This window comes from Physella acuta, unplaced genomic scaffold (assembly GCF_028476545.2).
Source record: "Physella acuta isolate Inbredline_101_S28 unplaced genomic scaffold, ASM2847654v3 ptg001273l, whole genome shotgun sequence".
Classification (NCBI taxonomy): domain Eukaryota; kingdom Metazoa; phylum Mollusca; class Gastropoda; family Physidae; genus Physella; species Physella acuta.
This window is the reverse complement of record NW_026732788.1, coordinates 115,461-247,500: the sequence shown is the minus strand read 5'-3', so window position 1 is coordinate 247,500 and position 132,040 is coordinate 115,461. Positions and strand designations below refer to the sequence as shown.

General features: G+C 38.8%; 3 protein-coding genes across 3 annotated transcripts; 2 read left to right on the top strand and 1 right to left on the bottom strand.

The window, feature by feature from the left end:
* Positions 1-13,575: 13,575 nt before the first annotated feature.
* Positions 13,576-31,149, bottom strand: LOC131957867 (uncharacterized). The gene is made up of 4 exons (XM_059322669.1): positions 31,034-31,149; positions 23,603-23,788; positions 23,007-23,070; positions 13,576-13,773 (listed from the first exon to the last, which is right to left on the bottom strand). The coding sequence occupies exons 2-4, from the start codon at positions 23,780-23,782 to the stop codon at positions 13,610-13,612; spliced, it is 408 nt and encodes a 135-aa protein (XP_059178652.1). The 5' UTR covers positions 23,783-23,788; positions 31,034-31,149; the 3' UTR covers positions 13,576-13,609.
* A 1,623-nt stretch (positions 31,150-32,772) lies between these two features.
* On the top strand, positions 32,773-92,898 carry LOC131957864 (uncharacterized). Its single transcript, XM_059322667.1, has 22 exons — positions 32,773-32,822; positions 34,055-34,205; positions 38,576-38,620; positions 59,485-59,566; positions 60,107-60,266; positions 60,911-61,310; positions 62,881-63,141; positions 63,525-63,618; positions 64,491-64,652; positions 65,119-65,777; positions 66,257-66,359; positions 70,323-70,388; positions 72,424-72,480; positions 74,244-74,537; positions 75,196-79,563; positions 81,562-81,646; positions 82,304-82,452; positions 83,281-83,388; positions 85,175-85,208; positions 87,798-88,339; positions 90,774-90,964; positions 92,019-92,898. The coding sequence occupies exons 2-22, from the start codon at positions 34,156-34,158 to the stop codon at positions 92,587-92,589; spliced, it is 8,481 nt and encodes a 2,826-aa protein (XP_059178650.1). The 5' UTR covers positions 32,773-32,822; positions 34,055-34,155; the 3' UTR covers positions 92,590-92,898.
* LOC131957865 (putative histidine-rich protein DDB_G0274557) lies at positions 32,799-33,900 on the top strand. Its single transcript, XM_059322668.1, has 2 exons — positions 32,799-32,803; positions 33,414-33,900. The coding sequence occupies exons 1-2, from the start codon at positions 32,799-32,801 to the stop codon at positions 33,898-33,900; spliced, it is 492 nt and encodes a 163-aa protein (XP_059178651.1).
* Positions 92,899-132,040: the final 39,142 nt, after the last annotated feature.

Genomic DNA, 132,040 nt, shown 5'->3' with positions numbered 1-132,040 from the left:
ATGATTAATTGAATCCCATTAGTAAAAACGCTCGATGAATTAATGACACAAGAAAATAAGTATATAATATAATTAATTGTTTTTTTAAGAGGTAGGCTTATACCCGATAACAAAAGATGCATTTTTAAAATAAATAAGTGCACTTCTTTCTTGAGAAAAAATAATTATTTTAATGTTGCAAACAAACATTTGGTATTTGAAAGTATTATTAGATTACATTTAGTAGGCCTACTTTTAGCTAAATTAGTGTACTTTTTATTTTGTCAATTATTTTTTAAATAAACATTTTCAGTTTTTTTCTTAAATTTTAATTTTGAACGTGTATTTAAATGTATTTAAATAAAAAAAATATTATAATAATTCTATTGCTTATAACTTTAGCATGTCTTAGTAATTAAAAAAATACGTATTTAAATATTTTTAGGTTTCTCTAGCGAGACACATCGAGGCAGTTTACCTCCCACACAAAAAAATTACCTATCCATTATACAATCAGTTCAAACTTAAAATGTTATAGAAAGAAAAATACAATGTTTTAAATCCAATAAATCTACACTGTTTTATTATGTTGATGACTCAATTATCCAGACAACATTTTTTAATTTCATTCTTTAGCAGTAGTTTTTTAATTAAATTACAGAACATATGCCAGCAATAAAGCTCTTCAAGGGAAAAATAATCCTTACACCGTAACAAGAGTTATTGGTCCTTTGTTTACAGGTCGAGTGACGACCCCCATTCCCTAGCATAATACCTGCCCACCCCTTGACAATCTACCCCCACCTTCTGAAATAATACCCCTACCCCCTAACATAACTCCTCCACCTCCTGTCATAATACCCCCACCCCCGACACAATACTACATCCACTAATATAATAACCTACCACTTGACATAATTCCCCCACCTATTGACATACTACCCCACCCCTTGACATAATACCCCCTACATAATCCAGCCGATATAATCCCCTACATATACACTAAATATAATCCTCCCACACAATTCTCCAACATAATCCCACCAACTTTATCCTCTCTTCATTTTCCAATGGACCGAATTACCCCCCCCCCCCAAACACACACACCTTCGACAAAGAACACAGAGATAATCCCTCAGACGTTAATCCACTGGATAAAACACCAGTAGGATATACATACATATGTTTTGTCATGGAGCCTATAACCCGTACACCAGCCCTCCGTTGAAATGACTCACTTCGAATGCGCTAGTGGCGTTATATTAACAGCCAGACAGACACCAAGCTTAAAATAAACTAATTATATAATTATCTAAAAACCCTGTTTGACCTACCTAAGTGATTTTTTGTTATATTGAGTTAAAACAGAAAATAGCGTCATCGATAAATTTTTGATGAAAAATAAGATAACTCATTGATGACTCGTCATATCTGATATTTAAAAAAATATACACCAATGTGACGTCCGCGTTAAAACAATCGCCTATGGTCAACCAATTCATCCCGCCAGGGGCGGAACTACAGTACCGCCAGACCCCGCAATGCTTGCTTTATTTATTTTTTAATTTGTTTTTAAGACAAAAATGGAGTCATGCCCTAAGGCTGATTAATTTATCTGTTAATATTAAAGATATTAAAAAATAAATTGCTATTTTACTGATATCGCGAATTTATTTTAAAAATACACATGAACAAAGATAGCTTTTGAACGCTTTAAAACAAGAACACGAAACAAAACGGACATTTCTTAACATGGTGGTATGTTAAAAATGTTAGTAGCTCAAGTTTGTTGAAGGTATTCCCTGACCGACATACAAACCGGACATTGTGCCTTAAGTTATAGCTAGTAAAAAACATGCTCGTAGAGTAATTTTATTACCCCATATATGTGTATATTGTATTGATAGCCGAGGCGGGTCTGAATAGCGTGTAGTAATAAAACATGATGTCAAATCTGGTTCTGTAACTATAAATATTGTCCTGTATAAATAATAATAACAATGATGTTGTAAATATGTTGATGAAAAACTGTGTTGTAAATATATTGATGAAAAACTGTGTTGTTAATATGTTAATGAAACACTGTGTTGTAAATATATTGATGGCAAACTGTGTTGTAAATATGTTGATGGCAAACTGTGTTGTAAATATGTTAATGAAACACTGTGTTGTAAATATATTGATGAAAAACTGTGTTGTAAATATGTTGATGAAAAACTATGTTGTAAATATGTTGATGGCAAACTGTGTTGTAAATATGACGATAATCTTGTCCTGTAAATATAATAAACGTGTCCTGTAAATAATATGATGGGGACGGCGTGGCCTAGAGGTAGAGCACTAGACTTGTCCTGTATATATAAATATGATGATAAATCTTTTCCTGTAAAAATGATGATCAAACTTTACCTATAAATACGATGTTCACATTTTTCCTTTGAATGTGATAGTCAAAAATTTTTTTTTGTAAATAAGATAATCAAACTTTTCCTGTAAATGTAATGATCAAACTTCATGATGAGAAAACTAGTCACTTCAAATGTTTGTTTTAAAGGTTGATGGGTATAATTAATTTAAAATGTTATACATTTATTTTGTTTTACTATTCGGAAAAAATTATGAGCAAAGTTAACTTAACCAAAAGCTTAATAACCACTAATAAATGTAATAATGTTTGTTTAAAAAGATATGCACTATCTGCTCTGATATTGTATAAAAAGCAGCTATACACAATGAAAATTTAGAAATAGTGGCTGATAACATTTCAAATCCCTGAATAATACTGTCTGCTTTTAATGTGTATATGATTTATAGTTTAATTAATAAATAAATTATAAAACACTTGTGCTGTATGTTACTATGTCTTAAAATGCAAAATACCGGAGTTATCTCCCTGCAAATGTCCTTCGCATGCCCATAAAAATTCAACCCCTACCTGTGCCAACCTCACGCAACCAATATCGATCGAACACTCCTAAAATTAATTACCCCGCAAAAACAGAATGACACTCAACACTTTTCCGTGACCTTTTGGTGACCTACTTTCTTTCGGGTGGAGAAAATACCAGAGGTCAAGAGGGCGTACCAGCTGATTGGCTACAACGATGTAATCGTGCGTCAATCGGTCTGACCTTTGACCCATTGAAGCAACGGAATGTTGCGGGGTCTAAACTGTCTTTAGGGCTTGTATAGAATAGCAAGACTTTATTCGACTTAAGAGATAACAAGTTTATCCTGTACGATAAATACATACAATATGCACGCATATACTTATAAATACATACATATATACATACATAGGAACACATGTGTAGAAATAAATAAACAAATTTATATATTTATGTATAAATGTTATATAAGCCAACATATTAGTATATGTGTGTATGTAATATATGTTATAATATTTTTGTATATATATGTATATATATATATATATATATGTATATATATATTTATGTGTATGCATTTGAATGTATATATATATATATATATATATATATATATATATATATATATATATATATATATATATATATATATATATATATATATATATATATATATATATATATATATATATATGTGTGTGTGTGTGTGTGTATAAATGTAATATTAAGCAACATATTGTTATTACATACAGAAATTTATATATAAATAGGCCTATGTATACTTATCATCAAATTATCGTGTAACTGGAGTAGACTAGAACTTTTCACTGTAAATACGTTTTATAGATTTGGACAAATGCAGTTTATAATTTACTCAACAATAATATGGACATTTATAAAAGACGAGCATGTTGTAAACATTGGTGAATTGTCAAGAACATATAAAGTACACACTGACGTAAGACAAGTTTGCTCTAACACGTGATATTTTACTGGTCGTTGATTGGATTAGGAAATAAACAAGAAAAACACTGACCCTACTGACATATTTAAATTCTGTACACAATGAGGGCTGACTTTCAAATACTCAACATTAAGTGCAGAGCAAAACAAATATGCAGGTTGAAGAAGCAGTAAAATAAAATCTAAACATTGACATAAAAAAATTAAAATAATGGGTATGAACAAAAGCTATAAACATTAATGGCTGTTTTTATTTTTATACAGCCAAATCTGGTTAACCTTGTTTTCCCACTCAGATATTTTGTTCACTGTCTTATTCTTCCATATCTGGACCCCCACTTGCCGTAGGTCTGTCTCAACGCCTTCAATCCACCTCACCTTTCATTCTTCTTTCTGAGGGGATTTTGTTCTTTCTACACGACCAACCATAGTTTTCTGTGTTGTTGTCTTTTTTTTTTACTATTTGTGGCACTATTGTGATATGAAGAACAAAAATAGAATAAAAATGTAAATCAGCTAGAGTAAGTGACAGTGTTGTAGTAGTGTATTTTGGTGCTCCACGTATATTGGTAAGATTCGTCTTGAACTAGCTAAATCCTGGGTGGGGTTCTTTGTGCAAACTCTCTAAACTCCAATCCACAAACTCTCTCAAATGTAATTAACAAACTCTAAAAACCAACTAACAACCTCTCTAAAATTCAACCGAGTTATCTGAAAACCAAGGTATGATTTAATAAATTGGCGATACATTTATTTAAGACTATTAAATTTTAGAGGGCGTCCATATCAGGGAACGTGGGGGTCGTCGAAACGGGGTTGGAGTGGGATGTAAAAAATATTGTAATATTTTTGTAGGCACCATAAATGGACCAAGGCGTAGGTAAATCGTAGGTTATGAAAATAGTTATAGTAAAAAAAAAAACGTTATTATTGGGATCATTTAAATCATAATGACTATCGTGATTAAAAACGGTAGGTGAATGGTTTTTTTTTTTGTTTTTTTTTTTTTTTTGCATTACCATTTTTTATATAGTGGTTGATTTATTGTTTTTAAATCCGAGTCATTTCTTTCTTGATAAAATATCAATGGGTGTTGGTTATGATTTTTAAAAAATGTAAACATATTTTAATATAAAGTAAGACATAATTACTGAAAAAGAAAACGTGTTTCTTAGATATTGAATTGTTTATTTCAATAATAATCGAAAAATCAAAATTTTCAAAGATTTTCATATATCTTCATAAGGGTCGCCTTAATCCCTATACATTAAGTTGAAAAAAACAATTTAGTCGGACGAATTTGTACAATATGGGTTCACGTGTATAACGGAACTTGGTGGGAGCCAGTGTCATACCTCCTAGATTTGCTATGCTAAGTTTATCGATTCTACTACTCTATTCTGAAACCTGAAACTAAGAGAAAATTTGCTTAAGTTCAAGGTGAAGGCCAGCGTTTCTGAACTGGTGACTGAAAGACAACAGCAGAAGTCACACTGATTTACAGTAAATATTCATTATTATGTTTTTTTTGTGTGTGCAAAGATCATATGTTAATGCTTTTGTTCTACTACTCTATTCTAATAAACCCGGAGTAATCTCCCCTAAACTTTTTCGAATATTCTTATATAACTTTGGAATATAGACATGATTTTTAATAACTTAAACTTTTAAAAATAGAATAGAATCTCATAGAAAAAAGAATTGCGCACCAAGCGAACGCCAAAACAAAATGTGCATAATAGTGCGCAATATTATTAGTACTTTATAAATTTACATGCGTTTTTTGAGAAATTGGAAATAGCGTAAATTAGTACTTCCGGTCAACGGAAATTACTCAAAATTTAATAGAAGCTAGAGAATCAGATGTTTTACTTACATGTGAAATTTCATTTATCTATCTGGAATAGTACTTAAGTTATAGGGTTTTGAAAAATTCAAAGTAGAAAAAGTACCACTTCCGGTTATCGGAAATCGCTCAAAAGTTCATACGGATCTACGATTTGGATAATATACTTATATATGAAATTTAATCAACCTAGCTGTAACGGTACTCAAGTTATCGTGTTTACACACAGACAGACACACACACACAGACACACAGACATAAGGACAAGATTGCAAAATTATGTTTTTCTGTATCAGTGAGGTGTAAAACGTCGAGATTTGTAAAAATCTCGATTTTTTTTTGCACGATTACAAGACTTTCTCTATACTTCGTATATACGAGAAAGTAAAACCGGAAAAACTAAGAGAAAATTTGCTTAAGTTCAAGGTAAAGGCCAACATTTGTGAACTGGTGTTTGAAAGGCAAGAGCAGAAGTCACATTGATTTGCAGTAAATATTCATTGTTATGTTCTTGTTTTGTGTGCGAAAATCATATGTTAATCGTTTTGTTCTCTGAACATAGTGACGCTGATGCACGGTTCATAGTGTGCATTAAAATATACACCTTTGCTTTGAATTTGAAAAAAATAATCATTCTTTTGTTTTGTTATGTTTTTGTCAAGAATGTTTGTATACAAAATAAGTATTAAAATTAAATTAATAATCTACTTAAATTTGAAAACCAATAAATTTGTTTAATACTTTATTTTAACAAATTAGATTGAGGTTCCCATCGGGCTTAATATGAATATCACAATCGGCAACTTTTTAAGACGGTAGAGCGAATGCATTTTAAGGATTTTAAAAGAAATTGTAATTAGACGTTTTGTATTAGATCTATGTATAACTAAGACATCTTAATTGAATGAAAGTTGGCTTCAAATAAGAAAGAAATATTACTATTGTAAATCTGTATCAGTCCTCACAAGCCGATGATGAAAACTGTAATACTAAACGAACATACAAGGCAAACTGACGCTGTAAATTACATCTCTGAGGAGGAAAAAAGGAAAGAAAAAAAAGGAAGAGCCAAAGTTACAATTAATTTACAAAATTTCCATGTTTTTAAAGAGCCAATAACATTTTTATTTCAATATTTGATGTTTGATTAGGGTTAGGTAAATAAATTTTATTTGTTATTTAAATGAAATAGCTTTAAATATGAAATAAAGTTAATTCATATAAAAACATACATATGTTTCGCCAGAATAATAAAATTAGTAATCAAATAATATTTTTATAGGACTACTCCAATTGACTTGAGAAGCTGTTGATTTTTTTCTTTTTTACGGACAACATCGGCTAAGAAGGTGTCTCCCATTAGCCAGGCAAATTCAATTGACAGCAACTTATAATACTTATCTACACGCATAAATTAGTCAATCAATCACGTGTCCATGATAGGCCATGTCTGTCTGTAATGCGTCGAATAATTTCAGCCACATTATTATCTATCAAAATAATGCCGATGTAATCTACCGTTAATGTTTTTGCAGTCTTACCAATAATTGCATTTTTGTCAACAACCATGAAACTTCCATTTCTACTTTTATTCATCTTACCAACCCCATCGATAGCTGGCGACAACAACACATCTAAGAGAGAAAACATCAAAATCAAACAACTGCACGAATAGTCTCCCATATAAATATAATGTTTGATAAAGGGAATCTACTTACATTGAAATAACTTTACTAAAATAATGTTTACAAGAAATTAATGTATCAATGTACCTAATATTAATTATTTCTTATGTTTATCAAATAAAATACTATTTAAAAAATACCACTGATAAAAAGTGTGTATACATGTTGTAATATTAAATAAAACAATTTAAAATGGTTAGACATATGAGCAGTTTAACCTTCGTCATATTTCCACATTCCGATTTTTTAAATGTGTTAACAACTGCGACTGTAAGGGTTTACCAACATTATGTGTAATTTCAAAAAAAAATTAAAAAAAAAAAAAGTAATTTCAAAAAAAATATATCTGCCATTTAAAAAAAATAACAAACAAAAAACCCATAGCTGTTGTATGACAAATTCCTCTATTAATATGGGTCAGAGATAAAACAAAATACACTTTAGAAACAATAATCTGCCATTAAAAAATAATAATAATCTATATATCTATATCTATATATAATTCTCTTCTTGGATACCCTAGAAAACAGCAAGCTGTAAGTGCGCCTAGCAGCCCCCCTCTTCCTCCCTAGGCATATCCCCGCCACCCCCACATGATCTGGTGAGCTGTGGTTCACGCTAAATGTTTACGATCGTAGAGCCGGGTTTAGTGACGGCTATTAGGGGCAGATAATTTAGTTTGAAACGATTTTAAACTAAAGGGAGGTAACTAAGAGAAGGCTGCTTTCACGGGGGAGGGGTGTAGGGTAGGGGTTGGGGGGAAATGAGGGTGGGGGGGGGGTATCTTCCTTAACGACCTACTGATAGTGTTTTAAAGCAAATATTTTCAGTGGCAGCATTGGTACTGTCGAATTCACAAGTTACGAGTTACTGAAAAGTAGAAAATAAAACAACCAAATAGCGGCGTATGATACGTCGCGGGTCGGCTCGTATTATATAATTCTCTTCATGGGGACCATAGAAGACACCACGCAGCTTAGCCACCACCCTCATACCCACCTGTCAGGTGAGCTGTGGTTCACCCCGAATGTTTACAATCGTAGAGCTGGGTCGGTGCTTAGGGGTAGGGGCAGCTAATTTAGATTTTAAAAAGGGGAGGTAATAACAATTTCTGTCATAACTATTCATTGACGTCAGTAAACTGTCGTCACGGACGGCTGCTTTCACGGAGGTCGCGGGAGGGGTGGGGAGGGAGTGTGAGCATAATCGTCTTTACTGCTAGTGTTTTAAATCAAAATATTTTCATTCGCAGCATTGGTAGTGAATCATGAATTACTCAAAAGTAGAAAAAAAACACATCTAAACAGCGGCGTATGCTTACGGCGTGGGTCAGCTCGTAATAATACATTCTTCTATTATGAAGTGCCAGGAACAAATCAAGATACATGTGTTTACGCACCCAATCAAAGTTTCAACTAAATCTCGGGGGAAAATGGTTCAAATTAACATTGAACAATGCGCAAAGAAAGAAAAACTTAAACTGGTACACGCTGCATTGTTTAAACAAGTACACAATTAATTATGGTTTTTAATTTTTTTTATAATATATGATTATGTAAACCGGCTTATCACACTATCTCTTCAGATGCCGAGGTCACAGAAACAAGTGAACTCTACTTCACTTGCCCTATAGACCGTTGTTACGGGTCAGTTGTAGGTCAGATTAGAATAGGTTAGAATAGTCTAGAACTAGGGGAGAGTGCGTGTGTGAGTGGAGTTCACCCTACTGTGTAGTTACCCTTGTATGTTTATGTATTGTAATCCCAAGGTCGAATGCGGGTATAAAAGGGCGAGTGAACGATTGTAGGGGGTTAGTTGATAGCGGGTAGGACGAGGGCTAAAATGTACACATTGGAGACTGAATAAAAGTATAGAAGTTAGACACGAAGCGTTGTTGTTTGTCAGAGACTAACCCGAACGTAACAACCGTCAGGTTTGAAAAGGGAAATTTCGCTTACTTTTACTTTTAAACCGGTTTATAAGTTTTTTACATTGTAAAATGTATGCTAATGTAACCCTGCTTGTTATGTGGCACTTCATACCCGAATGGACCTCCAGTTTGAGTGGGATATTTATTTAGGCCCAGACAAAAAAAAATATCTGTCATGTATAAATACACTTTAATTATAATTATAATTATAATTAAAAGTGGGGTAGCATTTGTCCGCTGGAGTGGATTAATGACATTAATTAATTTCAATGGTGAAAATTGCTTTAAGATACGAGGAATTTAACATACAAGCGACGTTATGGGACGAATTAAACTCGTATCTCGAGCAGTGTTTCTTCCAGACTTTTTTCTCCGGTGGGGGGGGGGGGGGGCACTTGAGATAATTTTCGGGGGGGGGGGGGCGATAGACTTTCTTCGGGGGGGGGGGGGGGCGGACACTGTTAAAAGTATATATTTTCTGTATAAATTATATAAATTTCATTTCGTTCGGGGGTGGGGGGGGGGGGGGAGGCGGTAGAATTTTTTCGTGGGTCCCGAAGAGATGCCTGGAAGAAACTCTGATCTCGAGGTACCCCTGTACTTTACTTCTAGCTATCTGAGGGGGGCTGGAAATATTTCACTTTAGAATTAAACATGTCGTCCAACACAAACAAAAGTTGCCGTTTGATAAGTTTAATGTATTAAAGGCTTTTTTTTTTTAAAAAAAAATAGCTTTAATTTTTAAGCGATGTAACCGTGAAGGTAATTGTGCATGACTTCTAATGCAAACAAGTCAACATTCCAAATTTGAAGTTTTAATGCATTTTAGGGCTTGATTTTTTTTTCGGTTATATTATATAGCTTTGTTAATACTATTATCTTCGCATATAGCTTTGTTATTATTTGTAGTTCTTTTTGTATGCCAATTTTACTTAAACATGTATTTATTTAAAAAAAAAACATTGATTTGAAATAATTTCATTCAAATTAAATAATATTAATTCCAATACAGTTAAGAAACAATGCAGAACAAAGTATAAGCTCTTAACAATGTGAGCTCAACTTCTAATGTTGTCATTATAATACAATTGTGCCCTTTTTGAAAAAAACGAGTTTTTTAAACTGCATTGTTTAAGGTTTGATTGAGGTATTACAGTTGTTTACTTATACAAATAAAGTGTGTTTGGGTGGTGTGTTGTGAGGGGGGGGGGGTGTTATGTTTGGTTCGTGTATTAGGGTGGGGAGGAGTTATGTCTATATTAGGGTGTCATGGTGTGTTTGATTGGTGTGTTGGGCTGGGGCGGGATTTGTTTTTGTTTGGTGTGTTGGGTATGGTGTGTTTGTTTAGCATAATTAGATAAATAGAAGATTTTTACTAATTTTATTATTAGTTTCTTACAACAATAGTACTTGAACTTTTTATTAAGTCGAACGCGTAGTCGCGAAGTAGAATAGTAGCTAGGAATTATATAAAGAATCTTAGTTATTTGACACAACAGTTAAACTTGAAAAATTAAGTCAACATCATCTCTGAAATATCATCTCTGAAACAGGAATAATAAGTTGGTGGTCATATAAGGGCATAAATGAAAACAAAACTAAAATTCATCATTTCAATATCTCTGTACGCAACTAAGTTTAATTATCTGAACAGTATTTGTTTAGCTATCGAGTGTGTGTAGAAATTAATAATAACAGAAGGTTTTATGGAAGTATAGAGTTTAAATGTAGTTAAACCTTGTAATTAATCTTGTATATTTGTATCGCTAATATTTCTCCTCGTGTCGCTATTTTTAGACCACTGGACACGGCGTGTACACATGACCTAGTTTGACGGCCGTCTACGAAACCCTGCGGGCATACCATATAAGGTAAACAATTAGACAACGGCAAAAAAGGAAATAACTAGGCCTAAACAGTTTAACTTCGATTTTTGCCTGCTCATCCTTTATGATCTAAAATTATGCTACAGGTGTACCTAAGGTTTTGCATATTCCCCTTATTTAAAGAAATCAGCTGATTAATTTAGTTGATTGTCGAATTAAAAATTAATCTGTATAAATTACACAAGACTAGCGAAAAAATTGAGTTTTATTTTATTTAATGATGGGTACAGTTTAAAGCTGAGTAAACAAGTTTTTGTGGTATAGGAAAAAAGACTTGGATAATGGTTTAGTTTTGGTTAATAATCACTTTTGATTAATGATTAGGTTTGGATATTAATTAAGTTTTAGTAATTAAGTTTGGATAGTAATTAAGTTTTAGTAATTAAGTTTGGGTAGTGATTAAGTTTGAGTAATGATTAAGACTGAATATACATAGACCAGTCACCATAGACAAGCCACCATCACTTTACCATTCCATGACCCCCCCCCTACACCCTCCTTAGCCCACCTCTACACCACACCTACACCCTCCCTATACCATCCTTACCTCATACCTACACCATCCCTTCACCACCCCACCACCACCCCTACACTCTTCCTACACCATCCTTACCTTATACCAACACCGTCCCCACCCCATACTCCCTCACCTCTAAGACTCCAATCATTAGTTCTTGTTGAATCCACTTGTTTTGTTAGACACATGCTCTACCCACTGGACCACTCAACACTTCTGATCCAAACGGCTGTTTTATTATTCAAGGAAAAAAAAACTACTCCACCACGAGTGGCTTTTGGATCCCTAAACTATAGTTAATGCTACAAAAACTACTCCACTGACGTGCTATGGTATGTATCCGTTACCACCCATTTGTGAACTGGAACGGCTACATACTGATTAATGAACAACAAAAAAAATGCTTTCTAAATGATTGAAGTAATCTGTGTTATAAAATATTCATCGCGTGTCATTACAAACAATCACTTATTGAATTCAATCAACTGGGTTTGATTACATCTGTCTGTGGTAATGCCAATTTTGTAAGCGGAACAGACAACAACAATGTTTTTTTTAAGTAATTAATTCTTGCCATTAAATGATGGGCGCATAAAATATTTATAATGGATTCCTCTCCAACGCACTGGCCTCAAGCTTGCTGGGGTAAAAAAAAAGTAAAGTTCCATTACGAGCGTGACGTTCCTAGGTGCAAGTAAAATAGAGTTCACTTTCTTTTTGTAGACTTAGCACATAAAGAGATAGTATAGTATCGTCAGTACTGCGCCGAACCAACTTTATAGCCCGGATTCGAACTCGATACTTTCGGGTCAGCAGACAAGTGCTCTACCCTTCGATTACTCCATCAACTCTTGCTAGGGGGGGGGTCGTCCATAAATGACGTCACACTCACAGGGGGAGGGGGGGGGGTCCGTAATTTTGTGACGGTGTGTGACACACTTTTGCATAAAAAAAAGCAATGTTATAAAACGAATTTTAGACGTTATTTCCCGTTTTAGAAAACTGTTTTAATAAATTGCAATAGGAATTGATTAAAATACTCTATTTTGATAGAGTTCAGACAAGATTTTGAAAAAAATATCGATGTTTTAAGAAAAATTCAACTGTAATTTTGAGGGGGGGGGGGGTTGTAGGCTGAGGTGTGACGTCATTTTAGGGGGGGGTCTGGCTTTTTGTGACGATGTGTGACGGAGGGGAGGGGAGGTAAAAATCGTCAAAAAAGCGTGACGTCATTTATGGATGACCCCTGGGGTACTTAACACTTTGAGCTTGGGTTTGTCAGTGAATCCGTAGCCCACGATACAAATGTCGATGTAAAGTAGATAAGGCTATAGCTTTGTTTAGTTTAAAAGTAAAAAGGTTACGTTCCCTTTTTGAACCTGACCGTGAAGTAGAGTTCAACTGTTTCTGCTACTTCAGCATATGAAGGGATAGTGTGGTCAACACTATACACAGTTCTACTGACTTGAACACGATTTGGTACTCGATGCTTTTGGTTATCAGTCTAGCGCTCTACCGCTTAGCCACACTAGTCCCATTTAGTTTAATTAATATAAAAATGAGTTGTGTGAAGGGGATATGGTGGGTGGGGGAAGTGAAGATGCAACAAGAGATTAGAGTCTGTAAAATATTTTTTTATTTAAAATTTGGTTTAACTAGAACAGGAATGTATGTCTTTTAGAAACAATTATCACTCACGTAATAAGTTGCTGACCATTCTAATACAATAATAATCGGGAAATAGGAAGTATAATATGATTATTTTAATCAGTAAGTTAAATATCTCCCCCCCCCCCCTTAAAGGTTTGATAAGAACAATCGTGGTGTCGAAGCCAAAGTTGAAGGACTAACTCATGACGACGTCACCGGGCCCCAACTTCCGGACAACCGACCGTCACTTGACGTCACCGGGCCCCTACTTCCGGGCGCCTGCCCAGAACTGGAAGCGGCATTTCTCCAGCTTGAGCTCAGCGGCCTTGACCTCCTCCCTCAGCTTGGCGATCTTCTCCAGTTTGCTGATGCGGCCGTTGGGCGGGCTGTCGGCGCCGCCGTCGTCGTAGACGTTGATGAAGTAGCTCCCTGTTGGTGACATAAGGCAAGCTTTGGTAGGACAAAACTACATTGTGATATAGCGATAATAACACCACAATCATAACGCGGTTCTGCGTAGTTTCCTGTTGACGACATAAGGCAAGCTTTGGTAAGACATAACTACATTTTAATATAGCGATAAGAACACAACAATCAGGCGGCGCTGTTTAGCTTCCTGTTGATGACATAAGGCAAGCTTTGGTACGACAAAATTACATTCTAATGTAGCAATGACAATACCACAACCATCAGACGGATCTGTGTCTTGCGTTAATCCTGAGCTTAAGCCGAGGTTTAAACCTAAACCAAAATGTAAGCCTAACATTATCTGACATGCGATTTACGCTATCTGACTGTATCCATACTGCTATTCGTAAATGTACATTTTGTCAGGGACTTTTTTCAATTAAAAAAAACCCGCTATTAGTATTGAAGGACGTTTATTATTTTTTTTTCTCTATTACAAGCCTAAGGGCTTGGAGCTTTGAAAAATTATATATATATATATATATATATATATATATATATATATATATATATATATATATATATATATATATATAGTTAACTCAATCAAATTATTGTTAATGTCTGCATATTCTCTTAATATTTATACCGATATTGTTGTCAATGTAAATAAATGCAACTTACTGAACATTGTGAACATTAACCAGAATTGCTTGGAACCCTTAACTTGTTTCCATTTAAATTTAAATCATGAATAAAATAAAATACTTGCTTAATTAATCGGATGACTATTTAAAATAGGATTTCTCACTTCACCTGCGTGACGTCATGCATTTACCTGTATTTACCGGTAGCATTGTTGTTTGAATGAAACATTAGGCTTAAGATTTTATATATTTTTGTGAACTGATAAGAGTTGTTGCCAATATTTAGATTTTAAAGTTAAATTAACTTTTTTTTTTTTAAATTACCAGCTTTTAAGATAAGGTATTACATTTTAATGAACATACATTATATATTTTAAAATATATAACATTTTCATAGTAACTTTTTATTTATCAAATAAAAAATAAAGAAATTACTTTCTATAAATAAATTTTAACACGCCACAATTTATATAACTATTAAAAAAGCGGGTATTTCTGTATTAAGTGTTAAATATAACAAGTATGAATAATTCACATTTTATCAAATGGTTATATAAATAGCGGTTCATATTACAAGAAAATCATTTTAGTTCTTTTTTTCATTTAAATAAAAACCTTTTATTCTTTTTTTTTATATTTTTTATTTCGAAATAAGTACTTGAATTTTTTAAAATGAACACACCGAATGCATGTGTACTAGCTTGACCAAATCTTGAAATAAACTAGAATGTCTAAATAAAAAAAAACTGTTGGATTAAATTTACGTACTGTAGCATTTGGGTAATAGTCTTTTACGGTGAGTTTACCCAATGCCTTCTTCTTCACTCCTCCGTCATCTCGTAGAATCACATGTTATAAAAATAATTAACTGATCAACGCTTGAATTACAATTATTTGCTCACATTATTTTGAATATTAGTTTTTTACATATGTTAGTAAATGCATTTAATGCAGATTAAATTCATTATGGGTATTATGCCGCATTACAGTTTTAATGTTCAGTAAAAATAATGTACGATGTATTTTTTCTTCCTTCTGTTTACTCAAAGTTGCACCAAATCCAGTTTTTAAATACTGATTTTATTTTTTAAAATGTTTTTGCTATAATAATATCAATATGTTTTCGTGCAATGTCAGATCAAACACTACAATGAGATTACAAACTTCAAATAAATGAGGGGAAATTGTTTCGAAAGTCCTGCAGAATAATCTATAAAACTTTTTGAAGATTATTATACAAGCAATTGATAGAGAGAAAAAAAAATCTGTTTTTAAAAAGTAAAAAAAAAAATCATTTATAAAATCAATCGGTGTACTGGAACAAAAACATAAAACAAACCAGCTTTCTTCAAAATATAGTAGTAAAAGCTTTAGTCACTAAAAAATAAAAAACAATATATATATCTAGACAAAGAAAGTCTGTAATGTTTTCTTTAATGAATAGAGGATTAAAAGAAGTAATTATAATAACTATCCGTGCCGGCCACACCCTAGTTTCTGAGAAAAACGTATCGATTAATGGCTTTGATTGAGTGCTAATAATGGCTAATAGTTTCATGTAAAGTTAACTTGAAAACATGAATATGGGGGATTTGACCACATGTATTTCAATAGTGAGTTGTATATTTTCACCAAACTTTATATTGTGTATTACTAACAAATTTTATCGTTTCACGCCTATAGTTTTCTAAAAATAAAGAATATAATATTTTTAAATTATTTTCTTTTTATATTTTATTAGGACATTACATAACGATGCCGTAAAAGACATGCAGGCTATGTCATAACAAGCATACACATTTGTGTGTAATGTTTACTTTTAAAATTTATGTAAGCTTACTCCCAGCATTATTATAACAATTCAATAGCTTTACATTTAGTATTTACTGTAGTGACATAAAATAAATTTACATTGCAACTGGTACGCTGTTTCTCCTGATAAATGTAAAGCTCGTTTTTTTTCAATATCCACATTATCGTCATAACACTTTTCAAACAGATTCGTAATATAAACATTAAGTTGTCGATACTTCCTTAAAATGTTGTTTTTTTTTAATGATTTCTAGTACATCTTACAACATTAGAGTAATTTGGAGAAAATAGAATCATAAAAGAAACAAAATTCAAATATAGTAGAAGGACAGATGGTACATTAATAAAAAGATTATTTTGTATTGTGCATGAGCAATACAATTTTAAAGAAATTAATTATCCAATTATCTTTTTATATATAATTTAGATTACAATGCAATTCTTGCTGAGCTGTTGAGGGCTTCGCTACTTATTTCTTTATGATAGTAGAATTTGCACAGTTTTAGGTACAAAAGTTTTCATCTAAATAACATACATACATCTCATGTAACTTAAAACCAAACGGATAGGCCTACATACAGTAGGATGAAAACAGAATAGTTCCACATAATAAATGCGGCCGTGAATTGTCTCGAAATGGTGTATAAAAAAACCTAATTTTTATTTTTGAAGGACTTTACTTGAGATTGAATGTATTTGATATTTTAGTATTTTCGGTTACTAAACGCAATTTTTAAAACAGTGCAAAATACAATTTGGTTGTTTACATGTTTTATCTCACAAAATGACAAGGCCAAGTGGTTTAAAAAAATTGAATAATAAATTTTATCGGCAAAGTTTTGAGTACAAATTACTAAGATATGAAATAAGGTTTTCAGAAAATCGATCAAGGCTTTCCTGTACAGTTAATCAATGTTTGTCTTACGAAAGTAAAACGTTAGGTTAAAATTTAGGCTTGATAGAATTGTAGCCTTCAACTCAAAACGAAATATTTGCAAGTGCTACGGATCTGCAATTGTTGTAACATTGATTTTAAAAACTTTACGTTTCTGAATTATTTTCACGTTTAAGTTTAATTTTTTTACGACCACTTTGATGGCAAAATCTAAAAAAATTTTTTTTATCCACGTCAAAAATAATATTGACAACCGAACGGAGAGGAGGATTTCCACTACATAAAGCAGAAGATATTATGTGGATAAGTCCCTGGATGTAAATAAGGTCATTACTAGAAACAATTCTCATACAGTTGTCGTAGTGTCGGCAATGCAGCATCCGCCTACTTAAAGAAACACTTCTCTATTTAGTTCAACCACTGTCTCTTCCAGACCTTTTTTTTCGGGAGGGGGGGGGGGGGGTGGACACTGGTAAAAGTATGTTTTCTATATAAATTCAATTTCGTTCGGGGGGGGGGGGGCGGTAGAGATGCCTGGAAGAAACTCTGAGTTCAGCACTTACAACCTAAATGAAAACTAATACAAGTGACACAAACGCAACTTTAAACTCAGTCCTGTATTTTTTAACTCCCTCGTTAACCTGCCAATGAATGCCATTTCACGAACGTTATGCACAAACATCAATAAACGATTTCATTTAGCATGTTCAGAATAAAACATATCTTGCTTTCAAATAAGTATTAACTACATCTAAGTCAGTGCCGCAGGACCGAATAAGCTTAATGTGTTAAATCTTTAATTTATCAGGAAAACAAATAGAACAACCGCTTCACTACACTTAGCCAGTGAGCTTTGCTATAATTACCTTAATGCAATACTTATAAACTGTAGTTTTCTCGAGTAAAATTTCAATAAACGAACTGACATTTTCGTTTAGGTTTAAACCTCGGCTTAAGCTCAGGATTAACGCAAGACACAGAGCCGCCTTATGATTTTTGTATTTGTATTCGTGGTGTCTTCTATGGTCCCCATGAAGAGAATTATATAGATAGATAGATACCACGATTTCGTGTATACTATTATAGGTAGTACGTCTGAGCTTCACAAACGACGATTGAGTTGTGACTTTTGTGATGAAATATAATTAAACTGCAATTTTTTAGTTGTTTTTTTTTAAAGTACCAAATGAACGGCGTCAACAGTGGGTTTTTCATCAATAAAATGTGCAATTAGCCTACATTTAAAAAATCGACACATAGAATGTAAAATTGTAACTTCTCTCTGTTTGCCCCCCCCCCCTCCCCCAACTTTTTCTTTTAACCACCCCTCACTCCCACCCCAAACAAGAATGCAATATAAATGATAGTATTAGTTACACGGTATAGCGAATACATGTCATCTACAGTCCGATGCTATGAGGTACATTTCATCTACAGTCTTGTGAGGTACATGTCATCTAGAGTCCGATGCTATGAGGTACATGTCATCTACAGTCTTGTGAGGTACATGTCATCTAGAGTCCGATGCTATGAGGTACATGTCATCTACAGTCTTGTGAGGTACATGTCATCTACAGTCTTGTGAGGTACATGTCATCTAGAGTCCGATGCTATGAGGTACATGTCATCTACAGTCTTGTGAGGTACATGTCATCTACAGTCTTGTGAGGTACATGTCATCTAGAGTCCGATGCTATGAGGTACATGTCATCTACAGTCTTGTGAGGTACATGTCATCTACAGTCTTGTGAGGTACATGTCATCTAGAGTCCGATGCTATGAGGTACATTTCATCTACAGTCTTGTGAGGTACATGTCATCTAGAGTCCGATGCTATGAGGTACATGTCATCTACAGTCTTGTGAGGTACATGTCATCTAGAGTCCGATGCTATGAGGTACATGTCATCTACAGTCTTGTGAGGTACATGTCATCTACAGTCTTGTGAGGTACATGTCATCTAGAGTCCGATGCTATGAGGTACATGTCATCTACAGTCTTGTGAGGTACATGTCATCTACAGTCTTGTGAGGTACATGTCATCTAGAGTCCGATGCTATGAGGTACATTTCATCTACAGTCTTGTGAGGTACATGTCATCTAGAGTCCGATGCTATGAGGTAAATGTCATCTACAGTCTTGTGAGGTACATGTCATCTACAGTCTTGTGAGGAACATGTCATCTACAGTCCGATGCTATGAGGTAAATGTCATCTACAGTCTTGTGAGGTACATGTCATCTAGAGTCCGATGCTATGAGGTACATGTCATCTACAGTCTTGTGAGGTACATGTCATCTACAGTCCGATGCTATGAGATACATGTCATATACAGTCTGATGCTATGAGTTATATGTAATCTACAGTCTGATGCTATGAGTTATATGTAATCTACAGTCCGATGCTATGAGTTATATGTAATCTACAGTCCCATGCTATGAGTTATATGTAATCTACAGTCCGATGCTATGAGTTATATGTAATCTACAGTCCGATGCTATGAGTTATATGTAATCTACAGTCCAATGCTATGAGTTATATGTAATCTACAGTCCAATGCTATGAGTTATATGTAATCTACAGTCCGATGCTATGAGTTATATGTAATCTACAGTCCGATGCTATGAGTTATATGTAATCTACAGTCCGATGCTATGAGTTATATGTAATCTACAGTCCGATGCTATGAGTTATATGTAATCTACAGTCCGATGCTATGAGTTATATGTGATCTACAGTCCGATGCTATGAGTTATATGTAATCTAGTCGTGTACTGTGAAGCACATGTCATCTACCATCTGGTGCTGTGAGGTATATGTCATCGACTGACATCTACAGTCTGTTGCTATAAGATACATGTCATATAAAGTCTGATAATATGAGGTATATGCCATCTACAGTCTAGTGCTGTTAAGTACAATAAAAAAATGTAGTTGCTAGTTACTTCCCTTTTATACTTTTTATATCTACTAGGGGAAGAAACTAAGAACTTAGTTACACAATTTATCAGAAAAAAACTATTGGTTCGATAAAAAAAAACAATCTGCTTTGAGAATAACTGTCTATTAATTAACTAAATAATTTATTGTTACATTTTTTTTAAAAGCCTAAAAATTTAACTTTTTTAAAATCAAATTTCAAAATATAATTGTAATTAAAATTAAGAAGGCTTAAAAGTACTAAGATTATCTTTATAGAGAAACGAATACTTCGAAATTAATTGCTGTTATCCAGAGGAGACTGAGTTAACCTCATTTGAATCGACACATATTTTTTCAGTAATGTTCACCATTTTGTTCATGTAATAATAATTTTTGTAAATGTTGAACTATGTTCGAGACTAAAGTACACACATTTTTTAGGCCTATATGCTGATGTAGTTATTTCTATTTGAAAATAAAAGTATTTTAAAAAAAGAAAAAAATGTTACATGAATATTGTTTTTTGGGTTAATTGGTACTTGATCGTAGTTTTGACTTTTCTTAAACCTGTCATTTTGGACTATAGCTTACTATAAAATTGTATCATTAAATTAAGACACCAAGAAGATTGGATACACCTGGGGACAGTTAAAGAGACTAGCCCATGACAGAGACGCCTGGAAAACTCTTGTCAGCGGTCTATGTCCCAGGAGGGACGAAAGACAAACCTAACCTAACTAATATGATGCGTTTTGCCCCTAGCTCTCCCCCCCCCTCCCCCATTGTATAAAGTTGCCAGATTTAGCATATTCTAATTTTTCAAGGATTTGTTTCTAGCTTCTATTTCTAGACTGTTTGCGAATAAAAATGTGTATTAATATTTTTTTAACTGTGTAAAACTACAGATGATTGTTTATAAATGCTTAAACAATCTCTGTAAAACGACTGTAAGATATATAGATGTTTAAAAGGGGATGATGTTTTATTTGAAGTCCCTCGTTATTCTCAACATATCGACAGTGATAGTTATAATATTGTTTTCTTTTTACCCCACATTTATTTCTGTTCAAACAATAAGTCAACCCCCAATACCCCCCTCTACAAAAAATATGTGCTGTCTATTAATTTTTAGGTTAAATTATTTTTTTTCGACTTAAGTAAATTAAACAATCGTCAATAAATGGCAGAATAACTATTGTAAATCTGTATCAGTCATCACAAGATGATAATGAAAACCTTAATAGAAAGACGTACAAGGAGGCAGGACAAACTGTCGCTGTAAATTAAATGTCTGTGACTTGTTTTTTTTTAAACAACCCTCGATTTTTTTCTTTTTCAGTTGTGGGTCGAAACCAATTTGTATCAAACTTAGCACACAGATAAAGACCGGATGTTTTATTAATATTTTAAACAACTAATTAAATGCAGCCGACATCAAATAGCTAAACGTAAAGAGTTAAATATATCTTGCTGCTGACTAAAACTGACATAGATTAACTGTAAAGTGATCAATTTTTATCAATTTCTTTTAAAATGTTATTCACGTTTTTATTATTTGTAGTAAACATTCATATTTTTGCTATGTAGGTCGAATTATTTCAGTGTCGTTTATTTTTATTTTAACTTTAATTGATATTAATTTACTATTTTTCTTTATAGAAACAAAGTAGCGAAGGGGTGGGGGGGGGATGTCAAATGTTTTTCTTAAAAAAAGGGGTAAAAGGGACTAAAACGTTTGTAATGTTTTGGTGTAAACTATTGTGTGGTTGGGATGGCTAGTTTGATATAGGGCTTGTAAGTCTACGGTCTCGAAATCTACTAGCTGCTTAGTACGAGAACGAGAAGTTGTGACCTACTTACAAGCCCTATTGTGATCATGTTTGCTAGTCCAGTTCCTGGGGTGAACTGTGTTCAGCTCACCCATATAAGAGATCACAAGATCACGAGAGCAGTATATCATGAGCGTCTACCAACTGAAATTGTAGACTTTAAATTTACTGTTTGTCAATACTAAGACGACGGGTGTAGAACAATACAGCAATGTAAAAAAAATTTTTAAATAAATTACTTTATAAAATAAATGTATAAATTAAATTAGTATATGTTATGCAGGATACCTGTGTGTTTTTCATAACTTTTTTTAACACAACTCGGTTTTAGTTTTATTTTAAGCTTTTTAAATTAAGATACACATGTTTGTTTTGGAAAATCACCCTCAAGAGATTTAGTTGAAGGGCATTTCTTAACTTAAAGCCACCTAACTACCATCACAAATGCCGCCACAACACAACCATCACAAAAAATAACAACTACCAACATTACAACTACTACACAATAACCAAATCAAAAGCATTCACTACAGCCAATACCACAGTCCAACCACCACAACACAACTAGAAAAAGTGCTACAACCACCACCACCACAATTACCGCATAACAACCCAAAGTGAACAAACCTTTTCGACCAACTCAATAACCTAACCTCAAAACCACAACAAAACAACCAGAAGTACCACAAACACCGACAACACAACATGCAAGTCCAAAAAATAACTTGCACATTCACCACATAAATTACTACAACCACCCCCCACCCCGAAATGCCAGATTAACCTCATATGCCTACCCCACCCCAACCACCACCACAACAAAACCACTTGAACTATAACCCACTTACCCCAACCAATTCGAGTACCATTACCACAACCACGACACGCACTACAACCACGACAACCACCATTACGACAACCACGCCAACAACCACTACCAGAATTACAACACACAACCACCACAACTATAACCAATTAACCCCAATCACGCTAACCACCATTATCACAACCACGCCTTCCACATTTACCACCACCAGAACCCCACCACCACAACTATAACCAATTAACCCCAAACCACACACCACCGTTACCCAACCACGCCAACCACACCATCCCCTCCACCACAACCACACCACCACACGTAACCTACCGGCTTCGTGATTCCCGTTGTTAATCTCCTGGCATGTGCCCATACTCTCCGTGATCCGGTAAAGCTGGGGAACAAAAAGCCGGATCCGGCAATGAAACAAGTTTTTTCGTTAAATATTAGTGACTTGACCACACAATTGTATGTGATGTAATCATATAACAGTATGTAGTGAAATATGGTCGGTTGCTATGTGTTTATGATGGTTTGATTAAAAGCATAAAGTGCATTACTAGTTTAATTAATCAGCATGTGATTTATAAAACTAAAGCTTATGTGGTGGCCCGATACTTTGTCCACACTCATGCGTGAATACTTTTTGTTTTGTTTATGTATAAGTAACTATTAACCCAAGGTACGGAATAGGGAAGGTCGATTGCCTTACATACACACAAATAAAAGATATCTTAGGTGTAACAGCAAAGCGTGTGTCCAATGATAGAGAAGCCGATTAAAATCGCAGACTATTTAAGAGATCGTCTAGGTCTAGATTACATACTTCAGAGGTTTAACAAAATAGTTTAAATAATTTTTCTCCTAAATAATAGTGACGTGTTATTGTGACGTCACGCCCAACGACCAATCAGAGCACACGTTACCTTTGTCTGCAGGTGGCCAATCAAAATGTCCAGCTCCTTGGGGTAGAAGGGGAAGACAAATCTGTTTCCGGTGTCGACCTCGTCTTTTTTCTCTTTATCTTCTCCTGACACGCCCAGCGCGAGCAAGCAAAACATGGCGGCGATGACGTAAGTCACGCGAGAGTTGGAGATTCTTGACATTTTGTTCTGAAACAAAAACATGACATCATGTTCAGTGTTTCTTTCAGGTATCTCTTTAGGTGGGAAGGAGGTGGTGTCTCTTCGAAGCACATCTAACGCACCCCCCGCCACCCCCGAATGAATTAAAATTTAGGCAGAAAATATAGTATATACTTTACCAGTGCGCCCCTCCTCAGGGAAATGTTAGCCCCCCCCCCTTAAAGTATCATGTGCCCCATCCCGGAGGAAAAAGTCTGAAATAAACACTGATCAGATTACACTCTGATACAGCAAGGCAAGAAAATCAATTATTGTTAAAGATTAGAGATGGGTGATTTTTAAAAAAAATTAAAACGTTTACAACATATTTTAGATTTTCAAAAAAAACTCATTAATCTTGACATGTCAATATAAACATTTTACGTCAGTAAAAATAAAATTGGACATACTATTTCCCAATATAAAATATTTTTGACGTAATATCAGCTCAATTTTAATTCAAAATGTAAATGTTTAACTTCGCAACAATTGTTAAGTTATTTTTTTTTTAATTTCGAAGTAAGTTCGATCTCACTAGCGGTTTCAGTATATTTTTAATCAATTAAAAAAAACGAAGCATTTTATTTAAAATCCCTCAATTTTATCACAAAGTACAAATGCTCTCGAGATCTTCACAATGTAAACATTTGCTCAAAATCTTGCCTTCCAAAAAAAAAAAAAAAAAAAAAAAACACTACAACGACTAGTAAATAACCAATCAATCATACAGTGCACATTGCTATTGTCACATTTAGTGCTATGAAATGTACGTTATATTTAGTATTGTCAGAATATTTACTTCTTCTTTTTTACTATATTATTATACTTTAGAAGGGTATTGCCTCCGCCATAATTTAAAATTACGATTATAAAGAGCGTTTCTACTCGTGATTCGAACTCGAGACTTCTATGTTTACAGGCATGTGCTCTTACGCCCGACCATGCCGTCGACTTAAATTCTGAACATAAATTAATTACTGATTACTATTGATATTTACGGCAATAAAGACTTCATTTCAAAATTAATAATTTAATTTAGAAATACAATTAAAAATCACTAGATACAGCGCTAACCACACAATCCCTTCATACACCTAGGTCAAATATTTAGATGAACTCTACTTCACCACCTATTTAACAGAAATTACTTTAGTAACATCTGTCACACTGGGTTATTATTGGGTGTTTTAAAGTCTAGTTGCAGGGTGGTAGAAATGTGAATGTTTGTGTGTTGTAAAATATGTTCACATACCCCTTGGTAAGATTGATATAGCGGCCTTCAACACTTAAGTTTCAGATTAACTATAACATTTAAGATAAAATTCAAGATAGCGGTAACAATTAAGATTAAAATAACATTTAATATAACGGTAACATTTAAGATAACGATAACATTTAAGATTAAAATAACATTTAAGAGGACAATAACAACTAAGACAAACGATAACATTTAAGACAAACGATAACATTTAATTGACACACACTATGGAGGCGCAAGGAGGGGAAGCAACTGGCAGAGGCAGGACTGTCATGGCGGACTGCCAGGAAAATCTCCCGATGACTAACAAAAGTGGATGGAGCTTTCTATACTGGCCTCATGTGCCTTGGGAACTAAATGAGACGTTGCTTATAATACAAATTAAGCAATACATATAAGTATTACAGTTTCTGTTCTGATCTACTCCTTAAAAAATTATCTTTACTTAGACTACGTGGCTCTACAGTTAATACTGCTGACAGCTCTGAAAAAATTCTGCACCTCTTATGCTAATTTATCTCTCTGGACTACCCATTGAACCTCTGCGCGCGTTCAATCACGCCACAATCATTAAACCTAATTGGTTATATCGCTTCCCACTGGGGCGTCCAGACTGACCATTAGTTGTCTAATCTCTAGCTATAAAATATACACAATATTTTAGTGGGTGTTACGGGTCAGTTGTAGTTTAGATAGAAATAGGTTAGAATAATCCAGAAATAGGGGAGAGTGCGTGTGTGAGTTTACCCTAGAGTATTGTTAACCCCGGTGTGTTGATGTATTGTTATCCCAAGGTCGAATGCGGTATAACAGCTGGAGTGAATGGTTGTCAGGGGTTAGTTGGTAGCGGTTAGGTCGAGGGCTACTCTGGAATGTGAATATTTGAGACCAAATAAAAGTATGGAACGTAAACACGAGTCGTTCTTGAGTTGAAACTAACCAGGATGTAACAGTGGGCACAAGAACAGGGGAAGCAAGCGCTTATGTCGCTACCAGAAGGTTGGTAAACAAGAACTAATGCACTCTCTGCGATAACCTTTCCAAAGGTCTTGGCTCCAGCCTAGTACAGGGGTCGGCAACCCGCGGTTCGCGGGCCGCATGAGGCTCTTTTGGTGTCAAATTGCGGCTCTTCAGCTCCATGGACATATATTAATAATTATTTTATTTTATTTTCAAAATTCATAAAAATATTGCACTGCAACATTCGGTAACGAACGATAAAATAAAAAAAACATAAACAAAAAACACTCGCTGTTCTATTAGAATATTTAGTTAGGACACAATGTATTTCCTATTAACTTGTGTATCCCAAATTGCAACATTCCACTTCATAGTGGAGATCACAAAGAAAATAACGAGCTAAATGAAAAACTGCATGGAAAGGAAAACCCAGCCTATGCCTTGCTTGTAGAAGATGCTTGTTTCGAAAAAAAAGTTACTTCATTTTGTTTGAAGACGCGGAAAGCGGTAAATTACTTCATTTCGAAAAATCTGGGGAAAAAAATGCCATGATAAAACAAACGCTAAAATTAACATGAATCACTTCATCATTGCTATAAACAAAATGAAGGATGGGTTCACTGAGAGATTTGAGCAATTCAAAAGAAATGCAAGTACTCTGACGTTCATAGTAGATTCTCTCAAAACAAAAACAAATAAGATTAACTTTGAGCTATTTGGAATTGATGCTGGTTCGCTTCAAATTAAATAGCTAGATTTGAAAACCAAACATTTGTGGAGCGGTAAGTTCACGTATCTCAAGATCAACTTAGATGATTTGGAGGTCTAGTAAAACATGCACGTTTGACTGTACAACTGGACAGCTCTAAAAGAAATGCCGCGAGTTGAGGCCCTAATATGTGACGCATGGAATAGTCTTGCAGGATGCTACAGTAAGGTAAAGAAGTTGGAATTATTCATGCGAGCAAGTGTTTTCTTGCAAGAATATAATAACGTATAGAAGCCAACTAACAAATACAAATCTAGAGGCATGCTTGAAACGGAAAACAAGTTATTAGCCAGGTTAAAACAAACTTTCAAAAGGCATGCAAGGCGAAACTTTTATAAATAGTATTCAATAATTAAAGTCATATACTTTGATTACTGATTTTATTATTCGAGCAGATTTTTTTTGAATAAATATTATTTCGTATTTAAAGATATATATATATATATATATATATATATATATATATATATATATATATATATATATATATATATATATATATATATATATATATATATATATATATATATAATCCTAGTCAATATCATAATATTGAAATAAAAATGTTAGTGGCTCTTTAAAAACAGGGATATTTGGTAAATTGTAACTGCTCTGTTGCATCTATTTTGTCTCGAGTGTTATTTTGTAACTAATTAGTGTGTCTAATTGATTTTCTAGCTATTCTTCTTGTTCCTTCCTTGCAATGTCCATTTCCCTAGCTATTTTAATAGTGAGTTTTGTTATTACATGTTTAAATTCTTCCCAGTGTTCTAATACGTATGCTTTTGGAATTGTTTGTGTGTAGTGTGCGGACATGTATTCGCAGCAGTGTGTGTATCTGTCGTTTTCTAATAGAGTTGTTATTTTATATATTTTTTATTGAGATATTATTAAAAGACTCCTTTTTATTTTAAAAGTACCACGTACTAAATGAAATGTATGTCAATTATTTAAAAAAAAATACTACGATCTTATGTGTTAGTATGACTATAGGTTAGTGCATTTAAATACAAGTAATAGATGCAATTAGCATTCAAGGCGTAAGACGATATTGCACACCAAGTACATTATAAATAGTTTCTCTTAATTGATGAATGTTACAGTTTAATAGAGCAGGGGTCGGCAACCTGCGGCTCGCGAGCCGCATGCGGCTCTTTTGATGTCAGGATGCGGCTCTCTAGTTCCATGAACAAATATTAATACTAATTTTGTTTTATTTTTACAACTCATTAAAAATATTATAAAGAAAAAAAACAACTTTAAACAGGATAAAAACACAATCAGCAGAGAACAATAAGAGTAGGTGAGATTGAAAGTATACGGACAGCTGACAGCCGCTTGGGCACCAGGCCCAGCCTCACAGTCGTGCTGTGGCCAGCACAGTGGCGACGGTTCCATTCTTGGAAGTGCCGACTTTTTTGAATATCGCTAACTGGGGAATGTTATTTTATTCAGAAAGCATTTAGCGGTCAATATGCATTAATTTGACCTGACTAACGTGGTTTTTTAGTTATTAGCTTCCTACGGCTGAGCGGGGTTATAGACGGTGGGGTACGAGTTTACCCTGCGTGCAGTGGGGTGGAAGAAAAGCCTGGTGAGAACCGAAGGACAGAAGTGACAGATACCCAAGAAAGTAAGTGGGAGTTGGTAGTGTTGAGACCTGCCTGGCTATGGGAGACACCTCCTTGGCCAGTAGTGTCCGTATCTATAGAAAAAACAGTTATTGGCTTCTATTGTGCGAAATATTAGTATGTTTTTAAGTATAAATATTCTTCATATTTAAAGCTATTTATTTCGAATCAAATTTATATATCTAATCCTAATCAAATACCAAAATATTGAAATGTGAAAAATGTTTGTGGCTCTTTAAAAACTGTGAAATTTTGTAAATTGTAACTTGTGGCTCTTCCGGCTCAAAAGGTTGCCGACCCCTGTAATAGAGTGTGTTTTTTTTTTTTTTAAATACTTTTATTTTCCAATTTAAAACAAATACAGTAACATTCCACGCCCTTTGGGCGCATATTTACAAGATAGTTACATTGGTGGAATACAAAAGATACATTGGATTTAAAGCTTGTTGGTTCAAAAATGAAAACAGGCTGGTTTGCAACATGTTTCCCAACAAAAGTGGTGGAAGAGTATAACGTATGGAAGTATAGTCGAAAACAAAGCTGGTTTGCATGGATTTCATCTCATTCTGTACAATAAACATAGTAAATACCAAAGAAAAATGAATAACCAGTAGAGTAATCACACACACACACACAGATTTCGTTTACAATAGTGAATTACAAAAATAGGTAAATAAGTAAATGAATAAATATTCGAAACTGATGTTGTGGTGGGGGGGGGGGGGTCGTTGGAGCAGTTAAGAGGGATGTGGGGTTATCATATCTGAGGGTGATGGGGGCAGAGGGGGGGGGGGCGGTAGAGTGTCTGACGAGCTAAATATTTATTTTAATTTTTTTTTTTTTTTTAAATACTTTTATTTGCAATTAAAACAAGTACATCAACATTAAATTTTTTAACATAATTCTCTATATAGAGTGTTGTTAAAGTTACCGAAACTCTACTTGCAAAAACCATTAGTAGTGCTATTGCAGAGTTCAGTATTAAATAAACACAAAATTTAAAACAACTAACAGTATTTATTAGCATTGGAGTCATGTAATATTATTTAAAAATCTATGAATTATAAATAATGTACACATCAATCAAAGCAAATGAATATTTTCTACTTAATTTCATAATGAATTATAATTTTTTTTTATTAATACTATGTTTTCTTTACCTTTTAAAAGACTTTTGAGAAATTTGTTTGGGTGATTTCCCATTTTTTTTAAACGCAATTTTAAATGGGAAGATACTGCAAATATTAAACAATTATGAAATATATGTTCATATAATTATATTTAACTATTTCTATCCTTTTTAACACTTATACTATAATTAGTATTTTAAATATCCAATAATAACATTATATTTAATCTACATATTAATGGAGTGGATGTGCATTTTGTTTAGCAAATTTATACACAAAATTTATTGTTCTTTTCTTTTGACAGTAAACGGGTTGGTTATAAAGTTTCATTTGAAAATACTACAGGAAAAACATGCATTTGTAAACGGTTAGATGATATATGGATTTTATTTTAAAATACAACAGCAAATATTATTTTTATAATCGGACTGGGTATAAGGATTCATGTGGAATAGAAAGGAGAATAGTTTAGCACAAATATTATGTAGCTGATGGACACAGATGAGCTGACACAGTAGCATACACACGCTGATAAGTTGAACAATCAAACATAGGCATAGGTTATTAGCTAGGATTCTTGGCTTTTGAGAAACGCAATTGGAGTAAATATAACTTCCGGTTACTGGAAATCGCTCGAAATGTGATATAGAACAACAAATGTGATATAACACTTATATTTGAATTTTCTCCAGCTTAACTGATGCGGTGCTAAAGTTATCGTGTTAACAGACACGGTCAAAATTGCCAAGTTTTCCGCTTCCGGAAGGATTTGATCGTCATAATTTGTCAAAATTTCTAGTTAGATTCTTTGCACGATTACATTGAATCGTTTATGTTCTGTATACGATTAAGTAAAGAGATGTAACACGGCGAAAACTGGCAAAAACTTCATTTAATGATTACAATACTTTCTCTATTCTCTGTTTACGAGAAAGTTAAAAATCACATCACTTTAGAAGGGTTTATTATTCGTTGAACCTTCTTGTTGTTAGTGGGATAGATCATGAATATATTTGCCGGTATACTTAGAGGTTTTTTAATGTTTCTTTTAATCAAGCTAAATACAAAGTGTAATCGCTTTCTCATAGTTCATTTTTAATGAGTCGAAATATATTATCACTTAACAATTAAGAATTAAAATAATTTAAGAATACTTTTTTAGAATTTATAAAAAAATATAGATTTTTATTTTTAAAAGTAATGATATTAAATGAAGTAAAACCACAAACAAACATTCTTTAATATCACACCAGGGCTAATAAAAATTCCTCGAATTTCAGAACAAAAAATAATTACACTAGCCATGGTAAATTTTAAAAAAACATTTTAAAAAATCACATATTTTTGGTTAACCTAAAAAATCTTCAAAACATTTTAGAAAATGTCAAAATCGAGAACATTGTGTTGAAAAGTAGCAAACATTACCAATTAGAGTTTTAATTAGTTCAGTTAACGCTGAAATTAATGAATTTAACCGATACTTACCTAACTGGCTTACAACCACTCCCACAAAATCTCCAACCAAATGTACTTCAGTCCGCAACCAACTAGCCAGCAAATATAGCATTAATTAAACCTAGCTCAGCATCCTCTGCGATAGGTGAGATTAATTATGATTGTGTTAATTAATTATCTACTATTTGTCAGTATTGCGTTTTAGCGTGCCGGGTAATACTGTATTAAATGCAGTAATGCCCCTACTCCCCCCCCCCCCCCTCTCCCTCATGTCGAGTACAACTGTTATACTTGCAAAAATGCTTTTATTTCTCCACCACTCTCATCCCCCCCCCCCGATCGTGCTACGTAATACTGTAATACATGCAATATTGTCAATTGCTACGTAATACTGTAATACATGCAATATTGTCACTTGCTACGTAATACTGTAATACATGCAATATTGTCACTTGCTACGTAATACTGTAATACATGCAATATTGCCACTTGCTACGTAATACTGTAATACATGCAATATTGCCACTTGCTACGTAATACTGTAATACATGCAATATTGCCACTTGCTACGTAATACTGTAATACATGCAATACTGTACAAGCGTTAGACGACAAATAGTGCCCACTTCATAGGTTTCCTTCCCCTCCTGGCCATCCCATACACTTAATAAAAATAAAAACCCTTTATGAAAACACTTTGAAACAAATTAAAATCGGCAAAAATATTTTTTTACAATTCATCGGTTAAATTAGTTTGAATAAAATCGCTGGACGATTCATCGGGTATGATGGTTTAAATAATTTTTTTTGGACAATTCATCGGCTATACTGGTTTAAATAAAATCGCTGGACAATTCATCGGCTACAAAGGTTTAAATAAAATCGTTGGACAATAATAAATTGGCTGGACATGCTGAACATCTTGTCAATACAGTTTGTGGACATTTTATGTGTTCTAATCTCTGTCCCATCATCTAAAGATCTCGAGGACACCCTAAAACACACACACACAAAAACAACATTTCAATAACAAGTATAAGACGCACTAAAAAATTATCATAATTATTTTTTCTTTAATGGTAAAAACCTTAAAGGCGAAAATGTTTTTTTTTATCACATTTAAAAGCTTGTTTTTGATAAAAGTTTGTATTTTTTTTATCAACGTAGTTTCTTTTAGGCATCTCTTAGGTAGAACGTCCATTTTTTAAATTTCACCCTATTTTACTGAGCAGATTCATTTCAAGCCGGAGACGTAGGCGAAGATTGTATGACATTTGCTTTGATATAACTAGATTTATAGTTACATGTTTACATCATTAGATTTTTTAATTAATTTCTGTAACATAATTTGATTTTTTAATTATTTTTTGTGACATAATTGGATTTTTTTATTCTTTTTTGTTGTTGACATAATTATACATTTAATTCACCTTTTTACATAATTAGATTTTTAATTCGTTTTAAAATAATGTATATTAAAAATTTATTATGGGCTAGTACATGTCTATGTAAAACTGTACTCAAAAAATTAAAATACATCTGTAAAATGTAAGTTTAATTTCCATTTAAGGACCAAAGTTTTAACGATATTTGTGACTTTGCATTTATTATCCATTTTGATTATAAAGGTGTTTAATTTAAATCTGTAATTCAATGCACGATTCATATTGAGGCGGCACAATAAAAAGTAACGTGAAAAATATGTAAACATTCTGTGCTATTTTTAGTCGTACACGCATTCCGATGACGCCATAGTGAGCACACATAAACTTTAACTTCCTGTTTAGGGTACACAATGGCGTAAATTACGTCAATGAAGGTATTGTATGTTTTGATTGCTTTCCTTGTCTTGATTACAATCCGCTTGTATTTATTTACTCATAAAATAACCCGCTGAATAAGCCGCGACTATGTGTCAAAATATTACTACGGTGTAGAACAATTAAAGCAGGTATACAATCATTTCTAATAAGGCCATTTTCCATAAAGGAAATATTTTGATACATTTTAAGAATAAGGTGGACTAGATCTACGATTTTTTTATAGTAATTTGTAGTGCAGTTTAAATATTTTGAAAGCTATTAGGAAAAGTTATTATCACAGTTCGTCCATCGTCCTATAGCTAATTTTTGCTAACAACACTACCTGTGTTAAACCCATTATGCCGTAACCATAAACAATGACCTAAACCTAACCCAGCGTTATAGCATTAGCACTAATCCTAGACCAGAGTACATTTAATTTTTTTTATCTGACATAACTGAACTCAACTGCTTAATAACCTAAGAAATAAATTCGGTAGATTATGTTCTTGCGGTTTGGGAAAGATTTCACAATATTTACATTGTTTTATTTACTTAGAAAGTCCCTGAATCTACCCAGCTTTAATGGGTCCTTGACTCACGTTAAGGAAAGTAAAGGATGCTGAGTATAGTGCTATCCCTTCTTATGCCGTGGTCACAGAAACTACATTCCCCATCGACCACCACCACTACTTTCCCCATTACAACCACTACATTCCCCATTACCCCCAGTACATTCCCCATCACCCCCAGTACATTCCCCATCACCACTACACTCCCCGTTACCACCACTACATCCCCCACTATCACTACATTCCCCATCACCCCCAGTACATTCCCCATCACCACTACACTCCCCGTTACCACCACTACATCCCCCACCACCACTACATCCCCCACTATCACTACATTCCCCATCACCCACCACCACTACAATCCCCATCACCCACTACATTCCCCATCACCATCACTACATTCCCAATAACCACTACCACATTCTCCATCACCCACCACTACAACCCCCTTCACCCACCACTACAACCCCCATCACCGACCCCTATCAATAACCCCCCCATCACCCACTACCATCAATAACCCCCATCACCCACCCCTATCAATAACCCCCATCACCGACCCCCATCAATAACCCCCATCACCGACCCCCATCAATAACCCCCATCACCCACCCCCATCAATAACCCCCATCACCGACCCCCATCAATAACCCCCTGCTATGTCTTCCCATCAGCTCAACAAAGAGTAGGGATATGCGCCCACACGTACATTACACGTCTCACGCTTGTACCCGCTGTTGAAGGCATGGTAACTCACTTCTTCGAGAATGGTTGAATGACGTCATTGGTGCGGCAACCAGCGGGGACCACGAACATGCCAAACAGGTCAACTCTACTTCAACTAATTAATTATCAATTTACAGTTTTTAGCATGCACGCGATATTGCTATAAGAAACTGTTGTCTAACTGATCTAAATTCTTTCTTTTGTTAAATATTGATATATTTTTCTTTTATATATTCCCAAATCAAATTTCTCAATTTGAACTCTTCCCTACCCTATAATTTGTAGCAGCAAAACATGATTTGTTTAACAAATGTAAAAAAAAAACCTGTTAAACTATTTTATTTACACGTTTTTTTGTGCTGGCGTAAAAGCACATAAAGAACCAGTAAATGTCGCACATTAAAAAGGTGAGGTGGGGAGATGAGGGGTTGCTCCTTCCATATCATTCAATTGGGGTGAAGTGTTGTCCAGGGGCTGGGGCTGTGATGTTGTTAGTGGTGTTGTTAGTGGTGTTGTTCGTGGTGTGGTTAGTGGTGTTGTTTGTATTGTTGTTAGTGGTGTTTTTACTGGTGTAGTTACTGGTGTTGTTAGTGGTCTTGTTAGTGGTGTGTTCAGTGTCATGATCATTATGTTGGTAGTGCCTAGCGATTTGCTTGTTGTCGAACAATAAAACATGAACTCATCATAAAATATTTTATTTAGTCCATTATGGAACAGGCTCGACTACATATAACAATAAATCATCAACATCATAAAAAAATTTTATTCATTCCATTATGGAATACATTTAACAATAAAACTAAATGCTTTATTCACCGTCACAATAGACAATTAAATGTTATTAATTTATTTTATTGCGGGATAAAAAGAGCTCCCAGCTTTGTGAGAAACATTTAGACTTAAGCTAGGGGTTGATTTATTCAGTGGCTTCAAACAAATGGTTAAACATGAATGATTTCGTTGTTTCAAAACTTGGTGTCTATTAGAGGTTTTACGTATATACGTAACAACGGAGAAAACGTCATTTGTGTAAGATATACGTATAAGAACAATGTCTAAATATGTAAATATTTTGGTGTTAATTATCCATACATATCTTTATTTAGTTTTGCTTACACTCATACAAATAGATGTACATATATGAATATACATTGATACTCATTCACACTGCTATATGCACATTCACTTACACATACACACACGAATATATATATATATATATATATATATATATATATATATATATATATATATATATATATATATATATATATAGTTTTCTTACACATGAGTCATCCAGAAAAGACACCATGCTTTTTTGTACGATTTTTACATCATCACAAACAGCTAGGCCCCTCCCCTAAGATGACGTCACACCTCAGCCTTCAACCCCACACAGAATAGCAGTTTAAATTTTTTAAAGATCGATTCTTTTTCTAAATTATTGCCGGAGCTCGGTCAGCACAGAGTATAACAATTATACATTTCTAATACAATTTACCAAATATATCTCAGAAAAGCACAAAAAAAGACTAAAATATCAGCTGGTAATTTTTTTTTTTTTAGAAATGCAATTGTGACGCCACACTTTCTGAACCACCCTTCCCCCCCCCCCCCCCCACCCACCTCCATTTCTGATTACACATCGTCAGAAAATTTCGAACCATTCCTTCCCCTGTTATGTCATTTATGGACGACCCCCATAGTCGACTGAGGTTTTTCTTTTAAAACAACAAACGTGGTTTACAAAATATTCTTTAGTAGCCTGCCAATCTTCAAATTTACATAACCGGACTGACGCTTTACTCTGTTATTTGTAGAAATTTAACTACCAACAGTCAATATTATAGTTGTAGCGGATGTGTTGTTCTAGTTAAATTATTACTTCATCAGTAACCAAAGTACCACTCATTACTGCAAGCTGATGTAACAAAAGAACATGTGTGTGTCTTTGTTGTTCTAGTTAAATTATTACTTTATCAGTAACCAAAGTACCACTCATTACTGCAAGCTGATGTAACAATAGAACATGTGTGTGTGTGTGTCTGTGTTGTTCTAGTTAAATTATTACTTCATCAGTAACCAAAGTACCACCCACTTATTACTGCAAGCCGATGTAACAATAGAACACGCGTGTCTGACATACAGCTTGCACGCCGTGACTCAAGATCCCAAAATAGCGCCATAAATTAACCATGTTAAAATCTCGCAAGATGGTGCTGAATCGTTCACGTAGGCGCGCCAGAGAAGAAAAAAATCTATACCAGCTATACGACAGATTGTCAGTGGGAGGGGGTGTAATAAGGGGACGCTACTGCGACATAAAGGGAAATAAAAGACAACTATGCATTTTAAAATGTATTCATGTGAAATATTTTAACCATAATATGAGGCTTTAAAAAGATAACGGGTGGCCATACATTGACGACATGGTTGAGTGGCGTTTGAGGGATTTAAGTTAATCCCCGTTGATAAATAAAAATTAATGACATTAATAAATATAATTTTTAAAAGTTTATAATAGCTGGATGTTATGGATATTCATGGCGTGGGTAGATACTTTGTGAAAAATGTTGGATCCCTTGAATCATAATTTAATAACAAATTTACATTTTCAGGTTTAAAATAAAAGTTGTTATTAGACGTTTTGTATTAGATCTATGTATAATAAAAACATCTTAAATGAATGAAAATAGGCTACAAGTAAGAAAGTATTACTATTGTAAATCTGTATCAGTCCTCACAAGCCTTTGATGAAAACTAATACTAAAGCGAACATGCAAGGCAAACTGACACTGTCAATTACATGTCTGACGCGAAACAAAAATATCTAAGAAATACGCTTCTTAGAAATTACTTGTAGAATAATACACAATTATAAAAAGAAATACATAAAGTATTTAAAAATATTAATAGACTGTGTTTAGTTCAGACATAAAGTTTTCTTTTTAATGCTGTAGAAAAATAGTCATAACTTAGCTATAAAATACAACAGATGGCAGTTGGTGGGTAGGACAAAGGAAAATGGGCTACATCGTGTGTAACGCGTGACGGGCGCACACATAACACAACACACCAGACACTACACACCAGACTCTACACACCAGACACTACACACCAGACACTACACACCAGACACTACACACCAGACACTACACACCAGACACTACACACCAGACACTACACACCAGACACTACACACCAGACACACCAGACACTACACACCAGACACTACACACCAGACACTACACACCAGACACTACACACCAGACACTACACACCAGACACTACACACCAGACACTACACACCAGACACTACACACCAGACACTACACACCAGACACTACACACCAGACACTACACACCAGACACTACACACCAGACACACCAGACACTACACACCAGACACTACACACCAGACACTACACACCAGACACTACATACCAGACACTACACACCAGACACTACACACCAGACACTACACACCAGACACTACACACCAGACACTACACACCAGACACACCAGACACAACACACTAGACACTACACACCAGACACTACACACCAGACACTACACACCAGACACTACACACCAGACACTACACACCAACCTCTACACACTAGACTACACACCAGACACTACACACCAGACACTACACACCAGACACTACACACCAGACACTACTCACCAGACACTACACACCAGACACTACACACCAGACACTACACACCAGACACTACACACCAGACACTACACACCAGACACTACACACCATAAAAACATAGAAAACATTACAACTAAACAAAAACAAACACACTTGTAAAATATGTTTCAAAGCATTTGAGTATTTTTTGTTGTTGTTTATTTTGCCTGTGCGTGTTGGGGGGGGGGGGGGGTAAATTTTTATGCAACTGTTTAAAAAAATCGATGTAATCTAACTCAAGAAGACGAACATTCTGTAACATCGTATTTCATCTAACTCAACAAGACGAACATTATGTAACATCGTATTTTATTTAAGTCAACAAAACGAACATTACGTAACATCGTATTTTATCTGAATCAACAAGAAGAAAATTCTGTAATATCATATTTTATCTAAATCAACAAACGAACATTATGTAACATCGTATTTTGTCTAAATCAACAAAACGAACATTATGTAACATCGTATTTTATCTAAATCAACAAAACGAACATTTTGTAACATCGCATGTAACATCATATTTCATCTAACTCAACAAGACGAACATTATGTAACATCGTGTTTTATCTAAATCAACAAGACGAACATTATGTTACATCGCATGTAACATCATATTTCTTCTAACTCAACAAGAAGAACATTATGTAACATCGTATTTTATCTAAATCAACAAGACGAACATTCTGTAACATCGTATTTTATCTAACTCAACAAGACGAACATTATGTAACATCGCATGTAACATCGTATTTTATCCTACAGGTCTTCAAATCACAGAAGCTCTCATGAGCTATCAGACGAACAAAAGTAAGTTTTAAAAATTTTTGTTTCAAAGTTGATTCTGTTTTTTTCTTATTTTTATAATTAGAGTATTTTTATGTAAAAATTGTGGTTTCACATGTAATAACAGATTTTTAAAAATAAAATGGAAATCTTTTAACAATCAATCAACCCGACTTGACATCGCTCCATCCACACAAACCATCCTTTCATCCCCCTTTATCATTCACATAAATTATCTTTTAAACCCCCCCCCCCCTCCTTTTCATTGATCTAATATTTCGCCATTTACACAAACCATCCTTTCATCCCCCCCACCCCTTCCCGCCTTCATTGATGCAACATTTCACCATTCATCATGCAACTACATTTAAAAACTATTTTGGACAACTTTTACTATCATTTACACTGCATTTTAGTGTAAAACACATTTTTAAAATGAAATCAAAATAATTTTGTTACGATTTATATTTTTGTTTTTATCTTTCACTCAACCAGTCTGAATTAAATTTGCTATAGCCTTAACTTTTTCCCCTACACATTCCACTAATACATTTTTCAATATACGTAGTTACCTGCTGATTTATCTTCCCATTACACAGTGGGGCATCAACTTTTTCTCACTATGCCTTTAAATAAAAAAAACAATATTTGCCCCTACTTAGGCACTATGTCATCCCATTTCTATTTTTAACAACACGTTTATTTATAAGCCTATAAGCCTTGAGTCTAACCTTATCGGCCAATCTCCCGTGATGGAATTATTTTTTAGAAAAATGTTTCAAGGAAATGAAAAATTTAACAATGGACAGCCGATGGATGGACAATTGAATAGATGTATTGCAAACGACGATTTTTATTTAATCATCCGAACTAAAGCGTTAGTTTTTCTTATATGACTTTCCATCCGTATATTCATATCAAAAGAGAGAGATAATGTCTATTTGATTCTCTCGATAAACTATTTCAATGTTGACCCATTTATAAAATAACTATTGATTTTACTCTCGATAAACTATTTAAATGGTGACCCATTTAAAAAAACAACCATTGATTTTACTCGCGATAAACTATTTCAATGTCGACCCTTTAATAAAACAAATATTGATTTTTTTCCCCCCAATAAACTATTTAAATGTAAACCCTTTTATAAAACAAAGATTCACATATTCCGGAGATATTAAATATGTGTATCATCCTAACGTTTGTTATTAATATCATGGGGTTTTAAACTTTTTGTACAAAACTTTTGGCGTAACGTTTGTAAGAAGAACAATTATTGGGCTACGGTTTTAGGGATTTATTTAGCAACCGTTATGTTTTGGCTAGCGTTCAGTTGACAATATTCACTTGAGTGAATGTAATACGTTGTTTAAAACATCTCCAACATACACAATTTATTTTCCTCGTTTATTTCTATATGATCTCGGATAATGTTGAGTCTTGGGCCGGAGTGGTTGAATCTCAAAAGTCTGTCATAAATATACTGTTGGATGTTATAACAACATTAATCATATCCAGGCTGCGATCATTGGATCGATATTACATGGGTGAGATTATAGTTTGGTTTAAATAGCGTTAAAGAAGAGGGGGAATTATACTGACGATTATTTATGGGTGTTATTTTCTATTTTTGGCTTAAACTTGGAAATTGCGTGTTGTTGTCTAGTGGTAGAGTGCTCGAAAGCTAACCCGAAAGTAGCGAGTTCGGTTCCGCGTCCGTATGACATCTCTGAGTCTACCCAGCTCTAATAAGTACCTGAATAGAATTGGGGTAAATAAATTCGGCTGGGTTGAACACATAACTTTTCTTATAGACAGGGCAGATAGATAAGCTCTACTTCATCTTCTATTTAGACTTTCATGTGTTTATATGCATTTTAACATAATAAACCAGACAATTGAACCATGTTGGATCTAGTATCTCAAAAGTAACTTAAACTCCTATAATATTCTTTGTTTGAAACATAATTATCAAAGTTTCTGTTCTATAGAGTCGGTGTGTTTAGGTTTCTAATTAAATAAGAACAGCCGGTAACGATTTTATAATAAAATACAGAATTATTGTGGATTTGTTTTGCAACAGCTGGTCGCTCAGCTATGTTAAACTAAGATTGATATTTATTACATTGGGCTCGTGATTATTTTTTATTGAAAATTAATCTTAGGTAATCTTAGGACGAATGAACGTATGGGAAGGGGCAAGGGGGAGAGAAGTATGGTTCAGTAAGGGTGGTGGGGTGGGGTGGGAGACGGATTTAACGGTTGTACAACAGAATAAAGAACTGGTGTACAGAAGGTGGGGAGAATCGAGGTAAACAGTAGAAGACTCTTGGGGTACTGGAGATAATTGTGTAGGGTAGAGAACTGTGGTATAGTAGGGGGAGAGAACTGTGGTATAGTAGGGGAGAGAACTGGTATAGTAGGGGGAGAGAACTGGTATAGTAGGGGGAGAGAACTGGTATAGTAGGGGAGAGAACTGTGGTATAGTATGGGAGAGAACTGGTATAGTAGGGGAGAGAACTGGTATAGTAGGGGAGAGAACTGTGGTATAGTAGGGGAGAGAACTGGTATAGTAGGGGAGAGAACTGGTATAGTAGGGGAGAGAACTGGTATAGTAGGGGAGAGAACTGGTATAGTAGGGGAGAGAACTGGTATAGTAGGGGAGAGAACTGGTATAATAGGGGAGAGAACTGTGGTATAGTAGGGGAGAGAACTGGTATAGTAGGGGAGAGAACTGGTATAGTAGGGGAGAGAACTGTGGTATAGTAGGGGAGAGAACTGGTATAGTAGGGGAGAGAACTGTGGTATAGTAGGGGAGAGAACTGGTATAGTAGGGGAGAGAACTGGTATAGTAGGGGAGAGAACTGGTATAGTAGGGGAGAGAACTGTGGTATAGTAGGGGAGAGAACTGTGGTATAGTAGGGGAGAGAACTGGTATAATAGGGGAGAGAACTGGTATAGTAGGGGAGAGAACTGTGGTATAGTAGGGGAGAGAACTGGTATAGTAGGGGAGAGAACTGTGGTATAGTAGGGGAGAGAACTGGTATAGTAGGGGAGAGAACTGGTATAGTAGGGGAGAGAACTGGTATAGTAGGGGAGAGAACTGTGGTATAGTAGGGGAGAGAACTGGTATAGTAGGGGAGAGAACTGTGGTATAGTAGGGGAGAGAACTGGTATAGTAGGGGAGAGAACTGGTATAGTAGGGGAGAGAACTGTGGTATAGTAGGGGAGAGAACTGGTATAATAGGGGAGAGAACTGTGGTATAGTAGGGGAGAGAACTGTGGTATAGTAGGGGAGAGAACTGTGGTATAGTAGGGGAGAGAACTGGTATAGTAGGGGAGAGAACTGTGGTATAGTAGGGGAGAGAACTGGTATAGTAGGGGAGAGAACTGGTATAGTAGGGGAGAGAACTGTGGTATAGTAGGGGAGAGAACTGGTATAATAGGGGAGAGAACTGTGGTATAGTAGGGGAGAGAACTGTGGTATAGTAGGGGAGAGAACTGGTATAGTAGGGGAGAGAACTGGTATAGTAGGGGAGAGAACTAATATTATAATAGGGGAGAGAACTGGTAAAGTAGGGGAGAGAATTGGTATAGTAAGGGAGAGAATTGTGGTAAAGTGGAATAAGTGTGGTAAAGTAAGCTTAGATAACTCTGAAACAATGAGAAGGCTTTTTACTTAAACCAAACCCACCTATATTTTCTGATATCATTCGCATAAATATCCCTACAATTCGTAACAAACCTTGGCGTGAGCTCAAGGACGTGAGCTTAAGGACGTGAGCTTAAGGACGTGAGCTCAAGGACGTGAGCTTAAGGACGTGAGCATGCACGACAGGTATCCTCGACACTACGATCAATCACTAAAACAAGAGTGAGTACACATAATGTGCAGCCTGGTGAGTCAGACCAAGAGTACATCAGGATATATACAGGATACATACAGGATATATACAGGATACATACAGTATACATCAGGATACATATAGGATACATATAGGATACATACAGGATACATACAGGATACATACAGGATACATACAGGATACATACAGGATACATACAGGATACATACAGGATACATATAACTAGCGGCATCAAGGTTTTCAACTCGTATAGCATACAGCCAACGGCTTTAACGTTTTAACTCGTATAGGTCTAGCATACAGCCAAAGGCATCAAGGTCTAACGTCGTATAGCATACAGCTAACGGCATCAAGGTTTTAAGTCGTATAGGTTTAGAATACAGCCAACGGCTTGAAGGTTTACGTCGTATTTGTCTAGCATACAGCCAACGGCATCAAGGTTTAAAGTCGTGTAGCATACAGATAACGGCATCAAGGTTATACGTCGCATAATCTATAGTAGCTAACGATTTTAAAAAATGTTTATTTCCATAAAAGAAAACCATACTCTATTTTCTTTAGTTTTCAAATGCTTAAAGCTTTATTGAATTATATCTTCAACTAAATTGATCCGTCTCATTTAGCGTGAAAGAAATGTAGAGTAAATAAAATGCATAAGGCGTTTTATGGTGTATAACACGAGGGTATAATGAGTGGGTTATTTTTATTATAATTTGTTATATTTTGTTATACAGAGCAGAACATATACAACTATTATGTTTGGAACGTTTGTGTCTATTCAGGATGGCTGGATGCACATTTTAGCACACCTGGCTTACGCATTATTTCTTGTATACACAATATTTAACTGTTGTGTCCTACGAAAATGTAACAAGCGAATTTCCATTTGTTTTTTAAATGGGATAACATGGTATCACAATCGTTTTTATTGTTTGTATTTTTAATTTTTAATTTTTGGGTGTGGGGGGGGGGGGGGGGGGGGAGAGGAGTGGGGTTACACTAATCCTATTCAATATGATGTCTGTCGTACAGACGATGTAAAAGCTATATTTGCTACGTGGGTCTAACGTGAACGTCCCATTTCGTTGTTGCGTACACGATGCTGAGTCTTTTTTACTGAAACATTACTACGATAGATTTGGCGTTCATATTTTTATTCTTATTCTCAGGTAAAAGGTACACAGTTAATCAACTAATAATGTGAAATTAATAATAACACTATGTATAAATGACTTATCAAAGATGTATACAATTATTCAGCTAATGGCGTGGAAGTAGTAATAACACTGTTTTAAATTATTTATTGACTTAGAACGGTTGTGAAATATTTGTCAGGCTTAACTATTCATTCCCCAGAAATATTCAGTCTGTGTCTATATTCGTCCAACACATTGGATTTTAAACCTTTGACAAAGTTTTCGAGTATAGTAGTGATGTCAAGTTGTGCTACCATTTAGAGGAATGGCGAACTGTTATTATCTGTATTTATTGTTGCTGTACAATCTACTTAATGACTCAGGATGCGTTTAGTTCTGCATGATGTTATCGACAAAAAATCTCTTAAAATAGAATGATGTAATATTTCTACTCCCCCCCCCCCCCTACGTGGGAGGATAATCTTTCAAGTGTTCAAGAAAATAGTGTTCATGTTTAAAATAACCGTAATTCTGTGTATCAAACACGCGTATTGCTCTGTATAAATAGTATAATATATATTCAGCTAAACGCATTTTTATGACTATCTAAACCAGCGGTCTCCAAACTACGGCCCGCGGGCCGGATGCGTCCCGCGAAGTCCTCTCATCCGGCCGGCGGAGATCTTTTCGTCCAAGGAAAAATCGTTTGTTAGTGATGGTTGAGAAACTTAGCCCAGAAAAATCAAAGACATGCCTGCAAGAAAATGGCCCCCGAACTGAAATTTGATAGTTAATTCGGCCCTCGGACTGAAAAGTTTGGAGACCCCTGATCTAAAAACTACTGAGTAACCTCTCCATCGCTTCACTATACAGCTCTATTGATTTTACGATAATTACATTTGATCTGTTGCCATGGCGACGGCAGTGTATTTTTTTATATTTTTTATATAAACGGCAACAATGGCTATAATCTGATCAAGCTATGTTACCACGCATCCGGATCAAAGTGATCTATGTACTTATCTAAGTCTATCATACATCTAGACACTGTGGTGTTTGGGGCTAGACTTGTGACAGATTATGGCAGTATGTTGACTAAACTGATAAATATCAGAGGCACGAATTATTGTGTAATAGGGGCTGATAAGGGCTTACTTAAATAGAATTTTTTTACAACTTTTATATACAGTAGCTTTTCAAATTACGGGTTTTAAGTGGTAAATATTGGGATGGAATTGTTTCTACTCCATGTTGTTCCAATGAAATTTGTTCTTGAGAACTGACCAGATGAAAAGGAATTATAAACAAAAACAAAAGTTTTCAATAAATGTTTTGCCTGTCGCCCGATGTCCCTTACAGCTAGTTAATAATGAAAGCTTTATTTAGTTTGAATTTTTATTTTATAAACGGTATAAAATGTGAAGTATCTGTTAGTATCTGTTGTAATGTATCGTTAGTATACAAAACTCGTAAAATACGAACCAAAGTACTGTTTAGTAAAATTGTACTTTTAAGTTTAAATAAAGACTTTTAGGATTTCATGGAAAAAAACAACTGACTTTAGCGCAATACAAGGAAAATATTAAAGAAAAAAAAAGACCACTTAGAAATGAAGAATTATCTAAATAATTGAATTTATTTTGTTAAATATAGCGATAACGTGGAAAGCTATTTTGTTATGTTTTAAGTTAGCGACAATTACAAAGAGAATTTCATTGTTTAAGGAAATAGCTAAGTATCATGATTAGGTCTACATCGTTTGCCCATGTGATTTTGTTAAGATTTTGGTTAAACTCTCTTCAATTTTTTTTTTTTAAATTATTGTTAGATTAGGGCAAATAATTAGTGTTCAGCTTTACCGTAAATATATGGAAAAAAAAATACAAATAATAATTATACACACAAAAAAGTGGTGTGTTTACCATTTCATATGCATACGTCCAATACTTTCCTACTACATTAAATGGTAAGACGTAACTAAAACATCACTAACTCTGTCTCACTATTTCCAAACAAAAAGCAATAACCAATAAGAAATTGAATATTTCAGCTGACGCTTTTATCATTTAAAAACAAACTGATAAAACGACAGCACACAGTGAATTTTACCTTTTAAATAGATAATTTTATACTTATTTTTTGTGAAAAGAAATGCGAAATATATATGTATATGTGTATGGATATATATATATATATATATATATATATATATATATATATATATATATATATATATATATATATACATATATTTATATTTATATATATATGTATATATATATATATATATATATATATATATATATATATATATATATATATATATATATATAAATCTATATATATAAATAAATCTATATACATATATATATATGTATATATATATATATATATATATATATATATATATATATATATATATATATATATATATATATATATGTGTGTGTGTGTGTGTGTGTGTATATTTCTCTCGTAGAAAGTAATTCAGTAAAAGGCATTGCTTGTGTCGGTATGCAGGCTGTTTCTATTTATAGCTCTGTTCTAATCAGGCAGTGTTGCATTCAGTAATTAAACGTGTGGGCGTCCACACATGTGTACCATTTAGGTCTAGGCCCAAGTGTAAACATCGTAGCTAGTCTAGTAGTGCACAGTGTCGGACGTGGGTTGGTTTGTTGGTCGCGGTGTGGGTCGTTGTTTGTGTGGGTAGGTGTGTGGGTCGTTGTTTGTGTGGGTAGGTGTGTGGGTCGTTGTTGGTGTGGGTAGGTGTGTGGGTAGGTGTGTGGGTCGTTGTGTGGGTCGTTGTGTGTGTGTAGGTGTGTGGGTCGTTGTTTGTGTGGGTAGGTGTGTGGGTCGTTGTGTGGGTCGTTGTTTGTGTGTGTAGGTGTGTGGGTCGTTGTTTGTGTGGGTAGGTGTGTGGGTCGTTGTGTGGGTCGTTGTTTGTGTGGTTAGGTGTGTGGGTCGTTGTGTGGGTCGTTGTTTGTGTGGGTAGGTGTGTGGGTCGTTGTTGGTGTGGCTAGGTTTGTGGGTCGTTGTGTGGGTCGTTGTTTGTGTGTAAGTGTGTGGGTCGTGGTGTGGATCGTTGTGTGGGTGGTTGTTTGTGTATGTGTATAGGTGCGTAGTTCATTGTGTGAGTTGTTGTGTGGGTTGTTGTGTGGGTCGTTGTTTATGTTTTTAGGTGCGAGGGGTGGTGTATAGGTTGTGTGGGTTGTTGTGTAGGCCGTTCTTTGTGTGTGAGGGTCGTTACTTGTGTGTGTGAGTTGTTGTGTAGGCCGTTCTTTGTGTGTGAGGGTCGTTACTTGTGTGTGTGAGTTGTTGTGTAGGCCGTTCTTTGTGTGTGTGGGTCGTTACTTGGGTGTGTGAGTTGTTGCGTAGGTTTGTTGGTCGCTGTGCACGTGTATCGTTTGTTGTTAGGGTATTGTGGTGTAACGGTTATCTTGTGGGTGAGTCTATCGGTTTTTTTCACGTGCTTATGTCATGACGTACAGAGTATAACCTGCTAAATTAAAGTACAACATAAAACATCCAATAAATGATAATTAGCTTTTGATTTTTTTGAAAAACCAATTGTTTTAACATAAATTTTATAATAGAACCTACACAAAGCGATTCAACTACGATTTAAATTTCAAAACTTGAGCTTAACCTTTTTGTTTTAGAAAATTGAGACTGACATATATTTTCAAAATAATGCAATGAAGTTAGAAGCGAAGGTAAATCGCTATCAACACACTATAATTTTATTTTAAACACTCGGAAAGGTGTGGGGAAGGTGGGGAGGGGGGGGGGGGGATAAAGCGGTTCCTAACGAAATCTCAACCGTTATATTTCACCCCCTCAAACAGGTGAGTTCACTCCAGTCCCAGACTGGGCAATAATACCAGTCTACCTGGTCTCTTCATGCTTCCAGCATTACGGTGCCTGAACGTGGTCTATCACAGAATTATTTTTTTAAAGGAATGACATTAAACGTTTGTGGTTAGATTACAGAAGAATAAATCCAGTGCATAGAGAACTTGGTGTTACTAGATATAAAATAAACAGACAGGGGTAAAGAGCTTAAGTGAGTACATAGAAGTCGTAAAGGGTATGACATAATAATACAGTACAGCGTTGTAGACATAAGTAGAAGTTTGGGAAGACACCGGCTAGATCAGGAGTTCTATGAAGTGTTAGACCAAGTGCTAGATGAGGCTCTAGACTAAGTGCGAAATTATTTTTACACACATGTAAAGACAAGTTCGTTAATAAATATAAAAATAAAATAGTACTTTCTATAATGGCGAATTTTTTAAATAATTGACGCACGTTTATTTTTTTGCTATCGCTAATTGAAATATATTTCTATGTAGATACAGTTTTTCTTGCTGAATTGACCTTCAATTTGAAGGGATTGTTTGTAATGGGGTTAATGAACTTTAAATCGAATATTAGTTCGCCATGGTTATTTCCCATTAAAGAAGTATCTTTTTTACTAAGGGAAGCAACATATAACAATGTTCTTAAACATCGCAAAATTTAATAGTAATTAAAATATAATGCAGATAATAGTTTATTATTTAATAAATATAATATTAAACGTCTGTTGAACTTTTGGTCTCATTTTCACACTGAACTATCAGTACTTGTATCTGTTTACCGAAGTTAAAAATTTAAGAACGAAACCATAACTAATTTGAATATTAAATGTATAGAATGACAAAACGCGCCGTTCAGTAAATTGTTTGTACAGTTTTTTATTTTTGAAATTTGAGTTATTATTTTTACACATATCGGAACATATCTTGTAAAAAAAAAAAAAAAAAAAAAAAAAAAAAAAAGGAACAAATCTTGTGTACGAAAATAACTTCAATTATATTAAACGAGCCGGCCCGCGGCATAACATACGCCGCTATTTAGTTGTTTCTAATTTTCAATAATTCATAATTTGTGAATTCGACAGTACCAACGCTGACACTGAAAATATTTCTTTAAAACACTATAAGTAGCTCGTTAAGGACCATAAGCCCCCCCCCCCGACGCCCCCCCCCGCCCCCCCCCCCCCCCTACGTTTAAAATCGTTGGCTCTGCTTGTAAACATTTAGAGTGAACACAGCTCACTAAAACCATGTAGGGGTGGGGAGGTAGGGAGAGCGTTTGCAGCTTGTTTTCTAACGGCTCGAAGAAGAGAATTATATATATAGATTGTTTTAATATCAAGCTTTTAAGTAATAATGCACTAAAAATTAAAATGATTTGTTTTAAATATGCAATAATACTCAACTATTTAAATGAAAAAGAGGAAAATTAAAATTCCAAGATTTGCAGATAAGTAGACATATTGCGTGAGCTAAATAAAGCCTTTAAAAAAGATTTCCTATTTTCGAGACCTCCTCGACCCCCTCCCAACCACCAATAAAGCATCAAATCACCAATTAATTATTTAAAATTTCGGTTTCAAAAAAATAACTGAAATTAGACAGTATTTTGCATGAGCCCATTTTTAATTAATAAAAGTATATGTTAGAAATAACTAGGCCTGTTATTTTAGTAAATCTTTACCAGCCCTCACAAACCGATGGTGAAATACTGTAAAACTCAAGCGAACAAGGAGACAATTTAAAATCATGCTGTGTAATTACTTGTCTCGGGCACACAAAAAAGGAAACATTTATTCACAAGTATTCGTTAGAAAGAAATATCATTGATGAAAATCTAGATCAGTCCTCTTTGGACGATTTTAAAAAATTGTAATGCAAAAGCGAACGAGGTGATAAAGCATACTGACCATAAACTGCATGTCTAGGCCGAGACTATAAAATATTTTAACATAACATAAAGTAATGTTTGCTGTATTTCTCTTCATGTTTCTAATGAATCAATCTATTATCAACTTTACTAAAGAATCAATGTATTATCAACTTTACTAAAGAATCAATGTATTATCAACTTTACTAAAGAATCAATGTATTATCAACTTTACTAAAGAATCAATGTATTATCTACTTTACTAAAGAATCAATGTATTAGCAACTTTACTAAAGAATCAATGTATTATCAACTTTACTAAAGAATCAATGTATTATCAACTTTACTAAAGATTCAATGTATTATCAACTTTACTAAAGATTCAATGTATTATCAACTTTACAACCATAAATATATTTCTTCGATGCCAATAAAAAAAATCATAAACTCATTCATATCTAGTTAAATAATTAAGTATTATTTAATTAATTAAAACATAATTAAAAATTGGAAAAAGGAACCATATTCTTTAAATATTTTATACACATTTTCGAGATTATTCATGTCCGCCTCCATTTCTACAATAGGCCTAGCTGTTTATATGTGAGAATTTATAACGTCAAACCAGCGAATGCGGAAAAGTTAAAAACTGAAAAATACTAACAGCCCACATGTTCAGATTAAGCATTTATCCATAGTCACCAGCAATACTTAGCTATATTAAACACGATGTTATATTTGTTCAAGACTTCAGTTTCAATCAAGTCTTATTTATAGAAAAGTAAATGAGTGCTATTAATAAGTCATTCTGAATATATAAATACATGCTACTGCATTCTTCTTTGAATTTATAAGCATGTATGCTTAAAATCAATGTGATTTGTATTATTATTTATTTAGTATACTTTACATACCGGTTGTTATTTATAACGGGAACTACTAGTAGTATTACTGCTGAAGAAAGCTTTATTTAAAAAAAAAACTAGCTGTTAAAACTCGTTTAGCCTTTGTATGTGCATACAGTGACGTTGTTGTTTTATTCAAAAATCTTTTATATAACATTTTTATTTAGAATGCGTCTCGTTTTCACGTTTTCAGAATTGTAAGAAAAAAAGAGCCCCCCCCCCCCCCCCAGCTGTTCAACCCCACATCACAAATTATACTGCCCAGAGCCTGCTTTGGTACCGTAACTCAAACAATGTATGACATAATTTTTTTTCATTGCTCGAATACTACAGTTTGTTGTCTCGATATGTTTGAGATATGGGTCACAGGTCATACGGTGCACATCACTGATGGATGTTACGTAGCACCTGTAGCTGGCCAAGCTAAAGCTTGTTTTGTTAAACATTTTTAAAAATTGTATTGATGCTAGACTGAACCTCTTGTTTTTCCACGTTGCTTCTTTCTTCTTCTTCGTTCTTAATTGTGAATATGGTGGAGGATTCAGACAACAAGTCCAACTTCGTGGACAAACCGGACTGTGGTCTCCAGTTTGTCAGGTGCCCCATATAATTTTTCCCTGAGTGGGGTGGGCTGGGGCCAGTGTCTGACTCATGCCTGGCTATACAAAGTACATTCCTGGAGTACGTGCTCCGTGTTCTCCGGGGCCTTGCCACAAGGGCACATTTCGCTACACCCAACCTTCAGTTTTCTGTGCATGTGTTGATTTAGTCTGTTGTGGCCTGTTCTAAGTCGAAAGATTATGTATTGTTGTTTTCGTGTTAAATTATAATAGCCGTCGTCTTTATTGTAGTGAGGGTGTGTGACAGACCACATTTGTGTTTGTTTGTTTTTTATTATTCTTTTTATTTCTTTTGGGTGTTGCCATTTTAAAGACCTTTTTTTTCCTCCAGAACACCCTTCCACCCCCATCCCCTCACTCTCTCACAAATACACACCTTTTACCCCCCCCCCCCCCCCTCAGACATACACCTTTCCCCGCCCAATATAAAATGCGAATGGCTGTAATTTGTGTGACAACGGTTGTTAGAGAAAAAAAAAGTCTACGTTCGTGTTGGGTTGGGTTTATAGTGGGAGGGGCAACATATTGATGATTTATAGGTCGCGGATTAAGTAGAGCTGTCAACAGATTATGTATGGCCTACTGTAGGTCATTGTATTGATGGGAGCAAAGAAAATGTTTATGTTCACCATTATTGCCTACAGTAGGTCATTGTATTAAACTGATAGTTTTAAATTTAATCAGAAACATTTTTACGAAACAAAATATCTTTTCATAGAAAATAAGAAAATAATGTAATGACAGGATGCAATTTTTTTTAAAATATTTTCTTGCGAACAAGTTCATAGACCTAACGAAAAAATATTTCGTTAGTTCACTAAATGGTATATCGGCCATTTCACCGTCGCTTTATGTCACGGTGTGTGGCTGCGGTATTAATCGAGTTGTATATTTCACTTATTTTTACACGTATGAGCATAAGTGTTTAAAAAAAATGGTCAAAAGTTATTATTTTCTGAAAAAAAAAAACAGAAAGAGTAATAATTTTGTATTTTGCTGTGTTTACTCTTTACAAAATTAGACTAATGATGTGCAGAGTTTCTTCCAGGCATCTCTCCCACACACCCCCCCCCCCGAACGAAATGGAATTTATATAGAAAATATATACATTCAACAGTGTCCGCCCCCCCCCCCCCCCGAAAAAAATCTATCGCCCCCCCCCCCCCCCACCCGAAAATTTGAAGTGCCCCCCCCCCCCACCGGAGAAAAAAGTCTGGAAGAAACACTGATGATGTGTATCTGGTTCAGAAACAATAGATCATCCTCTTCTAATATTTACTCTGTTTGGTCACACTAATTTTTGTTTTAATTAAAGGATATACTTTTTTTTTAAAGTTTGTAACAAATGATTATTGAAAATCCTAAGAATAGTTAACCAAAAGAAGCGTACAAGTCAATTTCCTTAAAATCAGGCTGGAGTGACGTAGCGGGTTTTGTCAGTGGACTCCTCAAATATTGTGATGGTTGTGATCAAAGATTTTAATAGAAAACATAAGTGAAACAGTGGTGTAAAGCACAGCTAATATAACCATTGATAGTTTACTTTTGAATTTAGAACTTTAAGAATGAAAAAAAAAACTTGTATATAGAGAGGATAAAAGAGGAATTTCTAGAACTCTCCTTCATTGATTGTTTCATTACAGCAGGTAATGTTAGGGTAGAATAATGATAACATGTTATATCGGTGGCAAATAACAAACAAATAATTATAGTAATACAAGAGACAGGATATCTCATGTTAAAAGACGGTATAATAAAGGTAAGATTAGGTTAGCATGTCGCCCCTCCTGGGACATAGGCCGCTGTCAAGAGCTTTTCATGCATCTCTGTCCTGGGCTAGTCTCTTCAACTATCCCCAGGTGTATCCAATGGTATGATGTAAACAAAATACTTAATTTCACCCTGATGTAAAAATGATAATCAAAGAAAAAAATAAAGGATATCAGCTATTCTATTGTTGTTTAGTAAATTAATAACTAAACGGATTAAAGTAAGATTATCATCACTGTGAGATATCGAGGGGAACATTGTGCGGGGGTGGGGGATGGTGAGCACATATTTTCTCAACATTGAGGCATAAGGCGTTTAAAACAATATTAAAGCATGGTTCCATGTGTGGTGAGACCTTACGGAAAACGTTAGGACACAAAGGTCAGCTGACAGTAGGACTTATAGAAGGACAGAGGGCAGACAAAGGGAAGACATAGGACAGACATAGGGCAGACAGAGGGCAGGACAAATACTGCAGAAACTTAAGGATCCCAGAAATAAGATCTGTAGGGTCCAACATTATGGACGAGATCCCAGACACACGAAGCCAGGAGTGAGCCCTGGTACTTTGAGGGTATCCTAGCCAAGAGTTTTGTTTTCTTGTAAGTCTAGGATAAAAACAAAAACACAGCTCAAAGTTAAAGATAGACTCTAATTATACTCTAACAGTCTTCAAGTTAGGGTGACGCTTATACATCCTTCAAGATAGGGTTAGGGCCGGTTAGGCGAAAGTTATGGTTATGTTCATGCCTTCTTCAAGTTAAGTTATTGAAATGTTTAGGTAAGCGTTACGTGGATGACATCCCCCGGGACATAGGAGCGCCCACGTCTGTTTGTGTTTGAACTCAACACACGCTTGTGCTCAACCATGTGTACAAACAGGTCAACGTAATACATAACACACAAAAACAACACGGTAATTATTTCATTAATGTCAAATACTTTCTAGGTGAGGGGGTGATAAACAAAATGATATATTTATCATTTACGTTCCGACTCGCCAAAATTGTTATAAAAAATCGAAAGTATTTTTGAGTGTGTTTATTATTTTTTATCACTTCCATCTATCAATAATCAAAAACAGCTCGCGTCTTTGTTGTGTAGATGTAAACATCTGGAACGAGACTGTGTGCTGAGTTTGACATTTCTCGACATCACTAACCACACGCCGGTTCGAACTGGTTATCGTTAGCTGCAGTGTACATCGGGACGAAGTGCCTAGGTAGAATTTCTGCTTCAACCGTCGGATCTATGCTGACCTACTTTTGGAGCGTCAAGAGTTGCCATTTTGTTCGCGTTTCGTTAGCCTCGTTCCCTTCTCTAGGTTGGGCGGAGAACACATTACGTGTGGGTTAGGTGAACTGTCGTCAGGGCGGCCATCTTGAAATTTTGAGATCTAGAAAATATTTTAGACTAACTCAAAGCAAGAAAATATCACACTTTTGTAAATATATAGATCTACATAATTTACAGCATGTATTGCCACCACTTTGTTGTTTCTTTAATATTTTAGAATTTGTGGGAGGTATCATTTCATCTATCTTGTTCTATAAAAAGCATACTTCAATAACAATTTCACATTGTGTGTGATACATGCTCGATACGGCAACTAGATTTAGATCAACAACGTTTGTGTTGGTTAAAGTACTGTTGATATTTATGTATTTACTTCTCGTAACTAGTTTGTGTGTACTTGTTACTGTTGTAGTAGTGAAGTTCCCTTTCGAACCTGACTGTCCTTGGGGCAAGTGAAGTAGAGTACACATGTTTCTGTGACCTCGGCATATGAAGGGATAATGTGGTCAACACTATTCCCAGCAGTCGTTACTTTCCCTAACGTGAGTCAGGTATCCATCAAGGCTGGGTAGACGTTCTATAGACTTGAACTCAGATTCGAACTCTAGACTTTCGGGATAGCAATCGCATGCTCTACCATTCTTCCACGCCATCCCAAACTTGTTGCAGTACTTCACCAAATACCCCCATCACATTTAACAGTAATTAGTTATACATTTATTTACTATACTGTACAGAATGGTGTGTGTGATGTTTTATACAACTCCAGAATAACTGCTTCTATCTTTAAGGCTGGGGAAATAAAAAATCATGCACGCAATAAATTTTATTCAGAATTAATTCAGCTGCCTTTCTGTGTGCACAGTCTAAGGGAAATAACCGAGAAATATTTATTCTTGTTTGAGGTTTTCAAAGCAGGGAACTCAAGGGGAGGGGAGGGGGTTGTAGTCCATGAATACTTCACTATCCATTATATTTAATCAGTTCAAGGCATGCGTGTTAAGCTTCGTTTCTATCTTTCTCTCTAACGGGGGGAGGGTAGCGAATATTGAGGGTGGGCTGGGACTGGAGTGGGACCGACATTCGAGAACAATCTAGCGCGCCCCCCACCGCCCGTTGCTATGCGCGTCACTAGCCAGCTCGACACACGCGGGGCGGCCCGAGCACACTCGCCCCCAAACGAGGCTCGGGAACGACGTGCTTGCTTAGCCGCCGTAACATAACGCGTGACCCAAATTTTATAGTAGGTTTTTGTGTTTTCGTAACAGGCCTTTTCAAAATGGCTGCCTGCCTACGTGCCAAGTGCGACGGGGGTCGCGGTTAGTAATCTAAGAATTTGGGGAAGGGGGTGGGTGTATTTGAGACTTATTAACATGGGGAAGTAAGAGTGTTATTGAGCTACACACCTAATAAAATCAAGTAGAGCGGCGGGCCGAGTAATAAAATAGATTTTATCTATAATCAATGTTTATTAGCCTGACGTAGATACAGTGTAATGTTAGGCTAGGCTTCATTCTCCAGATAAGTTGTACAGCTTATCGCTAGGCTAGGCTAGGCAATTATTCAAGTGAACGGTTTAAAATGTAAATTGACATTTTCTCATTTTTTTTTAATCCGTAGAAAACAAGACCTGTTTATATTATACTGTCTATTTGAATGAAATCTTACGAACAGCATTACGTTATGTTTAGTTCAGATTTAATGAAAATGATTAAAAAACTTAATGTATTCATGGCATAATGTCTTTAGAAGTTTCTAGAACAGCTAAAATTTTGGGTTAAAATATAACGGTACGGGTAATACAAGAAACAATGTTAGTGGTTAGGTATGGGTTATGTTGGGGTGTATCTCTGGGTGGAGAAGTGTTTTTATCAATACTTCATAAATGATATCTTTTAAATTAATCTGCTTCGTGTCATTGAACAGCTGTCAATGTCCAGCAATGATGACATACACTGTCAAAATGTTAACACCCCCCGCCCCCCCCCCCCCTTAAAAAGATTCACAGACTGTACATCAGATCCCTCTTTCTCTACTGATCGTTGGACCCCTTTGTATTGTTTGAGGCCCTGCCCCCCCCCCCCCCCCCCAATCCCATTTATTGCACGAGTGGTTATTCTGGTTTGATTGAGATCCCAGTTTAACCTTTGCATGTGATATACCAGTTTACCCCATGTATATGTGATATACCAGTTTACCACTTGTATGTGTGATGTACTAGTTTACGACATGCATATGTAATATACTAGTTTACCTATTTATATGTGATATACCAGTTCACCACTTGTATGTGATATAATAGTTAAACTCTTATATGTGTGATGTACCAGTTTACCTTTTGATAGTGAAATTAGTTAAAGGTAATCATAAAGATGAAAATAGAGTGGTTATTTTTATAAATTGATTTTTAATAGACGTTGATAAAACGTGTAAAGTTAAAAAAAAAAAAAAACTCTTTCAAAGCTTGTAACAGGTATATAAATACCAATGTTGTAGAACATTTTTAAAAACTCAAACGTAGCGTTAGGGTAATGTATGTATCATAAAAAGTGTGCTTAGTCCTCTTTAATTAGACTGATCAAGGTAAATGTAAATAATCGCATTTTAAATGTGTTTACAGTTTATATAATCTTTTTTATTTAACTTTATAGCACCAAATTAGCTTTTATTGAATAAACATGGTACGGGTTTTTTATAACTGTGATAGTAATAAACAGGCTGGTGCACTATGTGAGTGGGTGTACTAATTGTGTATGTGAGTGGGTGTACTAATTGTGTATGTGAGTAGGTGCAATGTGTGTGTATATAAGTAGGTGTACTAATTGTGTATGTGAGTGGGTGTACTAATTGTGTATGTGAGTAGGTGCAATGTGTGTGTATATAAGTAGGTGTACTAATTGTGTATGTGAGTGGGTGTACTAATTGTGTATGTGAGTAGGTGCACTGTGTGTGTGAGTAGGTGCTATGTGTGTGTATATAAGTAGGTGTACTAATTGTGTATGTGACTTGGCGAGTGTATGTGACCTGGTTTATTGTGTCGTGTATGTTGTTAGGTAGACCTAAGTCCAAAAAACCACTACAGATACACCTAACCAACAACATCGTCTTTAGCGCAGTGACATTTCTAAAAAAGAAACTTATTGTGGTGGGAAAGTGGGAATTGTTATGGGGCGAGGGGCGATGATTGATTGACGTTTTTTTCTATGAAAAAGCGTTGGAAATGTATAGTACATTTCGTTCAGTAAATTAATGAATAATTAAATAGCAATTAATGAATGTTACTGAGTGATTGACATGTCATGTGTGTGGAGGGGTGGGAGGTGTTATAAAATAACCGTACGTGGAATAAAGGAAACAATGTTGGTGATGATGTATGGGTTATGTTGGGGTACATCTCTGAATGGAGAAGTGTTTTTATCCAAAGACGTCGAAAATGAGATTTTGCCGTACCATTATTATTCCACTATAATGGGTACACTATGGTTAAGGTTGTTAGGTTAGTAAAGTTAAACAGTTAACCATTTTTACTGACAAATTTTTCTGACCAATGTCTACAGTAAGCCGATCCTTAAGCCAGACATTTTTTGTAAACTGATGATATTAAACTAATGGTTTAATATAATTGTCAAATCAAAACAACAGCAACGATAACTATATCACCAGTAAAAATAGTATTACATAATGTTTGTATGCTATGTTATCAAGTGATGTGTATATCACGTGATTCTGGTATTACTGGATTCATGATGGTATCAAGTGATGCGGGTATCACGCGATACTGGTATCACATGGTACGGATATCAACATGATGGTATCACGTGATGCGGGTGTCACATGAATGTGTCACGTGATGCGGGTATCAACACCCTGCTATCACCACTTCCTGTTTTTTTTTTGTTGAGAAAAACGATAGTCGCTATTACCAGGCTAAACGTTTCAATTAAATACTTAATTAAGATTTCTCTCATCAGCACGTGTGTTCCCGGTAACATGCTCCATTAGTGACGCCTGCCTGAAATTTGTACAAAGATCTCAACCTAAACTGGATTCAAACCAAAAAAATAATATATCTTTAATTGTTTTCTAATATTCTTACTTGACCTGTTCGCATGAAATCTTCTTACTGTGAGAAGTATTTCATAGAGTAAAACAGAAACACTGTCAGTGATGACGATACTTTCTCCGGCACTTGAAAGTTTCGGGTCGGGTGGTGGGGCGCGGACTATAATTTCGGGGGTGGACGGGGTGGACACTGTTAAGAGTATATATTTTCTATATAAATTCTATTTTGTGAAATTTCAAAGACTTTCTCTGGGGGGGGGGGGGGGGGGGGGGGGGAGGGACGACGAACGTTTGAGTGTTATCTGTAACCAGCGCTGAAGTACTTGGTCAGATCAATATTTGCTGATTTCTGGAAAATCCACATTTCTACGTCTTCGTTTAAGGATAACCATCTTTTCTTTATTAAGAGACATCGTGGTTGAATGGTAGAGCGTTCGACTTCTTACCTAGAAATCTTGAGATAGGATCACTGGCTCAAGACTGTTGGAAGTCACTCAGTCTACCCAGCTCTGATGGGTACCTGACTCAAGGAAAGTAAAGGCGACAGGGTATAGTGCTAACCTCACTATCCCTTCATATGCCTATGTAACAGAAACAGGTTAACTCTACTTCACCTGTGTCATACACCGTAACGTTCGAAGGGGTAGTTTATTTAATAGAAATTAATTTGATATTAAGGACCTTAAACAAGGCTCTTTGACGCTTAAGTTTATAATGTAGTTATCAAATAAATAACAGAGATTTGAGTAGTCTTTAACTATTTTTATTTGCTAGTGGTATTAAGCACATTTTGTTTGATATAGGCCTACCTCTCTTCGTGGTTAATTTCGTTGACGTTTTTAAATTGTTGATGTGAGGGCGTAAAATATTATGATAGTAAAAGCCTAGCCACATCAAGAAAATAAAATTCACCATCCCGTTCCCCAAGCCATAATCCACTACATATGTAAACATCAGCTAACCCCTAAAAATGTAAATGTTAGTTGCCAGGAAAAGAAAAATCCTTCATTAAAATAAAAATACCATTGACCACAGCTCGGCCTTTATAAAAATCTCCCATCTGCTTCTTAATTTAAATATCAGACCTCCAAAACTCATTTAAATAACTTCTCTCATTTGCTACTTTTAAGCATCTCTTCCCATAAACAACTCCGGAACTAACTCACATTGACCACACCTGAATTACCTCCCATTGACCACACCTGCCCTACCTCCCATTGACCACACCTGCCCTACCTCCGATTGACCACACCTAAATTACCTCCCATTGACCACACCTGCCCTACCTCCCATTGACCACACCTGCCCTACCTCCGATTGACCACACCTAAATTACCTCCCATTGACCACACCTGAATTACCTCCCATTGACCACACCTGCCCTACCTCCCATTGACCACACCTGCCCTACCTCCCATTGACCACACCTGCCCTACCTCCCATTGACCACATCTGCCCTACCTCCCATCGACCACACCTAAACTCCCATTGTCCATTCCTCCTCAGCTCTACATACTATGATTTAGCAGACGACGATCCCCGGGGTTCTAGGCACAACAGATCAACACATTGCAACCCAGGGTCAAAGGTCAGTCATAATACATTGCCATCCAGGGTCAAAGGTTAGTCACAACACATTGCAACAGAGGATTAAATGCTAGTAATCTATTGCTTGTATAAAATGTAGCTACTCGCTATGTTAGACATGTTATGGCACGCCATGGAGTAAACTTTGACTTTGTCTATGTTAATAGTTAAAGTAAAGATTCCTCTTTAGACCTAGCGATCCAATGGGTAGACGAATAGAGTTCATATTTTTTTTTACCTCGGCATATTACGGTACAATGTGGTCAGCACTAACGATAATTATATATTATCCATCAGAGTTGGGTGGGCGCATGGATGTTCCACTGACTTGTACCCGGATTTGAACTCGAGACTTTCGAGTTAACAGTCTATAAGCTCTAGTTATTCATTAATTGAAAAAAACACACATAACAAACAGCTGCACACACATAACCAGAACCGAGCCAGGTACCCTAAGCTCTACCTGTCAATTGTCCTACACCTACCCAGCAGAACAAAGGTATTCTAATCCCTACCTGTCAATTGTCCTACACCTACCCAGCAGAACAAAGGTAGCAAGCGACTGAAGACTAGTGCGTCCCCAGTGCCGGGTATTGAACCCTACACCCTCGTCATCCTCCCCGGGTACAACACCAAGGCCGCTGGCAGGCAAGATGAAGGCTCACACAATCCCGCTGCAAGGTCACGTGAGAAAGGTGCTGGTAGGTCGACAGTTCAAGGTCATCTGATGACCTGTATATTTGATAATAATATACACTCTTTAAGGTTTTGTTAATTTTATTTAATTTTTTATTTAATTTTTTAAAGAGAATGTATTAAACGTCAAAATAAAAAGTTAAAATGTCACGTTTAATTAAGACATTCATCATCTTTTATTACCTTTCGTGCCCAAGACAATGGGGGATTTCTTTGGGATTCCAATCTAGTGCCTGTCTGGTGTTGTTGCTAGTTGGGTTACGCAAGGTGTGTCCAATCTATACCCACTTTCGATTTTGTCCTTCTACAACCAATCACCCTCTCATCATCTTTTCCCTTTCGTGCCCAAGACACACGGGGCAGATGAGGTAGAATTAATCTGCTTCAGGGACATCGGTGAATGAAGGGATAGTGTGGTCAGCACTATGCCCAGCCGTCTTTGCTTTTCCTAATCTGAGTCAGGTACCATCAGAGCTGGGTGGTCACATGGCCTCTTATCTGACTTTAACCCGGATTCGAACTCGAAACTTTCGAGTTAGCTGCCTATCTCTCTACCGCTAGGCCACACCATCCCTACTACCAATAGTCCTTTTAAAACATTGCACGTGACATTTTCTGTTGTGTGTTTTTTTTTGTTTATCTTTCCCAGGAGTCGCAGCTCCCAGAACCATCGACTCCCAGCCCAGCTCCAGCAGTGCCCAGTACGACAGTGACGGCAGCTGTACCAAGTTTCACAGCGCCACGGCCATCGGTCAGTCCAAGCCTCACATCGCTGCCGGTCAGAGCAAGGTCAGAAGCAGCACCAACATCGGTCAGAGCAAGCCCAGGAATGTCAATTCTACCGGTCAGGGCAAGGCGCAGAGTGGCACTGCGATTGGTCAGTCGAGGCCGAAGAGTGGTGATTCTACTGGTCAGTGCAAGACGGAGAGTGCTGTCAAGGGGATGAGTCAGTGCAGGCCGAATAGTGGCGGTGCTGTCAGTCAGTGTAATTCACACTGTAAGTCGAGCTCGAGCTATCTGGAGACAGGCACCAACAAGCGGCCGTGGAGGTAGATCATAGCATAGAAGGTTGTGTCTGTTTGTCTGTGTGTCTGTGTGACTGTCTGTCTGTCTGTCTGTGTGGCTGTCTGTCTATCTGTGTGTCTGTCTGTCTGTCTGTGTGTGTGTCTGTCTGTCTGTATGTGTGTCTTTCTGTGTGTCTGTCTGTCTGTCTCTGTCTGTCTGTATGTGTGTCTGTCTGTGTGTCTGTCTGTGTGTCTGTCTGTCTGTCTGTCTGTCTGTGTGTCTGTCTGTCTGTCTGTCTGTCTGTCTGTCTGTCTGTCTGTCTGTCTGTCTGTCTGTCTGTCTGTCTGTCTGTCTGTCTGAGGGGGGAGCTTTTTTTTTTAAAAAAATTTAAATAGTTTTTTACTATTCTTGTAGAGTTACAAAATCTAAATACTAAAAGATAGAAAATGAATGAATCAGTAATATGTTTTTAAATACACTGAAATAGGAAAGTAAAACAGAAAAAAAAAACTTGATTTGTTTTTTTAAAAACACTGGTCGCTAAAATCAAAAAGATTTTAAGAGCGTACTATGCTTTTATTTTTAAAAAAAAGAAATTGTTTTCTTATTTTAAGTTCATTTAAAATCCTTTTATTATTGTTTTTATACGTTTTATTTTGTTTTGTTTTTTAAATGGTGTTAGTTCTTGTTTTTATCATATACGTTTTTAGGACACATCATTTGTTTGCTGTTGTGAAGGTTTTTAGTCAAATCTCAATGTATCTGTTTGGGTCTATCTCTTTTACACTCCAAAAATAGTCGCAACACTAGAAAATTGAACTAGATATTGTATTAGCCTTTATAAAATTAATTCACACATTATTTTATTCAATAACAAAACGGGAGGTAATTACAATAAATATCACCATTCAACAAGTGAGCGGTGTTCATGAAGCTATTTAAAAAGTTATTTATAACTCGGGGCATAGGCTAACGAGAGACGGAAATATTCGTATAAATTTTCTTTTATTAGCAAATACCAGCGACATAATAATACCTTTTTAGGCTATACATAAATTGATTTTTTTTAAAGTCGTTTCAATATTTTTTTAGCGCGTAATGCATTTATTGTTACAGCTGGCGAAAAATGTGTGTGGCATTTTAAAAATTAGGATAACTTTTGCTTTTAAAAACTCGTTACTATAGCGGTTTATATACAAATGTTATTTGAAGTTTGATTATTTACAATAAAGGTTTGTTGGGGGATTGGGGGTCCCAGTTGAAACCTCCGGGGAAGGTGCTGGGAGCTAATTTAATTATGAATTTTTTTTATCTGAATCAAATATTTAATTTTTTGTCCCCTCATTCAGTGCCCCGCCCCCTCACACACCTCCCCTAATCCAGTGCCCCGACCCATTCAGTGCCCTGATCGCTCACACAATGTGCCCTCCCCTCATCCAGTGCCCCAACCCCTCAAACACCTCATCTCATTCATTGCCACGATTCCTCACACACCTCCCCTCATTCAGTGCCCCAACCCCTCATACATTTCCTCTTTCACTGCCCCGAACCTCACACAATGTGCCCTCCCTTCATTCAGTGCTCCGACCACTCACACAATGTGCCCTCCCCTAGGTACGAGAAAAGCCGCAGCAACGACAAAGACCCGAGCTACCGCCCTTCCTTCGACACGATCGTCTCGCCTCGCTACAAGAACGGTCTCACCCAGCGTCCATTTTCAGAGGCCAGTGAGAAGGATGTGACCCACAAACCACGTCCATTTTCAGAGGCAAGCGAGAAGGATCTGAGCCGCAAACTACGTCCATTTTCAGAGGCGAGCGAGAAGGATCTGACCCGCAAACCCCGCAGTCGGTCTAAGGAATACAGCTGGGTCTCGTGAGTACCTCCTCCCTCCTCCTCCCTCCCATGTAGACCTCTTATCCCCCTTACTCCTACCTAACCCCCTAGCCTTCTCCATACCCACCCTCCTTGCGTAGCTGTCTTGTAATATTTTTTAATACCTCCTTCCACACCCACCCCCTCCCTGCCAATCCCTGACTATAACTGCAGCATTCAGCCTGGTCTTTGTTAAATGACACCATCCCCAAACTTGTGTATGACACCCCCCCCTCCAACACTTGTGTATGACAACCCCCCCCCCTAAAAAACAAAACAACAAAAAACACATGTCTGTTTTGTAAAACAATTGATATCATCGTTTGTGCCTGTTGAAGTTCTGCAATGTCCCAGCATTCACCAGAAACACAAAACATTTCCAGGCACTTCCGGCCTCCCTCCTATGACGACATGAAAATTTCCCTCGACCCAAAGCTATCCAGAAGGTCAAGGTCGAGCGAAGCGCCCTCTCTTAAGGTCGGTAGAAACTATAGTAAACCCTTTTTGGATCATTGGTTTAATGGCAAACAGTCCCCAGTCAACTGTCCCCCAACTAAATGTTGCTAGCCAATGGCCTTCATATTAATGTTACTAAGCACAAGTATCAACATTAAGCGTCAATCAGACCTTTAATTAAATGATCAAGCCTATATCTCCAAAAGCATTAGTCTTAAAACCAAACGAGTGTAGCATGGTTATAGATGTGAAGCTGTTAGTTCACGGGGAGACGTACAGCTTGATGAAGGATTGCAAACTCCCCCACAAGAACTCTATGGAAGCGAGTACTAACTGTAACGATAACCCTAACCCATTAGGTACCTACAAGTTGATAAATTCTTGCATGCCCCCACACAGGACCTCTATGGCAGCGAGTCCTAACCTAAAAGGCTACAGAGGGACGTACAGGTTGATAAATTCTTACATGCTCCCACATAGGACCTCTATATCAGCGTCCTAGCAAATTAGGCTTTAGGGAGACGTACAGCTTGATGAAGGATTGCAAACTCCCACACAAGAACTCTATGGAAGCGAGTACTAACTGTAACGATAACCCTAACCCATTAGGTACCTACAAGTTGATAAATTCTTGCATGCCCCCCACACAGGACCTCTATAGCAGCGGGTACTAACCCAATAGGCTATAGATGGACGTACAGGTTGATAAATTCTTGCATGCCCCCACATAGGACCTCTATGGCAGCGAGTCCTCACCCATAAGACTATAGTGTTCAGTACAAGTTGATTGTTTATTTTATGCCCCCACATAGGACCTCTATGGCAGCGAGTCCTCACCCATAAGACTATAGTGTTCAGTACAAGTTGATTGTTTCTTGCATGGCCCAACACAGGACCTCTATGGCAGCGAGACGACCGTCTATGAGAGCAGAAAGGGCTCCCCTCTGGATGCCATGTTTGAGCGTCAGGCCCGGCCCAGGAACACCAACTGTACCGTCAAGACGGACGGGACCAGCTGTACCACCAGCACCGCCACGTCTAGTAATTCTAAACAGGTGAGGCTGGGAGACAGGTGGGGTGGCTGACAGGTGGGGGTGGCTGTTAGGTGGGGTGGCTGTTAGGTGGGGTGGTTTAAAGGTGGGGTGGGGGTTGGAGGGTGGCCCACAGGTGGGGTGGCTCAAAGATGGAGGGGGGGGTAGCGCACAGGCGAGGTGGGGGTTGGAGGGTATCTCACATGCAAGGATGGCGCTCAGCGATGTAGGAGGGCGTTTTCTTTTGCTGGTGAATCTAGTTAGAGTAGCTGTCATGTGTGCGTGTGGAGAATTTCTACAAATAATTACAGATCTGCTTTTCCATACGATGAAATAGAATTTTTATAAAACAATATATACTTTAATACTGAAAATTTAGTCTTCCCTCCCCTAAAAGTTTTAAGTCCCTCCCCTTCCCCCCCCCCCTGAAAGAAACACTGTTCACAATTGAGACTTTGGCCATTATTTTAATTGTTACACGACGTCACAGGTGAAGCCACGCCTCCGCAGCGAGACGGACCTCGAGTTTGAAAACTTCCCGGACCCGACCCCCGGCACCCACGGGGACGACGACAGGTCCGGCATCAACCACGCCGGCAACGCGGTGGTACCCGCCGTTGAGGACATCTCCGATACGATCTACTGCAAGGAGAGGACCGGCCGTGGCGCGGGGTCCGCCACCGTCTACGTCAGCAAAACGAAACAAATCTACAACGTGGGATCTAGATCACGGAAAACCTCCCCGCAGAAAGATCGTCCTCTTTTCTCTGCGCGTATTTTAAACAGCGTCTACGACTCCAAAAACAAGAGTCATTATCTTCACAAAAAGCCACACCGAAATAGACCACTTGTGTCCATCTTGACGTCAACTAGCGGGGGTAGACGTATGCATCAGAGGAAGCATTCCGCGCATGCGTCGGCGTGTGAGAAGCAGTGCGCGAATTCTTTGACTAGTGAAACGTCATACACGCTGAATGATGGGGAGGTATCTCAAGAGGACGTCCAGGTGTGTCAAGCGGAAACCTCCCTGTGCCAGGGGTCGCCTAAGATGGCAGTGTACACGGTCAATATCCCGTTGGACGTACCGGGGAAGAAGAAAGTAAAGGGGACAGGAGGGGAGAGAAGGACAACGGAGATTATCGAGATTGGGTAAATACTGTGTGTTTGTTTGTTGGTGGAGTTGATTTTGGGTTTGTTGGTGGAGTTGATGTTTGAGTTTGTTGGTGGAGTCGGTGTTTGGGTTTGATGGTGGAGTCGGTGTTTGAGTTTGTTGGTGGAGTCGGTGTTTTGAGTTTTTTGGGTAGGTCAAATTTGAACACTCATTAAATCTATTTTCTGTTAAAACGAAAATGAATTTAAGTTTCATTGTAAAATATTTCCATTTACTTTCACATACATACCTAGATAGATTTTCAATTCTATTACGAATTGATATACATTTTTGAGTACCCGCTAAACTTGAAAACAAATGCATTAATAGTTAAAGTTAGAAGAAAAACAACTTTTGGATTAAAATTAACAATAAAATTGTATGCGACTGGCTGTTTAAGCTAGGACCTTGATGGGTTTTTTTTTTTGCGTTTTGTGAAAACGAAAAGAATGACCTTGACCTATTTTATCTGAGACAGGTCTGACCTCATCACCGTGAAGGAACCGGAAGTGTGCAGACCGCATCGGCGGAGGTGTCGCTGGCAGGGGGAGGAAGGGGAGAAACATTCAGCAAGCACGTCGGTGAGCAGGGAGTGGTGTGAGGGGAGGGGGAGAAACATTCAGCAAGCACGTCGGTGAGCAGGGAGTGGTGTGAGGGGAGGGGGAGAAACATTCAGCAAGCACGTCGGTGAGCAGGGAGTGGTGTGAGGGGAGGGGGAGAAACATTCAGCAAGCACGTCGGTGAGCAGGGAGTGGTGTGAGGGGAGGGGGAGAAACATTCAGCAAGCACGTCGGTGAGCAGGGAGTGGTGTGAGGGGAGGGGGAGAAACATTCAGCAAGCACGTCGGTGAGCAGGGAGTGGTGTGAGGGGAGGGGGAGAAACATTCAGCAAGCACGTCGGTGAGCAGGGAGTGGTGTGAGGGGAGGGGGAGAAACATTCAGCAAGCACGTCGGTGAGCAGGGAGTGGTGTGAGGGGAGGGGGAGAAACATTCAGCAAGCACGTCGGTGAGCAGGGAGTGGTGTGAGGGGAGGGGGAGAAACATTCAGCAAGCACGTCGGTGAGCAGGGAGTGGTGTGAGGGGAGGGGGAGAAACATTCAGCAAGCACGTCGGTGAGCAGGGAGTGGTGTGAGGGGAGGGGGAGAAACATTCAGCAAGCACGTCGGTGAGCAGGGAGTGGTGTGAGGGGAGGGGGAGAAACATTCAGCAAGCACGTCGGTGAGCAGGGAGTGGTGTGAGGGGAGGGGGAGAAACATTCAGCAAGCACGTCGGTGAGCAGGGAGTGGTGTGAGGGGAGGGGGAGAAACATTCAGCAAGCACGTCGGTGAGCAGGGAGTGGTGTGAGGGGAGGGGGAGAAACATTCAGCAAGCACGTCGGTGAGCAGGGAGTGGTGTGAGGGGAGGGGGAGAAACATTCAGCAAGCACGTCGGTGAGCAGGGAGTGGTGTGAGGGGAGGGGGAGAAACATTCAGCAAGCACGTCGGTGAGCAGGGAGTGGTGTGAGGGGAGGGGGAGAAACATTCAGCAAGCACGTCGGTGAGCAGGGAGTGGTGTGAGGGGAGGGGGAGAAACATTCAGCAAGCACGTCGGTGAGCAGGGAGTGGTGTGAGGGGAGGGGGAGAAACATTCAGCAAGCACGTCGGTGAGCAGGGAGTGGTGTGAGGGGAGGGGGAGAAACATTCAGCAAGCACGTCGGTGAGCAGGGAGTGGTGTGAGGGGAGGGGGAGAAACATTCAGCAAGCACGTCGGTGAGCAGGGAGTGGTGTGAGGGGAGGGGGAGAAACATTCAGCAAGCACGTCGGTGAGCAGGGAGTGGTGTGAGGGGAGGGGGAGAAACATTCAGCAAGCACGTCGGTGAGCAGGGAGTGGTGTGAGGGGAGGGGGAGAAACATTCAGCAAGCACGTCGGTGAGCAGGGAGTGGTGTGAGGGGAGGGGGAGAAACATTCAGCAAGCACGTCGGTGAGCAGGGAGTGGTGTGAGGGGAGGGGGAGAAACATTCAGCAAGCACGTCGGTGAGCAGGGAGTGGTGTGAGGGGAGGGGGAGAAACATTCAGCAAGCACGTCGGTGAGCAGGGAGTGGTGTGAGGGGAGGGGGAGAAACATTCAGCAAGCACGTCGGTGAGCAGGGAGTGGTGTGAGGGGAGGGGGAGAAACATTCAGCAAGCACGTCGGTGAGCAGGGAGTGGTGTGAGGGGAGGGGGAGAAACATTCAGCAAGCACGTCGGTGAGCAGGGAGTGGTGTGAGGGGAGGGGGAGAAACATTCAGCAAGCACGTCGGTGAGCAGGGAGTGGTGTGAGGGGAGGGGGAGAAACATTCAGCAAGCACGTCGGTGAGCAGGGAGTGGTGTGAGGGGAGGGGGAGAAACATTCAGCAAGCACGTCGGTGAGCAGGGAGTGGTGTGAGGGGAGGGGGAGAAACATTCAGCAAGCACGTCGGTGAGCAGGGAGTGGTGTGAGGGGAGGGGGAGAAACATTCAGCAAGCACGTCGGTGAGCAGGGAGTGGTGTGAGGGGAGGGGGAGAAACATTCAGCAAGCACGTCGGTGAGCAGGGAGTGGTGTGAGGGGAGGGGGAGAAACATTCAGCAAGCACGTCGGTGAGCAGGGAGTGGTGTGAGGGGAGGGGGAGAAACATTCAGCAAGCACGTCGGTGAGCAGGGAGTGGTGTGAGGGGAGGGGGAGAAACATTCAGCAAGCACGTCGGTGAGCAGGGAGTGGTGTGAGGGGAGGGGGAGAAACATTCAGCAAGCACGTCGGTGAGCAGGGAGTGGTGTGAGGGGAGGGGGAGAAACATTCAGCAAGCACGTCGGTGAGCAGGGAGTGGTGTGAGGGGAGGGGGAGAAACATTCAGCAAGCACGTCGGTGAGCAGGGAGTGGTGTGAGGGGAGGGGGAGAAACATTCAGCAAGCACGTCGGTGAGCAGGGAGTGGTGTGAGGGGAGGGGGAGAAACATTCAGCAAGCACGTCGGTGAGCAGGGAGTGGTGTGAGGGGAGGGGGAGAAACATTCAGCAAGCACGTCGGTGAGCAGGGAGTGGTGTGAGGGGAGGGGGAGAAACATTCAGCAAGCACGTCGGTGAGCAGGGAGTGGTGTGAGGGGAGGGGGAGAAACATTCAGCAAGCACGTCGGTGAGCAGGGAGTGGTGTGAGGGGAGGGGGAGAAACATTCAGCAAGCACGTCGGTGAGCAGGGAGTGGTGTGAGGGGAGGGGGAGAAACATTCAGCAAGCACGTCGGTGAGCAGGGAGTGGTGTGAGGGGAGGGGGAGAAACATTCAGCAAGCACGTCGGTGAGCAGGGAGTGGTGTGAGGGGAGGGGGAGAAACATTCAGCAAGCACGTCGGTGAGCAGGGAGTGGTGTGAGGGGAGGGGGAGAAACATTCAGCAAGCACGTCGGTGAGCAGGGAGTGGTGTGAGGGGAGGGGGAGAAACATTCAGCAAGCACGTCGGTGAGCAGGGAGTGGTGTGAGGGGAGGGGGAGAAACATTCAGCATGCACGTCGGTGAGCAGGGAGTGGTGTGAGGGGAGGGGGAGAAACATTCAGCAAGCACGTCGGTGAGCAGGGAGTGGTGTGAGGGGAGGGGGAGAAACATTCAGCAAGCACGTCGGTGAGCAGGGAGTGGTGTGAGGGGAGGGGGAGAAACATTCAGCAAGCACGTCGGTGAGCAGGGAGTGGTGTGAGGGGAGGGGGAGAAACATTCAGCAAGCACGTCGGTGAGCAGGGAGTGGTGTGAGGGGAGGGGGAGAAACATTCAGCATGCAGGTCGGTGAGCAGGGAGTGGTGTGAGGGGAGGGGGAGAAACATTCAGCAAGCACGTCGGTGAGCAGGGAGTGGTGTGAGGGGAGGGGGAGAAACATTCAGCAAGCACGTCGGTGAGCAGGGAGTGGTGTGAGGGGAGGGGGAGAAACATTCAGCAAGCAGGTCGGTGAGCAGGGAGTGGTGTGAGGGGAGGGGGAGAAACATTCAGCAAGCACGTCGGTGAGCAGGGAGTGGTGTGAGGGGAGGGGGAGAAACATTCAGCAAGCACGTCGGTGAGCAGGGAGTGGTGTGAGGGGAGGGGGAGAAACATTCAGCAAGCACGTCGGTGAGCAGGGAGTGGTGTGAGGGGAGGGGGAGAAACATTCAGCAAGCACGTCGGTGAGCAGGGAGTGGTGTGAGGGGAGGGGGAGAAACATTCAGCAAGCACGTCGGTGAGCAGCTTGGTGGGGGTGAGGGCAGGACCGCACAGAGAGTTAATTCAACTAACATTCTTTAAATAGACCTTTTCTGTACACTGAAAACAACAATACAACTTGAGTAAACAACTTGACCAAATTTGTACACTGAAAACAACAATACAACATTAGTAAATAACTTGCCCAAATTTGTACAGTTCACAAACCTTAAAAAAAGACCCACTTAGTAAAACTAGACCCACTTCTTAAAACAACACCCACTTTGACCCACAAGACCCACTCTGTGTACCTATCTTTGACGCAGTTTGGTATAACATGTATACAAATAATACCTGATGCCATTCGTCTAAAGTTACTTCATGATTCCTCTACAGACACAAAACAGTCATTCCAGATCGAAACGGCGGCGGCATAAATATGGGAACTTTGGCTGGAGACAGGTGAGTAGTGAATCAGGTGGTCTACAGGTGATCTAGCATTTCAAGGTTTACGGGTGGGAATAGGTACTAGCATTACATGGTTTATAGGTACTAGCATTACATGGTTTATAGGTACTAGCATTACATGGTTTATAGGTACTAGCATTATATGGTTTATAGGTACTAGCATTACATGGTTTATAGGTACTAGCATTACATGGTTTATAGGTACTAGCATTACATGGTTTATAGGTACTAGCATTACATGGTTTATAGGTACTAGCATTACATGGTTTATAGGTACTAGCATTACATGGTTTATAGGTACTAGCATTACATGGTTTATAGGTACTAGCATTACAAGGTTTACAGGTGGAATAGGTACTAGCATTATATGGTTTATAGGTACTAGCATTACATGGTTTATAGGTACTAGCATTACATGGTTTATAGGTACTAGCATTACATGGTTTATAGGTACTAGCATTACATGGTTTATAGGTACTAGCATTACATGGTTTATAGGTACTAGCATTACATGGTTTATAGGTACTAGCATTACATGGTTTATAGGTACTAGCATTACATGTTTTATAGGTACTAGCATTACATGGTTTATAGGTACTAGCATTACATGGTTTATAGGTACTAGCATTACATGGTTTATAGGTACTAGCATTACATGGTTTATAGGTACTAGCATTACATGTTTTATAGGTACTAGCATTACATGGTTTATAGGTACTAGCATTACATGGTTTATAGGTACTAGCATTACATGTTTTATAGGTACTAGCATTACATGTTTTATAGGTACTAGCATTACATGGTTTATAGGTACTAGCATTACATGGTTTATAGGTACTAGCATTACATGGTTTATAGGTACTAGCATTACATGGTTTATAGGTACTAGCATTACATGGTTTATAGGTACTAGCATTACATGGTTTATAGGTACTAGCATTACATGTTTTATAGGTACTAGCATTACATGGTTTATAGGTACTAGCATTACATGGTTTATAGGTACTAGCATTACATGGTTTATAGGTACTAGCATTACATGGTTTATAGGTACTAGCATTACATGGTTTATAGGTACTAGCATTACAAGGTTTACAGGTACTAGCATTACATGGTTTATAGGTACTAGCATTACATGGTTTATAGGTACTAGCATTACATGGTTTATAGATACTAGCATTACAAGGTTTACAGGTACTAGCATTACATGGTTTATAGGTACTAGCATTACAAGGTTTACAGGTACTAGCATTACATGGTTTATAGGTACTAGCATTACATGGTTTACAGGTACTAGCATTACATGGTTTATAGGTACTAGCATTACATGGTTTATAGGTACTAGCATTACATGGTTTATAGGTACTAGCATTACATGGTTTATAGGTACTAGCATTACATGGTTTATAGGTACTAGCATTACATGGTTTATAGGTACTAGCATTACATGGTTTATAGGTACTAGCATTACATGGTTTATAGGTACTAGCATTACACAGTTTCACGGTGAGTACTGGATCAGGTGGTCTACAGGTGATCTAGCATTTCAAGGTTTACAAGTGGGAATATGTGCTAGCATTACTTGCACATATTTATACAAGGAAGTTATTTTTTTAACATTGCATGTGTCGTAAAAATGATGCAGCAATTTAGATAATTAGATTTCATTATTAAATAATAAAATTTGAGACATGACTTATTCATAGTCTTAATAATGAAGTGGGCTTTCTCCGAGAAAATTAAGTATCGCTTAATACAACTACGATTTGTTTTCTGTGCTACTTAATATTCGCCCACCCTTAGAACTAACGGGTAGCAGTTGTCTTATTCTAGAGTTGTCTCTCCTAGATAGGTTTCTGTCCTTAACTACCTCACCTACCCGGGGTCCGAACTCCGGACTTTCGGAGTTAGCATCCATACGCTTTCCCACGACGCCCAAGATGTATCCTGACTATACGCATATCTCTTACAGCACGTACGTGACTGAATTGATGGTACGTTAATCTGTAATTTCTCTTGCTCCTGGCAGGTCAGTGAGTACTCACGAGCAAAGGGCAGCAACTGCTACAGATTGGAGGGAACAAGTGTGAGTGTTACAAGCCGTTTTAAGGCACTTGATTGTGCATTGTCGCACGCGCATTGTCGTACACAATCGCACGCCAATGTCGCACACAATCGCACGGCTAGTTTAATACACAATCACGCGCGCACGCACAAACACAAGCAACTAGCTCTCATTGTAAGCGCAGACTCTCAAATAATATGTAGATTCTCACACGTCGACTCCAACATACCTAGAACCATTCAAGTAGTATCACACGTTTACCTAAGGAAGCAGGACACTTACCCACTCAAACACACCCGGACATTACCCCTCCCCCGGTCATTTAGGGATAGATGCAATGAGGAAATGTTAGGGTTAAGGGTAGTTAAAGTTAAGTTAAGGGTTAGGGTTAGATATAGTTAACCGCTTAGAGTTAGATATAGGTTAAGTTTTTGGGCTAGCATTAGGGCTATGGTTAAAGTTAGTTATAGGTCTAGGTTTGGGATTACGGTTTGTGTCAGTATTCTTTAGCGTCTGGGGTGGGGGGCAGGGGGGTAATATTCAGGGGGTTTATTGACAGTGGGGTTAGGGTTACATATACGTTGACGTACATACACGACCATACACATTTTTAATATGTCCACACACGTTTTACATAACTAACACACACACACCCACACTCACGCACACATTAGCTGCTAAACGTCAAGCTGTACTTTCATCGGTCTGCTGATATTTTTCTTCACGCATCACTGCGCAGCCAGCTAATTTGTTGTTGATGACCTGTGTAAAGCTATAAAACCCAAATGTTCAATCCCAGCACTCAACACAACACATAAACCAAACGGTTTAAAAAATATATAACAGCACAGAAAATATAATAACTTAAACAGGCGTCTTAATACTTTTGCGTTAATGTGTATACTGATGACCCTGTACAATCGATCATTTAATTTCTTATTTGTTGCAGTTAGAATTTTTAAAAAGCAGAAATCTCGCCTTCATACATTCTCGAGAGCCATAGAGACCCTTTGTTACTGCTTAAACCAAACCCAAGTTCCTTTTTTACTTTCTCGTATATCGTGTCTTGTAATCGTGCAAAAAAATTTTTTTTTACAAATCTCAACGTTTTACACCTCACTGATACGGAAAAACATAATTTTGCAATCTTGTCCGTATGCCTATGTGTGTGTGTGTGTGTGTCTATTTGTCTGTCTGTGTGTGTGTAAACACGATAACTTGAATACTGTTACAGCTAGGTTGATGAAATTTTATATATAAGTATTTTATCAAAATCGTAGATCCATTTCAACTTTTGAGCGATTTCCGATAACCGGAAGTGGTACTTTTTCTACTTTGAATTTTTCAAAAGCCTATAACTTGAGTACTATTTCAGATAGATAAATGAAATTTCACATCTAAGTAAAAGATCTATATCTTTATCTTCTATAAAATTTTGAGTAATTTCAGTTGACCGGAAGTACTAATGTACGCTATTTCCGATTTTTCAAAAAAAAAACGCATGTGAATTTATAAAGTACTAATAATATTGCGCACTATTATATACATCTTTATTCGGTGTTCGCTTGGTGAGCAATTCTTTTTTTTATGAGTTTCTATTCTATTTTTAAAAGTTTAAGTAATTAAAAATCACGTCTATACTCCAAGTTATATAAGAATATTCGAGAAAGTTTAGGGGGAGATCACTGCCGGTTTATTTTGTTTAACTCACCGACATTTACAGTTATTATTTAACTTTGCAAGTAAGTAAAGATAATTTTATAAAATCATTTTTGTCTGACCAGGATACATTGACATTGAGTAACAAAAGCAGTCACGCGGAAAAACCTTCCATTTACGAGGCCAGCAGGGCTAAACAGCCGTCCAACCGTGTCAAGAGCAGCGCGAACGGTGGGTCCGCCCGCTCTAGGAGCAGACCAGTAGACCAGGGGGGAGAGAGCAGGAAGACGGTGGAGGAATGTGGCACCACGGGGAATTATAGCCCTCGGCTCAAGTACGCATCAAAACCACAGGGGAAGGGGATTCGGACACCCTCGTTGACAAGGCAACATGAACGGAAGGAGGGACTAGACTCACAGGTAGGTGTATGAATAAAGGTGACTCACAGGTAGGTGTATGAATAAAGGTGACTCACAGGTAGGTGTCTGATTAAAGGTGACATACAGGTAGGTGTATGATCAAAGTAGACTCACAGGTAGGTGTCTGATTAAAGGTGACATACAGGTAGGTGTCTGATTAAAGGTGACATACAGGTAGGTGTCTGATTAAAGTAGACTCACAGGTAGGTACCTGATTAAAGGTGACATACAGGTAGGTGTCTGATTAAAGAAGACACATAGGTAGGTGTCTGGTCAAAGGAGACACATAGGTAGGTGTCTGGTCAAAGAGGGAGACATAAATTTAGGTGTCTGGCCTATAATTAAATCAGACAGGTAAGCTCCTTTTTAACAAGGAGGGCAAAACTAGACAAACAGAACATACCTGATACAGGAAAAAAACCACAGATACAATTACAACAACTTAATGTATTTTGAGATGTTGGACATTTTCACGGATCTTTACACACTTTCTCTATGTTCAGCTTGGGCCATCATGTTCATCTTTCCATTGTTTTATTTAAGGGTTTCCAGTGTTTATCAACATATGGGTTTTATGTTGTTGACCTTTTATGCTTTCATGATGTTAAATTATATCAATCTTGCCGACCATTTAAAGTGAGTTTCAACCGTTCTTTAGGTTCACCATGAAGCATTATCCAACTGTATCAAAGAGGGGGAGAGGAACTCTATGGTAAAAGACCGAGCAATATCAGACGTCGGATCAAGGCTAACCTACGATACCGGACACCGGAAATCTGAACCCTGCTCCAGGTCCTCCGGAAGTTTGGAGAAGGAACCGCCCACCAAACACACCTGCGCAGAATCGAACGACGGCGCATCGAGGGCAGCGGACTCGCACTATTCCAGACACTGCGAGTCGAGGGAATCTCGGGGCAACACTGTCTCGGAAGACAGAGGTTCGAAACCGTCACAGAACGCCAGAAACCTCCTTCAGTGTATAGAGTTTCAGGAACCGCGAGACGACCGGAAGTGTTCACAGGCTCAGGATAGTGGTCTCGGCAGCCAGCAGCAGCCCAGTACAGCCGAGCAGAGCCGTCGGCGGGAGGGGAATCTGCATCAACCGTCGTCAAGCCGTGCGGAATGTGAGAAGACGATGATTGAGGAGGATAAACGAGATGTGTCAAGCCGAGTGGGGTCAAAGGGTAAAGGTCAACAGACTGGGAGACAGGGCAAACCGGCGCTTCACGAAAATAAACCAACTACTTCCGAACAATGCCGGAACAAACCGACAAACCCCGAAGACGACGAGCGACGAGAGTCGGAATTCAAAAGCGCCGAGACGAACATGCATCGCGTAGCCACACGTGAGTCGCCTCGCAGTTTTTCTTCGCGGAGCTCCAGCGCCAACTCGGCAAGCGGGGCGTACCCTAGGGCAATGTCCGGGCAGCCCACGGGCCAAACCTCGCCTGCCAACACCAGAAGGCATTGCAGCTCCAACACGGACATCCCCGCCAAAAACGTCACCAACAAGAGGAACGAGGAATGCCAAAACGAACCCAAGGTGTATAGATCCGCTCAAGTAGGACCGCGAGAGAGTGGCACGAAATTGAGGTCACGCTCGAGAAACATCGAATCCAGCACCGTTGGGGATGATTTTAAGTCCGTCCACAGGACGGCAAGTGTTCACTCCATCACTAGCTCGAGTGAGAAACTCAAAGCACGTTCGAACAACCCGCAAGAAAGACCCTCCCTTGTGCATGAAGAAGAGGCAATGGACACTAAAGATGTACAAGTGCAGGCCCGGACTGTACGGGAGAAGGGAAGTTGTAGGAAGTTGTCTGGTCGGTACAGCAAGGTGACGTCGTTGAGCAACCACATGTTGACTAAGATCGAAGAGGAGAGGAATATCGGAGAAGACGAGGCGTGTGGTCAGGCGGATCAGTGGCAGAAGAACAAGGAGTCGGATGAGACCAGACACGTAGACACCCACAGTTCTGAGAACTACAACACCGAGAACACCAGAAGCGCCTGGTCGTCGTCACAGACGAAGACGATGAAAGAGCAGGAGACACAGTACTCCGACAGCCTCCAGAAAACAGACAGGATGACCTGCACGTCCTCCAAGTACGACGGCAACATTTTCAAGCCAGAAAAGCGCTCGTTGGTCTACGATCAACGCGTGTTTAACAAGGAAGCGTTGGAGACTGGCCGGATGTTTTTCTGGGAGAGTGGGAAGCTGTATAAGCTACCGTTCAAGTGCGAGAAGGACAAGAGCGCCAAAACCTCACGGAGGTGTCTCACGCGAGATGACGCACAGCAGATGCCGGTACGCAAAAGTTGCGCAGAGAAAGAAGAATCAAAATACCCGCTGGATACAGCACGGAAATACGGTGACGAGATCGGAAGCCAGTGCATAATGCGAGAAGTTTCCAGAACTGTGGGGAAAAAACTCGATCCTGGGCCTTACACGGATGATTGTTTGTACTCCGTGAAAGACAAACGCCAGAAATATGTTCCACACAGGAGCTTGGATGATGATTGCAGCTGGGACGATAGGAGCTTGCCAAAGTCAAGCAGATGTGCAGAGGTGACAAGCATGTCTAGGTCGAAATGTGATTTGAAACCAAAGAGAGAGCAGAGGCGGGTGTACGAGGACGAGGCGTGCACTTCAGAAGAACATCAGGGCGAACGTGCAAGTTCGCCGTGGCGAAGCACCAGGCAGAACCCGATTGCAATGTCGCGTACTGTCGAATGCGCGGATTTCTTAAACAGAGAAAAGCTGCCAGTAAAAATATCATTATCCTGTCTTCGCCAGGAAGATTCGCGCCGTTCGAAAAAGGCGCCAAATGACGTTATTGCCCTGTCTTCGTACTATGCCAAAGACACAGCCCGTGCCTATAAGTCGGGGTCGGGTGCTATTCCCCGCAGCAAGCACCGGAGCGGTGAGATCCCAGGATCGTACAGCGACCCCGATGGCCTTGCTGGGGAAGGCGACAGCGACGACCTCACAGAGATCAACCAAAAGAGAACGCAATCTCGTTTGAAGAACACGTTCTGCCCGGATTATACCAGCCAGCTCAGCAAAGGTGATCTGCCCTCAAGAAGGCACCGAACAATCAGTTCGTATTCCTGTGACAACATCCAAACGGATCTGTTCAAACCTCCCCGACATAAAGACCGCACTGCTCGCGTGTATGCTAGAAACACAGACAACCCCTGTAGCCGTCAGTCTTTGAGTAATCCTGTCTTACACGGCACTTTGCCGGACCGAAGATCGTGGACGACTCCTTTGGGAGAGGAGGAAGAAGCATGCACTGAGCAGTTCTCTAGGAGGGCATCACGAACATCCCCCGATTGTGTCTCCCCATCGCGACACAAACTCGCAAGCCGAAGCGTCGAGCAGAGCTTGACGGCCAGAAAGCCGCCCATGAGCGACACCCAGCGTTTTCTTTCTGATGAAGATTACGAGAGCTCGCGACAGGAGTCTTCAGAGAGCCAGAACGTTAGGGCGTGGAAGAGCAGCGACAAGGAACTACGACCCAAGTCTTTCACATCACGAGTTGCTTGTAAAGAGATACCTGACTCCATCCGACGTAGGACTAAAGACTCGCGAGAGTTTCGAACCTTCAGCAGCAGCCTAGCAGAAAACGAGCCGGTGCGGGTGGACACAAGTAGGTTGAAGACGAGAACCGGCAGCCATCTTGCAGGGCAAAGCCTCAGCGCTCGTAATCTCTCGACACAAAAGACCGGCTTGGTGAAGGAGTTGGCCGTAGATAAAGACGGGCTGTACGAGGTGAGGTCGCCTCAGGGGTACGCCACACAGGCTTTGAATGATCAGTGCGCTGAGGTTTTTACCGCTCAGGCCGCCTCTCTTGGCGACATCACACAGAAGCATGCGTCCCAGAACACTGTGATTATCTTGAAGGATTCCAACGTCCAGACGGAGACCGGCTCGGCTCAGAACTTCACAAGCCGGCTCAATAGCTCTGATAAGATGGGGCCGTCGTTAAAACCCAGTGGCCAGGATAAACTGCAAGAAATATCAAGCCGCGTTGGAGACTTATCCAAGATGGATTCCACCCCCTACCACAGTAAACCAGGCTTCCACGGAGACGGGAGTCAAATCGTCAGTGATTATGTACGGGGGGTTTCAGCGATCGACAAATCAAAAGAAAACCTTAAAAAGTCTATCAGACCTGATGAATCTATTCGGCGGATGGAAGCGGGGGCTCCAAGATCGCGTACACCCTCGAATGAAGCGATTGCATACGGCCGGAGGGAAGAACCCTCAAAGATCGTAGACGACTCCCTGTCCACAAGATCTAGCTACAAAAACTCCCAGTCCAAACTCCCCAGTGAAGGTTGTCTGGAATCAACAAATCGTCCGAAGGATACATACCTCAAGTCCTCCACGGTCGGATTTAGTAAAGCAGACGACGGTTTGTTCCAAGAGCGGCTGAGGGCACCAACGGATTCCAAATTCAACTCCACGACGGGTTTGAAATCTCGACAGAGTCTCAACTCGGCAGAAAACCCGGAGAGAACTCAAATCAAAGACTGCGGCTGCAAGAACAAAAAGCCAGAAAGAACCAGCCCGCTGGCAAGTTATACCACCCGATGCGCGCAACTCAAATCCGACGGGTCGGGACTAAACTCGCAGAACAATTCCGAAGGGTCGGAAAATGACGCGCGGAAACCAACTTCGGACTACCGCTCCTCCGAGGACTGTCCGCGGGCTGTGGGGTCGAGATCTCCGACCTCCGTCCACCACCCCCACCGAGAACTGTTTTCCTTGAACGACTGCTATTTCCCACGCGGCACATCGAGGTACTCCACTGCCGACATGTACGGCGCTGTAGGGGACGTGGGCGCCAAGAAAAAGAGAAAAGGCAAAGAGTCGAGGTCTAAGACGAAGGTTAACTCACCCTCACCCCAGCAAGGGGATGCTCCGAGTTCACAAAGGAGCGACGCTGGTAAATCTTTTGGAGTGCCAAAGGAAAAGCGAACCTCTCCAGGCTTGTATCCATCATCGAGCAGAACTAAGGTAAGTTTAAATCCATCAATCATCAAGCAGAACTAAGGTAAGCTTAAATCTACCCATCATCAAGCAGAACTAAGGTAAGTTTAAATCCATCAATCATCAAGCAGAACTAAGGTAAGATTAAATCCATCAATCATCAAGCAGAACTAAGGTAAGTTTAAATCCACCAATCATCAAGCAGAACTAAGGTAAGTTTAAATCCATCCATCATCAAGCAGAACTAAGGTAAGTTTAAATCTATCAATCATCAAGCAGAACTAAGGTAAGTTTAAATCCATCCATCATCAAGCAGAACTAAGGTAAGTTTAAATCCATCCATCATCAAGCAGAACTAAGGTAAGTTTAAATCTACCCATCATCAAGCAGAACTAAGGTAAGATTAAATCCATCAATCATCAAGCAGAACTAAGGTAAGCTTAAATCCATCAATCATCAAGCTGAACTAAGGTAAGTTTTAATCCATCGATCATCAAGAAGAACTAAGGTAAGCTTAAATCCATCAATCATCAAGCAGAACTAAGGTAAGTTCAAATCCACCAATCATCAAGCAGAACTAAGGTAAGCTTAAATCCATCAATCATCAAGCAGAACTAAGGTAAGTTTAAATCCATCGATCATCAAGCAGAACTAAGGTAAGCTTAAATCCATCGATCATCAAGCAGAACTAAGGTAAGTTTAAATCCATCGCTCATCAAGCAGAACTAAGGTAAGCTTAAATCCATCAATCATCAAGCAGAACTAAGGTAAGCTTAAATCCATCGATCATCAAGCAGAACTAAGGTAAGTTTAAATCTACCAATCATTAAGCAGAACTAAGGTAAGTTTAAATCTACCAATCATCAAGCAGAAGTGAGGTAAGTTTAAATCCATCGATCATCAAGCAGAACTGAGGTAAGTTTAAATCCACCAATCATCAAGCAGAACTAAGGTAAGCTTAAATCCATCAATTATCAAGCAGAACTAAGGTAAGCTTAAATCCATCAATCATCAAGCAGAACTAAGATAAGTTTAAATCCATCAATCATCAAGCAGAACTAAGGTAAGTTTAAATCCATCAATCATCAAGCAGAACTAAGGCAAATTTAAATCCATCAATCATCAAGCAGAACTGAGGTAAGCTTAAATCCATTAATCATCAAGCAGAACTAAGATAAGTTTAAATCCATCAATCATCAAACAGAACTAAGGTAAGTTTAAATCCACCAATCATCAAGCAGAACTAAGGTAAGCTTAAATCCATCAATCATCAAGCAGAACTAAGGTAAGTTTAAATCCATCAATCATCAAGCAGAACTAAGGTAAGTTTAAATCCATCAATCATCAAGCAGAACTGAGGTAAGTTTAAATCCATCAATCATCAAGCAGAACTGAGGTAAGTTTAAATCCACCAATCATCAAGCAGAACTAAGGTAAGCTTAAATCCATCAATCATCAAGCAGAACTAAGGTAAGTTTAAATCTATCAATCATCAAGCAGAACTAAGGTAAATTTAAATCCATCAATCATCAAGCAGAACTAAGGTAAGTTTAAGTCCATTGATGCTGTGTTGCCTCAAACCTACAGTTTTGTGTTGTCATTTGATCTGTTGTGTGTTACCTGTAGTTTTGCTCAAAGTTGACCTGTTCATGCTGAAATTCGACCTTTTCTTGTGTTAAATTCGACCTTTACTTGTGTTAAATTCGACCTTTACTTGTCTTAAATTCGACCTTTACTTGTGTTAAATTCGACCTTTGTGTTAAATTCGACCTTTACTTGTGTTAAATTCGACCTTTACTTTTCTTAAATTCGACCTTTACTTGTCTTAAATTTGACCTTTACTTGTGTTAAATTCGACCTTTACTTGTCTTAAATTCGACCTTTACTTGAATTAAATTCGACCTTTACTTGTGTTAAATTTGACCTTTACTTGTGTTAAATCTCTCCTGGTTTTTGTTGAGGTTTGACCTACTTGTGTAAACAAATGTGACCTAGATGTGTTAACATGACCTGTGTATCACACAGACCACCTCACCTGGAGGCATGTCTAGGGGTGATATGAGAGCCCCATCACCACGACGCCCTATGAGCAACGCCAACTTCAACCAAGGTACCATCTTTACCCTTTGCCCTTTGTCTGCTACTACCAATTTTTTCCTGAGGATAATATCACACGTCATTGTCGCGCAGTATATTTCTATTATTAGCTTGTGTTAGTAATAGTAATCTTTACACTGTGTATGAGAACGATGAAATCCTGACGATAAAATTTTAAATTAAGCACTGACTCGATGACGTCATCTCAACATCAACGGGGTGTGGTCACTCGAGCATACGCGCATTGACGTCATCCAGTGGTTGACTCGCGGAGGTCACTGAACCAGACTCGATAACGTCATCTCCACAAAATCTCAGTGACGCTTTAATATATGACGTTGCCCAACACCAGTCTGATGATATCATACGAACAACGGAAATGAAGTAATCTTGAAATGTACCTGCTAATGTCGCCTTAATTCTCGCTATACGATAACACAGAAGTATTGAAGCTTACAGTGCGATGTCTAGCTGACCTTATCAACCCCCCCCCCCCCCCCACACACACACACAGACACTATCCACCTTGATAACACAGAAGTATTGAAGCTTACAGTGCGATGTCATGCTGACCTTATCAACACCCCCTCCCTCCCCCCCCCACACACACTATCCACCTTGACAACCCATTCATGATCTCTCTGACCCCCCCCCCACCCCACCCCTCTAGACAATCTCAACCCCAAGGGCACGGTCGTCTACCAGATGAGCGCACGTTACGTCACCACCAACGGGCTGCGGGTGGCAGGGGGAGTCCGCGTCATTCTCGACGCCATCCAGAGGCTGGGATATGTACAGATGATCTCCCCGCTTAATGAGGTAGGTGGGGCAATTAATGACGTCATTAATGAGTTAGGTGGCACAATTAATGAGGTAGGTGGAACAAATAATGAGGTAAGTGGCTCAATTAATTGAGAGATGGCTCAATGAATGAGGTAGGTGGGACAATTAATGAGTTTATTAGGACTATTTATGAGGACGGAGAGCAGTTAATGAGGAAGGTGGGACAATTAATGAGGTGGGTGGGGCAATTGATGGGGTAGGTGGGACAATAAATGAGGTAGGTGGGAGAATTAATGAAGTAATTAATGAGTTAGGTGGAGAAATTAATCAGGTAGGTGAGGCAATTAATGAGTTGAGTGGGAAATTAATGAGGTAGAACAATTAGCGATTTAGGTGGGACAACGAATGAGGTATGTATTGCAATTTATAAAGGCAGACAATCAATGACGTTATTAGGCGAATAATTTATATACTTAGGTCAATTAACCAGTTAGGCCAATCATTGAGATGGAAACTAAATTAATCCGGTAGGTAGAATTAATCAGGCACGTGGGACAGTAAATGACGTTGGTGGGATAATTAATAAGGTAGGATGAACAATTAATTTAGGTAGGTAGTCGAATAATTGAAGTACATGGATTAATGGATAATGTAGACTTATCAATCTGATCTGGGGGTTTGTAAATTAATGAAGTATGAGGGTCGGTTCATGAGAGTATATTTTACAGGCATATATGTGCAGGTATACTTTCATAATGTCTGCAGGTACGCGCCACATATCATATTAGCAGGTAGATCTATATGTTTCAATATGTTTGGGGGTGTGGGAGACATATATTTACATACGTCTGATTATGTTTTCAGGTGTACGTTACCCACTACATCCACACCATCACCTACTTAAGCTCAACCTCAGCAGCTGGTGTGGCATGGAGCGCCATTGTGTACAAGCCGACGTCGGATAAAGATCAGGTATGTTGGTGACAGATGGGATGTTGGTGACAGATGGGGTGTTGGTGACAGATGGGGTGTTGGTGACAGATGGGGTGTTGGTGACAGATGGGGTGTTGGTGACAGATGGGTGTTGGTGACAGATGGGGTGTTGGTGACAGATGGGTGTTGGTGACAGGTTGGTGACAGATGGGGTGTTGGTGACAGATGGGGTGTTGGTGACAGATGGGGTGTTGGTGACAGATGGGGTGTTGGTGATAGATGGGGTGTTGGTGACAGATGGGGTGTTGGTGATAGATGGGGTTATGGTGACAGATGGGGTGTTGGTGATAGATGGGGTGTTGGTGACAGATGGGGTGTTGGTGACAGATGGGTGTTGGTGACAGGTTGGTGACAGATGGGGTGTTGGTGACAGATAGGTGACAGATGGGGTGTTGGTGACAGATAGGATGTTGGTGACAGGTAGGTGACAGATGGGGTGTTGGTGACAGATGGGGTGTTGGTGACAGATGGGGTGTTGATGACAGATGGGGTGTTGGTGACAGATGGGGTGTTGGTGACAGATGGGTGTTGGTGACAGGTTGGTGACAGATGGGGTGTTGGTGACAGATGGGGTGTTGGTGACAGATGGGGTGTTGGTGACAGATGTGGTGTTGGTGACAGATGGGGTGTTGGTGACAGATGGGGTGTTGGTGACAGGTTGGTGACAGATGGGGTGTTGGTGACAGGTGTGGTGTTGGTGACAGATGGGTGGTGGTGACAGATGGGGTGTTGGTGACAGATGGGGTGTTGGTGACAGATGGGGTGTTGGTGACAGGTAGGTGACAGATGGGGTGTTGGTGACAGATGGGGTGTTGGTGACAGATTGGTGACAGATGGGGTGTTGGTGACAGATGGGGTGTTGGTGACAGATGTGGTGTTGGTGACAGATGGGGTGTTGGTGACAGATGGGGTGTTGGTGACAGATGTGGTGTTGGTGACAGGTAGGTGACAGATGGGGTGTTGGTGACAGATGGGTTGTTGGTGACAGATGGGGTGTTGGTGACAGATGGGGTGTTGGTGACAGGTTGGTGATAGATGGGGTGTTGGTGACAGGTTGGTGACAGATGGGGTGTTGGTGACAGATGTGGTGTTGGTGACAGATGGGGTGTTGGTGACAGATGGGGTGTTGGTGACAGATGTGGTGTTGGTGACAGGTAGGTGACAGATGGGGTGTTGGTGACAGATGGGTTGTTGGTGACAGATGGGGTGTTGGTGACAGATGGGGTGTTGGTGACAGGTTGGTGACAGATGGGGTGTTGATGACAGATGGTGTGTTGGTGACAGATGGGGTGTTGATGACAGATGGGGTGTTGGTGACAGATGGGTTGTTGGTGACAGATGGGGTGTTGGTGGCAGATGGGGTGTTGGTCAAAGGTTGGTGACAGATGGGGTGTTAGTGACAAGTGGGGTGTTGGTGACAGATGGGGTGTTGGTTACAGATGTTGAGTTGGTGACAGGTTGTGTATTTGTGACAGGTATGTTGTTGGTTGATGTACTATGGGGTTTCGGTGATAAATGGTGTGTTAAGTGACATTTACATTGAGTATGTAGAGAAGTCATAAAAGAACCAAAGAACCAACACTTTTTTACTAATTTTTTTTTATAGCACTAGACACAGTTTTAACAAATTTAATTTCCAACTATGAGATGCGTGTATGCATCATTTTGTCAAATACTAACATTTAGTTATTTTAAAATTTAAAAAAAAAACTATTAGAACAAAACAGAGACAATTTTCTTTTCTCCCCTTTATTCTCCTCCACAGAAAGGGTCTAAACAGTCGAAAGGAAAAGATGAAAGTAATGTGCTGGTAGTGTCTTAGTCATATATATTGTTTTACAGTCACATCTGATGCGTCAAAGTCAAGTGTTATGTACCCAAGTCATGTCCGTTGATTTACACTCATGTCCTCTCTGTCAAAGTCATGTTGTCCAAACCCTATAAACAGAAATATTTGCCGAGAATGCATCCATTTTATATTACTTCACTCTTGTCATGTGAAGTAGCATAATGCAATAATTAAACTTTAAAACATTTAAATTCCATCTCTCTTACAACATGCACAGCTAAACACTAACTCCGAAATTCAACACGTTGATAAAAGCGAGATTTGAATCAAAGAGCGTTGACCACAGCTGATTTGACCACGGGTGTTTTGTCTACATCTTTCACTTTGTCCATTTATGGTCAAGATTAACTGAACGTGGATTTAAAAATGGCGTAATTATATTGGCCCTATGGTCAAACCCCTATGGTAAAACCCCCTATGGTCGACCCCCTACTGTCAAACCCCATATGGTCAAACCCCGCTGTGGTCAAAGTTCCTCGAAACGAATCAAAGAACCTTTATAATTAAAACAAATAGATCTAAATCTACTTAGAAAATCTTGTAAACCACGATGTATACAGTTCTAATGTTAGTTTTTATATTTAGAAAAGAAAACTTGTTCCAGAGAGTATACTCAATCAGAGAGTATTCCAAAATGAAAATGTGCTGAAAAAAATTTCTCTTTTTTTGATTACGTATGTAGTTTAGTTCCCAACATAATACGTCACTTCCTTAAAAAAGTAACAACAAATCTGTAGCGCAGCGGTACCTACGAGACCTTTTACTTCAGCCCCAAACAAGGTTTTGTGTTTTTCATTTGATGTTCTTTAATAAATACAACAGTACTGAGTACTAGACAAGTATTTATTTTTAAATACATTAGTTACTGAGTTAAACAGGATCCAAAACATTAGGTTCCGTGACATTATTCTATAGATATTGTCACTTTTATTCTGCGTGTACGGCAGTTAGGGTTGGAGCTATGATTAGGATTGGGCTAGGGTTTTGGCCGGAGGTGCAATTAGGGTCAGTTTTATGGTTAGGATTAGGACTGATTAGGTTAAGGGCATGCGTTAGCTTTAAGTCACGGCTAGGATTAGGCTTAGGGCTAAAGTTAGGGTCAGAGTTTCTTCCAGGCATAAACCCCAGGAGTCTAAACCCCTCACCCCCCTCGAACGAAATGAATTTATATAGAAAACATATAGATCTAGATCTACTTTTACCAGTGTCCGCACCCGCGGAAAAAGGCTGGAAGAAACACTGGATTATGGCTAGCGTTAGGATCAACTAGGATTAGGATGAGGACTAGAGTTAGGGTCAGGTTTATGATTATAATCAGAGCTAGTGTTATGGCCTCGCCTAGGAGACGTGCTAACCTTTTATTTCTTTTTCCCAGCCGGCGTTTGTATACAGTATACAGATAGAATATAATGGCATTTAAATCGGCATCAACGAAACAACTATTTTAAAAAAGGTTTAGGTTTCGTAATACATTTATAAACACCCCGACATTTTCATCGGCTGTACTGCAGTAATCGAATCGATAATATCGCCCATAAATATATCGAAACCCCAACCTTTATCATACTCGACTGGGTGGTATCGAATTGAACTGTTGACCTTCTTCTATTTCACGACTTGACCGCTTTACTTCGACATTTGGCTGACCTGCTATTTTTACGAGTTGATCTCCACATTTAGTTGACCTACGATTTTTTAACAACTTGACCTCCAACAATTTTAACAAGTTGCCCCCCCCCCCCCTCCCCTCCAAATTTAATTGACAAAGTATTTTAACAATTTTACCTACAGTTTCAACAACTTGACCCCCTCCCGTCCACATTAAATTAATCTACTTTTTAAACGAGCTGACCCCCCCTCCCTCTACATTAAGTTGACCTACTATTTTAACGAGTTGACCTACTATTCCAATAACTTGACCCCCCCCCTTCCACATTTAATTGACCTAATATATTAACAAGCTGACCCCTCCCCTCCACATTTAATTGACCTACTATTCCAACAACTTGACCCCTCCCCTCCACATTTAATTGACCTAATATTCCAATAACTTGACCCCCCCCCCCTCCACATTTAATTGACCTACTATATTAATAAGCTGACCCCTCCCCTCCACATTTAATTGACCTACTATTTCAACAACTTGACCCCCTCCCCTACAATTTTAACGAGTTGACCTGCTATTCCAACAACTTGACCCCTCCCCTCCACATTTAGTTGACCTACTATTTTAACAAGCTGACCCCCTCTACATTTAATTGACCTACTATTTCAACAACTTGACCCCCCTCCCCTACAAATTTAACGAGTTGACCTACTATTCCAACAACTTGACCCCTCCCCTCCACATTTAGTTGACCTACTATTTTAACAAGCTGACCCCCTCTACATTTAATTGACCTACTATTTCAACAACTTGACCCCCCTCCCCTACAATTTTAACGAGTCGACCTACTATTTCAACAACTTTACTCCTCCCCTACAATTTTACCGAGTTGACCTACTATTCCAACAACTTGACCCCCCCTCCCCTCCACAGGCGCCCAGGACAAGGTGGACGTGGCCCAGGTTGTCTTCTGCGACCCCTACCAGGCCCACCGGTTCCGCATCGTGCTGGACACGGTCCGCTGCGCCTTCCACAACATCGACTGCGTGTCCAGCGCGACAGCCAACACGCTGCTCGGCACCGGCCAGTGCGCCTCCTGCCCCCCGAACTTCCCCACCGCCATGATCGACCCCCTCGCAGCCGACAAGTTCACCCAGTCCTGCTGCAGTTCCCCGCGATTCACGCCCTGGCCTATCGTAGGTGGATTCGTTCCCTGTCCCGCACCCGGCGTCCCAATCAACGCTCCGGCACCAATGATGAGCCGGCCGCCGTGTGATGCCGGACCGTCCGGATACTCCTGCGGGATGAACAACTCCCAGAGGAGCAGTCAGCCACCGCCTTGTTCCAGCCCCACCAAGAACATGGGCTGCGCCATCAACGCGGATCTAGTGTACGACCCCTACGCTTATGAGAACGCCATAGAGAAAACTCTCTTCAGCTCTGTGGCTTGTTTGGTGCGCCTCTCTAAGGACAGGGTGAGTCTGTTTTTGATGTCTTGTTTGGTGCGCCTTAGGACAGGGTGAGTCTGTTTTTGTGGCTTGTTTGGTGCGCCTCTGACAGGGTGAGTCTGTTTTTGTGTCTTGTTTGATGCGCCTTAGGACAGGGTGAGTCTGTTTTTGTGTCTTGTTTGGTGCGCCTAAGGACAGGGTGAGTCTGTTTTTGTGTCTTGTTTGGTGCGCCTCTCTAAGGACAGGGTGAGTCTGTTTTTGTGTCTTGTTTGGTGCGCCTCTCTAAGGACAAGGTGAGTCTGTTTTTGTGTCTTGTTTGGTGCGCCTCTCTAAGGACAGGGTGAGTTTGTTTTTGTGTCTTGTTTGGTGCGCCTCTCTAAGGACAGGGTGAGTCTGTTTTTGTGTCTTGTTTGGTGCGCCTCTCTAAGGACAGGGTGAGTCTGTTTTTGTGTCTTGTTTGGTGCGCCTCTCTAAGGACAAGGTGAGTCTGTTTTTGTGTCTTGTTTGGTGCGCCTCTCTAAGGACAAGGTGAGTCTGTTTTTGTGTCTTGTTTGGTGCGCTTCTCTAAGGACAGGGTGAGTTTGTTTTTGTGTCTTGTTTGGTGCGCCTCTAAGGACAAGGTGAGTCTGTTTTTGATTGGTGTTTTAACATTTTAATATTTTCAAAGCTATGTTGTAGCTACTATACCTCCCCCAAACACTTGTGATATCTTAAGACCTGCAATCTGTTTATAAGAATGTGACCAAACTATAAAGCGTTTGATTCTACGTTTTGTATGTATCCGAACTCTAACCTCTGTCCTAATATTTGCCCAATCCCTGAAATGTTCCAGTACTATGAAATGTTCTAGTACTATTGAAATGTTCTAGAACTGACCAAATGTTCTAGTACTATGAAATGTTCTAGTACTACTGAAATGTTCTAGAACTGACCAAATGTTCTAGAACTGACCAAATGTTCTAGAACTGACCAAATGTTCTAGTACTATGAAATGTTCTAGTACTATTGAAATGTTCTAGAACTGACCAAAGTTCTAGTACTATGAAATGTTCTAGTACTATTGAAATGTTCTAGAACTGACCAAATGTTCTAGTACTATGAAATGTTCTAGTACTATTGAAATGTTCTAGAACTGACCAAATGTTCTAGTACTATGAAATGTTCTAGTACTATTGAAATGTTCTAGAACTGACCAAATGTTCTAGTACTATGAAATGTTCTAGTACCATTGAAATGTTCTAGAACTGACCAAATGTTCTAGTACTATGAAATGTTCTAGTACTATTGAAATGTTCTAGAACTGACCAAATGTTCTAGTACTATGAAATGTTCTAGTACTATTGAAATGTTCTAGAACTGACCAAATGTTCCAGTACTATTGAAATGTTCTAGAACTGACCGAATGTTCTAGTACTATTGAAATGTTCTAGTACTATTGAAATGTTCTAGTACTATTGAAATGTTCTAGAACTGACCGAATGTTCTAGTACTATTGAAATGTTCTAGTACTATTGAAATGTTCTAGAACTGACCAAATGTTCTAGAACTGACCAAATGTTCTGGAACTGACCAAATGTTCCAGTACTACTGAAATGTTCTAGTACTACTGAAATGTTCTAGAACTGACCAAATGTTCTAGAACTGACCAAATGTTCTAGAACTGACCAAATGTTCTAGTACTACTGAAATGTTCTAGTACTATTGAAATTTTCTAGAACTGACCAAATGTTCTAGAACTGACCAAATGTTCCAGTACTACTGAAATGTTCTAGTACTACTGAAATGTTCTAGAACTGACCAAATGTTCTAGAACTGACCAAATGTTCTAGAACTGACCAAATGTTCCAGTACTACTGAAATGTTCTAGTACTATTGAAATGTTCTAGTACTATTGAAATGTTCTAGAACTGACCAAATGTTCTAGAACTGACCAAATGTTCTAGTACTATTCAAATGTTCTAGAACTAGTCGAATGTTCTAGTACTATTGAAATGTTCTAGAACTGACCAAATGTTCCAGTACTATTGAAATGTTCCAGTACTATTCAAATGTTCTAGAACTGACCAAATGTTCTAGTACTATTGAAATGTTGCAGTACTATTCAAATGTTCTAGAACTGACTAAATTTTCTAGTACTTTTGAAATGTTCCAGTACTATTCAAATGTTTCAGTACTATTGAAATGTCCCAGTACTATTCAAATGTTCTAGAACTGACTAAATGTTCTGGTACTTTTGAAATGTTCCAGTACTATTCAAATGTTATAGTACTATTGAAATGTTCTAGTACTATTGAAATGTTCTAGAACTGACCAAATGTTCTAGAACTGACCAAATGTTCTAGTACTACTGAAATGTTCTAGAACTGACCAAATGTTCTAGAACTGACCAAATGTTCTAGTACTATTGAAATGTTCTAGTACTACTGAAATGTTCTAGAACCATTGCCTTGATCTCCCCCAGACTTGGCTAGAGATGCAGCAGGGATTTGTCAAGGTGACTCAGTGCTCTAACGGCATGGGCTTCAGTCTAGTCTTTGAGAGCGGCTGCCGTGCGGGCTGTACTCACCACTACATACGGCGAGACACCATCTTTGAGCGCGCCCCGCGCACACAGCACGGGTTTATCTACAACACCATCTGTAGCGGTGAGAAGTAAGTAAACGGCCACTCGTCCTGGATTTTTTAAATTATATATATATATATATATATATATATATATATATATATATATATATATATATATATATATATATATATTGTAACTGATAAAACAATTTCTTTCATTATAATGTTTAAAAATTCAAGTTTTTTTTTCTTCGCTAATTATGTATTCTGCTTCATCTTAAATTTAGATAAATACTTTAAATATCATCTTTATACTCTATGAAACAGATTCTTAAAAATCCATCTTCATAAATCAGATTTTACTATTGTTTAAGGTATAAGCAAAGTTTCATTCATATAAATGGCAATCCTATTTTGATCTGTTTAGCACAGTGATATCAAATGATATAACCATAAAGCACTTAACAGTAAAATAATCGGCAAAATTACCCATTACCTTATATTTACAAAATAAGAAGCATAGCATATAAGCTTTATAATTCAAGCTGTGTAACAGTAAGGAAGATAGCCATGTTTAAAATAATTTTAGCTATCTTACAAAGGATCGTGTGAACGCGCATGTAAAACTGATGGAGTTCGGTACCTCCAAAGTAAGTCAAGCGGCACTGTTCTAGAGGGAAGGTCTGAGACGAGTTCCTCATATAATATCCCCCGCTTTCACTGTTCTCTGTTCCCAAGAGGAACTGTCATGTACCTGATATGTAGCAATATTCCCCATACTGTTCCCCAGAGGAACAGTCTTCCTGATATATAACAATGTCCCCATACTGTTTCCCATCATGTTCCTGATATGTAACAATGTTCCCCACAGTGCTCACCAGAGGTACCGTCGTGTACATGATATGTAACAATGTTCCCCACTGTGTTCCCCATCGTGTTCCTGTCTTATAACAATGTTCCCCACAGTTTGTTCCCCATCGTGTTTCTGATATGTAACAATGTTCCCCACACTGTTCCCCACCGTGTACCTTATTTGTTCCCCATCATGTTCCGATATATAACAATGTTCCCCACTGTGTTCCCCATCGTGTTCCCCAACGTATTCCTTACATGAAACAATGTTCCCCACTGTGTTCCCCAGAGGTACCGTCGTGGACGAGTTCCTCATATCCTTCCAGACGAAAGCCGAGGCAGATAACTTCAAGTGTGTTGTGGATAAGTGTCACAACCTCCTGATGATGACCGCTGCCAAGCCGCTGGACTGCAACACGTGCGGTTACCCCGCCCTCTACAACACCTCTTGGTCCAACTCCTGTGGCAACAACAACTGCAGCTGTGACGTGCCCGCATGCCCCTGGGGGGTGGGGGAGACGTCTGCTTCTCTGCGAGTTGATGAAGAAAGCGAACAGGATGTCATTGATTGGAACGACAACAACCATAACCCTAAACAACCTGTGATAAACGGGTATCTTAACCCTAACGTCTACTGTGATCGGTTAATATTTAACCCGACGTTGTCCAGCGCTATTTCAGGAAACGGGAAATCCCGGCGCTATTTTAACACCGCGCTTGTCACTCTCTTGAAAATACGAAACGAAAGATTATTAACACACCCCACAAGGAGCGATAAAAACTCATTGAATTTCCTGGATAATTCCACAATCCACACACCCTACGTCTGCCGTATGTTGAAACGGCTTAAATCTTCGTGAAGAATTTCTCAAATCCGGCAAAGGCGATGGAATCTGGACGTAATACGCAGGCCTGCCGCTTTATTGGGAATACATAAAGGACTCGGACAAGATGATTGGCGTATTTTAGTCGTGGCTAGGACGATTAGGCAAACTCCTGGCAAAGCGAAAAGATGATTTTTTTGCCGTGAATGCTGCTAATCGAAGAAAACAAAATATATATTTTAATTTGAAAACCAATATCCGATTTGTTTGGTCTCAACCTTTCCAATGTTGATCAATTGGCTGAAGTAATGTTATACGAGTTTCTAAACACATAGTAAACAGAAATATCAAAATGGCGTTGTCAGGTATCTTGAGCTATGTGTGTGTGTGTGTCTGTGTGTGTGTGTGTGTACGTTTGGTGTAGGGTGAGTTTGTTATATACGTTTATTGTGTGGGGAGTGTGTAGGTCACTAATGGTAATTTAGGTAATGGATCGCTAATGAGACTTAGGAAATGAGTCATTCATTGTAATTAAACAATGTGTTCAATCGACCAATATTTTTTTGAACACTGTAAGATTTTAATTCTCCTGAGATATTTTGTTTGGGCTGTTTAGCTCATATCTTTTATCCTTAATCACAAAAATCACACTGATACAGTTTCATATTTTATCCTTATCCTAAAAATACCCTCAAATAGTTTCATATTTTATCCTTAATCACAAAAATACCCTCATATAGTTTCATATTTTATCCTTAATCCCAAAAATATCCTCTTTTATCCTTAATCACAAAAATCACACTGATACAGTTTCATATTTTATCCTTAATCCCAAAATACCCTCGTATAGTTTCATATTTTATCCTTAATCCCAAAAATATCCTCTTTTATCCTTAATCACAAAAATCACACTGATACAGTTTCATATTTTATCCTTAATCCCAAAGTACCCTCATATAGTTTCATATTATATCCTTAATCCCAAAAATCACCCTGATAAAGTTTCACCTTCAACCCCTACATGCAATTAATTCTTGAAGTGTCGGCCTAAAATCCCGACACAAAAAACATCTTTTGAGGGTGACACTAACAGCTGGACACACAATTCCTCCAGATGAAGTGTTGACCTACACAATATCGCAGACTAAATGTATAAGAATAAATGATGTCATATACAAAATATCTAGGGAAAAAAATATGTTAAGACAAATATACCATGGTTGGGAACAGGGCATCACCCCCCCCGTCAACCCACGGACATTCCCCCCCCCCGACATTACCCCCCGGATTTATTACCCACTTGTCAATTACCCCCCGCCCAGTAGGATATTACCCCTCCCCCCCACCTACGGAACACAGCATAAGGTAAAGCTAGGGTTAGGTTAAAGTTAGGGTTAGGGGGGTAAATCCGGGGAGTAATTGACGTTTGGGGGGGGGGGGGTAATGTCCTGTAGCCATCCTAGGTATATTTTGGAGATTTATGTCCTAGATGGACTGCCGACTCAAGATTTTGAGCATCATCTACTCGGGGTTTTTACTGATTTCATTTTAAAATTGAAAAATAAAGCCAGGGTGATATTTTTTTTTTATTTAAAAGGAATTTAAAATTGTTAAAAGCAAATTATTCCGGAAAAAATATTCACTATATAAAATACGTGAGCTACTTTTAAAAAAAGTAATTGAGTGATAAGCATCAGTCTATAAAAACCATTGTTTTATTTGCAATCGCTGGGTCTTCACTATTAATACGGCTTTACTTGGGTGCTCACAAAAATAACTACTCCACAACGAAACCTGTCGTGTAAAAGTAAACAAACATTCATCTCCTGCCCACTCAAGCGTGACATAGATAACGTTTTGACTGTCGTGATAGTTGTTTAATATTTTAATGGTTTTTTTTTAACGGATGGCGCTTTTTTTTCTCTGCCATGTAAGTGGGCGATTTCCTTGCTTGTGAACAGACACATATCGTGATGAGGTGTCTTCGTTATCCTTCCATTACTAGATTAGAAATATCTCTTCGAACAAATTTGTCCACCTGAGATGGTCAGTGATCTCACAATTGGCAAGCCAACCTACAAAATCAAACATTGGTTGCTAATAACACCGATCAATCTAATTGTCAGTTAAAACTACGAACATTATAATCCTAATTATACTTCGAAAATGAATAATTTATGCAACATGTGATATGAAAAAAACTATTCATTATACCGGCGTTTTGTAAAAGATGATGGTAGTTACTGTAGATATTTTGACGAGGAGATATTTTGCCCTCAGATATTTTGACCATGAGGTATTTTGCCCTCAGATATTTTGACCAGGAAGTATTTTGCCTTCAGATATTTTGACCAGGAAGTATTTTGCCTTCAGATATGATCTCCTGAGATATTTGATCCTATCTTTTGTCTCTGAGCTCTTTTGTCTTTAAGAAATGTTGTCCAGTTATACTTTGACTATGGTATTTTGTCTTAAATCATTTCACATGAATTCATATATATATATATATATATATATATATATATATATATATATATATATATATATATATATATATATATATATATATATATATATATATATTTATTTATTTATTTATATATATATATATATATATTTATATATTTATTTATTTATTTATTTTTGTGTTTGTATGTGAGCGTCTTTAGCTGTATGTGGGTGATAAGTCAAGAAAAAGCGTAGGCGTAAGATGTATGATACTGTTTTGGGGCACTAAAATATTAACTAAAGTAAAACATCAAGATTGGTGATTTGATTTTTAAGTGGGAAATGACCGAAATGTACTCTCTGCTTCGCTGATTCTTTTAAAAAAATATCTAAATAATTGAACATCGACTAGTTTCACGACCGTAGCGCTCTGTAATTATTCAAAGAAACAGTCTCTATTCTAAAATCAAACGATTGAAACCAAATAGTTTAATTACTGATAGTTTAGATAAGCATCGAAACGTAACATTAGACTGAATGACGAGATGAGGGGACAGTTTACACGGAACAGTCACTGAGAAGGCGGGGGATGTTTATAAAACAAAATACAAAATTTGCGGATTTAGTTATTGTGCTGGTCTGGGAATAATGTTCGAGCCGATACAGATGAAGGCTTGCGTTAATTGTTGGTGATTCCACGATACACAGGACTACACAATTTATGTGTGTAAATTATTAAGGTTTTTAAAGTAGTTGATTTTGTAGCGTTTTAGTGTAATAAGGTTATGATCACAAGTAAGAAATAAATTGGGTAAGTCTTCTCTATAAACAATATTAATCTGAAAAATCATGTGTTCAATATATATATATATATATATATATATATATATATATATATATATATATATATATATATATACATCATATATATTATATATACACATACACTAGTTCTTGAAAATACATACCATTATTTCAAGAAACAAAAATTAAAAATGTTCATATAGTCATATGCAGTTTATTTTAATATTGCAGCAAACTTAATTGAAAACCAAAAATTAAGACAAAAAAATTAGCCATACTTTACTAATTCCCCTCTCGTACCACTGGTGAGTTCAATCGGTAGTAAAGTCAATCAAATAATTACTAGTAATATAATAGTAATATAACAAACACTGTTATTTATAATTTGGTTTAGTAGAGTCTGAGTGTCGTGGTGATAAGAGGTGTCATATTATTTAATGTAAATTAACTACTAGGGCCGATTTAGTGTCTTTTACCATGGAAAACAATTGTTGTTACTTTCATTGCTTTACTTTCCTTGGCCGATCTGGTTGATTTCAATGGAGAGGTTTAGGGCGGTTTTTTCTAAAAGCTATTTGAATTGATAAAATAAATCAAAATGGCTTTTCAACCGCTTATATTCACTACAAAAATATGAAAATGAGTGTAATCGATGGTTCCCAAATAATTTTTATAAATGTAACTATACTTCTATTGCTTGCAATATTTTTAAAAATATTTTTTTTTTAAATTTAGTCTGATTACATTGACTATTCATGCGTATTTCATGTTTTTTCTCGAAAAAGTATCTCTAGAAGTTGATATAATCCAGTAAAACTAAGTAAATAATGTTTTTTTTATTTTTCTTTGCCTGTCATTCGATATTTGTTGCAGCTATTTCAATATAAATTACAATAATCGAATAGAATTATCTTCAGATCAGAGCTGATCATTCACTCATAGTGTTATGATTGATTTAAATAAATTTGATTTGTTGTGAAAAGTTTGCACGTGGAAATCATTTTATTTTTCCATTAATCAAGCAATTTTAATAGGCGAAGATTTAGGATAGCCTAACACATCTCACTGAGTATAGACATCAAGATTGTGATGTAGGGAAAAAAAGCAAACGTTTAAACAAATAAATTGTCTAAAGCATGGAGCTCTACGTCGTATTGCTGTTATTGTTTCAACTGTTGCATGGACGATTGATGGCTGACACTGATACTTCTATCAGTTCGCAACTAGATACAACATCATCAGCACTAAGTAATGAACTTACACCATCTGACACAGCAACAGAAACTACAGCTACTGATGCAATAGCTGTTCAAACATCAACACCCATCACTACAACAACAACAGCACCAACAGCTATTGAAACAATAGCAGAACAAACATCAACACCCATCACTACAACAACAACTGAGCCGGCACCATTAGATACAGCAGCAGCACAAATAAATACAGATATAACAGCAGAAATAACATCACCATCCACCACTACAACAACAGAACCAACAGAAGCAGTCACAACAATAGAACCAACAGCTACCGATACAGTAACAGAACAAACATCAACATCCACTATTACAACAAAAGAAACTACACCATCCGACAAATCAACAGAAATAACAGCTACTGATACAATAGTAGAACAAACAGCAACATCCACCACAACAACAACAGAACCGACACCATCAGACACAGCAACGGAAACAACATCTACCGATACAATAGCAGAACAAATATCAACATTCACCACTACAACAACAGAACTTACACTATCTGACGCAGCAACAGAAACTACAGCTACTGATGCAACAGCAGAACAAACAACAACATCCAGTAGTACAACAACACAACTGACACCGTCAGACATATTAACAGTACCAACAGCTACTGAAACTATAGCAGAACAAACATCCTACACTACAACAACAGAAACGACACCATCAGACACTGCAACGGAAACAACATCTACCGATACAATAGCAGAACACATATCAACATTCACCACTACAACAACAGAACTTACACTATCTGACGCAGCAACAGAAACTACAGCTATTGATGCAACAGCAGAACAAACAATAACATCCAGTAGTACAACAACACAACTGACACCGTCAGACATATTAACAGAACCAACAGCTACTGAAACTATAGCAGAACAAACATCCTACACTACAACAACAGAAACGACACCATCAGACACTGCAACTGAAACAACAGCTACTGTTGCAATAGCTGTTCAAACATCAACACCCATCACTACAACAACAACAGCACCAACAGCTATTGAAACAATAGCAGAACAAACATCAACACCCATCACTACAACAACAACTGAGCCGGCACCATCAGATACAGCAGCAGCACAAATAAATACAGATATAACAGCAGAAATAACATCAACATCCACCACTACAACAACAGAACCAACAGAAGCAGTCACAACAATAGAACCAACAGCTACCGATACAGTAACAGAACAAACATCAACATCCACTATTACAACAAAAGAAACTACACCATCCGACAAATCAACAGAAATAACAGCTACTGATACAATAGTAGAACAAACAGCAACATCCACCACAACAACAACAGAACCGACACCATCAGACACAGCAACGGAAACAACATCTACCGATACAATAGCAGAACAAATATCAACATTCACCACTACAACAACAGAACTTACACTATCTGACGCAGCAACAGAAACTACAGCTACTGATGCAACAGCAGAACAAACAACAACATCCAGTAGTACAACAACACAACTGACACCGTCAGACATATTAACAGAACCAACAGCTACTGAAACTATAGCAGAACAAACATCCTACACTACAACAACAGAAACGACACCATCAGACACTGCAACTGAAACAACAGCTACTGTTGCAATAGCTGTTCAAACATCAACACCCATCACTACAACAACAACAGCACCAACAGCTATTGAAACAATAGCAGAACAAACATCAACACCCATCACTACAACAACAACTGAGCCGGCACCATCAGATACAGCAGCAGCACAAATAAATACAGATATAACAGCAGAAATAACATCAACATCCACCACTACAACAACAGAACCAACAGAAGCAGTCACAACAATAGAACCAACAGCTACCGATACAGTAACAGAACAAACATCAACATCCACTATTACAACAACAGAAACTACACCATCCGACAAATCAACAGAAATAACAGCTACTGATACAATAGTAGAACAAACAGCAACATCCACCACAACAACAACAGAACCGACACCATCAGACACAGCAACGGAAACAACATCTACCGATACAATAGCAGAACAAATATCAACATTCACCACTACAACAACAGAACTTACACTATCTGACGCAGCAACAGAAACTACAGCTACTGATGCAACAGCAGAACAAACAACAACATCCAGTAGTACAACAACACAACTGACACCGTCAGACATATTAACAGAACCAACAGCTACTGAAACTATAGCAGAACAAACATCCTACACTACAACAACAGAAACGACACCATCAGACACTGCAACTGAAACAACAGCTACTGTTGCAATAGCTGTTCAAACATCAACACCCATCACTACAACAACAACAACAGCACCAACAGCTATTGAAACAATAGCAGAACAAACATCAACACCCATCACTACAACAACAACTGAGCCGGCACCATCAGATACAGCAGCAGCGCAAATAAATACAGATATAACAGCAGAAATAACATCAACATCCACCACTACAACAACAGAACCAACAGAAGCAGTCACAACAATAGAACCAACAGCTACCGATACAGTAACAGAACAAACATCAACATCCACTATTACAACAAAAGAAACTACACCATCCGACAAATCAACAGAAATAACAGCTACTGATACAATAGTAGAACAAACAGCAACATCCACCACAACAACAACAGAACCGACACCATCAGACACAGCAACGGAAACAACATCTACCGATACAATAGCAGAACAAATATCAACATTCACCACTACAACAACAGAACTTACACTATCTGACGCAGCAACAGAAACTACAGCTACTGATGCAACAGCAGAACAAACAACAACATCCAGTAGTACAACAACACAACTGACACCGACAGACATATTAACAGAACCAACAGCTACTGAAACTATAGCAGAACAAACATCCTACACTACAACAACAGAAACGACACCATCAGACACTGCAACGGAAACAACATCTACCGACAGAATAGCAGAACAAATATCAACATTCACCACTACAACAACAGAACTTACACTATCTGACGCAGCAACAGAAACTACAGCTACTGATGCCACAGCAGAACAAACAATAACATCCAGTAGTACAACAACACAACTGACACCGTCAGACATATTAACAGAACCAACAGCTACTGAAACTATAGCAGAACAAACATCCTACACTACAACAACAGAAACGACACCATCAGATACTGCAACTGAAACAACAGCTACTGTTGCAATAGCTGTTCAAACATCAACACCCATCACTACAACAACAACAGCACCAACAGCTATTGAAACAATAGCGGAACAAACATCAACACCCATCACTACAACAACAACTGAGCCGGCACCATCAGATACAGCAGCAGCACAAATAAATACAGATATAACAGCAGAAATAACATCAACATCCACCACTACAACAACAGAACCAACAGAAGCAGTCACAACAATAGACCCAACAGCTACCGATACAGTAACAGAACAAACATCAACATCCACTATTACAACAAAAGAAACTACACCATCCGACAAATCAACAGAAATAACAGCTACTGATACAATAGTAGAACAAACAGCAACATCCACCACAACAACAACAGAACCGACACCATCAGACACAGCAACGGAAACAACATCTACCGATACAATAGCAGAACAAATATCAACATTCACCACTACAACAACAGAACTTACACTATCTGACGCAGCAACAGAAACTACAGCTACTGATGCAACAGCAGAACAAACAACAACATCCAGTAGTACAACAACACAACTGACACCGACAGACATATTAACAGAACCAACAGCTACTGAAACTATAGCAGAACAAACATCCTACACTACAACAACAGAAACGACACCATCAGACACTGCAACGGAAACAACATCTACCGACAGAATAGCAGAACAAATATCAACATTCACCACTACAACAACAGAACTTACACTATCTGACGCAGCAACAGAAACTACAGCTACTGATGCCACAGCAGAACAAACAATAACATCCAGTAGTACAACAACACAACTGACACCGTCAGACATATTAACAGAACCAACAGCTACTGAAACTATAGCAGAACAAACATCCTACACTACAACAACAGAAACGACACCATCAGATACTGCAACTGAAACAACAGCTACTGTTGCAATAGCTGTTCAAACATCAACACCCATCACTACAACAACAACAGCACCAACAGCTATTGAAACAATAGCAGAACAAACATCAACACCCATCACTACAACAACAACTGAGCCGGCACCATCAGATACAGCAGCAGCACAAATAAATACAGATATAACAGCAGAAATAACATCAACATCCACCACTACAACAACAGAACCAACAGAAGCAGTCACAACAATAGACCCAACAGCTACCGATACAGTAACAGAACAAACATCAACATCCACTATTACAACAAAAGAAACTACACCATCCGACAAATCAACAGAAATAACAGCTACTGATACAATAGTAGAACAAACAGCAACATCCACCACAACAACAACAGAACCGACACCATCAGACACAGCAACGGAAACAACATCTACCGATACAATAGCAGAACAAATATCAACATTCACCACTACAACAACAGAACTTACACTATCTGACGCAGCAACAGAAACTACAGCTACTGATGCAACAGCAGAACAAACAACAACATCCAGTAGTACAACAACACAACTGACACCGTCAGACATATTAACAGAACCAACAGCTACTGAAACTATAGCAGAACAAACATCCTACACTACAACAACAGAAACGACACCATCAGACACTGCAACTGAAACAACAGCTACTGTTGCAATAGCTGTTCAAACATCAACACCCATCACTACAACAACAACAGCACCAACAGCTATTGAAACAATAGCAGAACAAACATCAACACCCATCACTACAACAACAACTGAGCCGGCACCATCAGATACAGCAGCAGCACAAATAAATACAGATATAACAGCAGAAATAGCATCAACATCCACCACTACAACAACAGAACCAACAGAAGCAGTCACAACAATAGAACCATCAGCTACCGATACAGTAACAGAACAAACATCAACATCCACTATTACAACAAAAGAAACTACACCATCCGACAAATCAACAGAAATAACAGCTACTGATACAATAGTAGAACAAACAGCAACATCCACCACAACAACAACAGAACCGACACCATCAGACAAAGCAACGGAAACAACATCTACCGATACAATAGCAGAACAAATATCAACATTCACCACTACAACAACAGAACTTACACTATCTGACGCAGCAACAGAAACTACAGCTACTGATGCAACAGCAGAACAAACAACAACATCCAGTAGTACAACAACACAACTGACACCGTCAGACATATTAACAGAACCAACAGCTACTGAAACTATAGCAGAACAAACATCCTACACTACAACAACAGAAACGACACCATCAGACACTGCAACTGAAACAACAGCTACTGTTGCAATAGCTGTTCAAACATCAACACCCATCACTACAACAACAACAGCACCAACAGCTATTGAAACAATAGCAGAACAAACATCAACACCCATCACTACAACAACAACTGAGCCGGCACCATCAGATACAGCAGCAGCACAAATAAATACAGATATAACAGCAGAAATAACATCAACATCCACCACTACAACAACAGAACCAACAGAAGCAGTCACAACAATAGAACCAACAGCTACCGATACAGTAACAGAACAAACATCAACATCCACTATTACAACAAAAGAAACTACACCACCCCACAAATCAACAGAAATAACAGCTACTGATACAATAGTAGAACAAACAGCAACATCCACCACAACAACAACAGAACCGACACCATCAGACACAGCAACGGAAACAACATCTACCGATACAATAGCAGAACAAATATCAACATTCACCACTACAACAACAGAACTTACACTATCTGACGCAGCAACAGAAACTACAGCTACTGATGCAACAGCAGAACAAACAACAACATCCAGTAGTACAACAACACAACTGACACCGTCAGACATATTAACAGAACCAACAGCTACTGAAACTATAGCAGAACAAACATCCTACACTACAACAACAGAAACGACACCATCAGACACTGCAACGGAAACAACATCTACCGATACAATAGCAGAACAAATATCAACATTCACCACTACAACAACAGAACTTACACTATCTGACGCAGCAACAAAAACTACAGCTACTGATGCCACAGCAGAACAAACAATAACATCCAGTAGTACAACAACACAACTGACACCGTCAGACATATTAACAGAACCAACAGCTACTGAAACTATAGCAGAACAAACATCCTACACTACAACAACAGAAACGACACCATCAGACACTGCAACTGAAACAACAGCTACTGTTGCAATAGCTGTTCAAACATCAACACCCATCACTACAACAACAACAGCACCAACAGCTATTGAAACAATAGCAGAACAAACATCAACACCCATCACTACAACAACAACTGAGCCGGCACCATCAGATACAGCAGCAGCACAAATAAATACAGATATAACAGCAGAAATAACATCAACATCCACCACTACAACAACAGAACCAACAGAAGCAGTCACAACAATAGAACCAACAGCTACCGATACAGTAACAGAACAAACATCAACATCCACTATTACAACAAAAGAAACTACACCATCCGACAAATCAACAGAAATAACAGCTACTGATACAATAGTAGAACAAACAGCAACATCCACCACAACAACAACAGAACCGACACCATCAGACAAAGCAACGGAAACAACATCTACCGATACAATAGCAGAACAAATATCAACATTCACCACTACAACAACAGAACTTACACTATCTGACGCAGCAACAGAAACTACAGCTACTGATGCAACAGCAGAACAAACAACAACATCCAGTAGTACAACAACACAACTGACACCGTCAGACATATTAACAGAACCAACAGCTACTGAAACTATAGCAGAACAAACATCCTACACTACAACAACAGAAACGACACCATCAGACACTGCAACTGAAACAACAGCTACTGTTGCAATAGCTGTTCAAACATCAACACCCATCACTACAACAACAACAGCACCAACAGCTATTGAAACAATAGCAGAACAAACATCAACACCCATCACTACAACAACAACTGAGCCGGCACCATCAGATACAGCAGCAGCACAAATAAATACAGATATAACAGCAGAAATAACATCAACATCCACCACTACAACAACAGAACCAACAGAAGCAGTCACAACAATAGAACCAACAGCTACCGATACAGTAACAGAACAAACATCAACATCCACTATTACAACAAAAGAAACTACACCATCCGACAAATCAACAGAAATAACAGCTACTGATACAATAGTAGAACAAACAGCAACATCCACCACAACAACAACAGAACCGACACCATCAGACACAGCAACGGAAACAACATCTACCGATACAATAGCAGAACAAATATCAACATTCACCACTACAACAACAGAACTTACACTATCTGACGCAGCAACAGAAACTACAGCTACTGATGCAACAGCAGAACAAACAACAACATCCAGTAGTACAACAACACAACTGACACCGTCAGACATATTAACAGAACCAACAGCTACTGAAACTATAGCAGAACAAACATCCACCACTACAACAACAGAAACGACACCATCAGACACTGCAACGGAAACAACATCTACCGATACAATAGCAGAACAAATATCAACATTCACCACTACAACAACAGAACTTACACTATCTGACGCAGCAACAAAAACTACAGCTACTGATGCCACAGCAGAACAAACAATAACATCCAGTAGTACAACAACACAACTGACACCGTCAGACATATTAACAGAACCAACAGCTACTGAAACTATAGCAGAACAAACATCCTACACTACAACAACAGAAACGACACCATCAGACACTGCAACTGAAACAACAGCTACTGTTGCAATAGCTGTTCAAACATCAACACCCATCACTACAACAACAACAGCACCAACAGCTATTGAAACAATAGCAGAACAAACATCAACACCCATCACTACAACAACAACTGAGCCGGCACCATCAGATACAGCAGCAGCACAAATAAATACAGATATAACAGCAGAAATAACATCAACATCCACCACTACAACAACAGAACCAACAGAAGCAGTCACAACAATAGAACCAACAGCTACCGATAGAGTAACAGAACAAACATCAACATCCACTATTACAACAAAAGAAACTACACCATCCGACAAATCAACAGAAATAACAGCTACTGATACAATAGTAGAACAAACAGCAACATCCACCACAACAACAACAGAACCGACACCATCAGACACAGCAACGGAAACAACATCTACCGATACAATAGCAGAACAAATATCAACATTCACCACTACAACAACAGAACTTACACTATCTGACGCAGCAACAGAAACTACAGCTACTGATGCAACAGCAGAACAAACAACAACATCCAGTAGTACAACAACACAACTGACACCGTCAGACATATTAACAGAACCAACAGCTACTGAAACTATAGCAGAACAAACATCCTACACTACAACAACAGAAACGACACCATCAGACACTGCAACTGAAACAACAGCTACTGTTGCAATAGCTGTTCAAACATCAACACCCATCACTACAGCAACAACAGCACCAACAGCTATTGAAACAATAGCAGAACAAACATCAACACCCATCACTACAACAACAACTGAGCCGGCACCATCAGATACAGCAGCAGCACAAATAAATACAGATATAACAGCAGAAATAACATCAACATCCACCACTACAACAACAGAACCAACAGAAGCAGTCACAACAATAGAACCAACAGCTACCGATACAGTAACAGAACAAACATCAACATCCACTATTACAACAAAAGAAACTACACCATCCGACAAATCAACAGAAATAACAGCTACTGATACAATAGTAGAACAAACAGCAACATCCACCACAACAACAACAGAACCGACACCATCAGACACAGCAACGGAAACAACATCTACCGATACAATAGCAGAACAAATATCAACATTCACCACTACAACAACAGAACTTACACTATCTGACGCAGCAACAGAAACTATCGCTACTGATGCAACAGCAGAACAAACAACAACATCCAGTAGTACAACAACAGAACTGACACCGTCAGACATATTAACAGAACCAACAGCTACTGAAACTATAGCAGAACAAACATCCTACACTACAACAACAGAAACGACACCATCAGACACTGCAACTGAAACAACAGCTACTGTTGCAATAGCTGTTCAAACATCAACACCCATCACTACAACAACAACAGCACCAACAGCTATTGAAACAATAGCAGAACAAACATCAACACCCATCACTACAACAACAACTGAGCCGGCACCATCAGAAACAGCAGCAGCACAAATAAATACAGATATAACAGCAGAAATAACATCAACATCCACCACTACAACAACAGAACCAACAGAAGCAGTCACAACAATAGAACCAACAGCTACCGATACAGTAACAGAACAAACATCAACATCCACTATTACAACAACAGAAACTACATCATCCGACAAATCAACAGAAATAACAGCTACTGATACAATAGTAGAACAAACAGCAACATCCACCACAACAACAACAGAACCGACACCATCAGACACAGCAACGGAAACAACATCTACCGATACAATAGCAGAACACATATCAACATTCACCACTACAACAACAGAACTTACACTATCTGACGCAGCAACAGAAACTACAGCTACTGATGCAACAGCAGAACAAACAACAACATCCAGTAGTACAACAACACAACTGACACCGTCAGACATATTAACAGAACCAACAGCTACTGAAACTATAGCAGAACAAACATCCTACACTACAACAACAGAAACGAAACCATCAGACACTGCAACTGAAACAACAGCTACTGTTGCAATAGCTGTTCAAACATCAACACCCATCACTACAACAACAACAGCACCAACAGCTATTGAAACAATAGCAGAACAAACATCAACACCCATCACTACAACAACAACTGAGCCGGCACCATCAGATACAGCAGCAGCACAAATAAATACAGATACAACAGCAGAAATAACATCAACATCCACCACTACAACAACAGAACCAACAGAAGCAGTCACAACAATAGAACCAACAGCTACAGATACAGTAACAGAACAAACATCAACATCCACTATTACAACAAAAGAAACTACACCATCCGACAAATCAACAGAAATAACAGCTACTGATACAATAGTAGAACAAACAGCAACATCCACCACAACAACAACAGAACCGACACCATCAGACACAGCAACGGAAACAACATCTACCGATACAATAGCAGAACAAATATCAACATTCACCACTACAACAACAGAACTTACACTATCTGACGCAGCAACAGAAACTACAGCTACTGATGCAACAGCAGAACAAACAACAACATCCAGTAGTACAACAACACAACTGACACCGTCAGACATATTAACAGAACCAACAGCTACTGAAACTATAGCAGAACAAACATCCTACACTACAACAACAGAAACGACACCATCAGACACTGCAACGGAAACAACAGCTACTGTTGCAATAGCTGTTCAAACATCAACACCCATCACTACAACAACAACAGCACCAACAGCTATTGAAACAATAGCAGAACAAACATCAACACCCATCACTACAACAACAACTGAGCCGGCACCATCAGATACAGCAGCAGCACAAATAAATACAGATATAACAGCAGAAATAACATCAACATCCACCACTACAACAACAGAACCAACAGAAGCAGTCACAACAATAGAACCAACAGCTACCGATACAGTAACAGAACAAACATCAACATCCACTATTACAACAAAAGAAACTACACCATCCGACAAATCAACAGAAATAACAGCTACTGATACAATAGTAGAACAAACAGCAACATCCACCACAACAACAACAGAACCGACACCATCAGACACAGCAACGGAAACAACATCTACCGATACAATAGCAGAACAAATATCAACATTCACCACTACAACAACAGAACTTACACTATCTGACGCAGCAACAGAAACTACAGCTACTGATGCAACAGCAGAACAAACAACAACATCCAGTAGTACAACAACACAACTGACACCGTCAGACATATTAACAGAACCAACAGCTAATGAAACTATAGCAGAACAAACATCCTACACTACAACAACAGAAACTACACCATCAGACACTGCAACTGAAACAACAGCTACTGTTGCAATAGCTGTTCAAACATCAACACCCATCACTACAACAACAACAGCACCAACAGCTATTGAAACAATAGCAGAACAAACATCAACACCCATCACTACAACAACAACTGAGCCGGCACCATCAGATACAGCAGCAGCACAAATAAATACAGATATAACAGCAGAAATAACATCAACATCCACCACTACAACAACAGAACCAACAGAAGCAGTCACAACAATAGAACCAACAGCTACCGATACAGTAACAGAACAAACATCAACATCCACTATTACAACAAAAGAAACTACACCATCCGACAAATCAACAGAAATAACAGCTACTGATACAATAGTAGAACAAACAGCAACATCCACCACAACAACAACAGAACCGACACCATCAGACACAGCAACGGAAACAACATCTACCGATACAATAGCAGAACAAATATCAACATTCACCACTACAACAACAGAACTTACACTATCTGACGCAGCAACAGAAACTACAGCTACTGATGCAACAGCAGAACAAACAACAACATCCAGTAGTACAACAACACAACTGACACCGTCAGACATATTAACAGAACCAACAGCTAATGAAACTATAGCAGAACAAACATCCTACACTACAACAACAGAAACTACACCATCAGACACTGCAACTGAAACAACAGCTACTGTTGCAATAGCTGTTCAAACATCAACACCCATCACTACAACAACAACAGCACCAACAGCTATTGAAACAATAGCAGAACAAACATCAACACCCATCACTACAACAACAACTGAGCCGGCACCATCAGATACAGCAGCAGCACAAATAAATACAGATATAACAGCAGAAATAACATCAACATCCACCACTACAAAAACAGAACCAACAGAAGCAGTCACAACAATAGAACCAACAGCTACCGATACAGTAACAGAACAAACATCAACATCCACTATTACAACAAAAGAAACTACACCATCCGACATATTAACAGAAATAACAGCTACTGATACAATAGTAGAACAAACAGCAACATCCACCACAACAACAACAGAACCGACACCATCAGACACAGCAACGGAAACAACATCTACCGATACAATAGCAGAACAAATATCAACATTCACCACTACAACAACAGAACTTACACTATCTGACGCAGCAACAGAAACTATCGCTACTGATGCAACAGCAGAACAAACAACAACATCCAGTAGTACAACAACAGAACTGACACCGTCAGACATATTAACAGAACCAACAGCTACTGAAACTATAGCAGAACAAACATCCTACACTACAACAACAGAAACGACACCATCAGACACTGCAACTGAAACAACAGCTACTGTTGCAATAGCTGTTCAAACATCAACACCCATCACTACAACAACAACAGCACCAACAGCTATTGAAACAATAGCAGAACAAACATCAACACCCATCACTACAACAACAACTGAGCCGGCACCATCAGAAACAGCAGCAGCACAAATAAATACAGATATAACAGCAGAAATAACATCAACATCCACCACTACAACAACAGAACCAACAGAAGCAGTCACAACAATAGAACCAACAGCTACCGATACAGTAACAGAACAAACATCAACATCCACTATTACAACAACAGAAACTACACCATCCGACAAATCAACAGAAATAACAGCTACTGATACAATAGTAGAACAAACAGCAACATCCACCACAACAACAACAGAACCGACACCATCAGACACAGCAACGGAAACAACATCTACCGATACAATAGCAGAACACATATCAACATTCACCACTACAACAACAGAACTTACACTATCTGACGCAGCAACAGAAACTACAGCTACTGATGCAACAGCAGAACAAACAACAACATCCAGTAGTACAACAACACAACTGACACCGTCAGACATATTAACAGAACCAACAGCTACTGAAACTATAGCAGAACAAACATCCTACACTACAACAACAGAAACGAAACCATCAGACACTGCAACTGAAACAACAGCTACTGTTGCAATAGCTGTTCAAACATCAACACCCATCACTACAACAACAACAGCACCAACAGCTATTGAAACAATAGCAGAACAAACATCAACACCCATCACTACAACAACAACTGAGCCGGCACCATCAGATACAGCAGCAGCACAAATAAATACAGATACAACAGCAGAAATAACATCAACATCCACCACTACAACAACAGAACCAACAGAAGCAGTCACAACAATAGAACCAACAGCTACAGATACAGTAACAGAACAAACATCAACATCCACTATTACAACAAAAGAAACTACACCATCCGACAAATCAACAGAAATAACAGCTACTGATACAATAGTAGAACAAACAGCAACATCCACCACAACAACAACAGAACCGACACCATCAGACACAGCAACGGAAACAACATCTACCGATACAATAGCAGAACAAATATCAACATTCACCACTACAACAACAGAACTTACACTATCTGACGCAGCAACAGAAACTACAGCTACTGATGCAACAGCAGAACAAACAACAACATCCAGTAGTACAACAACACAACTGACACCGTCAGACATATTAACAGAACCAACAGCTACTGAAACTATAGCAGAACAAACATCCTACACTACAACAACAGAAACGACACCATCAGACACTGCAACGGAAACAACAGCTACTGTTGCAATAGCTGTTCAAACATCAACACCCATCACTACAACAACAACAGCACCAACAGCTATTGAAACAATAGCAGAACAAACATCAACACCCATCACTACAACAACAACTGAGCCGGCACCATCAGATACAGCAGCAGCACAAATAAATACAGATATAACAGCAGAAATAACATCAACATCCACCACTACAACAACAGAACCAACAGAAGCAGTCACAACAATAGAACCAACAGCTACCGATACAGTAACAGAACAAACATCAACATCCACTATTACAACAAAAGAAACTACACCATCCGACAAATCAACAGAAATAACAGCTACTGATACAATAGTAGAACAAACAGCAACATCCACCACAACAACAACAGAACCGACACCATCAGACACAGCAACGGAAACAACATCTACCGATACAATAGCAGAACAAATATCAACATTCACCACTACAACAACAGAACTTACACTATCTGACGCAGCAACAGAAACTACAGCTACTGATGCAACAGCAGAACAAACAACAACATCCAGTAGTACAACAACACAACTGACACCGTCAGACATATTAACAGAACCAACAGCTAATGAAACTATAGCAGAACAAACATCCTACACTACAACAACAGAAACTACACCATCAGACACTGCAACTGAAACAACAGCTACTGTTGCAATAGCTGTTCAAACATCAACACCCATCACTACAACAACAACAGCACCAACAGCTATTGAAACAATAGCAGAACAAACATCAACACCCATCACTACAACAACAACTGAGCCGGCACCATCAGATACAGCAGCAGCACAAATAAATACAGATATAACAGCAGAAATAACATCAACATCCACCACTACAACAACAGAACCAACAGAAGCAGTCACAACAATAGAACCAACAGCTACCGATACAGTAACAGAACAAACATCAACATCCACTATTACAACAAAAGAAACTACACCATCCGACAAATCAACAGAAATAACAGCTACTGATACAATAGTAGAACAAACAGCAACATCCACCACAACAACAACAGAACCGACACCATCAGACACAGCAACGGAAACAACATCTACCGATACAATAGCAGAACAAATATCAACATTCACCACTACAACAACAGAACTTACACTATCTGACGCAGCAACAGAAACTACAGCTACTGATGCAACAGCAGAACAAACAACAACATCCAGTAGTACAACAACACAACTGACACCGTCAGACATATTAACAGAACCAACAGCTAATGAAACTATAGCAGAACAAACATCCTACACTACAACAACAGAAACTACACCATCAGACACTGCAACTGAAACAACAGCTACTGTTGCAATAGCTGTTCAAACATCAACACCCATCACTACAACAACAACAGCACCAACAGCTATTGAAACAATAGCAGAACAAACATCAACACCCATCACTACAACAACAACTGAGCCGGCACCATCAGATACAGCAGCAGCACAAATAAATACAGATATAACAGCAGAAATAACATCAACATCCACCACTACAAAAACAGAACCAACAGAAGCAGTCACAACAATAGAACCAACAGCTACCGATACAGTAACAGAACAAACATCAACATCCACTATTACAACAAAAGAAACTACACCATCCGACATATTAACAGAAATAACAGCTACTGATACAATAGTAGAACAAACAGCAACATCCACCACAACAACAACAGAACCGACACCATCAGACACAGCAACGGAAACAACATCTACCGATACAATAGCAGAACAAATATCAACATTCACCACTACAACAACAGAACTTACACTATCTGACGCAGCAACAGAAACTACAGCTACTGATGCAACAGCAGAACAAACAACAACATCCAGTAGTACAACAACACAACTGACACCGTCAGACATATTAACAGAACCAACAGCTACTGAAACTATAGCAGAACAAACATCCTACACTACAACAACAGAAACGACACCATCAGACACTGCAACTGAAACAACAGCTACTGTTGCAATAGCTGTTCAAACATCAACACCCATCACTACAACAACAACAGCACCAACAGCTATTGAAACAATAGCAGAACAAACATCAACACCCATCACTACAACAACAACTGAGCCGGCACCATCAGATACAGCAGCAGCACAAATAAATACAGATATAACAGCAGAAATAACATCAACATCCACCACTACAACAACAGAACCAACAGAAGCAGTCACAACAATAGAACCAACAGCTACCGATACAGTAACAGAACAAACATCAACATCCACTATTACAACAAAAGAAACTACACCATCCGACAAATCAACAGAAATAACAGCTACTGATACAATAGTAGAACAAACAGCAACATCCACCACAACAACAACAGAACCGACACCATCAGACACAGCAACGGAAACAACATCTACCGATACAATAGCAGAACAAATATCAACATTCACCACTACAACAACAGAACTTACACTATCTGACGCAGCAACAGAAACTACAGCTACTGATGCAACAGCAGAACAAACAACAACATCCAGTAGTACAACAACACAACTGACACCGTCAGACATATTAACAGAACCAACAGCTACTGAAACTATAGCAGAACAAACATCCTACACTACAACAACAGAAACGACACCATCAGACACTGCAACGGAAACAACATCTACCGATACAATAGCAGAACAAATATCAACATTCACCACTACAACAACAGAACTTACACTATCTGACGCAGCAACAAAAACTACAGCTACTGATGCCACAGCAGAACAAACAATAACATCCAGTAGTACAACAACACAACTGACACCGTCAGACATATTAACAGAACCAACAGCTACTGAAACTATAGCAGAACAAACATCCTACACTACAACAACAGAAACGACACCATCAGACACTGCAACTGAAACAACAGCTACTGTTGCAATAGCTGTTCAAACATCAACACCCATCACTACAACAACAACAGCACCAACAGCTATTGAAACAATAGCAGAACAAACATCAACACCCATCACTACAACAACAACTGAGCCGGCACCATCAGATACAGCAGCAGCACAAATAAATACAGATATAACAGCAGAAATAACATCAACATCCACCACTACAACAACAGAACCAACAGAAGCAGTCACAACAATAGAACCAACAGCTACCGATACAGTAACAGAACAAACATCAACATCCACTATTACAACAAAAGAAACTACACCATCCGACAAATCAACAGAAATAACAGCTACTGATACAATAGTAGAACAAACAGCAACATCCACCACAACAACAACAGAACCGACACCATCAGACAAAGCAACGGAAACAACATCTACCGATACAATAGCAGAACAAATATCAACATTCACCACTACAACAACAGAACTTACACTATCTGACGCAGCAACAGAAACTACAGCTACTGATGCAACAGCAGAACAAACAACAACATCCAGTAGTACAACAACACAACTGACACCGTCAGACATATTAACAGAACCAACAGCTACTGAAACTATAGCAGAACAAACATCCTACACTACAACAACAGAAACGACACCATCAGACACTGCAACTGAAACAACAGCTACTGTTGCAATAGCTGTTCAAACATCAACACCCATCACTACAACAACAACAGCACCAACAGCTATTGAAACAATAGCAGAACAAACATCAACACCCATCACTACAACAACAACTGAGCCGGCACCATCAGATACAGCAGCAGCACAAATAAATACAGATATAACAGCAGAAATAACATCAACATCCACCACTACAACAACAGAACCAACAGAAGCAGTCACAACAATAGAACCAACAGCTACCGATACAGTAACAGAACAAACATCAACATCCACTATTACAACAAAAGAAACTACACCATCCGACAAATCAACAGAAATAACAGCTACTGATACAATAGTAGAACAAACAGCAACATCCACCACAACAACAACAGAACCGACACCATCAGACACAGCAACGGAAACAACATCTACCGATACAATAGCAGAACAAATATCAACATTCACCACTACAACAACAGAACTTACACTATCTGACGCAGCAACAGAAACTACAGCTACTGATGCAACAGCAGAACAAACAACAACATCCAGTAGTACAACAACACAACTGACACCGTCAGACATATTAACAGAACCAACAGCTACTGAAACTATAGCAGAACAAACATCCTACACTACAACAACAGAAACGAAACCATCAGACACTGCAACTGAAACAACAGCTACTGTTGCAATAGCTGTTCAAACATCAACACCCATCACTACAACAACAACAGCACCAACAGCTATTGAAACAATAGCAGAACAAACATCAACACCCATCACTACAACAACAACTGAGCCGGCACCATCAGATACAGCAGCAGCACAAATAAATACAGATACAACAGCAGAAATAACATCAACATCCACCACTACAACAACAGAACCAACAGAAGCAGTCACAACAATAGAACCAACAGCTACAGATACAGTAACAGAACAAACATCAACATCCACTATTACAACAAAAGAAACTACACCATCCGACAAATCAACAGAAATAACAGCTACTGATACAATAGTAGAACAAACAGCAACATCCACCACAACAACAACAGAACCGACACCATCAGACACAGCAACGGAAACAACATCTACCGATACAATAGCAGAACAAATATCAACATTCACCACTACAACAACAGAACTTACACTATCTGACGCAGCAACAGAAACTACAGCTACTGATGCAACAGCAGAACAAACAACAACATCCAGTAGTACAACAACACAACTGACACCGTCAGACATATTAACAGAACCAACAGCTACTGAAACTATAGCAGAACAAACATCCTACACTACAACAACAGAAACGACACCATCAGACACTGCAACGGAAACAACATCTACCGATAGAATAGCAGAACAAATATCAACATTCACCACTACAACAACAGAACTTACACTATCTGACGCAGCAACAGAAACTACAGCTACTGATGCAACAGCAGAACAAACAACAACATCCAGTAGTACAACAACACAACTGACACCGTCAGACATATTAACAGAACCAACAGCTACTGAAACTATAGCAGAACAAACATCCTACACTACAACAACAGAAACTACACCATCAGACACTGCAACTGAAACAACAGCTACTGTTGCAATAGCTGTTCAAACATCAACACCCATCACTACAACAACAACAGCACCAACAGCTATTGAAACAATAGCAGAACAAACATCAACACCCATCACTACAACAACAACTGAGCCGGCACCATCAGATACAGCAGCAGCACAAATAAATACAGATATAACAGCAGAAATAACATCAACATCCACCACTACAACAACAGAACCAACAGAAGCAGTCACAACAATAGAACCAACATCTACCTATACAGTAACAGAACAAACATCAACATCCACTATTACAACAAAAGAAACTACACCATCCGACAAATCAACAGAAATAACAGCTACTGATACAATAGTAGAACAAACAGCAACATCCACCACAACAACAACAGAACCGACACCATCAGACACAGCAACGGAAACAACATCTACCGATACAATAGCAGAACAAATATCAACATTCACCACTACAACAACAGAACTTACACTATCTGACGCAGCAACAGAAACTACAGCTACTGATGCAACAGCAGAACAAACAACAACATCCAGTAGTACAACAACACAACTGACACCGTCAGACATATTAACAGAACCAACAGCTACTGAAACTATAGCAGAACAAACATCCTACACTACAACAACAGAAACGACACCATCAGACACTGCAACGGAAACAACAGCTGCCGATACAATAGCAGAACAAATATCAACATTCACCACTACAACAACAGAACTTACACTATCTGACGCAGCAACAGAAACTACAGCTACTGATGCAACAGCAGAACAAACAATAACATCCAGTAGTACAACAACACAACTGACACCGTCAGACATATTAACAGAACCAACAGCTACTGAAACTATAGCAGAACAAACATCCTACACTACAACAACAGAAACGACACCATCAGACACTGCAACTGAAACAACAGCTACTGTTGCAATAGCTGTTCAAACATCAACACCCATCACTACAACAACAACAGCACCAACAGCTATTGAAACAATAGCAGAACAAACATCAACACCCATCACTACAACAACAACTGAGCCGGCACCATCAGATACAGCAGCAGCACAAATAAATACAGATATAACAGCAGAAATAACATCAACATCCACCACTACAACAACAGAACCAACAGAAGCAGTCACAACAATAGAACCAACAGCTACCGATACAGTAACAGAACAAACATCAACATCCACTATTACAACAAAAGAAACTACACCATCCGACAAATCAACAGAAATAACAGCTACTGATACAATAGTAGAACAAACAGCAACATCCACCACAACAACAACAGAACCGACACCATCAGACACAGCAACGGAAACAACATCTACCGATACAATAGCAGAACAAATATCAACATTCACCACTACAACAACAGAACTTACACTATCTGACGCAGCAACAGAAACTACAGCTACTGATGCAACAGCAGAACAAACAACAACATCCAGTAGTACAACAACACAACTGACACCGTCAGACATATTAACAGAACCAACAGCTACTGAAACTATAGCAGAACAAACATCCTACACTACAACAACAGAAACGACACCATCAGACACTGCAACTGAAACAACAGCTACTGTTGCAATAGCTGTTCAAACATCAACACCCATCACTACAACAACAACAGCACCAACAGCTATTGAAACAATAGCAGAACAAACATCAACACCCATCACTACAACAACAACTGAGCCGGCACCATCAGATACAGCAGCAGCACAAATAAATACAGATATAACAGCAGAAATAACATCAACATCCACCACTACAACAACAGAACCAACAGAAGCAGTCACAACAATAGAATCAACAGCTACCGATACAGTAACAGAACAAACATCAACATCCACTATTACAACAAAAGAAACTACACCATCCGACAAATCAACAGAAATAACAGCTACTGATACAATAGTAGAACAAACAGCAACATCCACCACAACAACAACAGAACCGACACCATCAGACACAGCAACGGAAACAACATATACCGATACAATAGCAGAACAAATATCAACATTCACCACTACAACAACAGAACTTACACTATCTGACGCAGCAACAGAAACTACAGCTACTGATGCAACAGCAGAACAAACAACAACATCCAGTAGTACAACAACACAACTGACACCGTCAGACATATTAACAGAACCAACAGCTACTGAAACTATAGCAGAACAAACATCCTACACTACAACAACAGAAACGACACCATCAGACACTGCAACTGAAACAACAGCTACTGTTGCAATAGCTGTTCAAACATCAACACCCATCGCTACAACAACAACAGCACCAACAGCTTATGAAACAATAGCAGAACAAACATCAACACCCATCACTACAACAACAACTGAGCCGGCACCATCAGATACAGCAGCAGCACAAATAAATACAGAAATAACAGCAGAAATAACATCAACATCCACCACTACAACAACAGAACCAACAGAAGCAGTCACAACAATAGAATCAACAGCTACCGATACAGTAACAGAACAAACATCAACATCCACTATTACAACAAAAGAAACTACACCATCCGACAAATCAACAGAAATAACAGCTACTGATACAATAGTAGAACAAACAGCAACATCCACCACAACAACAACAGAACCGACACCATCAGACACAGCAACGGAAACAACATCTACCGATACAATAGCAGAACAAATATCAACATTCACCACTACAACAACAGAACTTACACTATCTGACGCAGCAACAGAAACTACAGCTACTGATGCAACAGCAGAACAAACAACAACATCCAGTAGTACAACAACACAACTGACACCGTCAGACATATTAACAGAACCAACAGCTACTGAAACTATAGCAGAACAAACATCCTACACTACAACAACAGAAACGACACCATCAGACACTGCAACTGAAACAACAGCTACTGTTGCAATAGCTGTTCAAACATCAACACCCATCGCTACAACAACAACAGCACCAACAGCTATTGAAACAATAGCAGAACAAACATCAACACCCATCACTACAACAACAACTGAGCCGGCACCATCAGATACAGCAGCAGCACAAATAAATACAGAAATAACATCAACATCCACCACTACAACAACAGAACCAACAGAAGCAGTCACAACAATAGAACCAACAGCTACCGATACAGTAACAGAACAAACATCAACATCCACTATTACAACAAAAGAAACTACACCATCCGACAAATCAACAGAAATAACAGCTACTGATACAATAGTAGAACAAACAGCAACATCCACCACAACAACAACAGAACCGACACCATCAGACACAGCAACGGAAACAACATCTACCGATACAATAGCAGAACAAATATCAACATTCACCACTACAACAACAGAACTTACACTATCTGACGCAGCAACAGAAACTACAGCTACTGATGCAACAGCAGAACAAACAACAACATCCAGTAGTACAACAACACAACTGACACCGTCAGACATATTAACAGAACCAACAGCTACTGAAACTATAGCAGAACAAACATCCTACACTACAACAACAGAAACGACACCATCAGACACTGCAACTGAAACAACAGCTACTGTTGCAATAGCTGTTCAAACATCAACACCCATCACTACAACAACAACAGCACCAACAGCTATTGAAACAATAGCAGAACAAACATCAACACCCATCACTACAACAACAACTGAGCCGGCACCATCAGATACAGCAGCAGCACAAATAAATACAGATATAACAGCAGAAATAACATCAACATCCACCACTACAACAACAGAACCAACAGAAGCAGTCACAACAATAGAACCATCAGCTACCGATACAGTAACAGAACAAACATCAACATCCACTATTACAACAAAAGAAACTACACCATCCGACAAATCAACAGAAATTACAGCTACTGATACAATAGTAGAACAAACAGCAACATCCACCACAACAACAACAGAACCGACACCATCAGACAAAGCAACGGAAACAACATCTACCGATACAATAGCAGAACAAATATCAACATTCACCACTACAACAACAGAACTTACACTATCTGACGCAGCAACAGAAACTACAGCTACTGATGCAACAGCAGAACAAACAACAACATCCAGTAGTACAACAACACAACTGACACCGTCAGACATATTAACAGAACCAACAGCTACTGAAACTATAGCAGAACAAACATCCTACACTACAACAACAGAAACGACACCATCAGACACTGCAACTGAAACAACAGCTACTGTTGCAATAGCTGTTCAAACATCAACACCCATCACTACAACAACAACAGCACCAACAGCTATTGAAACAATAGCAGAACAAACATCAACACCCATCACTACAACAACAACTGAGCCGGCACCATCAGATACAGCAGCAGCACAAATAAATACAGATATAACAGCAGAAATAACATCAACATCCACCACTACAACAACAGAACCAACAGAAGCAGTCACAACAATAGAACCAACAGCTACCGATACAGTAACAGAACAAACATCAACATCCACTATTACAACAAAAGAAACTACACCATCCGACAAATCAACAGAAATAACAGCTACTGATACAATAGTAGAACAAACAGCAACATCCACCACAACAACAACAGAACCGACACCATCAGACACAGCAACGGAAACAACATCTACCGATACAATAGCAGAACAAATATCAACATTCACCACTACAACAACAGAACTTACACTATCTGACGCAGCAACAGAAACTACAGCTACTGATGCAACAGCAGAACAAACAACAACATCCAGTAGTACAACAACACAACCGACACCGTCAGGCATATTAACAGAACCAACAGCTACTGAAACTATAGCAGAACAAACATCCTACACTACAACAACAGAAAAAACGCCATCAGACACTGCAAATGAAACAACAGCTACTGTTGCAATAGCTGTTCAAACATCAACACCCATCACTACAACAACAACAGCACCAACAGCTATTGAAACAATAGCAGAACAAACATCAACACCCATCACTACAACAGCAACTGAGCCGGCACTGTCAGATACAGCAGCAGCACAAATAAATACAGATATAACAGCAGAAATAACATCAACATCCATCACTACAACAACAGAACCAACAGAAGCAGTCACAACAATAGAACCAACAGCTACCGATACAGTAACAGAACAAACATCAACATCCACTATTACAACAAAAGAAACTACACCATCCGACAAATCAACAGAAATAACAGCTACTGATACAATAGTAGAACAAACAGCAACATCCACCACAACAACAACAGAACCGACACCATCAGACACAGCAACGGAAACAACATCTACCGATACAATAGCAGAACAAATATCAACATTCACCACTACAACAATAGAACTTACACTATCTGACGCAGCAACAGAAACTACAGCTACTGATGCAACAGCAGAACAAACAACAACATCCAGTAGTACAACAACACAACTGACACCGTCAGACATATTAACAGAACCAACAGCTACTGAAACTATAGCAGAACAAACATCCTACACTACAACAACAGAAACGACACCATCAGACACTGCAACTGAAACAACAGCTACTGTTGCAATAGCTGTTCAAACATCAACACCCATCACTACAACAACAACAGCACCAACAGCTATTGAAACAATAGCAGAACAAACATCAACACCCATCACTACAACAGCAACTGAGCCGGCACTGTCAGATACAGCAGCAGCACAAATAAATACAGATATAACAGCAGAAATAACATCAACATCCATCACTACAACAACAGAACCAACAGAAGCAGTCACAACAATAGAACCAACAGCTACCGATACAGTAACAGAACAAACATCAACATCCACTATTACAACAAAAGAAACTACACCATCCGACAAATCAACAGAAATAACAGCTACTGATACAATAGTAGAACAAACAGCAACATCCACCACAACAACAACAGAACCGACACCATCAGACACAGCAACGGAAACAACATCTACCGATACAATAGCAGAACAAATATCAACATTCACCACTACAACAACAGAACTTACACTATCTGACGCAGCAACAGAAACTACAGCTACTGATGCAACAGCAGAACAAACAACAACATCCAGTAGTACAACAACACAACCGACACCGTCAGGCATATTAACAGAACCAACAGCTACTGAAACTATAGCAGAACAAACATCCTACACTACAACAACAGAAAAAACGCCATCAGACACTGCAAATGAAACAACAGCTACTGTTGCAATAGCTGTTCAAACATCAACACCCATCACTACAACAACAACAGCACCAACAGCTATTGAAACAATAGCAGAACAAACATCAACACCCATCACTACAACAGCAACTGAGCCGGCACTGTCAGATACAGCAGCAGCACAAATAAATACAGATATAACAGCAGAAATAACATCAACATCCATCACTACAACAACAGAACCAACAGAAGCAGTCACAACAATAGAACCAACAGCTACCGATACAGTAACAGAACAAACATCAACATCCACTATTACAACAAAAGAAACTACACCATCCGACAAATCAACAGAAATAACAGCTACTGATACAATAGTAGAACAAACAGCAACATCCACCACAACAACAACAGAACCGACACCATCAGACACAGCAACGGAAACAACATCTACCGATACAATAGCAGAACAAATATCAACATTCACCACTACAACAACAGAACTTACACTATCTGACGCAGCAACAGAAACTACAGCTACTGATGCAACAGCAGAACAAACAACAACATCCAGTAGTACAACAACACAACCGACACCGTCAGGCATATTAACAGAACCAACAGCTACTGAAACTATAGCAGAACAAACATCCTACACTACAACAACAGAAAAAACGCCATCAGACACTGCAAATGAAACAACAGCTACTGTTGCAATAGCTGTTCAAACATCAACACCCATCACTACAACAACAACAGCACCAACAGCTATTGAAACAATAGCAGAACAAACATCAACACCCATCACTACAACAGCAACTGAGCCGGCACTGTCAGATACAGCAGCAGCACAAATAAATACAGATATAACAGCAGAAATAACATCAACATCCATCACTACAACAACAGAACCAACAGAAGCAGTCACAACAATAGAACCAACAGCTACCGATACAGTAACAGAACAAACATCAACATCCACTATTACAACAAAAGAAACTACACCATCCGACAAATCAACAGAAATAACAGCTACTGATACAATAGTAGAACAAACAGCAACATCCACCACAACAACAACAGAACCGACACCATCAGACACAGCAACGGAAACAACATCTACCGATACAATAGCAGAACAAATATCAACATTCACCACTACAACAACAGAACTTACACTATCTGACGCAGCAACAGAAACTACAGCTACTGATGCAATAGCAGAACAAACAACAACATCCAGTAGTACAACAACACAACCGACACCGTCAGACATATTAACAGAACCAACAGCTACTGAAACTATAGCAGAACAAACATCATACACTACAACAACAGAAACGACACCATCAGACACTGCAACTGAAACAACAGCTACTGTTGCAATAGCTGTTCAAACATCAACACCCATCACTACAACAACAACAGCACCAACAGCTATTGAAACAATAGCAGAACAAACATCAACACCCATCACTACAACAACAACTGGGCCGGCACCATCAGATACAGCAGCAGCACAAATAAATACAGATATAACAGCAGAAATAACATCAACATCCACCACTACAACAACAGAACCAACAGAAGCAGTCACAACAATAGAACCAACAGCTACCGATACAGTAACAGAACAAACATCAACATCCACTATTACAACAAAAGAAACTACACCATCCGACAAATCAACAGAAATAACAGCTACTGATACAATAGTAGAACAAACAGCAACATCCACCACAACAACAACAGAACCGACACCATCAGACACAGCAACGGAAACAACATCTACCGATACAATAGCAGAACAAATATCAACATTCACCACTACAACAATAGAACTTACACTATCTGACGCAGCAACAGAAACTACAGCTACTGATGCAACAGCAGAACAAACAACAACATCCAGTAGTACAACAACACAACTGACACCGTCAGACATATTAACAGAACCAACAGCTACTGAAACTATAGCAGAACAAACATCCTACACTACAACAACAGAAACGACACCATCAGACACTGCAACTGAAACAACAGCTACTGTTGCAATAGCTGTTCAAACATCAACACCCATCACTACAACAACAACAGCACCAACAGCTATTGAAACAATAGCAGAACAAAAATCAACACCCATCACTACAACAACAACTGGGCCGGCACCATCAGATACAGCAGCAGCACAAATAAATACAGATATAACAGCAGAAATAACATCAACATCCACCACTACAACAACAGAACCAACAGAAGCAGTCACAACAATAGAACCAACAGCTACCGATACAGTAACAGAACAAACATCAACATCCACTTTTACAACAAAAGAAACTACACCATCCGACAAATCAACAGAAATAACAGCTACTGATACAATAGTAGAACAAACAGCAACATCCACCACAACAACAACAGAACCGACACCATCAGACACAGCAACGGAAACAACATCTACCGATACAATAGCTGAACAAATATCAGCATTCACCACTACAATAAAAGAACTTACACTATCTGACGCAGCAACAGAAACAATAGCTACTGATGCAACAGCAGAACAAACAACAACATCCAGTAGTACAACAACACAACTGACACCGTCAGACATATTAACAGAACCAACAGCTACTGAAACTATAGCAGAACAAACATCATACACTACAACAACAGAAACGACACCATCAGACACTGCAACTGAAACAACAGCTACTGTTGCAATAGCTGTTCAAACATCAACACCCATCACTACAACAACAACAGCACCAACAGCTATTGAAACAATAGCAGAACAAACATCAACACCCATCACTACAACAACAACTGAGCCGGCACCATCAGATACAGCAGCAGCACAAATAAATACAGATATAACAGCAGAAATAACATCAACATCCACCACTACAACAACAGAACCAACAGAAGCAGTCACAACAATAGAACCAACAGCTACCGATACAGTAACAGAACAAACATCAACATCCACTATTACAACAAAAGAAACTACACCATCCGACAAATCAACAGAAATAACAGCTACTGATACAATAGTAGAACAAACAGCAACATCCACCACAACAACAACAGAACCGACACCATCAGACACAGCAACGGAAACAACATCTACCGATACAATAGCAGAACAAATATCAACATTCACCACTACAACAACAGAACTTACACTATCTGACGCAGCAACAGAAACTATAGCTACTGATGCAACAGCAGAACAAACAACAACATCCAGTAATACAACAACACAACTGACACCGTCAGACATATTAAAAGAACCAACAGCTACTGAAACTATAGCAGAACAAACATCATACACTACAACAACAGAAACGACACCATCAGACACTGCAACTGAAACAACAGCTACTGTTGCAATAGCTGTTCAAACATCAACACCCATCACTACAACAACAACAACAGCACCAACAGCTATTGAAACAATAGCAGAACAAACATCAACACCCATCACTACAACAACAACTGAGCCGGCACCATCAGATACAGCAGCAGCACAAATAAATACAGATATAACAGCAGAAATAACATCAACATCCACCACTACAACAACAGAACCAACAGAAGCAGTCACAACAATAGAACCAACAGCTACCGATACAGTAACAGAACAAACATCAACATCCACTATTACAACAAAAGAAACTACACCATCCGACAAATCAACAGAAATAACAGCTACTGATACAATAGTAGAACAAACAGCAACATCCACCACAACAACAACAGAACCGACACCATCAGACACAGCAACGGAAACAACATCTACCGATACAATAGCAGAACAAATATCAACATTCACCACTACAACAACAGAACTTACACTATCTGACGCAGCAACAGAAACTACAGCTACTGATGCAACAGCAGAACAAACAACAACATCCAGTAGTACAACAACACAACTGACACCGTCAGACATATTAACAGAACCAACAGCTACTGAAACTATAGCAGAACAAACATCCTACACTACAACAACAGAAACGACACCATCAGACACTGCAACTGAAACAACAGCTACTGTTGCAATAGCTGTTCAAACATCAACACCCATCACTACAACAACAACAGCACCAACAGCTATTGAAACAATAGCAGAACAAACATCAACACCCATCACTACAACAACAACTGAGCCGGCACCATCAGATACAGCAGCAGCACAAATAAATACAGATATAACAGCAGAAATAACATCAACATCCACCACTACAACAACAGAACCAACAGAAGCAGTCACAACAATAGAACCAACAGCTACCGATACAGTAACAGAACAAACATCAACATCCACTATTACAACAAAAGAAACTACACCATCCGACAAATCAACAGAAATAACAGCTACTGATACAATAGTAGAACAAACAGCAACATCCACCACAACAACAACAGAACCGACACCATCAGACACAGCAACGGAAACAACATCTACCGATACAATAGCAGAACAAATATCAACATTCACCACTACAACAACAGAACTTACACTATCTGACGCAGCAACAGAAACTACAGCTACTGATGCAACAGCAGAACAAACAACAACATCCAGTAGTACAACAACACAACTGACACCGTCAGACATATTAACAGAACCAACAGCTACTGAAACTATAGCAGAACAAACATCCTACACTACAACAACAGAAACGACACCATCAGACACTGCAACTGAAACAACAGCTACTGTTGCAATAGCTGTTCAAACATCAACACCCATCACTACAACAACAACAGCACCAACAGCTATTGAAACAATAGCAGAACAAACATCAACACCCATCACTACAACAACAACTGAGCCGGCACCATCAGATACAGCAGCAGCACAAATAAATACAGATATAACAGCAGAAATAACATCAACATCCACCACTACAACAACAGAACCAACAGAAGCAGTCACAACAATAGAACCAACAGCTACCGATACAGTAACAGAACAAACATCAACATCCACTATTACAACAAAAGAAACTACACCATCCGACAAATCAACAGAAATAACAGCTACTGATACAATAGTAGAACAAACAGCAACATCCACCACAACAACAACAGAACCGACACCATCAGACACAGCAACGGAAACAACATCTACCGATACAATAGCAGAACAAATATCAACATTCACCACTACAACAACAGAACTTACACTATCTGACGCAGCAACAGAAGCTGCAGCTACTGATGCAACAGCAGAACAAACAACAACATCAAGTAGTACAACAACACAACTGACACCGTCAGACATATTAACAGAACCAACAGCTACTGAAACTATAGCAGAACAAACATCATACACTACAACAACAGAAACGACACCATCAGACACTGCAACTGAAACAACAGCTACTGTTGCAATAGCTGTTCAAACATCAACACCCATCACTACAACAACAACAGCACCAACAGCTATTGAAACAATAGCAGAACAAACATCAACACCCATCACTACAACAACAACTGAGCCGGCACCATCAGATACAGCAGCAGCACAAATAAATACAGATATAACAGCAGAAATAACATCAACATCCACCACTACAACAACAGAACCAACAGAAGCAGTCACAACAATAGAACCAACAGCTACCGATACAGTAACAGAACAAACATCAACATCCACTATTACAACAAAAGAAACTACACCATCCGACAAATCAACAGAAATAACAGCTACTGATACAATAGTAGAACAAACAGCAACATCCACCACAACAACAACAGAACCGACACCATCAGACACAGCAACGGAAACAACATCTACCGATACAATAGCAGAACAAATATCAACATTCACCACTACAACAACAGAACTTACACTATCTGACGCAGCAACAGAAGCTGCAGCTACTGATGCAACAGCAGAACAAACAACAACATCAAGTAGTACAACAACACAACTGACACCGTCAGACATATTAAGAGAACCAACAGCTACTGAAACTATAGCAGAACAAACATCATACACTACAACAACAGAAACGACACCATCAGACACTGCAACTGAAACAACAGCTACTGTTGCAATAGCTGTTGAAACATCAACACCCATCACTACAACAACAACAGCACCAACAGCTATTGAAACAATAGCAGAACAAACATCAACACCCATCACTACAACAACAACTGAGCCGGCACCATCAGATACAGCAGCAGCACAAATAAATACAGATATAACAGCAGAAATAACATCAACATCCACCACAACAACAACAGAACCATTAGAAGCAGTCACAACAATAGAACCAACAGCTACCGATACAGTAACAGAACAAACATCAACATCCACTATTACAACGAAAGAAACTACACCATCCGACAAATCAACAGAAATAACAGCTACTGTTACAATAGTAGAACAAACAGCAACATCCACCACAACAACAACAGAACCGACACCATCAGACACAGCAACGGAAACAACATCTACCGATACAATAGCAGAACAAATATCAACATTCACCACTACAACAACAGAACTTACACTATCTGACGCAGCAACAGAAACTACAGCTACTGATGCAAGAGCAGAACAAACAACAACATCCAGTAGTACAACAACACAACTGACACCGTCAGACATATTAACAGAACCAACAGCTACTGAAACTATAGCAGAACAAACATCCTACACTACAACAACAGAAACGACACCATCAGACACTGCAACTGAAACAACAGCTACTGTTGCAATAGCTGTTCAAACATCAACACCCATCACTACAACAACAACAGCACCAACAGCTATTGAAACAATAGCAGAACAAACATCAACACCCATCACTACAACAACAACTGAGCCGGCACCATCAGATACAGCAGCAGCACAAATAAATACAGATATAACAGCAGAAATAACATCAACATCCACCACTACAACAACAGAACCAACAGAAGCAGTCACAACAATAGAACCAACAGCTACCGATACAGTAACAGAACAAACATCAACATCCACTATTACAACAAAAGAAACTACACCATCCGACAAATCAACAGAAATAACAGCTACTGATACAATAGTAGAACAAACAGCAACATCCACCACAACAACAACAGAACCGACACCATCAGACACAGCAACGGAAACAACATCTACCGATACAATAGCAGAACAAATATCAACATTCACCACTACAACAACAGAACTTACACTATCTGACGCAGCAACAGAAACTACAGCTACTGATGCAACAGCAGAACAAACAACAACATCCAGTAGTACAACAACACAACTGACACCGTCAGACATATTAACAGAACCAACAGCTACTGAAACTATAGCAGAACAAACATCCTACACTACAACAACAGAAACGACACCATCAGACACTGCAACTGAAACAACAGCTACTGTTGCAATAGCTGTTCAAACATCAACACCCATCACTACAACAACAACAGCACCAACAGCTATTGAAACAATAGCAGAACAAACATCAACACCCATCACTACAACAACAACTGAGCCGGCACCATTAGATACAGCAGCAGCACAAATAAATACAGATATAACAGCAGAAATAACATCAACATCCATCACTACAACAACAGAACCAACAGAAGCAGTCGCAACAATAGAACCAACAGCTACCGATACAGTAACAGAACAAACATCAACATCCACTATTACAACAAAAGAAACTACACCATCCGACAAATCAACAGAAATAACAGCTACTGATACAATAGTAGAACAAACAGCAACATCCACCACAACAACAACAGAACCGACACCATCAGACACAGCAACGGAAACAACATCTACCGATACAATAGCAGAACAAATATCAACATTCACCACTACAACAACAGAACTTACACTATCTGACGCAGCAACAGAAACTACAGCTACTGATGCAAGAGCAGAACAAACAACAACATCAAGTAGTACAACAACACAACTGACACCGTCAGACATATTAACAGAACCAACAGCTACTGAAACTATAGCAGAACAAACATCATACACTACAACAACAGAAACGACACCATCAGACACTGCAACTGAAACAACAGCTACTGTTGCAATAGCTGTTCAAACATCAACACCCATCACTACAACAACAACAGCACCAACAGCTATTGAAACAATAGCAGAACAAACATCAACACCCATCACTACAACAACAACTGAGCCGGCACCATCAGATACAGCAGCAGCACAAATAAATACAGATATAACAGCAGAAATAACATCAACATCCACCACTACAACAACAGAACCAACAGAAGCAGTCACAACAATAGAACCAACAGCTACCGATACAGTAACAGAACAAACATCAACATCCACTATTACAACAAAAGAAACTACACCATCCGACAAATCAACAGAAATAACAGCTACTGATACAATAGTAGAACAAACAGCAACATCCACCACAACAACAACAGAACCGACACCATCAGACACAGCAACGGAAACAACATCTACCGATACAATAGCAGAACAAATATCAACATTCACCACTACAACAACAGAACTTACACTATCTGACGCAGCAACAGAAACTACAGCTACTGATGCAACAGCAGAACAAACAACAACATCCAGTAGTACAACAACACAACTGACACCGTCAGACATATTAACAGAACCAACAGCTACTGAAACTATAGCAGAACAAACATCCTACACTACAACAACAGAAACGACACCATCAGACACTGCAACTGAAACAACAGCTACTGTTGCAATAGCTGTTCAAACATCAACACCCATCACTACAACAACAACAGCACCAACAGCTATTGAAACAATAGCAGAACAAACATCAACACCCATCACTACAACAACAACTGAGCCGGCACCATCAGATACAGCAGCAGCACAAATAAATACAGATATAACAGCAGAAATAACATCAACATCCACCACTACAACAACAGAACCAACAGAAGCAGTCACAACAATAGAACCAACAGCTACCGATACAGTAACAGAACAAACATCAACATCCACTATTACAACAAAAGAAACTACACCATCCGACAAATCAACAGAAATAACAGCTACTGATACAATAGTAGAACAAACAGCAACATCCACCACAACAACAACAGAACCGACACCATCAGACACAGCAACGGAAACAACATCTACCGATACAATAGCAGAACAAATATCAACATTCACCACTACAACAACAGAACTTACACTATCTGACGCAGCAACAGAAACTACAGCTACTGATGCAAGAGCAGAACAAACAACAACATCCAGTAGTACAACAACACAACTGACACCGTCAGACATATTAACAGAACCAACAGCTACTGAAACTATAGCAGAACAAACATCCTACACTACAACAACAGAAACGACACCATCAGACACTGCAACTGAAACAACAGCTACTGTTGCAATAGCTGTTCAAACATCAACACCCATCACTACAACAACAACAGCACCAACAGCTATTGAAACAATAGCAGAACAAACATCAACACCCATCACTACAACAACAACTGAGCCGGCACCATC

Excerpts from the sequence above, each read along its gene's own strand:
- LOC131957864 (XM_059322667.1), top strand. The coding sequence starts at position 34,156 with ATGACGTCATTGGTGCGGCAACCAGCGGGGACCACGAACATGCCAAAC. Across the intron at positions 74,538-75,195 it reads AGGAGGGACTAGACTCACAG|GTTCACCATGAAGCATTATC; the intron begins GTAGGTGTATGA and ends ACCGTTCTTTAG. Across the intron at positions 90,965-92,018 it reads ACCATCTGTAGCGGTGAGAA|AGGTACCGTCGTGGACGAGT; the intron begins GTAAGTAAACGG and ends TGTGTTCCCCAG.
- LOC131957867 (XM_059322669.1), bottom strand. The coding sequence starts at position 23,782 with ATGTCAAGAATCTCCAACTCTCGCGTGACTTACGTCATCGCCGCCATG. Across the intron at positions 23,071-23,602 it reads TTGGCCACCTGCAGACAAAG|CTTTACCGGATCACGGAGAG; the intron begins GTAACGTGTGCT and ends TTTGTTCCCCAG. Across the intron at positions 13,774-23,006 it reads CAACGGGAATCACGAAGCCG|GGAGCTACTTCATCAACGTC; the intron begins GTAGGTTACGTG and ends TGTCACCAACAG.